General features: G+C 38.7%; 13 protein-coding genes, 1 non-coding gene and 1 pseudogene across 23 annotated transcripts; 6 read left to right on the forward strand and 9 right to left on the reverse strand.

Moving 5' to 3' along the window:
• Positions 1-11,783: 11,783 nt before the first annotated feature.
• On the reverse strand, positions 11,784-21,365 carry LOC121775792 (uncharacterized protein At5g08430-like). Of its 3 annotated transcripts, none has more exons than XM_042172848.1 (10): positions 21,156-21,365; positions 19,277-19,342; positions 17,565-18,330; positions 16,546-16,658; positions 16,046-16,105; positions 15,363-15,413; positions 14,402-14,472; positions 13,558-13,769; positions 13,109-13,330; positions 11,784-12,457 (listed from the first exon to the last, which is right to left on the reverse strand). In XM_042172848.1, the coding sequence occupies exons 3-10, from the start codon at positions 18,199-18,201 to the stop codon at positions 12,000-12,002; spliced, it is 1,824 nt and encodes a 607-aa protein (XP_042028782.1). In that variant the 5' UTR covers positions 18,202-18,330; positions 19,277-19,342; positions 21,156-21,365; the 3' UTR covers positions 11,784-11,999. The 3 variants fall into 3 exon arrangements, with proteins under 3 accessions (XP_042028782.1, XP_042028781.1, XP_042028780.1); XM_042172847.1 differs by having other exon boundaries at positions 19,277-19,451; XM_042172846.1 differs by lacking the exon at positions 19,277-19,342.
• A 9,908-nt stretch (positions 21,366-31,273) lies between these two features.
• On the forward strand, positions 31,274-33,990 carry LOC121776420 (annotated as a pseudogene).
• A 1,575-nt stretch (positions 33,991-35,565) lies between these two features.
• Positions 35,566-37,042, reverse strand: LOC121776086 (DNA damage-repair/toleration protein DRT100-like). Its single transcript, XM_042173214.1, has one exon. It carries the CDS (start codon positions 36,848-36,850, stop codon positions 35,747-35,749), a length of 1,104 nt encoding a protein of 367 aa, XP_042029148.1. The 5' UTR covers positions 36,851-37,042; the 3' UTR covers positions 35,566-35,746.
• Positions 37,043-49,283: 12,241 nt separating this feature from the next.
• LOC121777750 (60S ribosomal protein L4-like) lies at positions 49,284-51,791 on the reverse strand. Its single transcript, XM_042175100.1, has 2 exons — positions 50,605-51,791; positions 49,284-49,613 (listed from the first exon to the last, which is right to left on the reverse strand). Exons 1-2 carry the CDS (start codon positions 51,715-51,717, stop codon positions 49,500-49,502), a joined length of 1,227 nt encoding a protein of 408 aa, XP_042031034.1. The 5' UTR covers positions 51,718-51,791; the 3' UTR covers positions 49,284-49,499.
• Positions 51,792-58,899: 7,108 nt separating this feature from the next.
• LOC121777900 (transcription factor bHLH130-like) lies at positions 58,900-61,266 on the forward strand. Its single transcript, XM_042175235.1, has 6 exons — positions 58,900-59,563; positions 59,885-60,195; positions 60,284-60,454; positions 60,530-60,595; positions 60,686-60,754; positions 60,837-61,266. Exons 1-6 carry the CDS (start codon positions 59,110-59,112, stop codon positions 60,906-60,908), a joined length of 1,143 nt encoding a protein of 380 aa, XP_042031169.1. The 5' UTR covers positions 58,900-59,109; the 3' UTR covers positions 60,909-61,266.
• A 513-nt stretch (positions 61,267-61,779) lies between these two features.
• On the forward strand, positions 61,780-64,693 carry LOC121777181 (ras-related protein RABA4c-like). 2 transcript variants are annotated; one of them, XM_042174354.1, is made up of 3 exons: positions 61,780-62,214; positions 63,813-64,298; positions 64,552-64,693. In XM_042174354.1, the coding sequence occupies exons 1-2, from the start codon at positions 61,982-61,984 to the stop codon at positions 64,258-64,260; spliced, it is 681 nt and encodes a 226-aa protein (XP_042030288.1). In that variant the 5' UTR covers positions 61,780-61,981; the 3' UTR covers positions 64,261-64,298; positions 64,552-64,693. The 2 variants fall into 2 exon arrangements, with proteins under 2 accessions (XP_042030288.1, XP_042030287.1); XM_042174353.1 differs by lacking the exon at positions 64,552-64,693 and having other exon boundaries at positions 63,813-64,372.
• Positions 64,321-65,498, reverse strand: LOC121777180 (thaumatin-like protein). Its single transcript, XM_042174352.1, has 2 exons — positions 65,247-65,498; positions 64,321-65,185 (listed from the first exon to the last, which is right to left on the reverse strand). The coding sequence occupies exons 1-2, from the start codon at positions 65,293-65,295 to the stop codon at positions 64,515-64,517; spliced, it is 720 nt and encodes a 239-aa protein (XP_042030286.1). The 5' UTR covers positions 65,296-65,498; the 3' UTR covers positions 64,321-64,514.
• Positions 65,499-65,877: 379 nt separating this feature from the next.
• LOC121777179 lies at positions 65,878-75,829 on the reverse strand. 6 transcript variants are annotated; one of them, XM_042174351.1, is made up of 9 exons: positions 75,476-75,609; positions 68,817-69,110; positions 68,498-68,622; positions 67,326-67,499; positions 67,163-67,255; positions 67,014-67,082; positions 66,624-66,830; positions 66,289-66,414; positions 65,878-66,183 (listed from the first exon to the last, which is right to left on the reverse strand). In XM_042174351.1, exons 3-9 carry the CDS (start codon positions 68,615-68,617, stop codon positions 66,025-66,027), a joined length of 948 nt encoding a protein of 315 aa, XP_042030285.1. In that variant the 5' UTR covers positions 68,618-68,622; positions 68,817-69,110; positions 75,476-75,609; the 3' UTR covers positions 65,878-66,024. The 6 variants fall into 6 exon arrangements, with proteins under 6 accessions (XP_042030285.1, XP_042030284.1, XP_042030283.1 ...); XM_042174350.1 differs by lacking the exon at positions 68,817-69,110 and adding an exon at positions 74,708-74,878 and having other exon boundaries at positions 75,476-75,594; XM_042174349.1 differs by lacking the exon at positions 68,817-69,110.
• Positions 75,830-77,594: 1,765 nt separating this feature from the next.
• Positions 77,595-79,107, forward strand: LOC121776254 (DNA damage-repair/toleration protein DRT100-like). Its single transcript, XM_042173415.1, has one exon. The coding sequence runs from the start codon at positions 77,987-77,989 to the stop codon at positions 78,992-78,994; it is 1,008 nt and encodes a 335-aa protein (XP_042029349.1). The 5' UTR covers positions 77,595-77,986; the 3' UTR covers positions 78,995-79,107.
• Positions 79,108-79,204: 97 nt separating this feature from the next.
• LOC121776893 (chaperone protein dnaJ GFA2, mitochondrial-like) lies at positions 79,205-85,337 on the reverse strand. The gene is made up of 17 exons (XM_042174043.1): positions 85,199-85,337; positions 84,945-85,010; positions 84,470-84,552; positions 84,282-84,365; positions 84,155-84,193; positions 83,416-83,523; positions 82,663-82,707; positions 82,474-82,582; positions 82,276-82,340; positions 82,132-82,206; positions 81,337-81,409; positions 80,786-80,877; positions 80,615-80,686; positions 80,320-80,376; positions 80,013-80,049; positions 79,610-79,676; positions 79,205-79,420 (listed from the first exon to the last, which is right to left on the reverse strand). The coding sequence occupies exons 1-17, from the start codon at positions 85,335-85,337 to the stop codon at positions 79,333-79,335; spliced, it is 1,299 nt and encodes a 432-aa protein (XP_042029977.1). The 3' UTR covers positions 79,205-79,332.
• A 5,802-nt stretch (positions 85,338-91,139) lies between these two features.
• Positions 91,140-91,242, reverse strand: LOC121778014. Its single transcript, XR_006045588.1, has one exon. It is a non-coding gene; the product is annotated as a U6 spliceosomal RNA (small nuclear RNA).
• Positions 91,243-91,689: 447 nt separating this feature from the next.
• Positions 91,690-92,900, forward strand: LOC121776255 (polygalacturonase inhibitor 1-like). The gene has a single exon (XM_042173416.1). It carries the CDS (start codon positions 91,690-91,692, stop codon positions 92,584-92,586), a length of 897 nt encoding a protein of 298 aa, XP_042029350.1. The 3' UTR covers positions 92,587-92,900.
• A 2,978-nt stretch (positions 92,901-95,878) lies between these two features.
• On the reverse strand, positions 95,879-98,864 carry LOC121776252 (FT-interacting protein 4-like). 2 transcript variants are annotated; one of them, XM_042173412.1, is made up of 2 exons: positions 98,793-98,864; positions 95,879-98,497 (listed from the first exon to the last, which is right to left on the reverse strand). In XM_042173412.1, the coding sequence occupies exon 2, from the start codon at positions 98,460-98,462 to the stop codon at positions 96,024-96,026; it is 2,439 nt and encodes an 812-aa protein (XP_042029346.1). In that variant the 5' UTR covers positions 98,463-98,497; positions 98,793-98,864; the 3' UTR covers positions 95,879-96,023. The 2 variants fall into 2 exon arrangements, with proteins under 2 accessions (XP_042029346.1, XP_042029347.1); XM_042173413.1 differs by lacking the exon at positions 98,793-98,864 and adding an exon at positions 98,604-98,730.
• A 13,051-nt stretch (positions 98,865-111,915) lies between these two features.
• On the forward strand, positions 111,916-117,353 carry LOC121776251 (transcriptional repressor ILP1-like). The gene is made up of 6 exons (XM_042173410.1): positions 111,916-112,164; positions 112,285-113,866; positions 114,624-115,300; positions 116,202-116,490; positions 116,590-116,879; positions 117,056-117,353. Exons 2-6 carry the CDS (start codon positions 112,490-112,492, stop codon positions 117,246-117,248), a joined length of 2,826 nt encoding a protein of 941 aa, XP_042029344.1. The 5' UTR covers positions 111,916-112,164; positions 112,285-112,489; the 3' UTR covers positions 117,249-117,353.
• A 1,485-nt stretch (positions 117,354-118,838) lies between these two features.
• On the reverse strand, positions 118,839-121,441 carry LOC121776253 (O-fucosyltransferase 20-like). Its single transcript, XM_042173414.1, has 6 exons — positions 120,647-121,441; positions 120,390-120,558; positions 120,197-120,286; positions 119,829-120,112; positions 119,485-119,743; positions 118,839-119,387 (listed from the first exon to the last, which is right to left on the reverse strand). The coding sequence occupies exons 1-6, from the start codon at positions 121,219-121,221 to the stop codon at positions 119,151-119,153; spliced, it is 1,614 nt and encodes a 537-aa protein (XP_042029348.1). The 5' UTR covers positions 121,222-121,441; the 3' UTR covers positions 118,839-119,150.
• Between the last annotated feature and the right edge of the window lie 21,022 nt (positions 121,442-142,463).

Genomic DNA, 142,463 nt, shown 5'->3' on the forward strand with positions numbered 1-142,463 from the left:
GCCAGACGCCGAGACATGTGCCGAGCCAGGGCCGAGCCCGACGCCGAGACATGTGCCGAGCCAGGCGGCCGAGACGGTCGGCCGAGGTGCCGAGCCAGGCGGCCGAGACGGTCGGCCGAGGTGCCGAGCCAGGCGGCCGAGACGGTCGACCGAAGTGCCGAGCCAGGCGGCCGAGACGGTCGGCCGAGGTGCCGAGCCAGGCCGAGACACCGAGCCTTTTCCGAACCTTTTCCGAGCCAAGTGAGCCGTTTGCACAAGGAGGGTATACCGGGAGTACGAGTGTTTCGGGTGTGTGTCGTGTGCGCGTCGTGGGTGCGTGGTATGCGTGTCGGGTGCGTGCGTGGTGTGTTTCGGACGTGTGTTTTTGTGTGATTGACTTATAACATGTTGTTAAGTGTGTGTACGTGTAATGTGCTAGATGTTGAAGTCATCCACGTAGAAAACATGCATTGTTGACTAAGTCTCGTCTTTCCTGAGTCTAATCATGATTCTCATTTATCTTTCAAAAAGGGTGAACTTTTGCGAGGAAATTGTGGTTGAAGAAGGGAACTATTTAAAAGCTAAGCAATTGAGGTGGGCTTTTCTACCCTACTATTTTGTGGGTTATCTTTAATACGGACGTTGTTCCGGAAATGTTTATGGAGATGAACTGTTTGTCTTGCCAACTGTTTTGTTTTGAAACCTATCTGAAGTGGTTTACCACATGTGTTTAATCGAATTCGGGTCTGTTGGGCTGCGAACCCTCAGGCTAGTGTACACGAGATCGGGAGCCATCTGAGAGCAAGTTGGCCGGTCTAGTTGACCTGGGGTGTGGCCACGCCCCTTGTCACCCGTTGGATCAGATAGTGTATGATGGTGGGAATAAGGGTGACAATAGCTGAAAATGACTGCGCAGTCAAATTTATGAAATATGTTTTAGTGTACTTGGGTTATTTTCTTACACTTAAAACTCCAAGGTTACACTGATATGGCATGACAAACTATGACTTTGGCGTGTGTCCACTGAGTGCAATAAGTACTCAGCCCTGCATGTTGTTTTCTTAATGTGCAGGTTGAGCGACGATGGGGATGACGGATGTTGAGCAATTAAAGTCAAAATCGTGTTTTTACTTTGCCTTTTGGATGGTGTCGTGTCGTCATACCCGACATTATCTATCTCTTGGTCTGTTCCGCTGCTTTGTAATCTCATACAATGTTTTCATTTAAACTCTGTTTACTTTAACTTTAGAAATGTCGCTACAGTACATTGTTTTGAAGTGAACTTCCTCTAATTAAACGTTTTCGGGTCAAGTATTCTTGTTCTCCCCTTTCTTCCCCGCTTCTTTATTCCTCCCCTAGTCGCGGTCCACCGTACTTCCTATCCTTAGGAAATGCGGGCGTGACAGAGTGGTATCAGAGCCTAGGTTTTCTTTCTGCTCTGGATCCAGGAGTCTTTTTCTGGTTTGAGTAAGTTTTCAAAAGTGTCATTGGCTCAACATCCGACTTATCGCACTCAACCTGAAATGAGGTAATGAAAATTTTGAATTTTTGGAAAGTATATGGAAGTGGAGCAAATTGTGATTTTGGGTTTCGAAAATGATTTTTGGAAAGTTTAAATAAATATTGATGCATGTGGAAGGGTACAAAGTGATGTGAAAAGTTGGAAATTATGAGAGTTATGAACTGTTTTTGTGTGTTGAATTTATATGAAAGCATGTGGCTGATGTGTGATGCTATGATGACGTGAATGTTGATGTGAGCTGTTACGTGTGAATGTGTTGGCCTTTTGCATGATTGAACTTAGACGTGAGAGGTTTCACTAGTGCTTCTTGGGCCTATAGTAGATAAGGACTTATGGCCTTTGAACACCAGCGGGCTTGAACAGCGATACGTCTGCATACACATATCTCTCTCTTCTTCGGTTATGCACCTTGTTTTTATATGCGAGGCGATTGTTTCTGTTTTTCTATAGATGGCGCGTATGTTCCGAACCCCGCGACGGAGTGATCGTGATAGACTTAGGGCACAGAGGGTGCTCAGAGAGTATAGAGTGTATCGAAAGAAGGATCACATACCGTTGATTGAGTTCGTAGCGCACTTCGACACCCTCTGGAGGGCAGCTCAGGAGTTCGGAGTGACAGAGCTTGACGGCATTGAGAAGCTAATAGAATTGTTCCCTGACAGCTGGAAGGAGTGAGCTGAAAGAACGGCGAGGAGGTACACGTGGCATGAGCCCGTTACCGATGACATGGTGGGCGACATGGCTGGCTTTCGGAAGGCCGTGTATTGTGCACTGGTAGACTCTCGAGAGGAGCAGCCCCCACAGGATGTGCAAGAGAGGATCGTGTATCAGGACAAGTACGTGAGTATGTACGAGGGTGAGCAAGGGTTTGAAGATAACTATGAGGAGGAAACCGAAGAGGATCCCGAGGAGGAACCCGAGGTGGCTCCGCAAGGGAACTCCGAGGAGGACGATGACGAAGACCCGGAGGAAGGGCCTATGGATGAGGATGATCGAGTCGTAGTCTAGAAATAGAATAGTTGATGTCTTGTTAGTTTTGTTTTTAGTACGATCTGCTCTTGTGAAACAACGTTTAACCTTCTTTCTTTTAATGAGAATTTGATTTTGATATATATCCTATGTGTTGCATCTTACTACTTGAAGATTATGAGAAAATTTTGAGAAAGTGGTAATTTTGGATGAGAATTGTAGTAACACTTTTTGGATTTCGAATCAGAATGCCGCCAAGACGTGAACGCCGCCCACAACAAGGACCCAACGCTGAGGCACCACCTCCACCACCACCTCCACCCCCGCCTCAGCAAGAAAGATTCATAGTTACGTTCTCCAGGCAGAATCCCCCTAAATTCGATGGACAAGGAGATCCATCAAAAGCTGAAGAGTGGATACGCGGCCTCGAGCGTATTTTCAGGGTCATGGAGTGCACAGATAGGGAGCGCATTGCTTGCGCCACCTTTCAACTATCAGGTGCTGCCGATTACTGGTGGGAGACTCGGCAAAGAACTATGAATCCTGCACGCTTGGAAGCGTTAACATGGGAGGAGTTTAAAATGGAGATTGATAACAAGTATGTCCCAAAGACGTACAGACGGGCCAAGGTGGTAGAATTCCACACCCTGAGCCAAGGCCGAAGGACTGTAACTGAGTACGACCGAGCCCTCGCGCAGATGGCACGATATGCGCCCGAGTTGATGGACACCGACGAGAAATGGGCGGTGAAGTTCCGGGCCGGGCTCAAGGATGAGATAAAGGCCGCATTGGCTTGTCGAGGAGAACTCTCCTACTCGGAGATCTTGACTTGTGCACTGGACGTGGAAGACGCATTCCCTAAACCAAAAGTGGTGGCGACAACAAACGCGACACCCCTACAAGCTCAGTCAGGTCATCAAGAGAAGAGGAGGTGGGATGGTGATCACACTCAGTATGGTGGCAAGAGGCCACAACACATGAAGAACCCACCCTACAATGGCGGGAGACAGAATACCTATCACCCGAGGGCAAGCTTTCCGCCGAGGAACCCTCAATGTGGAAGATGCTTCAAGTACCACACCGGAGAGTGTCGAGACCCCAGATGCTTCAGCTATGGTGGAAGTGGCCATTACTTCCGAAATTGCCCAAATAAGGACATGGGGACAGGGGCGAGGCAGAACCAGCTGGGCTTCCGTCCACCATCCCAGGCACTACCTGCACCTCAACCGCAACAACGCCGCCAAGGACTGCCGTCGCAGGCAAGAGCCTACGCCTTGAAGGGGAAACAGCCGGCAAACGGGAAAGAAACCTTTGGGCAAGGAAACTTGGCAGGTATGGGCACACTTCTCAACATGCCTATAGTTGTCTTGTTTGATACGGGTGCATCGCATTCCTTTATATCAACTTCTTGTGTGGATACATTAGGATTACCTACTGTTAAGACCGAACCCACTATGAGTGTGACCTCACCGGTAGGCGGGACTATAGATATATCCCGATCTTGTGCGGGTGTGAACTTTGGAATAGGTGAACTCAGTTTGTTGGCTCATAATTTACAAGTAATGACGATGGGTAGCGTAGACATAATCTTGGGTATGGATTGGTTAGCGGAGAACCACGTTACCCTTCATTGTAGAGAAAGGGAAATTTCGTTTGAAACCCCAGGAAAAGAGCCGACGAGGTTTTACGGAATCTCAATGAACCGACGCAAGTCCATTGTCTCCGCGCTGCAAGCCACTACAATGATGAGGAAGGGATGTCCAGCGTACCTTGTTTATTTGAATGGGGAGGAGAAGAAAGACAGGAAGATAGAAGATGTGGCGATAGTGAGTGAATATCCCGATGTCTTCCCCGATGCATTGCCGGGACCCCCACCCGACAGGCAAGTAGAATTCACGATCGATCTGGAGCCCGGATCGGCACCAATATCCAAGGCACCCTATAGGATGGCGCCAAAAGAGTTGGAGGAGCTTAAGGTGCAACTACAAGAGCTACTGGAATTGGGATTCATTAGACCTAGCGTGTCGCCATGGGGAGCACCAGTGTTGTTTGTGAAGAAGAAGGATGGAACGATGAGGATGTGCATCGACTATCGAGAGCTAAACAAACTGACGCTGAAGAACAAGTATCCACTACCAAGGATAGACGACTTGTTTGACCAACTTCGAGGGGCAGGAGTCTTCTCTAAGATGGATTTGAGGTCTGGGTACCATCAGCTGAGAGTTCGGCGAGAAGATGTATCCAAGACGGCTTTCCGAACAAGATATGGTCATTATGAGTTCGTTGTGATGCCTTTTGGACTGACGAACGCCCCGGCAGTGTTCATGGACCTTATGAACCGCGTGTTCCATCCATATTTGGATCGGTTTGTTCTAGTTTTCATCGATGATGTGCTCATTTACTCAAAGAACGCGGAGGAGCACAAAGAGCACCTGAGGACCGTCCTAGCAACTCTAAGGGACGAGAAACTATATGCCAAGTTCAGTAAATGCGAGTTTTGGCTCAAGGAAGTTAACTTTCTTGGACATGTAGTAACCTCAGATGGAATTCGTGTAGACCCGGCCAAGGTGGAAGCTGTACAGGAATGGAAGTCACCTTCTACACAAAATGAAATTCGAAGCTTTTTAGGACTGGCGGGCTATTATCGAAGGTTCATTGAGGGATTCTCGAAGATAGCAAGGCCAATGACTCAACAACTGAAAAAGGGAGTCAAGATGAATTGGACACCAGAGTGTGAGGCGAGCTTTCAATTGTTGAAGGAGAAATTGACCACCGCACCAATTCTAGCTGTGCCGGAGTCAGAGACTGACTATGCGGTGTATACAGATGCGTCGAAGGTGGGACTTGGATGTGTGCTTATGCAGAAGGGGAAAGTGATTGCATATGCATCGAGACAATTGAAGCCCCATGAGCTGAACTATCCGACACATGACTTAGAACTGGCAGCCGTGGTACATGCACTGAAGATCTGGAGACATCATCTCTATGGAGTCCGTTGTGAGATATACACGGACCATAAGAGTCTAAAGTACTTCTTTGAGCAAAAGGAGTTGAACATGCGCCAGCGTAGGTGGCTCGAGTTGGTGAAGGACTACGATTGCGGTATAAATTACCATCCGGGAAAAGCAAACGTAGTGGCCGATGCCCTTAGTAGGAAGTCTCAATCTCAGCTGGCCACCTTTCTTACTATCGAGGAGAGTTTAATCCAAGAGTTCAGTAAGATGCGGTTGGAAGTAGTGAGAATGCCCGAGACTGTGGAAGGAATAATAGCCACGTTGGTGATGGAACCCGACTTAAGAGCCAGAATTGTGGAAACCCAACGGCGAGATACGTTACTAGAGAAGATTCGCTCAGAAGTGAGGACGGGTGAACCCGGAAACTTTCGTGAGGCAGCGGATAATGGTCTCACATACAAGGGAAGGTTGTGTGTGCCTAAGGATGAAGGCCTGAGGATCGAAATCATGAGAGAAGCACATGAAACCCCATACGCTGCTCACCCAGGAAGTACCAAGATGTATCAAGACATGAAGAGGCAATTTTGGTGGAACGGTATGAAAAAGCATGTTGCAGCATTTGTGGAGAGATGCCTGGCATGTCAACAAGTAAAGGCGCTACACCAACGGCCATATGGGAGATTGCAACCCCTTGAGATTCCAGAATGGAAGTGGGAACATATTGCAATGGACTTTGTGACAGGACTGCCAAAATCCCAGCGAGGAAACACTGTGATTTGGGTGATTATAGATCGCCTCACCAAATCTGCTCATTTTGTACCGGTTCGTGCTACCTATGGATCCAACCAGTTGGCTAAGATATATGTGCGGGAGGTTATACGTCTGCATGGAGTACCAGCGACAATTACATCCGATCGCGATGCCAAATTTACTTCTAGGTTTTGGACGAGCCTGCAGCGCGAGTTGGGGACTAAATTGAATTTTAGTACTGCCTTCCACCCACAAACCGATGGGCAGTCAGAGAGAACGATTCAAGCCTTAGAGGATATGCTGCGAGCCGTGGTGCTAGATCGAGGTTGGGGTTGGGAAGAAGTATTGTCATTGGTTGAGTTCGCTTACAATAATAGTTACCAAGCGACTATCAAGATGGCTCCATATGAGGCATTGTATGGAAAGAAGTGTAGATCGCCACTTTATTGGGATGAAGTGGGTGAGAGAAGAATTCTCGGACCAGACTCTGTAGAAGAGATGATAGAGATTGTCCGACAAATCCGTGGGAGGATCAAGGAGGCACAGGACCGACAGAAATCATATGCTGATGTTCGGAGGACCGATCTACAATTCGAATCTGGAGAGAAAGTTTTTCTGAAGGTTGCCCCTTCTAAAGGAATAACTCGTTTTGGAGCGAAAGGGAAGCTGAGACCCCGATTTATCGGACCATATGAGATTTTGGATAGAGTCGGTGCGGTAGCCTATAGATTGGCTCTACCACCGAGCTTGGGAAATGTGGACAATGTCTTCCATGTGTCACAATTGAGGAAGTATGTGTTTGACCCCACACACATAGTTCACCAAGAAGAGATGATGATCCTAAATCCCGATCTAAGCTATGAGGAGAAGCCCGAGGCCATTTTGGATCGAAGGGTGCAAGAATTGAGGAATAAGTCAATCGTTTCGGTGAAAGTACGATGGAGGAATCATGGAGTCGAGGAAGCAACGTGGGAATTAGAGGATAAGATGAAAGATAAGTACCCAGGTTTGTTTGAGTGATCTAGGCAAATTTCGGGACGAAATTTCCTTTAAGGTGGGAGGATTGTAATATCCGATTTTTTTTTTTGTTTATTTTAATTAAGGTTTGAATTTGTGAATATCTTGTTTAAGATATGGTTGGTAAGTCTTAATTGTTTTATATTATTGTTGTATGTGATTATTTAGATTTTTTTTATGATTAATTGAAAAACAAAATAAAATCCTAATTAATAAATTAAATCTCTCTCTCTCCCTCTCTCTCTCGGTTTCTCTCCCTCTCCCCACTACTTTCTCAACCTCTCCCCACTCCCACCGATACACTTTCTCCCTTCCAATCTCTCCCCCACATCGGCTTCTCTCTTTTCTCTCTCGCAATCGTTCTCATCATCACGGTAAGGTCTCCCTCTTTCTCCCCCTTGGTTCTCACCTTTTTCCTTTCACTCCCTCTCATCGATTTCTTGGTTCATCAAGGTGTTACTCTCTCTCGTTGTGAATCGGAGTCGGAAGAGGAAGTAAAGCGTTTGAACTACGTTTGAACTATCCGGGAAAGGTAACCCAAGACCCTAACTCTTGATAATTTCGAAAACACATGCATTTAGGACGTTTTGAATGTTTTAGATGCTGAATAGGCTTTGTGATTATGTGTTTGTGTGGGGTATGTCTTCGGTGGTGACTGACAGTGGGTTCCGACCCCTTTTTGACTGAGCAAACGATCACCTTTTGGTACGAAATTTTAACTGTTTAAACTTGGGTGTGTCTTCTGTGTGGTGTGTAAATTTCAGCTTCATTGGACGTCGGATGATTTTATAATGATTTTTGTAAGTAAACTGCGCAGTTCTGCGAGATGTACGTTTCTGGGTGATGTGTTTTTGTGCGATGGGTGTGAATCTGGGTGTTTTGATATTATGATGTATGTGGGTGTGTTTGGCCAAGGGATGGCTCGGAGGAATCAGTGTTTGGTTCGAGTGTTTTGTGTGTGTTGGCCGAGAGTTTTAGGGTTTGGCCTAGGGTGGTGTTGTGGAGAGTTTTGGAGGGTTGATCTCTTGTTTTCGGGTGTGTTTTGGGATGTAGAATGTGTGTTGTGAGTGTCGTATAAGGTTTGAGAATCGTTGGTTGGGGGAAAACTGGTGTGCACTTGATCGGGCCAGCGGCCGAGATGCCGAGCCAGATGCCGAGACAGGTGCCGAGCCAGTGCCGAGAGAGGTGCCGAGACGGGCGCCGAGCCAGATGCCGAGACAGGTGCCGAGCCAGTGCCGAGAGAGGTGCCGAGACGGGTGCCGAGCCAGGGCCGAGCCAGACGCCGAGACATGTGCCGAGCCAGAGCCGAGCCAGACGCCGAGACATGTGCCGAGCCAGGCGGCCGAGACGGTCGGCCGAGGTGCCGAGCCAGGCGGCCGAGACGGTCGGCCGAGGTGCCGAGCCAGGCGGCCGAGACGGTCGGCCGAAGTGCCGAGCCAGGCGGCCGAGACGGTCGGCCGAGGTGCCGAGCCAGGCCGAGACACCGAGCCTTTTCCGAACCTTTTCCGAGCCAAGTGAGCCGTTTGCACAAGGAGGGTATACCGGGAGTACGAGTGTTTCGGGTATGTGTCGTGTGCGCGTCGTGGGTGCGTGGTATGCGTGTCGGGTGCGTGCGTGGTGTGTTTCGGACGTGTGTTTTTGTGTGATTGACTTATAACATGTTGTTAAGTGTGTGTACGTGTAATGTGCTAGATGTTGAAGTCATCCACGTAGAAAACATGCATTGTTGACTAAGTCTCGTCTTTCCTGAGTCTAATCATGATTCTCATTTATCTTTCAAAAAGGGTGAACTTTTGCGAGGAAATTGTGGTTGAAGAAGGGAACTATTTAAAAGCTAAGCAATTGAGGTGGGCTTTTCTACCCTACTATTTTGTGGGTTATTTTAATACGGACGTTGTTCCGGAAATGTTTATGGAGATGAACTGTTTGTCTTGCCAACTGTTTTGTTTTGAAACCTCTCTGAAGTGGTTTACCACATATGTTTAATCGAATTCGGGTCTGTTGGGCTGCGAACCCTCAGGCTAGTGTACACGAGATCGGGAGCCATCTGAGAGCAAGTTGGCCGGTCTAGTTGACCTGGGGTGTGGCCACGCCCCTTGTCACCCGTTGGATCAGATAGTGTATGATGGTGGGAATAAGGGTGGCAATAGCTGAAAATGACTGCGCAGTCGAATTTATGAAATATGTTTTAGTGTACTTGGGTTATTTTCTTACACTTAAAACCCCAAGGTTACACTGATATGGCATGACAAACTATGACTTTGGCGTGTGTCCACTGAGTGCAATAAGTACTCAGCCCTGCATGTTGTTTTCTTAATGTGCAGGTTGAGCGACGATGGGGATGACGGATGTTGAGCAATTAAAGTCAAAATCGTGTTTTTACTTTGCCTTTTGGATGGTGTCGTGTCGTCATACCCGGCATTATCTATCTCTTGGTCTGTTCCGCTGCTTTGTAATCCGATACAATGTTTTCATTTAAACTCTGTTTACTTTAACATTAGAAATGTCGCTACAGTACATTGTTTTGAAGTGAACTTCCTCTAATTAAACGTTTTCGGGTCAAGTATTCTTGTTCTCCCCTTTCTTCCCCGCTTCTTTATTCCTCCCCTAGTCGCTGTCCACCGTACTTCCTATCCTTAGGAAATGCGGGCGTGACATCAGCATTTTATCCTCTTGCCCTTCCACCTGCAGTGGGGCGCCCTAAGCATTTAAATATTGTTTTGTTATTTAATTTAAATGTTTTCAAATATATAAATGCAAACTTATTAAAAAACAAAACGATTAACTAAAAGAACGGCAAAAAATTCATTGATTTAAAAAAAGGTACACGAGTTAAAAATAAAAAAAATGAATATCCTACAAAAGCCCCAACTTCCGGTTCAACTCATCGCTCAACCTCTGGAGGCGCTCGGCTTAGGCTGGATCCGTACACTTCAAAAGGGCGTTGTGTGTATCCAACAACGTCCGCGCCATCGAGGCAGTACATTGTATAGCGTAATTTGAGAGTTTAAAAGTTAATCGAAAAGTTACAAATGAAAAGTGAAGCTGGGGTATATATATAACAAAATTTTCGAATTAAAAAAAAAGCTAAAACGAGTTGCATCGTTCGCGCCATCGTCCGTGTTGCCCACAGTGGGCGGACGATGACGCGGACGATGCCCTATCGTCCGCGCTTCGTCCGCGGACTAAGCGTCGGGCGCGGACGACGCATCGTCCGTCGTCCGCGATGCTACAGTGGCGGATGATAGCGCGCCTGATGCATCCGGCGCGCTATCGTCCGCCACATTGTGGATGGCCTTATTGCTCCATCTGTCTACGAAACATTGTCCCTCTTTGACCCGACACGGATTTTAAGAAATGTAATGAAAAGTGAATTAAAAAAAGTTAGTGGAATGTGTCGTAATTTTATATATTAGTTTTATAATAAAATGTGAGTAGGAATGAGTTAGTGAAATATAGAGTCCACTACCAAATATGGTAAAAAGTAAAATGAAACAAATTTTATGGGACGGACAGAAATGAAAAAATGGGACAAACTTTCAGGACGAAGGGAGTATTATTTTCATAAAACAACAGCTGAATAGAAACGCCTCATTATAGTGGGACACACATATGAAGTATCATTTAAAACTAATACTCCCTCGATCCCACGTTACTTGGGGCGTTTCTTTTCGGCACGAGATTTAAGAAAGATGTGTTTAGTGAGTTAAATAAAGTAAATGGGTAAAGTAAAAGAAAGAATAAAATGAATGTGATTAGATGTTTTATTTTTAGCCAAAAAGAGAAATGACTCGAGTAACTTGGGAGGGAAGGAGTATATACAAATGGGACGGAGAGTGTTATATTGCTAACTCAATACTTAATTGTTAACTACAATTAAATAATAGCCCTAAGATATTTAAATTAATGGTCTAGATCATCAGTCTCGAAATATCAATACAATCAACATAAAACGTCAATAAGAGTATTAAAGTCAATTTACAATAAATTAGCTGTAACTAACTTTTGAAAAATATTACATAACTTTAAAACGCATATAACTTTCTCGATTTAAATTATTTTTTCATACAACATATATCAAATTAAAGATAATTTCATAAGGATTCTAACGAGATCTCACTTGCATTTATTGTTGTATGAAAAAATGGAAATTTTTTGAAATTTTTTTCAAATTTTTCATACAACAACAAGTGTCAAAATAGTATATAAAATATATCAATATAATACATATAGAATGTCATTCTTAAAGCAATGTGTTGATAAAAGCAATGTGTTGACATTCTCAAAGCATTGTGTTGATATTTTCAAAGCATTGTGTTGACTCATCCAAAACCATAATTTGGTAGTTTTTTTTATCTATTTCAATTTAATTAATAAAAATGAAAATTACACGTGGCAAATTTTAGACCACTAGATTTCTAAAATCCTATGATCTTAAATTAGTTATAGTTAGCAAGTAGAGAGTGAGTTAGCAATTGATCACACCCCCAAATGAGACCATATTCAACTACCTTTCTTCCCTTCACTTTTCTTAACATTTCTTAAAATCTATGCTGGAAAGTAATGGAACTTCTGTTCGCGAACCAAGGGAGTAGCATCCAAAAATAAAAATACACTCACATTAATATTAGGAGATAGTAATAAAGAAAAATGTTTAATTCAAATCAAATGTGAGTTCAGCCTCCCGGCTACCTATCTTGTCATTAACAAGAACAAATTTTATTGAGAAAAAGTAACAGAAACTGGCAGCCCTAAAACATTTGTTTTTTCTTTCCATTTTTCATTTTCTTTTGGAAATTTTTTTGGCTCTACAGACTACAGCAGTATGGGTACGTCCGATGAAGAACATCAACTAACAGAACTCCATCATCAGAGGTCTGACCACTTTTCCACACCATGAAACTTGATGGGAAGTAATTAGCATCATTCCAAAGCTTCAATGAAGAGAGTGAGAAAGGACCTTGAGTTCTCCCTTGGGGATCCGTGTAGTGCCATACAGGTTCCTTTGGGTTTTCACAATATATGCCTGCACCCTCTTGCGCATCATCTTCTGAGTCGCCATCGCTTAATTCAATCACCGTAGTTGAACTTGCTGGTTGAGGGTTCTCTTCTCCAGAACATATCACCTGCGTCGCAGTATTGGTCTGAATGGGAGTTGTAGTAAGTGGTTGTTCTGGCTCTTCCCGACCCTGAGGGTGCTGCATCTCGTTACTGCTGTCGTTATAGCTCACTTTAGGAACCAGCACTCCTTGTTTGATGATATAAACTGATTGATCACATACGAATGTGTAGGTATTAGTGCAGAACAAAACTGTGATTGCTGAATATAACCAGGGACTTTATTATTTGGATGGTGTTTTGCCCAAATTAAGTACTCCAGTAATTCACCAAAGTAGTGTTTCCATGTAGGAAAATAGCAGATATGATGGGAAACTGTCAATATGCATCAAGAAAAGCAGCAAGGAAATGACTGCTGGAGCGATATCAAGCATTTGTGAGAAATCGCAGGATGAATTTGAAAGCACCTATGAACTGGCTTTAACTAGGTCCATCCTATTAAATAATACTGGCAAACGAAGAAAAGCTTCTTCTATTGTCTATACAGCATTAATACATGGTGACAGAATAATGGTGCTTGTCTCTTAGAACACTAGGAAACTGGCCCAATGAGGACTTATGTTTGAAATGAAAGTGTTTTGGGTGCTATAAGTCCCTATGCCTCTTCAGTTTTGGTGAATACTGAACGAAAGGTGTTAATCGTTCCAATTTGAATATCAACTGGACCTACACAAGCATGAAGTTGGAAAGTTGCATTCTCAAGTGTTGAAGCGCTTCTAATTCTTCAGTTCTTTATTGGAATGTCTAAAACATTATAGATTAAAGAATTAGTCTGGAAAGTGATAAATATTAATTTTACCTTTTTTATCCTTGTGAGGGATGTCTGCAGCTGAATCAATGCCTCCATTCGGAACTTTGAGATCCTTGTGAGGGATGTCTGCTACCCAATTAAAGCCTCCATTCTGAACTTCGAGATCCTTGAGGGGGATGTCGGCAACCCAATTAATGCCTCCATTCTGAACCTCGAGAGTACGTGAATCACTTAAATTAACCTTAGGTGGAGTGTCAATCTCTCCAGGCCCTAGAAATTGGTTTAAAACATAAAGTTCAATGAGTTCATGAGACTACAGAGTTAATGACTACTGATATCGTATGTGTTTATAGGCATGCTTAATGATTACATATGCTGCTCTGCTGAAGAAGACTTTTATGTATAATAAGTTTACACGTCATGAAACATGCAATTTAGAATTGGATAATCCAGGTAACAATTCATAAGACCTATCGAGCAGAATTACAGATATGCACCTGCAGCCTCTGGACTGGAGACGTCAGAACTTTCCTTAATAGGAGTAACTGATTTTGGAGAGCAGGCACTTAAAGCTGCTTTTTCGGAAGCAGCGTTTACCATAGCTTCGGGCTCTAAATCTTCAGCAACCACTTCAGGAATTTTTGACAATATTTTTTCTTGTTCAGATGGTTTCTGTAGCAATGTCCTTCTTTCTAGGTACTCGAACTTTGTAAATTCTAGAGGTTAAGGCAACAATGCTGCCCTTCAAATGAATTGAAGACACGAATAAATAAAACAGCAAATGCTATATTATAAAACAAGTTCCAAAAAAGCTGCACTGCCCAAGTAGAAATATGAAACCTTGTTACTGAACATAGTAGACGTTCTGGATTGTTATAGCATCTCAGATTAGTCCACAGTTATTGAGGTGAAAATTGCACCAAGGGGAAAAAGTAAAAACTGCGTAAAAGATAATATATATATGTTCTACCACAAAAAAAAGCAACAGACAAATGATCCACTGGAGCAATTTTAACATTACTTACAAGATAAGAGCCAAACTTTAAGGGCCATTCGCACAGCTAGACATGTTACAAGAACATAATATATGCCATATGGGAACAAAGAAAGTACTAGAAAACAAAATAATATCACCCCTTCTCCTAAACTTGAAGTTCAACTCCTTCATTAATCATTATTGATTGCCTTAAACTGATAATACAACAAAATAGACATTTATTGTCAACCAAGGTTCTAAGCAGAAATTTGCTAAATGCAAATTTAACAAGAAGGTAAACTTCCAAGATATTGAGTGCAGAAAAGCATTTTAGGACATGAAGAAGTAAGTAGATCAAAGGATATTCTTTTTGCCATCCTTTCTCATTGGCATGTTCAATACGCATTTGCAACAGAGAAATTTCTTTAGCAATCCACTGGAACCAAATAAAAAAGGATCAGACAGAGGTATCTTTCTTAAGTTACAAACTGTAAGAAAAGTAGTATGATAGGAATTATATGCACCATTAGCAGATTGTAATGTGAGGATGATATCACAATAATGTCCTAACCTTTCGATATGTAGTGAATTTGTAAAACACTAAAACATATTAAAAATATACAGAAAGTTCCTGTTCCTCAGTTTGAAATATTAGATGCTCAAATGTTTATTTTGAGAAATCTGATTAACTCATAATCTTTAAACCTCACTCTGATGTGTATCATTATTCATAACAATAAATCCTATTGAAGTTAACTTAGAAAATTGGATTCTGATATGAGAACCCCACCTGAACCACTCAAACCACAAAGAATGGATTCATGCTATCAAGGTGCAGCAATATACAAGGAACCATCAAATTGAAGCATACGAACTAAATATAATTTTCACCATGACCTTCTCTAAAATCGATGTCCATGGACTTCCATGTGGGTCAGGAAAATGGTTCCTAAACGGTGTGTTTGTAATTTGTATGTGAACAAAATAGTTTAAAATAAAAGGTAGAAAGATACAGATTATTCAGGTCAGCAAGACCCCACAAGGAAAATAGTGGACAAAGAGTATCTTTAGTGAGTGTATGTCATCAACAATTTCCAAACAAACATAAATTAGGCACTCCCAATCGCAAGTATCTACCACAAACTGCATTTTTAGTTCTATAGTTAACAATGGCACAGCATAAATACAACACAGGCATACACATACATAAAGATAAAAGAAAACTTATGAAGTGTAGAACTTATACTAATTGAGTGTGAGTTGAATAATATGGACAATGGTAAAAATGCTAAGACACGGAATAATAAGGAAAGTAGCAGATCTTACATTATTTGTTATATCAACATGAAGTGCTTGGGCCTTCAATTGAACCTCATCCTGCAGTTATGTAGGTAAAATTTATTTAAAAATTGTGAAGTAAGAATTAGAAACTATAAGAACATACTATTATTCACCCAATCATGAAGAGAAAGGGAGAAAGAGAGAGTCAATGACAGAATAAGTAGCTAGCTCCAGTCTCCAGATAGAGCATTGAGCAAGGTAAATGCGAATGGCGACTTTAATTGAGTAGAAAAAGTTCCTTCACAATTATAACAGCGGTAGATGTAGCTGATAGTATCCTAAGGGGCAGACTAATGAATTTCTGATTATAATCACTATTATAAATAAAATCTATGTAGTTCCAAACATAAACGTAGAGAATCATTTACACTCAACAATTGTATACAATATAATTGCAGCCAATTTCTGCTATTGCATACATTTTCCCATATCAATCTCAAATGTTCTTCTGATATTCGGCATATAATAGGTAAGAAAAAGATGGAAAGTATGAGATGCCAATTATTGGGAGTGGAATCTGATCAAATTATCTTTTTAGTCTCCCCAGTTTCAGAATTTGTGGTTAAAGAAAAAAGTTTCTTGTAATCAAAACAGTGAAACAGTACCCATAAATAAAAATGTCATAGCTCATGAGCAAACAAAAGTTTGTTTTTAGTCAAAATTCTTACAACAGTAAGCCTGTTAAGTGAGCCAGCTTTAATCCTGTCACAAATATCATCAACTTCTTCCTGAAATTAAGAAACAAGGATGAGGTAATTCACAAATGACAAAAAGCTGAATACAAAGTAAATCCAAGTGAGAGTTCAAATCATGTTAGTACACGGACTCACATTAGTAAACTAAGTGATTATATGATATCTAAATCGCTGTCATAGCAAGACATAACAAGGGGGTAACATATACAGATATATTACAAGTAAACTTACAGCATCCAGCAGAAAATTTCCAGCATGAGAGTGAGACACCCAAGTACTTATTTGTGGAGGAAGCTTGGTGTTTAAGAACATTCAGTATATAACAGAGAAGAGTAACACGATTTCCATGTTAACCAACTTTGGATACCATAACAGCATATGATATGATTTTTTGATAATCTTACCAGTGCTACAACAGTAATCCAACCTAGCCTACACCATCTCTAAGCAGTTCAGGGTTTAGAGAAACTTACCTTAGTAAAGTTATCATCTGAGAGAATGGAAATGGTGACATCCTTAAAGAAGTTTGAAACTCTTAGGTGGATTCCAACATCAGCATCACCAGTGCCAGAAATCTTCTCTATACCTGTGAAATAACAATGTTAGTTAAGCAAATGGCAATAATAAACACAACATGAACCATATATGCATGAAAGCAAATGGAGAATGACATGACAAGGAGATCAGAAAAGTAGGCCAATCAAGCACTTCAAAAGTGACATCTACTCAGAAATGTTACATGCCCCACATGCAAGGGAACTTGAAAGAATTTATATTTCAATCTGAAACTCCAGCTGTTTCATAAGAGATGGCCAGTCAAGTAACTTGGATGGCATGAGCATGCAACCAGAAAGGATAAGATTCTTTGAGAAAAGAGATTGAACTCTCCCAATGTCGACTAGGCATAGTAACACAGTGATTGCCAAAAAAGTATTGATAAAATTAGCAACTGAGATCTTGGAGCAACCAAACTAAATAAATCAGAAAGCCAACTTCAAATTTCGCAGGAAAAACAGTCCCAACATTTCCTAATCACTAATTAAAAAAAAACAAAACCTTCCGCACATTTTTAAGTAGGTAAGTCAAATTTAGAATAAAAATTATACAAGCCCCAAGCATTCTCTAACAGAAACTCTGAAGTGGTGAAATAGCTGGTTCAGAACTCAGATACAAAGTGTAACTCGTGGATAAGGTAGGACATGTTCCCAGTCGAATTATCTTCTACTATCTTACTTTATTTTTCGCAACATTTTTCCTTCCGCATTTGGAAGATAAGGAACAAACACTAACAACAGAGGCTGACAGCAATATGATTTGAGTTACTACCAATATTCTTCAACCAAGCAACCTTATTCAGGTATATTCAAAAGAGAATCTGACAAGTCCAACTGCTTACAAGGTACCTATGGGCAAAGTAGCTAAGTTGCAATAATAGAAATAGGCACCACTAACATGGCTTAGAATAGTAAAATGTACATAGACAGTTAATCACCTGTAACTTTTTGAAGCTGGAAGCGATTCTTTTGATAAATGTCATTAGGGTCAGATTTCATCCTAACAAAGCTCCCCAGTATTTTAAATTCAAAGCTTTCAGGAAACTTGAGAAGGTCTTGAATTACACTTCTCTTTAAATAAATAAGTTTGATATTTTCAGGAGTAACAGCAGCATAGCAGCTTTTAGGAGTCTTAAGGACCTTCTTCCTCTGACTAATAGGAATCTTTTGAAATTCCACCAATTTTTTTTCTGCATAATCTTCATCTGAGCTGTTGAGAGACTCATCATCTGAGTCGTGGTTTTCGGCAAAATGCTCTTCCAGCATATCAAATACTTTTATTCGCGACATAGTTTTCTTACCAAAGAGAGCATAAAGTTTCTCATCACAAATGACTTTTTTCTTCTTTTCTGCACTAGTAAGACCATTATCATTTATGTACTTGTTGATGAATGCTGCCACCTCCTGTCGTGGGTGCTTTTCGCTTGTATCCTTACCGATTGCTTCTAGAAATTCAATTAAAGGCCTAGAACCCCATCCAATAAAATCGATTATCCTTTTCCCAACTCTTCTCTTCCTTTTCTTGCAAACAGGTGACTGTAAATCGGAATCTTCCACCCAAAAGGTGTCTTTCATACTGTTGCAACAACTGAAGAAAACAAAAGCTTCCAGGGCAGAGCAGCAAGGTTTATAGCATGCAAAAAAATTTTGCTATGCACAAGTTGCTCCGTTTAGTCAGCTAGAAAGACTCGAGCGCTTCACGTTCTGTCACAACAAATAAAACTAGAATTAAAATTCATTTAGCCGATCACTGAAAATAACTAGTCTTACCAAATAAGTTCATATAATGACAAAGCAATGCTTTTCCAGATATAGTGAGAAGCCGTACTGGACATGGAAAGAAAGATCATGACAATGCTTGAGCATTTATCAGATAATCGTATTTTGTTTCTCACAAGGAGAAAAGATCAAAAGAAAGATGTGAAATTTCTTTTATATTCAGATACTGCAGCATCTTTCACAATGATGAAAAAAACTCCCAATAATTTAAGAAGAAGAGGAAAACAAAGGCAGGATTCGAAGTCACGCCAACAAAGCACAATGAACATATCCTTGTTTAAGAGAGACCAGGCAAAAACGTATCTTCCGTGTACTAAAATTTTCAATCTGTCAATGATATACAAATCACTGTATGGTGCTGAACTAATAAATACATGATCTATCGAAAGTATCATTGACAGCTAATATAAATCACTGTCTGTATGCCACCGTAGAATCGATTTAACAGTTATACTGAATCTAGCATTTAATAAATGCGGCTTCATTGATCCATATGATTTTACCTATATTGATTGGAGAAGCACAATATGAAACAATAGTGCACAATAGTGCATGCAAAACTTCATGATTTATTCAGCCAATCTCCTAATGCAATCACCAACTGAATTGCAAATGTCATTTACAGTAGCATTTTTGCAACATAACCAATCTCAATTTCCGTTATCATTCTGATTCTCAACAGTAGAGCTTTGTGTTTCTATCGATGAATGCATATTTAATTTCAGAGTACTTGAAAATGAAAAACTGAACCTTGAATTATAAATTTACAACGAAAACTGGAAAACAAACTCAATGAAATGCTGCTCAAAGGTTCAAGTTGAGCTACTGTTATTGCGTGCTATGAATTTATAAAATTGAAATTAGGACTTACTTTGATTTTTGATTTGGAGGTGGACTCTAATCGAACAATTAACGGTAGAAACGGTGGGCAATGACTCTGTGGAGTGGAAGGAGACGGTGGCCGGAGCCGAAGTTGAGAATATTCAAGAAATCATTTGGTTTATTGTTACCGGAATTGGCAAACCCACACTGATTTTCATGGGATACTGAACAAAACGCATGTTATTTGGGATTCTTTTCTTTTCATTTGATGCTTTTTTTTTTCTGTATAATATTCGTATTTTATATTTATTACTTTTTCTAAGAAATCAAACTAAGTGGAGATTTCTCTAAATATGGGTGATTCCTTATTTACAGCGTTTGATTCTAATTATGATTCAAACTTATAGTGGAGATATAAGTTTGCATATTTGTTTTTCAGGATTATCCCGAAAAAGTAATTTCATTTCTTTAACTTTTAGAATTAGTGTTTGTTTTAGTTTTTAATCAATTCTGAAAAAAAAAATCAGAATTTTGGAAACCAAAAAATGTACTGGTTCTATAATTATTCAGGATTCTTTTTCCCAGATTTTCTACATAATATTATTTTTTCCATATCATTTTTACATAAAGTATATAATGGGGTATAATTATTAACACGATTATTATTATGATCATGATGTTATAAATTACTTCCACCATTCCACAATATGAGTCACTCTTGTTTTGGGCACGAGTTTTAAGAAAAATAAAGAAGGATTGAAAAAGGTAGTAGAGTATGAGGTTTATTTTTTTGCATTGATTTTATAATAAATGTGAGTTAAGTGAGTTAGTGGAATGTGAGACAAACTTATTATATATGGTAAAAATTGAAATGTGACTCTTATTGTGAGATGAAGGGAGTAGTAATATAAATGTTTTATTTCTTAATACTATTTAAAGTAATGAATCATACTTAATTATTAATATACTTATAATTATATTTAATTATTATACTAATAACTACTAATTTATTAAATTACGATTAAGGTAATATCAAATATTAATTTTACTCTTTTATTATTAATTAATAACCAATTCTTAATAAAATTTAAAATTATGAATTAGATTCAATTATAATACTTCCTCCGTCCCACAATAATATGTACTCTTTCCTTTTTAATCTGTCCCATAAGAATATGCATTTTTTAATTTTGAAAAGTCTTCTCTATCTAATGAAGTGAGACTCATTCTCCACTAACAATACTTTAATTACTTTTTCTCCATACTTCTCTCTTACTTTACCAATTTTGCATTAAAAGTCGTGTCATACCCAAAGTGCATATTCTTTGGGGACAGAGGGACTATAAATAAATAACTATTACAATTATAATTATATTTTTAATTATTAATTTATTAAAAATAATTTTTAAATTGTTGATTATATAATGATTATTATTAATTATTTTACTAATAAAAATTTAATTATTATATCTTTAGTTTAGTATTTAAATTAAATATAATGCATACTTTTGTAGGATAGACTAAAAAGGAAATAGTGCATACTTTTGTAGGACGGATAAAGTATTAAATAATTATATGTTTATATAAATTTTGCCCAAATTATCCTTAATAGTTATAGAAAATGTCATTTTGTCTACCTCTATCCAAATACAATTCATTCGCGCGACAATCTTTATGACGAATCCTCACTCTAAAGGAAATCGGCCACAACGGTAAGGTACATTGACAAATGTTTTGGGTGATATTATGTCTTAAAAAAGCTTAAGTGTATGTTTCATAAGTGGAAGCAAGGTCTATTTAGTCGATTATGTGGAATAGATTTATTTATTGTTATGAACATTCATTGCATGCTTGAACTAATTCAATTAATGTGAAAGAACAATAAATCTAATATCATGAACAACTACATATTTAAGATTTCAGATTACCTATTGATTCTCCAAAGAATCGAAGTGTATACCAACTTCCACACGTGTTGTGTACCGCAGATCTTCTGACTTATTTCCAAACCTGTATTCTAATATATTGTGTGGAGAAATCAAATTAGAATACTGGGATCTAACAAATCTAGAGGGCAAAAAAATCGACCACCACACGGAAGAGGAGGCGCCGATTTTTGCCTCACTAGATTTGGAATTTTGTTTCTCTTTTGTCTCGTATTTATTGAGTTGTTGTGGGCTAGGTTAAAGACTTATGGTTGTTGGACTTGGGCCAACTTATTGGACTTGCGTTATTAAATTAAAATGTCCTTAATTTAATATTAGCCCAATACGATATTATCTTGGACTACTAGAAGATAATATTGATTGCTCGTCCAATCTCAAATTACGAGTAATCCCAAACTTCTCTTTAATTAATATATTTTTGGTGTTAAAGATAGAAATATTCATCATATTTTTCATCATCATCATATAAAGTGAGTTTTGAGCCATTAATTTAGGCATTTTTAAAAATATATTTGGATTAAACAATGTGGTGTGAAGTTTTTTTTATAGACTTTTGGTTTGAAAAATGTTGACGTCATTAATTACAAATTATGGTGGGACTTGAGAGACATTGTAAGAGCATCCACAATGGTGTGAAGATCGTCCAGACGAGGCCTCTCACTCGTCCTCGTCCGTGATCGTCCGACCATTATATTGCAGGTCGACGAACGATCGTCCGGACAAGTGAGAGGACCAAAATTTCGGTCGCGGACGACGCGTTGCCCGTCGCTCCTCCGATGCGTCGTCCGCCCATTGCAAGCACACGGACTAGGATGTGCGATGCATTTTTCATTTTTATTTTGTTTATTTATTTAAGACTTAACACTTAAAAGTTTTACATCTTCGATATGGTTGAATAAGTTTGACACGTAGTGGTAATTGAAATTGTACCTCTTTTAATTATTTCCGTTGTAACTTCTTTTTTCAAATTATGTAATGTATGTTTTGCATTTAATTTAATATTTAATTTTGAATTTATAATATGCGAAAACAAAAAAACATAACATCAAAAATTAAATGAAAAATGAGATTAATTGATAGGGCAGACACTAGTCTGAAACCACTGCATAACGGAGAGCAGGACTAAGAAATGCTTTATGGCGACCACTAGTCCACCCACTAGGGCGGATTAGTGGGATGACTATTGTGGATGCTCTTACGAACCTGGGAAACATACTTGACCCATCTATGGTCCCTAATTCCCTATAATAGATTTCAGTTACAAATTATGGGCGGACTAATGGACGACCACTATAGATGCTCTTACTAACCTGGAAAGCATACTCGACCCACCTATAGTCCCTATAATAGATTTCAATTATAAATTATTTAGTAATTGGAATTTAAAATGAAAGTCGTTACAAGTAAGAATTAATGGAGGTTGACTATGAATTGATTTATAATAAATATATGGTAATAAGGGTAACTAACTCTTCTTAGGTTTTTATGGTTTTTCTTAGGCCTTTAGGGTGAGTATTCAGTCACTGGAATTTAAAACGAAAGGATTTGTGTGGTGCTATAGATTATGGAATAATAATAAAAAGAAAAAATAACCGATTTCTTATTGATTAAATTAATTGCTTGTATCAATCATGTTATCGCATAAAATAAAGAGAGAATGGCCCACTAAATTTGCTCTTTTATAACTTCAATCTGACCTTTGAATAAACAAAAACAAACGTGTTGTTATATTAGCGCGGTTACAAAGAGAAATAGAAAATGACAATTATAGTACAATCTGACCTTTTGAACATGTTTATAAACCCAAACTTCTTATTGCTCTATCATCTCTGATGTTCTCCCATGGCTACTTCTTCAAGTTCCTCTTATTATACATTACTCATGCTTCAAATCCTCAACCAAGTTCTTGCAAACTATGCGTGGTACATAATCATTACCCAACCAAAATGAGCATACTATAAGAGTGCGGTTGATTGCCCTGTTAGTATATGATATGATTGGGTTGGTGGAGTCCAATTTTAATGATAGAGTCATAGATAGCTATCTTGTTCTGGTGTTTGGTTGCTATGTCAAAAATCTTAGTTTAGCTTAACTTTTGTTTGATTGAGCTACTTTAAATATTGAATACAAATATGTTTTGTAGAAAATAACCTCATTAGTTTTTGTTTAAGACATTTATGTCCTCATTGAATCCTATTTTGGTGCATATTCATCTGGATCCCGCACTCACAGATTCACCTACTGAGCAACGAGAGTATATGTTTTCACAGGCAACGACCCGCACGAGGATTTCGGACTGCAAATCAACACTACCGAAAGATGATACCAGACAATTAAACTGATAAATATTATATGAAGAAGAGGTTTAGAAGCCAAGAAAAGTTTCAGGAGCCTTCTTCAGAAAATCAATTCTGCTCTGCTCCGTCTGCTTTACTTTAGCTTGGCAGCAGCTTGAGCCTTTCCAAGCTTGTAGGACTTCAAAACAGCCGTTTTCCACTCATCGTCGTGATCCCGTTTATCCATCTGCTTGCGCTTCTTGTAGGTCGGAGACTCTTCACCATCACTAGAAAAGTAGCCACCATCCTCTAGCCTTCTCTTTTCAAGCAATGCATCAATAAGCTCTCAGTTGCCTTGGATTTTCCTAGCATCTTTTTTCTCCTTGGCTATCCCAAACACATCAAAGCATAGGTCCAACATCGAAGTAGATATATTAGCAAAATCTGACACAACAAGCTTCAATCAACTTGAATTTGTCTGCCTTGAGCTTATGCCTCTCGGTTCTTTCATAATCTAAATCAATGCAAATCAGCATAACCATTAACTTATTTACAGAAGAGAAACATTGTAGATTACCACCGGCCCACCTAACAACCAAACAACAACCCTCAATATCATACACCCATGTAATCATCTGAGATTTAATATGATTTACCTCACTTTATATATATATATATATATTCCCAATCAACTATAGTCAAATAAAGGTTTACATCTGTCATTACGCAGATGATCATGATTGACAATGAGCAAAACTGGAGTTTAAAGGTCATGGGTAGTTGAATTTGCATAATGGGAAGAACTGGATAACTTTTATCGCTGCTTGCATTGAAGATAGGGTTATCTATGTTAAATGGATCAGTCGGCATATTTGAGAGGAAGAGAATATTGCAAAGCTTATTGATTGTATTGCATGACATGATGAAGTGGTACCCAACACCCATGTATTTATAGGGATGTTGGTGACCCTTGAGTTACTACAATAAATGTTGTCTTGGAACAAGACTAACATGGAATCAAGGCATGTTTATTATTCTAATCTTGGAACTCAAATATTCTTCAATGTTTCTCCTTTTCTCAACACTCCCCTTCAAATTGGGTAGTGAGGTCTCCAATACTCAATTTGGAAAGTACTCCTTCAAAACTTCTTGAGTCGACTACTTTAGTCAAAATGTCGGTAAGTTGATCTTCTGAACGAACAAAAGAAAGTTCAACAATACCGTTTTCAATGTTTTCTTTGATGAAGTGTCTGTCTACCTAGACATGCTTAGTTCGATCATGTTGGATTGGATTTTGTGAGATACTTATAGCTGCTTTGTTATCACAATACAACTGACACTTGCTAGGTGAGAAATTGATCTCTTTCATCAACCTTCTTAGCCATAATATCTCAGTCAACCCACTCTTGATCCCACGAAATTTTACTTCGGCACTTGAGAGAGCCACCACCTTCTGTTTCTTGCTCTTCCACGTTACCAAGTTACCCCCAACAAAGGTAAGATAGCCTGCTGTGATTTCCTATCATTAGGATTTCCTGCCCAGTCAGCATTTGTGTACCCATGGATTTCAAGATGTCCGTTCTTGGAAAACAACACTCCATGCCCCCGAGTTCCTTTCAAATACCGACAAATCCTAAGTGATGCCTCCATATGATCCGTTTGTGGCTTGTGCATGAACTGACTAACAATTCCCACTTCATAGGCTATGTCTGGCCTAGTGTGCGAAAGGTATATAAGTTTTCCGACTAGTCGCTGATATCGACTACGATCGGTCAGCTCAGCTTCTTCTTTGATTTGCAATCCATGATTGACTGCCATAGGAGTGGTTGCTGGTTTACATTCCAGTAGACCCGTTTCTGCTAAAATATCCAAAATGTACTTTCTTTGTCGCAGAAAAATTCCTTTAGTTGACCTTAGTACTTCAATTCCAAGAAAATACTTGAGGTCACCCAAGTCTTTCATCTCAAATTCCTGAAATAGACTCTTCTTCAAGTTCTCAATTTCTTCTATATCATCACTTGTAATGATCATATCATCAACGTATATGATTAGACACATGATCTTATCACCTTGCTTCTTGAAAAATAGAGTAAGGTCTGAATTACTCTGTGTATATCCATATCTAATCATTGCCCCAGAAAACTTTCCAAACCACACTCTTGGGGATTACTTTAATCCATACAAGGTTTTTCTCAATCGACACCCTTCACCTATCTTGAAATTGCTGCGAAGCCTGGAGGTGACTCCATATAAACTTCATCTTCCTTCTTCAATTCTCCATGAAAGAAGGCATTTGTTACATCGAACTGATGCAATGGCCAGTCCCTATTAGTAGCAATGGATAGCAATACCCGAACCGTATCCATCTTGGCTACTGGAGATGAGGTCTCCGAATAGTCAACTTCATATGTCTGGGTGTAGCCTTTCGCGACAAGCCGTGTCTTGTACCTTTCTATTGAGCCATCAGGTCTTCTCTTGATAGTAATAACCCACCGACAGCCTACAGGTCGTTTTCCTTCTGGCAGAGCACATTTCTCCCAAGTGTGGTTCCGGATCAGTGCATCAATATCTTTCTTCATTGCTTCCCTCCAATTTTTGTGTTTCATAGCTTCCTCTCATGTCTGTGGTATTTCTTCTGTTATGGTTGGTATACTGAAAAGCATGTTTCGAGCAAGTTCGGGGGAATATAATCTTGCTTGTATACGGAAAACTCTACAATCCACTTTTAACCCGATTCAGTATTATTAGAGCAGTATCACACGAATAGGATCAGTATATTATTACATTGTGTTTACTTGTGCATTTATAAGATGTTTTATAAACATTTAATTGTATAAGAAGCAAACAAAGTCTAAGTCTTTTGCTTAGTAGACTGGTTGTGGGCGTCGTCCACTTTAGGGTAACACAGTCGGTTCTATGCAATGCTTTACAAAAGAAAAAGAAGAATTTCATAACCCAGATAGTCTTAGACTACCTATCCTGAAAGGTTGCAATGTCAGACCGATTATTTCTAACCCTTTCTGAAATAAGATGACGTTGGTGTGGTATAGCACTAAATGGATCTAATAGCAAGACGTGTCTTTATGCTATCCACTGAAAGACTAGGTCTTGATAAAATACTATTTCTTAATCTACATACGTTAGCATTGAGCATACGGTATTGATTATGCACTACTTTGACTTATCAAAAGGTGCGGTTTTTTCGCAACCCAATAATCCTGATATATTGGGTAGTGGTGATTAATATCTAGCGGTGCTAAGATTACTATTATGTTGAATCGTGAGCGAGGTGAGTCTCGTTTGATAATGTCCTCAAGAGGAGCTTGAACAAGGTTTTTATTATTCGGAAACTGGCCAGTTGGAATTTAATTATTCCATGAATAATAAATAAGTATTTCTTGCTAAGTCCACTCTTGGAATTAATAAGATGTTAATTAATTAAGTCCATAGTATACTTTAATTAATTAATGGACATTTATATCTTAAGCGCGGGAAATAAATAATAAACAAAACAGAAACCCGGATTACTTGTAATTTCGGATTTGGATGGGGAGGTCAATATTACTTCTGTAGTGGTTGCTCGTAATATTCTAATATAAGCTTGTATTAAATTGTGGGTTCAATTTAATTAGTAAAAAGTTAATTGGGGTGAGCCCATATCCAAAACCTTCCATAGATCCATGACTAGGGCCAATATGAACTTAATATAAATAGGAGAATAAAGGAAACAAAAAATATAATTAATGAAGTGGAAAATTTCGTCCACTCCTATACAGAGTAGAGGACGAAAATTTCTCAGCTCTCCTCCGTGAGGAATTTCTGTCTTTGGATCAAAACACCTATACCCCTTTTGATTTACCCCATATCCTACAAAAACGCATTTAATAGCACATGGGGATAATTTAGTTCTTTCGTGGTTAGGGATATGGACAAAAATAGAGCATCCGAAACGCGGGGTTCTAGTGTCAAGGGGGGAGGTATCTTGGTGAGGGTGGACAAGAGTTGCAGAGGGGTTTTGTGTTTGAGAATACTTGCAGGCAGCCGGTTTAAAAGGTAAGCTGGGGTGGCAATGGCTTCTGGCCAGAAATGGTTTGGGACTTGTGATTCTATGAGCATAGAACGGGTCATTTCGAGGAGAGATCGGTTTTTTCTTTTGGTTACATCGTTTTGTTCAGGAGTATAGGCACAAGTGGTTTGGTGTATAAGACCTTTTTCATGGAAGAATTGCTTCATACTAGAATTAACGAATTCCCTCCCGTTATCTGACCGAAGTATCTGAATGGTTTTTTGAAACTGAGTTTGGATAAGGTGGTAAAAATGAGTAAGAGTGTGAGAAAACTTCAGATTTATGTTTCATAAAATATACCCAGGTCATGCGAGTGCAATCATCGATAAAAACTAAACAATATCGAAGACCTTGCCCCCAATAACTGGTGCGGGACTCCACACATCAGAATGTACCAAGGAAAATAAGGTTTCAACACAAGTACTGTTTAAAGGATAAGAGTTTCGATGACTTTTGGATAGAAAACAAGTTTCACAGTACATGTCATGCTTATGAATAATACTAGGATATAATAGTTTTAAGTAACCGATAGTGGGATGACCCAAACGTCGATGCCAAAGCCAAGCTTTCCGATCTGTCGACCCGTGAGTTAGCATGGCAGTTCCTTTTTGAGCTATCTCATCCACGTAGTAAAGTCCATCGCGTTCAGTGCCACACCCAATTATCTCCCCGGTTCGGATATCCTGCAACAAACAAAATTGTGGTTGCATTAGTAACGTACAATTCAACTCCTTTGTGACATGACTAATGGACAATAACTTGTGAGACATCGAAGGAATATAGGGACAATTTGACAATTGAAGTGTTGGTGATATATTAACAGTCCCAGCTCCCTCAATAACTGTAAATTCTCCATTAGCAGTCTGGATGTGGGATTTGTGAGGTTTATGGAGTTCAATGAGATCGGTGGCATCATATGTTATTGTATCAGTTGCCCCACAGTAAAAAATCCATCTATCATTTTTTTCTTGATCACTGGACACTATACACGCAATTCCATGTTCTTCGAGGGGCTAAAATTGATTTTGGCACAAAATTGGGGTATTTGTGGGTTTTCGAAAGTTTTGGAGTTAAAGTGAGACCGTGATTTTGGTGGAGAGTTTTTCAAAAAATTGGAGATGGGTGGGGTATATTTTGTGATTTTTAAAAAGTTTGGGGGTCTCTAATAAAAGAGCCCCCAAAACCTAATGTACATGAACCCAAATTGGGCGTCGCTCCTCCTTCATTCTCCAATTCTGCACTCCAATCACCGATTATGCTTCCACTTTCTCCAGCGACAAATTTCGCCGCCCCGATTTTGTTCGCTGACTGGATGGTGGCGTCGCTGGTTCTATTCGCCGGTTGGGCAGCCGAGCTGGCCTGTTCTTCACTGCTAGGGACGGTGGAGATTCCGCTTCCTCTGACAACTGCAGCGGTGTGACCGCCACGGCTCCAGGGTGCCCGCGGTGGCTGCGGCTTGCCGTGCTTTTCCTCCCACCAATCTGGGTAACCAACAAGTTCAAAGCATGACTCTTTTGTGTGTCTCTTTCGTTTGCACTGGGAACACACCAATTTCGACTTTTCCTTTTCTTCACTCCGTCGGTTTCTGCCGGTGCCGCTGTGACTGCCACCCCGAGAACCACTGGCCTGGTTCTGCCACCCTCGGACAGCGAAACCTGCCCCGATTCCGTCAGCGGCAACTCCTCCGTTGTTGTTTGCCGCTTGTAAAACTTGGAGACGCGTCTCTTCTTGTTGGATCAGATTGTACGCATAATCAAATGAGAGAAGTGGATCCATTTTCAGTATCTCCCTCTTGGTAGTTTTGTATTTGCTATCAATTGCATACACAAATGGACATACTCCCTGATCTTGTATGAACTTGTCGTGAATCTCTATATCTTCTGGGTATATCATTGGATTCCTCTGTTTCTGATCGATTACAATCTATAGTTCAGTTAGCATGCCCCATATTTCGTCTAATGATTTGCTTCCTTGTCGCAGTGTGGTTGCCTTGAATTGGAGGTCATACACCTGGATCTTATCTCCTCCGCTCCCATATGTGACGGCCAAAGCATCCCAGATATGCTTAGCCGTCGGATGTTGTGAAACTCGACTAACCAGTCGAGGCTCGATGTTTTGTAGCAACCAAGTGAACACACAGTGATCGGCTTATTGCCACTGTATGAAGGCTGGATCGGTTCACGGTAGGGGAGGAGGCACTCCGGTAATGTGAGAGACCATTCCTCGACCGCTTATCGTCGTCTTCACAACCACTGACCAAAGGGCATAATTTTCTCCATTCAACTTGTTCCCGCCAATGTGGAGGGGCTGCGTGTCAATTTTGTATGGCACGGCAGTGGTTTATGGTGGATTCGGTTGATTCTTCGCAAAACAATTGCGCATAAAATTGGCAAACTGCCGGGCAAATTCATCGGCCATGGATGAATCTGAGGTTTCGATTATTTCGTTGTCGTATGATATTTGGCTTATTGTTTATAGGTACAACGGAAAAAAGAAAAGAAACGGGAAATGGCCGAGAAAGGTATCAAGGACGATGATGATACCTTATCTAAGTCCAAACCCACTCTGATACCACGTTAAATGGATCAGTCGGCATATTTGAGAGGGAGAGAATATTGCAAAGCTTATTGATTGTATTGCATGGATGTTGGTGACCCTTGAGTTAGTACAATGAATGCTGTCTTGGGACAAGACTAACATGGGAACAAGACATGATTTATTATTCCAATCTTTGAACTCAATATTCTTCAATGCTTCTCCTTTTCTCAACAATCTAAAAATAAAATACAAGAATCGTGAAAACTTAGAGATCCGTTTTATTTTTCCTGATCATGAAGGTTGTGTATCGTACCAACCAAAAACAAGATAGGACCTAGATAGGAGGCACTATCTTTGCCTATCATACCAATCAAACGAGGCCTAAGACATCAACCAAAATAAAGACATACTATAAGCAGCAAAACGATGTCGTATGATACTAAATTAAACAATTTTCATTCATTGAATAATATTTCATATTAAGAATTTAAGAAAGATTGAGACGGAAACAAGAAAACCAAAACAAGAAACAAGAAGAAAAGGAATACATCAAATAAGTTATTTAATTTAGTTTAATACAATATTATTTCGCTTCTGATAATATGCATCATTTTTAGCACCCGATAGCATAATCTAATTAAGTCATGTCCGTGCCAGAATCTTGATTGGTGGTGAAATAAAAATAAATCACTAGTTAAATAATTTATGAACAAAATTTTTGGAATTTGAAGACAGATTTTCGAAAAAGTTTTCACCTTTTCTTTCCTAACATATTCAACAAGAAAACGAGGGAGATGATCCAAATAAGAATACATCTAAATCCATAAATGAAGCCCAAATCTCGACCCTAGGATTAAGTGATCTAATGGTCAATAATTAACCAAGAACACGGAGGGTCATTATTAAGCAGTTTTAGGTCATATTATAAAATTCGGATTTGATGTCATATTAAGATCATTTTAGATCATCCTTTGTTAAAATAACCTAAAAATAAAATAACAATGACCTAAAAATGATCTAAATATGATTTTTATTCTGCGTTTTTGTATTTAACTTTAATTTTGCATATACATCAAAACCATATTCAACAATTAAACAAAATCTGGCCCATTATTCCTCAGATCTTCAAAAAATGCCCAACGGCAATACTAATGTGGCCACTCAATAAATAACAATAGAAAACAGGAAAGTATTCAAATACTCACAGATAATTTCCCGCCAAAGCTTTCTCACCTTGTTTCTCCCTCCTCCTCGCATTCGAATTCTCTGGCAAAACTCACCAATCTACCACAAGAATCCTCACCTCAACCTCCATTTCTTCGTTAATCTCAGACGACCGACCAGAAGGTTAGCTCCCCGCCGTGGAATTGTGCTCGCCGCTCTCTCTTCTCAGCCTTAATTCTAGTTGTTCATCAGGTCAACTTCTTCATCACCACCCTCTCACGTAATTAGATCTGCAAGTTTTTGATCTTACATGGATTGGAATTTATGGATCTAAAAAATTGGTATATTGAGAAGTATGTGATGTTCAAATATGATGTCGAGTTGCTTGATTTTGTGGATGTTTGTATTCTGTTGGAAGCTTTGTAATGCACTCAATTTCACATGGAAAGTGATGAGGAGAAATGAGTGAGAAAAGCTCTAGATTATAGATGTATTTATAGGATTAAAACAGCTAACATATTGATGCACTTGTCGTTTATATATGTAGACTGTAGATTTACCTTCTTTTGTTTTAGATTCAAGCTATATCAGTATTTATGCTTGAGAAAGGAACTCATTTTGTGTAGTTGTTATCATAGGTAGCCAATTTATTCTCACCTGTGCTGAAAATGGAAGGCCATCTGCAAAAGTCTCCCAACCTAAGGCATCCTGCTTTTTATTCTGATGAAAAAAAGTATGTTTCTGGGCTCAGTACCTTTATGGTTGCTATGATACAGGAAACCAAAGATAAGATGCAGGAAACCAAAGTTAGTATACAGGAAACCGATGATAGAATTTCTCAGAGAGAATACATCTTCTGTAGTCAACTGTTTCCCAAGTTTCAACTGGATACTCAAAGTCTTGAGATGAAATATTCGGAAGCGAGGGAAGCTGCAAAAGATGCATACGAAGAAAAGGAAAAAGACCTGCTGCTCCAGATTAAGAAGCTTCAGAAAGAAAATCAAAAGAAATCCTATTTGCGTCTGCAGAAAGAAAACCAATTGAATGAGTATGAAGAGAAAACAGATAAACTCAACTGCAAACTTGAAGAAAAGGAGAGTAGAAGTAATGAGCTGCTGTCGGAACTCAGAGAGAAGACTGAAGAAGTTGAAAAGGGGAAGGTGTTGCAAGGAAATTTGCTTAAGAAGATTGAAACTCTAGCTGCAGAAATAATGGATAATGAACAAGTATTTAATAACAAAGAGGAGGAGAATAGGCTTCTTGCATCAAAAGTAACGTGCTTGGTTACTCGTGTTGATGAACTGCAAAAGGAATTTGGACTAAAGACTTCTGAACTCAACAAGGTTAGAAAATTGCAAGATCAGTTACTCCGACAAATTGATTCTTCTAATCATGAAATAGTCGAGAGAGGGCAAGAGTTGGAAGAGCTTCAGAAGGAGAAAAAAAGGCTTCTGGATAAACAGAAAGGCTTAGAAGACGGAGTTGATAAGCTTCATCAACGTCTCTCAAAGAGAACAATGGAGACTTCTGAAGGGATGGAGCTGCATACGAAGTTGTTGCAACAGGTTGAAGCAAAAGATTCTGAAATGCGTTCTGAAAAGAGGAAAAAGGGAGATGCTATTGTTGTCCGTAAGAATCTGAAGTCTCGGAACAGTTGTCTCCACAAAAAATTCAACATTAGTGAAGAAACTATGCCTCCTCTTGAAGGTGAAAATGAAGTAATGAGACGCAATAAGACGGCCGTGCCATCATATGGTAACCTCTATATTTTTGTATTTTTTTCATCACATTTCATATTTTCAGCTTGATTACTGTATACTAGTATATCATTTCAGATGTGATGTGTAGTTGTGTGCATGAGCATAACTTGATCATTGTCTGGAAAATATATCTTGCACCCTGTCACACTACATTTATAACTAGCAAAATCTGCATCTATTAGTATCCTATATGTTAATTCAGAATGCACCTTCTCATTTTCATTTCATATCTTCTTCAGATATTGACAAACATATTTTAAAAGATTCTGATTTCATCTCTGATATTATGAAACCAGTGAGTGAGCAAGAAGTGTTAAGAGGACAAAAAGGAGGCTGTACTGGTTCAGAGGACCGGTCCTGCCTCGTTTGCAAAACACCCAAGTAGTTCAAAACCCTGCCCTTCAGCTGGTATGAAACGCCCGCATTCTCATTGGAGGAACACAAGGTCCCATCAGAGCCTTGTGGGACCTGATCCGCATGATGATTTCCTCGATACGCCTCTGAAGAATGTTAGAGATAATTTACGGAAGGCCGTGAAGGTGGTTTGTCCAGATTCTACTAAATCCAGTGTGGTTATTGATGAGTCTGATGATCAAACACAGAACATTGAAGCTGATGCTAAGTCAAATAAGCCTCGAACATCAGGTTTTAAGTACGTGGAACCAGTACGAAAGAAATCTGACCGCGGAAACCTGAAAGGTGTTGAATGCAGACAATGCAAGAAATTCTATGATGCTGTTCTTCCTGGTGCTGGTGAAACCCCCAGGCGCTGTGAACATCACGAAGGGGTATCTAGGCATCGATACAGGTACGCTCCTCCTTCGTCTCCCGAAGGATTTTGGAATATTGGATTTGATTCGGAAATGTAGATTATTGAGTTTAATCATATATTCAATTGACATACAGTATGAATAACAAGTAGGGAGATGTGAGTAGAGAACTGTGTATATTGTATGTGTGCAAAAACTAGCATACACTTATATGATCTGTTATCATGTCTTGGTTTGCCTAGTATATACACCACCTAATTAATACATGTGTGATATATAAAGTAACTTTAGCATAAGTATTTTTTAGCACGGGAGTACTTAGACTTATGCGTGAAATTATCAGAATAATACCCACATCTAATATGCAATAGAAATAAAACAAGAATTAATACACTATACTATTTCATAATTTAAATGTCAGTGAGTACAATTTAAAAACTTGAAATGAAGATGCTATTCCATTTTGTCGCTCACAAATTTTAGCCGTTCAAAAAAATTACTAGAATCATAATGATTTTCAGTTAAAGCAACAGTTGCCGAAAAGTAAAACATGTGTTAGAATTAATCTAAAAGTTATCTAACTTAAAATTTGATAATTATTTTTCCACCCAAAATATGAAAATACCTTCTAACTAAAACCTCACAAGTTTTATTTTCATAGTGGGGTTCTTAGATTTGCAGAAACCTCCAAGCTGTATCGAGGATATTATAAAAAACAATAATGAGGATAATGGTTAAAGTTAACCGATGAAGATGAAATATAACTTACAATAATGTCTTATTATTTGTCTGGTGTGGGAGGATAGGTAATTAGGCTTTTTAATAATGTGTTAATGTTATAGGTTTCCAACTTAATGATATTGAATTGGAGCAGTATGGGTGAAATGAATAGGCTATAAGCCCCACAATATTATAATTGATGTTGGTCACATGGGTTTGTGACATCCATGTGCCCTGCAACTGCAAAACTGATCTTGACCTTTGTTTCATTCCAAATTTTAATTTCTATTATTATGCTCACAATTTAATGCCTTGGAATTTAATACTGCCTCTGTCCTGCAATTTTACTCGATGTTTTATCTTTATGATGAGAAACTACAGTTCCAACCTCCCCCACAGTCTTGAATAATAATGTGCGAGGTAAATTATGTTTTAACAATTTACACACTATTACTATTCACAACCACTGTACCAACATATTATAATGAGCTTCTTCATTAATGCACTTTCTCAAAATTTCAAATCATATGAACGTTGTGTGCCTATAACAAGCTTTGGCTATAAGACGGATAAAGAAAACGGAACTCATGCAATCCGACTAAAATCCGAATTTTAATAGAGTTTTGAGCCTCTCATTGGCTAACAGCAAGGTCAAATCGATCCCCCAACACCACCTGAATCGCGCATTACGTTTCAATTAGTCTGAGATTGCCGATTTAAACTCTTTGGAGGTGGCATTAAATTCTATTTGTAGCATGACGAGTTCACAAAAAAAGTTGAGATGCATCAGTTGGCCATCTTGTGACCGACAAAGCTTATCTCGTTGGATTTGTGTTCATACATACTGGTTTCGGTAAAGTGAAAAGTAAATTAGCTTATGTTGAAAAGATACAACCTTTTTTATTTATGGAGTAGGTTAAGCATAATTGCATAACATTATAATTTCGAGAAAATAATCTCCTACGTGACTCAATAATCTCCCATGCGAAAAAGCGCCCACAAATGAACTAATAATAGCAAAGAAATGTATGATTGCATACTCCTCAAATCCCAAACTTTCAAAAAGACAATGATACTATCATACTAATAATAGGAGCATAACAAAATCTATGATGAATTCTTTTCATAAAGCTGTCACGCACACACAATTTAACGTGGTGTGACCATTTCTTGAACAACAATACACAAAATTAAGGGCAATAGTACATAATTCAACATCAAGCAATGCACCAACTCAAGTGCATTTAATTATATATATGTAGTTAGTATTCGAATTTAATTAACAAGTGCGCAACGGCATTCCGCACAAACAATCGTTGTTGGCGAAGGAGGAAGCTTCTAGATGATCAAACGGCGAGCCGTTTGGGATCGGGCCGCAGAGGTGGTTGTGGCTCAGATCCAAGTGGCCGATGTACTTCGCCGACGACAACGATTTCGGAATCGCGCCTCTCAAATTATTGCAAGACAAATCGATGGCGGTAAAATAAGTTTTCGGGCCAAACACATCGGGTAGGTTTCCCTCCAAACCGTTCCGGCTCAAATTCACAATGTTTAAACCCGAGTTGGAAAGCAAACCGGCCGGGATCGGTCCGGTTAATAGATTCCCGTCCAAGTTTAGAGTGGAGAGAACCGGCATTGAACCGAGCTGAGCCGGGATTGAACCGGAGATCTGGTTCATTGACAAATCCAAATCGGCCAGTCTATAAATACCGGCGAGGGAGGCCGGGATCGAACCGGTGAGGTGGTTCCGGCTGAGGAGAGCGCGGCTCATCATCGACAGTTTCCCGATGTCGGAGGGGATATCGCCGGAGAGCCTGTTGTTGCTGAGATCCAGGTGCATTAAGCTGTTTAGATCGACGATTGAGGAGGGGAGAGGACCGGAGATTTGATTGTCGGCGACGTTGAGGACGGTGAGGCGACGGAGTTTGCCGATGTCGGTAGGGATTTGGCCGGTGATTTTGTTGCCGATTAGGTCGAGGATCCGCAAATTGGGGAGGGAGGTGATGCAGGGGGGGATGGGGCCGGAGATGTCCTTCCAGTCGGCGAGGATGAGGGTGGTGAGGCGGTCGAGGCGGCAGAGGGAGGGGGAGATGGAGCCGGACATGTAGCCGGAGCGGCCGGCTTTCTCGAAGATAGGATCCTCGGACTCGCCGCGGAGGACGATGTCGGCGACGCGGTTGGACTCGGGGTCGCAGCTGACGCCGTACCAGTTGGTGCAGCAGTCGTTGCCCGACCACGACTTGAAAATGCCTAAATAGCGCTCGTCTAGGGCGGATTTGAAGGATAGCAGGGCTTCCCGGTCAGCCGGCGTGCAGGCGCTCGCCGCCGCAGTTAGAGCTAGGAGCACCGCTGCTACGGCGGCGAGTGAGACGTTTGACGTCATTCCTGACAATGCCGGTGTGTTTGATTGATCTCAGAGCGGGAGAGTGTGTGTGTGTTACAGAGAAGAGAGAGAGAGACGGAGAGTTTGGAGGTGAGGAATTATGGGAGATGTAGCAGAAGGCTATATAAGAGGGTGGTGGGACGAAAATGCCCCTGGGAAGATGTGAGAATTACGGTTGAAAAAGGTTTTGAAGGAAGCAGAGCAGACAATGGTGAGGGCAGGGGGTAGTTTATTGATATAAATAAGGGTGTGACAATGCACGTGATGTGCATCAGCTACCTCTGTACTCCTGCTCAAAATGTGTTACCAATATTTAATATACTGTGCCTTTAAACGAGAATTCCCAACATTACTCTAATAATTTTTTAGTACAACTATTTCACATGCATAATTCATAATGACTTCTAAAATAAGTACGGTTGTTCTTAGTAATTGTGTCATTTTATATTTTTCTGTTTTTTTTATTAATTATCTTATTTTATTTTTATTAATTAAGTACTCATTTCACTTATAAAACTAATATATAAAAATAAAATGTATTCCATGTAACTATTTTTTCCTCTCACTTTTTTTATTAAAGTTAAATAATTTCTTCAAAAATTAAACTCATGTCAATCAATTATGAGAATATTAATAAGGAGAAAGTATTATTTTAGAGATGGAATGAAATGGAATAAGGAGGGAATGGAATGGAGATGAGAATGAGAATGGAATGGGGATTCCATTCTTGTGCTTGGTGAATGTAAGGTTTACGAAAGGAATGAAATTATTATTCCTTGATTGATTTCATTCCTATACTTGGGGTAACTACAAATAATATAGGAATATAATGGAATGGAATGAAATATGAATAATTAATGTGTTGATTTTATAAAAAAAATATTTATTCAAAAATATGTTTGTCTAATATTTTGGATCATATTAATTTGTACTATGTAAATGAATGTGTGCATATGTGGTGTATGTTTTGTTGAGTGTGTATATATATGTGCTGGTGTGTGTGCGCGTGCGCGCATATATGCGCTTGTGTGTGTGTGCATGTTTCTGTGGGTGCGTGTGTTGTTGTGTGTGTTGCTATGTGTGTGTGTGTTGCTATGTGTTTGTGTGTGTGTTGCTGTGTGTGTTGCTGTGTGTTGCTGTGTGCGTGTGTGTATGTGTGTGCGTGTGTGTGTGTTTGTGTGTTTGTGTGTTGTAGTGTGTGTGTGTTTGTGGTTGCTGTGGGTGTGTTGCTATGTGTGTGTTGCTGTGGGTGTGGGGTGGGGGTGGGGATGAGGGGATGCGTGTGTGAAATGGAATGGAATGGCCATTCCTTAGCTAAATGGAAGGAATGGCCATTCCCATGTGGAATGGAATGGTGGTTCCAAAGGGAATGGTGATTCCTAAGGAATAAAAATACCAAGCAAAGGAATGGAATGGAGGTAGGAATCAATTCCATTCCACCATACCAAGTAGCCCATAAGAATAAAACTTTTACGAGAGTGAGCATTAGTAAAGCTTCTATGGGATGGATCGTCGGCCGCATTGCAAGACCGTTGAGAAGGAGGCAACCGCTATTTCCCATGAGTGAGGGATGGATAATAGTTGTGCTACTAGGTTGATTCACGGTGGTTCAACAGCACAACTGCGGGCTTCATAGCGATAACCTAGTACTCTCTCTGCCCAAAAAGTTTGTCACATTTTTCCATTTTCGTATGTGTCTCAAAATTTGTCATATTTCATTTTTTACTATAGTGGGTTCATATTCCAGTAACTCATTATCAACTCACATTTTATTATTAAGGGATTACCATTATTCTTTTTGTAAAGTAGTTACTACATCCGTCTCATATTAAGTGTCACATTTAGTGTGGGTACGGAGTTTAAGAAATGTAAATCAAAGTTGATTGAATAAGTTAGTGGACTATGAGTCCCACTTATATATATTAGTTTTATAATAAAATGTGAGTTGAATTGATTTGTGAAATATGAGGTCTACTTACCATTTATGGTAAAAATGAAACGTGACTTTTATTGTGGGACCAATCGAAATGACAAAATGTGACACTTAATGTGAGACGAAGGTAGTAATTACTAATCTTTGTATGCATTCTTAAGATTCAAGTAAATGAATTTGTCCCCTTCTTAGAATCTCAAAGAGGTCAAAACACATCTATATAGCGTTTTGTAATTTACTGAAACTAGTTAATGACATAGCGCTTATGGATATTTAGACAAATGAATTTATTCGAAAACTATATAGTCATCATATTGCTACATAAACAATGGAGTGCGAAATTGCCAACTAATAAAAACAATTTATAAGATAAATTATTTCTTTTAAATTAGTTCAAGCAAATGACTAAAGATATGAAACATTTATTTCATTATGGAAAGGTAGTTACTAACTTCAGTTTAAATTTTCATTTGTGATCTAGTTTGTTTTTCTAGTTTCAAGTAAACCCAACTTAGTTATACATATTTCCCAATGAACTTGCACATCACGTTTATAATTTTGTAGCTACTTATAATAACTACAATGATGCGAAAATTAACGTTAAGTAATAAGTAATCATTAACTAATTACGTACAATTTATGTCTTCTAATTGTAGAAGCAATATTAGTTACGAATGAAAACTTGTTAGGTCGAGCTCAAAAGTTTCTTAATTATAAAAATATTTTCTTTATTGCTTTTTTTTATTTCTTTCGTATTATCTTCTCAGCTTTGTAATTATGGGCGTATTTTTGTTGCAATTTCCGTTGGGGTTTGGAGCCCCTTGCACAGCCGAAGACTTGTACAAAACAAATAAATCAGATAAAGATTTGTTTGACCGTTTATGGAATTAATCAATTTACATGTTAAACAGATAATTGCATGCTAGAACGCAAAGAAATCTTCGATTGCTTGCACCTTCTGCACGTGATGATCTTCAATATTTAAAGAATATAAATACTAAAACATGATTTCTACGGTCTAGAGTTACCGATTTGATTCTCCAAAGAATCTTCGATTGCTCGCGCCTTCTCCACGTGATGATCTTCAATACTAGACCACGGATCTTCTAATCTGTTCTCGAACTCAAGTTATGACATTTGGGTGAGCAAAGCTTGTCAAAACAGAAAGGACTCGACTAGAAAGAAGACAAAAATCTCTCTCAAAATAAAAGAGAGAATTTCGAAATCTCCTACTATAGATTTTTGAAAATAATGATGAATAATATTAATGTCTTATGTCTAGTCTCCTTTATATAGAGTTATGATGGGCCAAATTATGGATCTATGGAGGTTTAGATGCATGCCACCCCCAATTGGCTTTTATCTAATTAAATTGAACTCATAATTTAATTTAAGCACAAATTGGAATATTAAAATCAGCCACTACAGTACCCATCCAAATCCGAAATTACAAGTAATTCGGGTTTCCTCGTTTAAATGATTATTTCCCGCGCTTAAGATATAAATGTCTATTTAATTAATTGAAGTTTGCTATAGACTTAATTAATTTACATCTTATTCATTCCAAGAGTGGACTTAGCAAGAAATGCTTATTTATTATTCATAGAATAATTAAATTCCAACTGGCCAGATTTTCCGAATAATAAAACCTTGTTTCGAGCTCCTCTTGAAGACATTATCAAACCAGACTCACCAGGAGCGCAATTCAACATAATAGCAATCCTAGCACCGCTAGATATTAGTTACCACTATCCAAGATATCAAGATTATTGGATTGCTAAAAACCCGCACCATTTGATAAGTCAAAGTAATGCATAACTAATAACGTATGCTCAAAGCTAACGTATGTTGATTAAGAAATATTCCCTCTGTTCCACAATGATAGATGCATTTCATTTTGAGCACTCGTTTTGGAAAAATGATAATAAATGGTTAAAGTAGAGAAATAGTAAAGTAAAATAGAGAATATGGTAGATAATACTCTTCTTTACACTATTCTCTATCTTATTTTACTCTTTCTCTACTTTAACCATTTATTATCATTTTTTTAAAACGAGTGCTCAAAATGAATGCCTCTATTACTGTGGAACAGTGGGAGTAGTTGTTTATCAAGACCTTGTCTTTCAGTAGATAGCATAAAGACATGTCTTGTTGTTAGATCCGTTCAGTGTTATACCACACCAATGTCATCTTATTTCAGTAAGACTTAGAAATATGCGGACTGACATTGCAACCTTTCACGATAGGTAGTTTAAGTCTATCTGGGTTGTGAAATTCTTTTTTTTCTTGGTCCAGAACTGACCGTGTTACCATAAAGTGGACGTCGCCCATAATCGGTCTACTAAAATAAAGACTTAGGCATTGTTTGTTTCTTATACATTTAAATGTTTATAAAACATCTTATAAATGCACAAACAAACACAATGTAATAATAAAAGTGATTCTATTCGTGCGAAACTACTCGAATAATACTGAATCGGGTTAAAAGTGGATTGTAGAGTTTTTCGTATACAAGTAAAATTCTATTCGTGCTCGAAACATATTTTTTAGTATACCGAACCTAATATTACTTTCTTACTTGTCTTATCTTATCTAGGCTTTGGCTTTTCTTTGTATTAATAAAAATCTTAATTGAGAAATAATTTGGGAACTGATTTATTTTGTCATTTTCTTATATACTAACCCAAATATTGCTAGTAATGATGCATGCATTTATGCGACTTGATTTTATTTCATGGTCTTGTCTGCAATTATTATAGGCTCCTATATACGATCGTAGTTATTGAGATTCAGAAAATGCACCAATCAAATGTAGGCAATGGGTCCATCAAACATGATAATAAATAGCTGGCATGCCTATGCTCTTATTTTCGTAACCATACTTAATTTCGTGCTCATTTAATCAAAACATATTTAGTGCTTCAAGCCATCCGTATCCTCGTCTTTTATCCGTCTCTTAACCGTCTCATCTCTTCACTATTAATGGACCCCACTGTACAATCATCCCATCTCTTAACTAAGAGACAACACCTACATCCCTCCATCTCTTAACCGTCTCTTAACTTAACTATTCATTCAATTTCATTTTTTATTTTTATTTCCAACAAATTCAATTAATAAAAACACACCTCCTTAAATAAAATAAAATTACAACTTCAAATTCTAAAAAAATAAAAAACCACATTAATAAAATCCTAAAAAAAATAAAAAAATACATAATTTAAAAAATACATAATTTAAAACTCAAAGAAACAGAAGAAAGAGTTATCTAATGACGATCATGTGCGTCTACTGGTTGCTAAATTTTGCCCAAATGTGTTCCATTAGATCCTCCTGGAGTTGGGCGTGGGCGGTAGAATCACGTGTCCTTGCCCGAACAGACAGCCGCTCTTGCAAAGACGGATGCACTCCACTGCGAGGCGGACTACTTGCGGTAGAGCTTCCCAGGGTTTCAGGGTCGAACCAATTTCCCGCCTCAGGTCCTTCGTCGGCGACAATCATGTTGTGCAAGATTATGCACGTATACATGATGTCGACCATATTCTCCATAAACCACGTACGAGCCGGGGCTTTGATAATGTTGAATCGAGCTTGGAGAACCCCGAACGCTCTCTCCACATTCTTGCGAGCAGCCTCTTGCTTCTGCGCAAAAAGAGCCTGTTTTTCGTTCATCGGCCTGTTAAACGTCTTTACGAAGGTTGGCCACTTTGGATAGATGCCGTCGGCAAGATAGTACCCCATTTTATACTGTCGGTTGTTAGCGATGAAGTTGATGGCCGGATTGGTTGAGCACGTTGACGTCGTTGTTCGATCCGGGAACCCCGAAATACGCATGTCAAATCCATAGCCGGTAGTCGGCAACGGCCTCGAGTATAACGGTGGGGTGGGTGCCTTTGTGGTAGTTCGTGTATGACCCCCTCCACGCCACAGGGCAATTCTTCCATTGCCAATGCATGCAATCGACGTTGCCAAGCATCCCGGGGAATCCGTGCACTTCTTCGTGAAGTCGGAGCAGAAACTGACAATCTGCGATGCTTGGCTTCTGGAGAAATTCGTCGGTGAAGGCTGCCCGGACGCCTTTGCAGAAGTTCATCAAACACAGTCTCCCAGTGCTTTCCCCAATGTGCAGGTATTCATCAAACACATCCGTCGTTTGTCCAGTAGCAAGCTGACGGATTGCTGTAGTACATTTCTGGAACGTCGTGTGACTTGGACGGCCAACGGCGTCGAACCCTTCTTGGAAGTACTCTTCCCGGGCTGCCAATGTATTTGCGATATGCGGAAACGGCGACGGACGTAGGTCTCTCCTCATACCGGGTTCTCACAGAAGTAATCGCGTACCAACCTTGCAGCGGCTTCCTCCCGGTTACAATGGATGTAAATCCAGGATCGCCTTTGAGGCGGCGCGGCTTCCTCCTCCTCCCTACGTCGATCTTCTTCTAGCGATTCTTCCATTATTCGACCCATTTGCTCGAATGGATTCATGAATGGATTAAATTTGGGAGAAGAATAATGTTTTGGGATGAAGAATGTAGAGTGTTTGAGTGAGAATAGTTAGTTTTTTTATGGTGGATTTATTTGTGGGAATGATTTGATATTTATAGAAGTGATTGGAGGCTTAAAAATACAAAAAAAAAATAAAAAAAAAATTGTAAAAAACGGCTAGTATATTTTTGGGATTTTTTTTATTTTTTGAATTTTTTCTGAATTTAAAAAAAAAATATATTTTCAACAGAAATAAACGACGCGGGTGGGCGTCACGGACGAACCAGAGCTCGCCAAGGGGCCAACGCGCGTGGCGAGCTGTCTCGCGCGCTGCCTCTCCTAGGCGAGACAAGGGACGGGCTGGGGGGCGATGGGATCCCGCATCACTGTCTCGATGCCGTCTCGTCTCTCCGAGACGAGATAGAGACAACATCGAGACACGATGTGGATGGCCTCATGTGGATGGCTTTTGCATAAAATTTAAAAATATTTATAAATTATTTGAATTTATTTATTTATTTTCAGTCAATGCTCGTGCTATTATGAAAAGTCGAGAAATTGATACGATATAATAAGCGAAAAATAACAATGCAACTCTTCGTCTAATCCGTTTCCACATAATTTTTTTGGCTAACCCTATCAGCATGAGCTTGTAAAATTAATATTCTCCTCACGAGTATACACTTTTAATTGGACGTATATTTTAATGCACAATTGATAAAGTAAGAGAGATGTAAAAAGAAAAAAGTAATTAAAGTATTGTTAGTGGAGAATGAGTCTTATCTTACTAGAGATAAAAGAGTTTCCAAAATTAGAAAGTGCATACTATTCTCGGACAGACTAAAAGGGAAAGAATGCATACTCTTCGCAAATGGAAGGAGTAAGTAATAATTAGAGTGAACTACACAAATGGTCCTTGAACTATGCGTTTTGCACGCAAATGGTACCTAAACTTTAAAAATATCGTAGGTAGTCCCTAAACTAAGGTGTAATCACAATTTTTATACTTTTTCATTATTCATCACAATTTTGCACCAAAAATGCCCCCCAAGGCATTAAGGGTATTTATGGACTTTCATATCTAGGTACTAGATTTGATATTTTCTTTATTTCCCTCTCTATTACTAAATATGATACACCATTTTCTTATAGTTTGAGTACTTAAAATTATATTATTTACTTCACTTTTTTAATCTCTTTATGTCCGATCTTCTTTCCCTCTCTTTCTCTAACACTTTTAGAAAGTAAAAATTAAAACAAAAATACTACTATGAAATTTTTAAATATAGAATAAAATTATAAATTATAAATTTAATTATAAAAATAACTTAGTAGCTAAATTTAATTTTGATTTTGATTCGATTATTTTTTAAATATTAAATATTAAAAAATTAGAATTAATTAAAAAGTAAAAAATTAGAATTAATTAAAAAATTTAATTTTTATTATTAAAAAATAATCAAATCACAATCAAAATTAAATTTTGTACAAATTATTTTAATAATTAAATTTATAATTTTAATTTTTATAATTAATATATTAGGAATTTCATACTCCTACTATTTTTTATTTTAATTTTTTACTTTCTAAAAGTTTTAGAGAAAGAGAGAGAAAGAAGATATGACATAATATTATTAAAAAAATGAAGTGAATAATATCATTTTAGATACATAAACTATAAGAAAATAGTATCATATTCAGTACTAGAGAGAATGATAAAGAAAATATCAAATTCAATACCTAGATATGAAAGTCCAAAAATGTCCTTCATGCATTGGGGGCATTTTGAGTGTAAAATTATGATAAATAGTGAAAAGTATCATAAATGTGATTACACCTTAGTTCAGGGACTACCCACGATATTTTTAAAATTTAGGTATCATTTGCGTGCAAAACGCATAGTTCAGGGACCATTTGCGTAGTTCACTTTAATAATTAAATAATTTATATACAAATTTAATTGCTGAACATAAAATGGATCATCCTTTTCAAACTACTATATTAATGTTTTTTTTTAAATAAGGGATCGATCTAAAAAAATAACGACCTTTAAGAATTAAATGATTTTTTTTAAGAAGGACAAAATATGTTTATGTAAAGCCACAATCAAGAGCAATATGGTGGCATTTAGGTATTGTCATGTGTACCATGTGACTATGATGCCAAATGCAATGACAAAGATTGTGACTCAAGTGGTCTTGCATTGTTTTGCTTGGACTACTATCACATTTATCCGTCCCTAAATATAACTACGTTTGATGTTAATTAATAGATCGTATTTATTAAATCATTACATATAGTCAATTGATACAGAAAAGGTTATTGGGAAAGAATCAACTACTAAAGTCTAAAACGCATTACAATGTATCCATTAAATTTCGCTCCATTAAATTTCCGTGTGTTTGATCTATTTTGTATGGATTGATAACGTAAAATTACGTCATAAAAATTATTGGAAAATAATCAAGTAATATTTATGTGACGACGAGGTTCTTGCAAACATGGTTGTGGATCGAATAGAAGAATAATATTTCAATGAATATCGATAGAATTTTGCTTTGCTTGCTTGTACATCAAAATGAACAATAATACAGTTGCACATATAACTAAGAAAGGAAAGCAATCTAAAATCTACGAAAATAGACCGTCTTTGTCTTCCCCAATGATCTCCTTCAAGACCTTTTTCGACACTGATATAATGGAATATGATCTCAACGACTATGAGCCCATGAGATGCGTCCACCTTATCCAAATCCTCACATGGATAACGATATACATAGTCCTTATCGTGAGACGATTTTGAAATTCAAGTAATCTTCTGGATATTAACCCAATCATTTTTTTCTTCTAGAATCTTAGGCACGATGTAGCATTATTATCCCGTCGCCATTTATAGTTCTACAATATATATTCGTAACGAGATGGAGCGTGTCTCATTCGGATCGAACTCGAACTCGCTTAGGCTGAAGACTAATCTAGATACCACAGCACACTTGGTCACCCCAAATAGAATATCTTGCCCACCAACATGTACCACTTCTCACACGAAGGATTCTTGAGATGACAATCGTCACTTGTATCTCACGTGAAAGTGTTGAGCAAACTTGGCCTAATTATCCGTAATCATGTGCCCAATACATTAATTACGCACTTATTTAAGTAATTGAAGATAAATTTGGTATTAAAGTGCCAAATAACATCCTACTTAGGTGGTGGGAGTGGATATGGATACTATTCTTTTCTTTGCATATGGTTGGGTTTAATATCATCCAAACGAGATTGCTTTCTTAAATGACTTAATATTTTTTTAATTTTGTTTTAGAATTGTTGTCATCTTAGCTAGTTTCTTTTAATAATTATTCACTAGGTCGTAAGCCAGTCGGAAATCCGTATGTAAAATTCACGTTTTTGTAAAGTGATGAGTAAATTTTTTAGATAATATCCAATGCCACATATTATGTTTCCGCTCTACATACCACTTTCACTTTTTTCATGTATTTTATTTTTCTTTAATTTCAATTTTATAATATATTTTTAATTATTTATACTCATCACAAGAATGAATTTATTGCACAAAATTGGGGTATATTATTTTTTTAGAGTTTTTTATTACTTTTATTAGATAAAAGTAATTGTCAAAGTTGATAAACTCTAAAATAGGGTATTTGTTTTTTTTAGTTTAAAAATTTTGTAATGAATAATACTTATGATTTTTTATATTATAACGAATTTTAGTTTTAAAAAAATATTATTAATACAATTCATTTAGAGGTTAAACATGATAAATGAGATATCTATAGTGGAAACAAAATTATTGTAATATGCATCTTCAGTTCGTAGGAAATTCGAAGAATTAAAAGATTTTCTATAATGAAATAGATCTTTGGTTAATTTCCACCTAAAGGTGGGTTGTAACTAAAAAAGTACTCATATTTCAGGTTTTCTAATTTTCAATTTTCATATGCTATTAAGTGCTTCAATTACATGGCATCCGCGTAATAAAAGTGATGTAGTATTTCATTATTTCAATAAATATTTCTGAAAATTTAAGAGCATTTTTGATAAATATGTGTCATAAAGTTCTTAGTTTGAATTCGAATTTATTTTACGAATATTGACCTGTAAAAGTGAAGCAAATTTTCACTTAATAATTAATGATATATCCACAACTATTATGCACATAAATTATTAAATAGTGCATGTATGGGCTTCAGATGGGCAGAGTTGTAAGAATGAGCAAGGACCGATTCACACTCCTGTCATGTAGTTCAACATCTCTCAGGCACAAGTGTGAGACGATGTGGCCTTCTAGCAGGACAGTGGGTTATGACCAGTGGCGGATGCAGGTATTTTAGTAACCAATACACATAATGTTAGATAAATAATTTGAAAATGCGCAATATAAATTAAAGCACACACGGTGATAGTGTCAACGTCAAAATAAATGAAGAATATAATTTTAAATAAAAAACATGACATTATAATTAAATTTACCCATATGATATAATGGCATACAATGTAAGTAAATAAAAATTGCATAGTAGAAACAATGATAGTGCCAGCTAATGACTCGGAAGCCAAACAAAACTTCTTCAAGTGGAAAAATTGCATTCAGCTTGAAACAAAAATCAAAACTCGTCACAGCCCCTGTTAAGTTTGATGAAGATGAAGATGAAGATGAAGATGAAGATATATGATGAAGATTCCTCAGATGCTGGGCCAATGAAGCGGCAGAAGTTGGGCCACATCAGTTTATGTAGGAGAGGGGGGAGCTTGAAATATTATTTTTTACCAATAATATAAAGAGTGAAATTGCAAAAGAAAAGTTTGAACGTTTATATGCAGTAATAAATTTTATAATGAATTTAAAATATAATCTTATCAATTTAATGTAACAGATCAACATTAAGAGTGAAAAACTAAAGAATCCAAAAATTTCAGTATAGTAGTTGCATATATTACTACTTTCTCTTTCCCGGCTAAGATGACACATTTCTTAGCTGGCACGAGATTTTATGAGCTATTGTTAAAGTGTTTAATTGGAGAGATAAAACGTGAAGGTAAGTATTAAAATAGAGAGAGAAAGAAAGATGAATATTTTAATAAGAGTGAGAAAAAGTAGTTGAATGTATTAATTGGAAAGAGAAAGTTTTCAAAACAGGAAATGTGTTATCTTAGTTGGGATAAACTAAACGTGTCATCTTAAGTGAGACGAAGGGAGTATAAAATGAATTATTGATATGTATATAAGGAGTAATGCTCTGCTAGGCGCCTAGATTTAGCGACTAATTTAGGCGACAAGCCACGTCACTCATTTTCTCGCTTTCCTTCTATTTTTCCTTTTGTGTTTCTCTAACCCTATCTTCCCCAACTTTCTCAAATTATGTGTTTATTAACCCGCAAATTTTCACAATTAAGTGAGAAATTGAAAATAATTATAGATTTTGTTTTTTAAAAAAATAAAGAAAGAGTAATCTAGAATCCAGAGATAAAGAAATCTAAATTTACAAAACAACGATGAAAATAATTAAAGAAACCCAGAAGAAAATAATTGGTATGGAGAATAATAAAAGATGAAAAAATGAAATAAAAATCCTGCAAAAATCGACAAAGAGGTGGAAAAGATTTGAAATGAGCTCAATAGAAAATTTTGAATTAAAAGAGAAAAAGAACCTAAATTAAAAAAAACTGATGACTGATAAGAGGAAAGAAATCGTACAGCAGGTGAGCAAGAGGAAAGAGGTTAGGGGAAAAAGGAAATAAAAAAAGAAAAAGAAATTAAACGGAACAACCTGGCCTAAAATAGAGGAATAACTGCGCTCACATTGACGCTCATTTAAGGAGCGCAGCAGATCAAGTCTCTGTATATAAGATATTAACGACTATGATGAAACATTATTATAATGTAAATACAGACATTAAGGCTCTCATGAAATATTTAAACAGCTATGAAATCATAAAAATTCAAGTCATTAGTAGTAGACATAAATAAAATTTAGGATGAAAGGGCGCAAATAACAGTAATCACACAACAATAATTGAAATAGTGTCTAAACCAAAATTTTTCAAACTAACAAGGGAACCAAGAACTGAACTTAAGCTAGAAAAGTTATTCCAGTAGTCATCTTATCCCACACAAACAAAACCATGTCTAACAAGAGCTCGAAAACACCACGGTAACTGAGTTCAAAATTAATATAAAGGCTACACAGACTTAAATTAAGATTTTGATTACTGAGATGCGCCCAACCACTTTGTGAAGTTCTCGAATTCAGTGTAGTCACTGTCTGAAATCATGGTCTTGTACCAGGATTTGCTAGCTGAATTGATCGCTGAAGCTTCCTCCTGCAAGAGACAAATAACCGAATGAGAAAGATACACCGGGCAAGGAAGTTTCCAGCCTGGTTGCATCAAGGATGCTCGGCTTTGAGATACAAGCAGCAATGAACCAATGAAATACAAATAGACCCAGAATCTCAGATGCATACTTCCACAAACAAGAACAAAACAATACAAAATAAACATTCAATTAGAAACAAGAAAGTCACTGCAAATTAACCGTATGGAGGATGATTTAGCAAAGAAATCAAAATCTAAAACCAGAAGCAACCAAATTCAGATGACAGGAGTGGTGATGAAAACAAACGAGTGAAACCTACTATTAAAAGGGAACCATAGTTATTAGTATTACATATTCCATAGCCAGTCTATCATAGAGCAGATGATACCAAACTCATAACAAGCCAAAGCAGAAACACATCTCCAACTGCCGGATCATTATAAACGATCCAGATACAATTTGCTACAACTAAAAGTCTCAAACGAATAAAGTAGACAGAAATAATACCAAACAAATACTAGTGTTCCCTTCAAAGTGATCCTGTAATGTGATATCAAACTGATAACAAGATTAAGGTGAAACACATCGCCAAATGACTGATCATTATAAACTATCCAGATATAATATAGGAAACAGAATCATAACAAACCAATAGTAATATTACATTCAAGGTAATTCTTCCAACTAAACTGATACAAGCCTAAGCTGAAAACTAAGACGAATCAAGTTGATTCTTCCAACTAAACATAAAACAAAATAGATTGTAGAATACAGATAATATAACATCTATTCAAACAAGAATAATAGATACCAAAAGTAAAAACAATCAGCACTACTTATACCAAATACGAAACCTAAGGCAACAGAAATAAGTAATTATCTGCAATAGAGGCAAGCACAGGAACAGAAACATGCTAAACCAACACAATTCCAAAATAACTAACAAGTTCATGGATAAACATAAATGAACAAATAGAAACACAACATTTGAATTACCTTAGTGATTGGCTTCCTCTTCTTATCAAGTTTATCCTGCTTGGCCTTAACCCTCTGTGCCTCAGCCAAAAGAGCCATCCTCTTAGCAGCCTTGGCGTAAGGGTTGAGTTTCAACATAACATTAAGGTTCTTGAGGGGATTCTTCTTGAGCGGCGCTTTCTTCACCTCCTTCTTGATCGGCTTTACAACCGACTGAACCTCATCAGAATTGATAATCCTAGCTAGATCAGCATTGATCATCTTCGCCCTCGGCAACACATATCCATTCTTCTTCTCAGAAACCTTATCAAAGGTACCGTAAATAGAGTCAAGCTTTTCGAAAGCATATTTCGTCCAGATAACAAACCTCCCGAGGTGGCCTCCTGGTGCAAGCTTCAGCAGATTGAGGCGTGAAACGTGAGCAATTTCAACTCCAGGAATGTTCCTGAACGCCTTCACAAGCTTCGCCCCTTCGTTGCCGTACACAACGAGTGGTCCTTTCCTGGAAACGTATCTGCGGTTACGAGCTTTACCTTTTCCCGCCCTAATCGCCTGACTGTCCTTCGCCTTCTCCGCATCCGGATGAGCTCCAATCTGCTTCAAAACCTTCAGCGCGGCGCTGGTTTTCTCCACAGCCTCAGCGGCGTCAGAAACAACCAACGGCAGCTCCGGAACCTCCTCAATTTTATGACCGCGAGCGAGGACCAGCGACGGAACGGCCGATGCAGCAATCGCGGAAACAACAGCGTGACGCTTCTGCGTCACATTCACCTGCCTGTGCCACCGGCGCCAGATCTTAGTCGGTGCGAACATGCGCCCTCCGCGACACATGTTCCCGAAGGCTCCCTGTCCTGCGCGGTGCGTTCCGCCGCCGGCGACACGGGGGATACGCGAGACGGCACGACCAGTTCCCCACGATTCGGCGGAGGTCTGGTGGCCGGCGCGATTGGAGACGGCGTAGGGCTGGCGGGCGTTCTTCGAGATTTGGCCGTGGACGAAGGTGACGATATCCGGTCGGATCGCTGCTCTCATCACATCGGGGAGAGGCACGGAGTTGGCGGCGGCGCCGTCGGTGGCCATGTCGCTCTCCAGCGACTGCACGGTGACGAGGGGGCGGGCGGCGGCAGCTGACATTTCGTCGAGCTTTGAGGTCTAGGGTTTTGGGTGGAGTGAGAAATTAGATTCGGCCGTTTGGGAATGGAGCGATGACAAAATGTCAATTTATGTAGGGTGCAAGTTTTTTTAATATATATAAAAGCCCATTATCCTTATTACTTAGGGTTTCGGCCCTTTTTGAGTTGGCCCATATAACTGGGCCTTCTTATTCATAATTGTTGGAAGCAAATTGATTTTATTTACTCATTTTTCAAGTTAATTGTAGTGTATATGTATAATGCATTACGTATATCCCTCCTACTTCATCTTTTTCACAGTAGTATGAGTTATTTTTTCACTTTGGACGTTCATATTAGCAGAGTCATTCCCTTTTCAGTAAAAACTAACACATTTTCTTACTCTTATTTTTTTCTCTCTTACTTTATTTTCTCTATTTTTTCCTCTTTGCGACTTTATTATCTCTTTATTTAATATATTACACAATTTTTTCTTAATCTTCATGCCATAAAGAAATGTTTCCACTACTGTAGAACAGAGGGAGTAAGTTTTCCATTCATCAAGCCAAACAAAACTATAAATCGCATCGAATAAAAATCTGTGATTATAAATCACAGTTAGACGGAGTATTATTTCAAAAGATTGTTTTTCCAAGTTTCAGGTTAATAAGATTCTCATTTCATTTTTACTACTTCTTCCGTCTCACTTTAAGTGGAGTATTTCTGATTCGTTACTGGATTTCATGCGGTATTTTTTTGTAGTAAAGTGAATAGAGGAAAAAAAGTAGAAAGAGGTACATCCAAAAAAAGAAAAATAAATCACTCAAAAGTATTAGATAAAAATCCACATGTCTATCTTACCATCAACATGAATGCTTCAATATGCATATATAAATTCAATAAAAATGGCACCGAATAAAAATTGGACTATAAATCATAAATAGACGATTATTTTTCAAGATTAATTTTCCATTTTAGTTGTCTGTTAATAAAATTCTCATTCCATTTTTTCCTACTAGTATAAAAACAAAGTAGTGTTTATCTTATAATCAGCATGAAATATACATAGATTAATTAATGAATTTAGGGAAACCATCAAGACTATGATCCTATCTCATGGTTTCTACTTTGAACTTTTGCTTGTTTGCAAAACAATCCTCAAAAGGCATACTACTAACTGATGTGTTCAAAAAAGATGATGGGGTATTTTTTTCTTGAAAAGATACTTGCTCTCTTGAGTTTTTTTGGTGTTTTAAAATGTGGTATTGAGTTTAATTGTTGTACAAATGACAAATTTATTGTACCTTATGCATATTTTTGGAGTTCATTTTTCACTACTTTCAAAAGACTGCTATTTCCTTTGGCCGCCTAGTTAATTTTGTTAAATTATAGAACTGTATGTGTCCACCATTATTAATCACCTCACTTTTGACTTGACTTAGAGCATCTCCAATGGCGGACGTCCGGTCGGACATCCGGTCGGACGTCGCGACGGGCGACCGGGACGTCCGCCATTGTGGCTTTTAGGGTCGGATACGGACGTCCCGTGAGGACGTCGGGTGTCCTCGGACGTCGGCGCGACGGGCGGGCGGACGTCCGCCATTGTGGCGTCCAGTCGGATGTCCAGTCGGACTTCCCGTTTTTAATTTTTTTTTTTTAAACTCTATATATACGGCTCGTCCAATTTTATTTCATTCGCACCACTTGTGTTAACAAGTTACTCTCTCTACATCTCTAATTTCAAATATATCTAGAATGTCTAGTGAAAGTGATAGTGAGAATGAGTTGGAGGTCGTTGTTGAAGGTGCGATAGAGAGGCTGCTACAACAGAGGTTGCAGCGGCGGCAGCAGGCGGCGGTACCTCGGCCGATCCATCGTCGAACTCAAGTACCCCGTGACCACATTGCTGCACATATTCGGTTGTATGCGGACTACTTCGCTCCGCAACCGCGTTTTGGGGAAGCCTTATTCCGGCGACGCTTTAGGATGCATCGTCCGCTGTTTCTGCACATCGTGGGTGCTTTAGAGAGAAGATACCTGTATTTTAGGATCAGAGAGGATGCAGCTGGCAAACCCGGACTCACGCCCTTGCAGAAAGTGCACTGTCGCAATCAGACAACTGGCGTATGGAGGCGCGGCCGACATGTTTGACGAGTACCTCCACATTGGCGAGTCGACAGCCGTCGAGTGTCTGCAGAATTTTTGCGCGGGCGTGAGAGCGATATTCGGGGAGCGGTATCTTCGGAGTCCGAGCCCCGAAGACTGCCAGATGCTGATAGATATGCATGGGTCGGTGCACGGGTTCCCTGGGATGTTGGGCAGCATAGATTGTATGCATTGGGAGTGGAAGAACTGCCCCGCCGCCTGGAAGGGGATGTACACTACCGGCTTCAAAGCCAAGCATCCCACGATGATCCTTGAAGCTGTAGCTGACTACCGGTTGTGGATATGACATGCTTATTTTGGAGTCGCCGGGTCCAACAACGACATCAACGTTCTCCAGTCGTCGCCCCTGTTCAACGCTCAGTGCAATAGCGTTGGTCCCGCCATCAGTTTCTTTGCCAACGGCAACCAGCATAATATGGGGTACTATTTGGCGGATGTGATATACCCAAACTGGCCCGTCTTTGTGAAGTCAATCAAGCATCCACTCGGACAAAAGAAGACATACTTTGCGAGCCGTCAGGAAGCAGCGCGCAAGGATGTGGAGCGGGCATTTGGTGTGCTCCAGAGTCGGTGGGCGGTTGTGAAGGGTCCTACACGGCAGTGGTATATTCCCAACATCGGCGATATCATGTACGCATGTATCATAATGCACAACATGATTGTCGAAAATGAAGCTGCGGAACTGACTCAGTGGACCAACGAAGATGATACGGGTGCAGGTCCAAGTCACGGCGTGGCCACCGCGAATGTGAATATGGGGGTACCTCATGGAGAGGTCGCGCGGCTGCGTGCATTTGCCGACATGCGGCAAACAGATGCCCGTGTTCGACTTCAGCAGGATATCATCGAAGAGGTTTGGACTCGGAGGGGTTGACGTGATAATGTATGAAGTTTTTTTTTATTAGTATGCAATTTTTTTTTTCGAATCATGTATGTTTTTTCCGATGAAGTTGTTAATTTTTCCGATGAAGTTGTTAATTTTTCCCGTAATTTTTTCGAATAATGTATGAGGTTTGGACTCGGAGGGGTTGACGTCAAATTTTATTTCCGTAAATGTAAATTGTTTTATTTGTAAATGTATGATTTTTTTTATTGCGGGATGTCCTAGTAGGAAGGGCGGACATAGGAGGGGATGTCCTAGTGACGTGGCAGTGGGATGAGAAGTCCTAGTGACGTGGCAGGAGGTGTTTTTGGGATGTCCTAGTGGGATATCCGCCCACTGGAGATGCTCTTAGATTTTAAGAAATGTAATAAACAGTGAGCGTAAAAAAGATAGTGAAATGTGAAAATATAATTTCACTAAACGATAAAGTAGTTGATGCTCGTGACCAAATGTCACGAGGTCGAGTCAACCATAGCATGGTCTTTAACATTTATATTTGTTTGCCAATAAAAAATAACATTAGAACTCCTACGATCAACTTTTTCTATGTTATATAGCTAATTCAAAGTTACCAATTAAATATTGCGTTTTATTAAAAAAAAACTAAAATAAATAATGTGTTAGATTGCACCAATTGTACAAATAAAAATGAATGTTGACACACAGGAGTCGACTTCTAATTTTTGTTGGGTCAAATGCAACATTCGGGGAAATGTCACGTTTCACATATGTTTCCATTGTCTTGTTATTTAGGGAGAATTAAGAGTTCACAGCATTTTAAGAGGAATCTCTCTGTATTGAAGTTGACCTGTTTTTAATCAAACCAATAATTTGACCTGTTTTACTCCACTGATAAAACCAAATTTAAAAATACGTAAGATTGTGGTGCGTTATAATGCTAACATTTCTTAAATTGCTAACTTGTTAACTAATCAACGCATTATATTAAAAATGTCAACACGATCACATTAAAATGTCAACATATATCTGTGTTGACATGTAAATAAACTATGTTGACATTTAAATACTCTCTCCGTCCCGCACTACTCGCACCTTTCCTTTTGGGCACGGAGATTAAGGAATGAGTGATAGACAAAGTCAACAATTACGGCTGTAGGTATAAATTGTTACTAAAAATGGAAAGAGTGCAAATAACTTAGGACGCCCATAAATGAAATAAGTGCAAGTAGTGTGGGATGGAGGGAGTATTAATGTCGACACAATGTATTAAAATATCAACTTAAGTTTATGTTGACATTTCATTATCATATTGTTGACATTTTTAATACACTACGTTGATGAGTTAGCAAGTTAGCAACTTAAGAAAAGTTAGCAACGGATCCACCCTACGAAGATTTGACCTTTTTGTTATTAAACCTAATTATAAATTACTCCAACCGTCCTATTTTAAATATATTCAGACATAAAATCGAAAATAGATAAATTAATTTCAATTAATAAAATAAGAAAGAGACCGCGGCCAAAAGCAACCATGATTCTGTGAAGGGAGTTTGGCCAATAATATGCAACTCAGTTACTTCGAGAAAACCATTGAGAAGAACACCATTTTCCATTACAAAAAAACAGAAAGAATTCATATCGATGACGCATATGTTATTGGACAATCGATTAATGCAATATGATAAATCACTTATGGGAGTATAAAAATAATTAAGTTGGTGCCATGAAATTTTCGGCCTGAATTTAAAATGGAAGCCATTAATTTCATTTTCACTGTTAATAATTTTGATTTTAAATTCTTTCAATTTTACAATTTAAATCCTACTCTATAATTAACATAAATATTTTGAATTTTAATACAAGTAGTTTCTAAAATCGAACCCCTCTAAAACACATTAGAATATTAGTATTAGTATTTTTTTATTTTACGTAATAATTAATTATATACAGGTATTATGAAGGAGAAAGAAAAAAGTCATGACTTTCACCGACGATAAAAAAAAACATAAGTAGAAGACTCTCATACAATTGTATGACTTTGACATATGAATTCTTGGAGTTGACTATTACAAACTTACACCGCATGTTTCCATATAACTATTTCGTAATTTTATAACAAATAAACTTGCAGAGAAAGAATACGTGTTGTATGTGAAATAAAATTTCAACAAACATAAATAAAACACTTCATTTTAAATTAAATATAAATTGATGCTGTTTTTCAAAATAATTTGTTAGCACATCGTTTTGGTCAATTAAAATTAAAACAGTGGCACGTCAAAATGGCAATATGAAATGATGGTGACATAATGATTTGTAACAAACTTTGGTCCTCTCAATTTATTCTATTTATACATACCCTTTAAACTAAGTAAACGAACATAGACGATCACGTAGTTACAAATTTGAATATTGCGCGTATCTCTATATGGCTAAATATATACATTATAAACTTCTACTATTTGGGAAGAAAACAACAATATACATCGTTTTCTAGAAAAATTAACCACCTTTTCTTCATTCATCTTATCCAAGAAGCTAAATTTATAAAGAAAATAGATTTAAAATATATTAGCTGCCTTGTAGCGTGATGCGCCTAGTCTCTTTTAATTCAACCTAACTCAAATTATTTCCCACACTCATATTGGAATGTATTTAGTTACTATATGAAGTCGAAAACAGTGATGTAATAATTTGTTCATCGGATCGAATCGCGTCAAAGTTAAACCATTCTTGATTTCTCAATACATTTAAACCAAATTAGGGCATACACAACGGGCACCCGCGGCCATGTGCTGTCAACGTGGAGCGTTTTGGCAGTTCACGTAAGAAAAGACAAAAGCACCTTGTTGAGCCAAAGATTCAACCTAAGCCTAACTTTTGAGACATCTTTTTCACACATACGATTGATTTACAGAATATATCAAAGAAATGTGCGAAAGAAGGCTTTCTAACAAAGCAAGCATAAGTGAGTCAATAGGACGGTATATATTAATACTCACTCCGTCTCCAAACAATAGTCTCATTTTTTTTCCAATTTTGCCCGTTCCACAAATTAGTCACTTCCATTTCATGCAAGTTTTTCTCTCCTATAACGTGGGTCTCACCTAATTCTCTATTATAACACTATAATCACTCTTTGTATAGTTCTCGTACTTTATCAATTTTGCATTAAAACTCGTTCGTTCCTAAAGTCTCAGATAGAAGAAGTATAAATCATTGTTGAAGTTTGCCATATTGGCTCTCCAAGAAAATTTCAATAATGGACTCGGAACAAAATTGAGCGTATGATGATAAAGCGGTGGAAACACTTCTTTTTTCTTCCATATTTTGGACCTTGCTGTTTTTGTGTAAAAAGAGAAACTTCGCATGCATGTTCAATGTCCAATATTCTCTAATCCTCCAAAACTCAAATATGTGGAGTATATAATTTGACTGAAAAATACTAACATAAAAGGTAACCCCATGCACCTTCCTTTTGACATTCAAAATATGAGCAACCACACCTATAGTGGTCAACTCTTCATCCAAACAAAGAAGCAAGTATTAATTCATTTTACCCCTAAACCAAGTTTCCATTGCTTCCAAGGCTTGCATGGCGTTAACTTAACCACACAATTACACAAACCCCCACGCCATAATAGTATATTCATTATTTCCATAACAAGACAAAATTACTCTCCAAAAACCTAATTAATCAAACTAAACTTTCACTAAGTGTACAAAAACAGAGTAATTAAAGTGTTTAGACAAAAGCCGAGATTCTCGTGCTAGAAATCCTACACATAGTTACTTTTAACCAAACTAAATAGGGACTCCCTCCCTCGGTTCCGCGGCAGTGGAAATATTTCTTTTCGACACGCGATTCCAAAAGAATTGTGTGAAGTGAGTTAATTGAAAAAGAATAATAAAGTAGGAAATGAAAAAATGTAGAGCGATGAATAGAGAATAAAATAAGAAAGAGTAAAATAAGTAAGAAAATTTGTGTTAACTTTTACTAAAAAAGATAAATGACTTCACTAGCATGGAACGTACCAAATGACAAAATGACTTGCTGCTATGGATCGGAGCAGTAAGAAAGTGGTCATGGGGTCCATTTGTAATAAATAATAAAAGCGAGGGCACCATGACAAATTAGGGGTCCATAAATAGCGATTGGGTTACAATTTAATCATTTCTGCTTTTTACGAATTATGCTATTTCTGTGATTCGTTCATATTTCAGTTGGGCACAGAAATAGCAAGAAATAAAAAATTCCTGTAGATTTTCGCATATTTTTCGGCAGTATTGCTCTTTCTTTTTGGAGCTACTTCTTTTCATGAAAACCTACTGATCTCGGAGCTTCCATTAATGTTTAATTATTATTTTTTTCGCATAATAATCCTGCAGTAGTAAAAGTATAGTATGTTTAGCTCAGAGGCAATCTCGAGAGATATGAGCAGGAACAGCAGCAGCTTTCTCAATGAGGGCAATTTGAAGAGCAGAGATTCCGATTTGTTTGTGAATCAAGCTCAGATTCAGCCGCAGGGGCTAGCGCGTTACCGATCGGCGCCGAGCTCGTTCCTCGCCGCGCTTTTGGATTCGACTACTGAAAACAGCAGCAGCGGCGATGATGAATCGGAAGCTCTGCTGTCGGCGCTCATGGATGCGCCGCGTGATCTGAATCAGAAGACCGGTCATTATCATATGAAGCAGGAGGTTGGGGCCGAATCGGAGCCCCGACCCGTGGAGATGGGTTATGAGAGCCCCGGAATCGTCGGATCTTATTCTGTGGGAATGGAGAATCAGGCTAATTTGAGAATGAATAATGGATCCAATCTCGTTAGACAGAGCAGCTCTCCTGCTGGATTCTTCAATGGTATTTTTCTTGCTGATTTTGATTTTTCTGTGTATGTCTTGTTGGACTGAGTTGCGGAATCGTATTCAATTTTTTATGGATAATGAAATTGTGTTGACTTTTAGCCTATTTTTGGATTCGGAATGTGAGGTGATAATTTGGGGAATTTGGAATGAGAAGTAATTTTCATAGAAAATAATTTTAACATATTGTTTCATTATGTTTATTTTCTGGTATGGATTATCTCTATTTGGACTTTTAGTGAGCAATGTCCCCAATTCTAGGTGAATAAGATAGGAAATGAATAAATCTTAAGCTTATGATGTTAAAACATTTTGTCAGGATATAGCATGATGAGAGAGGCGGAGAACTACAGAGTCCAGAACCATTCAAAATCCAGTTCATCATCGTCATCATCAGCAGCAGTTGGTATGAGCAGTCACATGAACTTCACATCCTCGAGGTTCATGCCTAGCATACCTGAGAACGTGAACGAAAGCATTGCCACGCGTAACACTGAAAACGGCCACTTGGGAAGCGCTAATGCCAGAGAATTCGAAGCCCTCTTCCCTCAGGACTCGTGGAATCATGACACTCCTTTCAATCCCTTGAAAAGAAAGATGTTTTCCAATTTCAATGGATTGGAAAACCAGGTATATATGAATTGAAACTCTGTCTTGTTCCCTTAAGCTAGCTTAGTAATTGTGTTTGGCCGTTGCTGATATTGATCCGTTTGATCAGAACGGAGAAGCAAGAAGAAACCCGGGCTTAGTTCACCATATGAGCCTGCCTAAAACTGCTTCTGAAATGGCTGAATTGGATAAGTTTCTGCAAGTTCAACCCGACACCACTCCATGCCAGATTAGGGCGAAAAGAGGCTGCGCCACTCATCCAAGAAGTATAGCAGAGAGGGTAAAACTTCTTGTCCTGATTCATTCTCTTGTTTTCGCAATCATATACTCATACGAATCGCTAACTACTCTTTAGGTGAGACGCACCAAAATTAGTGAAAAGATGAAGAAGCTTCAAGATCTTTTCCCAAATATGGACAAGGTAAGTAACATTTTTGTCTGAATGTAGAAACAGAACATCCATGTTTCAAATCTTGTGTGATTTTGCTAAGGTGGATTGTTTTTTTGACAGCAAACAAGCACAGCTGATATGTTGGATTTGGCAGTTAAATACATTAAAGACCTTCAAGGTCAAGTAGAGGTAATTAAACCAGTCCCTTTCAGTAGTCAAGATTCACATGAACTCCAACCAACCTCATTATTTTCTCTCCTTTCTTTTGCAGACCCTCACGGAGACGAGGGCTAAGTGCGTTTGCTCGAAAATACCTCAACTAACAACAACTCCCAGATCGTAGTATATAAGCTAGCTACCACTCGCCTTCTAAGTCGAGGCTGTCATGTAGTATGCGTGCTCGTGGAGCGCCTTTAGTTGTCGATGATGGTAGCCAACAATGCGGATGTTAATCTGTAGTGTATGGTGATATTAATGATTATATATGTAGGTTTATTTTATGAATAATCTGTGTTTATATATGTAAGGTGCTTAGAGTTTTAAGACTATAGTTTTTGATATTCTGTGATTGTATTTTAGTTGGGATATAATAATGGAATTAGTTAGGAGTGATTTCAGCAGATCCAGAAAGCAGAATAATATGGAATTTGTGACGTGCGAATGCATTGAGATATATATGGGATATTATTAATTATTGTGTATGAGATTGGAAGATGATGGTATAGAATACAGAATTGGATTCAGTAATAATTGTGATATTTTATGGAAAGTTCCCTTTAAGATTCTTTCGTCTTGGCTAATCTAATCCTGCACCAACATATGTTTCTCTTATTGACAGTAATTATTAGTAATTCATGTCAAAATATTTGATGATTGTTTTATTTGAATTGAACTACTGGATATCAAGATAGTACACTTATGGTGGTGTTCAGTTTTCAAAATAAAATAATATTAAAATATAATCTAGATTTGAATTGTAAGATTAATTTTTGTTATTAAAAACAATATTGTTCATTTAAATAAAATATTTGTTGATTTTAAACGCATTGAATATGCTTTTAACATAAAATATGAAAATGTTAGTATGATCCCATAGCAACTTTTCAAAATACGGAGTATAAAATATTAGTTTAATAGTGAATATATTTTTGAAAAAAAAGAAAAGAAAAAGGCATTATTAAGTGCGCGGTGGAAGTCAATAAAATAGTCTTGTTCAAACATTTTCAATCTTCCCACCATCTTCCTTTTTCTTCGTTCTTGTGCTATAAACAATCGATCGTATATCTGTAACCGCGTTGCTAGATTTGTACAAATCCACCTAATACTTGTTTATACGCATCACCAATTACTTCTGCAAATCCGTGTTGCTTCTGTTTAATTTGATCGGTCGATCGGGCGTTGGGATTGTCGCAAGCGATGTCGAATTTGTACGGAGGCGCTTTCGGCGGCAACAAAGTCGACTACGTCTTCAAAACCGTGTTGATCGGCGATTCCGCGGTGGGGAAATCGCAGCTGCTAGCTCGGTTTTCGAGGAATGAGTTCAGTATGGACTCCAAGTCCACGATCGGAGTTGAATTCCAGACGAGGACGGTTGAGATCGATCACAAATCTGTCAAGGCGCAGATTTGGGACACGGCCGGTCAGGAAAGGTAACTATGTTCTCTCTCTCGGCTTATTTTCTTCGAGATTATCAAGTCGCAGGGTTTCTATTTGTATGCTGATGTGAATTCCTCCGTTGATTTTGGATCGTCTACTCTTTTTTTCAGAATAACCTAATAACTTATGGAATATAGTTAAACAATAGGCTTCTAAGTAAGTTTGTTGCTTTCACTTTGAGGATAAGACGAAATCATTCATGGAAAATGCAGGATAATTGGATCATGACTGGAAATTAGTACTGAATTTTGTTATCAGTGGAATTTAGCTGTTTGAGCTCTCTTAAGAAGTAATTGCATCGAATTATCTTGCTGGAAGCGATTGTTAGTTCTGTTTAATTTAAAGCTTGAGAAGTTCTTGCTTTCTTTCTATTAACTGAACCGTTGAGAGTACTCCTATGTTTCAAGAACTGTTCTGTGATTACGCGAAACTATTAACGAAACGTACTATCAGCTGTTTGTATTAGAACAATGTAGCAGCGGGATCACATATTACCTCTTGAGTTATGGAATTACCATTTACTACATCCTATTGAAACATTTCTTCTATACATTTTTAGTTTATAGAATTGTTAGATACGTACATCCTATTCAACTTTGGAATGTTGTCAAGTCTTTCTCTACCCTGCCTTGTACATAATAAAAATTTAGCCGAATGCAAACGTTTTTTCCCTCCACACATGGATACAAGTAGAGAAACGAGAATAAACTATAACTCCCTCGTGAAAAAAGTAAAAGATCTCTAGAAGAAAATAATCCTGCTTGTTCACTGACCACTGTGCAATGCTATCACCACTCTTGTAGGGTGTAGGCCCTTTATCTATCCACTGTGAATTTCTTTGCTACACGTCTTCTTTGATTTGATGTTTTGTGAAACTAAGCATAAGCAAGAATAAATCATTTGAAGATCGGTTTACGAATTAACCTCTTGTAAAGTTTATATGTTGGACTAAATCAGATAAGTAAAAACCTGGCAACATGCATAGAATTTGAGGTTGCTTTGGTACGTGCTTGCATCCTCTCTCTGTATTGATTACAAATTTATTTAATTTTTACTCTAGGCAACTAAGGCAAGTGCATTTATTCTTATATTATTTCTGTATGAAATCTTCCCTGTTACTTTTCGTGATTTGTTATAAATATTTTATACTCTGTTACTTTTCGTTAGAATGCTGCTGCATTAATCTGCCACCTCTAAAGCAGTTTTGTGTTTATTAATGGTTCTTAATGTTGACCATTTTCAAGTTAAAAAAATCAAACTTTGAATCGACAAATAGGCCCTGTTGTCCATTAAGTGAGTGTAGATAGCAGGTTTATATGGTTTGTGCTCCTCAGAAAAGTGATTAACTGTGCTCCTCAGATACCTTGTAAAAGTTGAAAGAGTAATTTATAAGAACATATTTCATTTTTTTCACAAGGAAGAAATATTGTTTTCATGGTTTTTTATCTCAAACATTATATAAATGTCTTCATTTTTCCTGCTTCAACTTGTGTTTCCTTTTTCTATTCATGCATGAGAGGACGTTCCAGTTTTATACTATATTCCAGTTTGCTGATTCTTTCACTCTGATTTCGAAACTCAATGACTTCAGATATAGGGCGGTGACCAGTGCATATTACAGAGGGGCAGTGGGGGCAATGCTTGTTTATGATATCACCAAGCGTCAATCATTTGATCATATGGCTAGGTGGCTGGAGGAACTGCGGGGCAATGCTGACAAGAATATTGTCATTATGCTTGTAGGAAACAAATCCGACCTGGAAGCACATCGAGAAGTATCAACTGAAGATGCTAAAGAGTTTGCCCAGATGGAGAACCTGTACTTTATGGAAACATCAGCACTTGAGGCAACAAATGTTGAACAAGCTTTCCTAACTGTCCTGACTGAAATTTATCGTGTTGTAAGCAAGAAATCACTCGTTGCTAACGAAGCAGAATCAGGAGGAAAAGAAGCACTTCTTCAGGGGACCAAGATTGTCCTTCCTGGGAAGGAAACTACGCCTGCTGCAAGCAACTTTAGCTGTTGTAGAACATCATAGTCTAATCTTCCATTTTGGAGTTTTTGAGTAACAAAGCTGTACGTTACGCTATCTTCCTCGTGAATTATATTTCATCCTGTTTTATTGATAAATGACTGTTTCCTTTCATTAATTGAGATTCTGAATTCATGTAGCTACTAACTATCACCAACATTTCATGTGACATTTCTTTTATATCCGTTTCCACTGATACAATTAATATCCTACCATAACGCTAAATTCCATGCTTTAGATTTAAGCTAACATTGTATGTTTCAGCAAAATATGATCGAATAATTAGCCCCGTTGCAGGTGAAAATGCTAGTGGCATCATCGTACGGGTAGCTATAAGCTGTGGGGCACACTTTCTTGAAAACCTCTGAATAATGACTGGGCTTGCAAACCTGTGGATTGTTGTAGGCCCCTGTGCAGCAGAACTGAGGCTGACCGAAAGCCAAGCAAGCACTCTTACAAGCCACCGTGTCTCCACCACCATTGACCCTCACCTGCAATTGCTCCGGACATTGCAGGTTCAAGTTGGAGCTGCACTCCACGGCTGAACAGTTACCCGATCCACCAGACGGGATAATGGATATGGGCATGTTGAAACCATCGACAAGGCTGACGTCATAAAAGTCTTCCGGGCTGTCTAAAGTGAACTCCGCCAGGGAAGCCGGGGGCTTCCCGCCAGTGCCACTGCATTGCAGGAGGCCACCACAGTCGCCTGTGGCGCAGTTCCCCTGCTTGCCCGATAGGTCGAATGTGCAGCCACTGCGGGCCCAGAATAGGCCCGACCACCCGAAGGGTGCTACAACACTGGCTTTCTCATTTGGTTTGAGCTGCAGGCCGCCGTTTATGAGTAGAGCATGGCCAGCTCCTGACAAGGCTCCGGGCCATATGATTTCTTTACACCTGTTTTGCAACGTAAAGACGGCAGCTTTGGATCCTGAAATTCTGAGTATTTGTTAGTTGGAATATTGTTGATAGCTGTGGAAAGGGAAAACTACCTGTGAATAATTGGAGAAGTGAGCCAAGAAAAAGAAGCCATGATGCCATTGTGATGAACACAGTTGTACATTACAATGAAAATTCACACATATATATACAAGTATAAATTATAATAGTTGGTGTTTGCTTTCAGTTGATAGTTATATATTTAATGGTGTGTGCTCTTGATGTGTTGCATAATCTTTTCCGGAACGTTTATGATGATGATACATGCGTTTCTTATTTTTACAAGAACTAGTCTATCTATGTTTCTGAAAATTAAGAAAGAAACTGTGATTAATCATTACAACTCACAACAATAATATGATGATGCGTTGGTGGAAGAATAACATTTTTCACTTTGAGTCATCACGACATTGATAAAGAATCATCACTGTTCTTCTTTCGAATAAAATAAACATTAACACCTAAACTAACATATTAGTAGATTGATTTAGGTATTCCCTTAGTTAATTACTCAATGTCTCAAAACATTCCTTACTCATTCTTAGTAGTTGGTTTTTGTGTGAAATGGAAGAAAAACAAAGGCAGTTAAACAAGTCTAGTTTCGATGGATTTACTCTGTCTTCCCGTTTAATTTAATAAATTCAAGAATTCCCATTTCAATGGACAAGGCATGATGCATGTGAATTCTATCATCAACACATTAAATAATTTAATTGCGTAAAGAAATGACGTTTCTCTTGTAGCCACCAATTCATTTTTTCAAGTAATCAATGACACAACACTCTCACAACCATATGGGACATAAATCGAACCACAATCTCCAGCTTTAAACTACGATGCCTCTTCTTTACTTCCTTTGAGATTGATAACTGCGAGCTCCAGTTCTACAAACTCTCCACCACACATAGGGGGGTATTTGCAGGCTAGCGGTGAGTCCGCGAAATGACTTAGCTGTTTCAAAACTGCATCTGATGCTATGTGCCCGAAGAGCTAGGTCATCAAAGAAGACACGTGTTAGCAAGTCACTTCGGTTAAAGGTTATGCAGATAAGCTACAAACAGAAATCATGAAAACATCGGTATAGCATCAACTCACTGTTGAGGAGACTCTCCAAAGGCTGCGGTTTTGCTCTGAAGCCAACTTCATAGCTTCAATGGTGCGATCAGTCACAACAACTTCATGCATGCCGGCTATGCATTCTCCACCAGTTAGCCATTCTATCTGCATATCCATAAATCCATTAGAAGATTACAATAAAGTTTATAGGAAATGATATAAAGTTATCAAGTTATCATATCTGTATGATGGAGCGAAAGATAGCCATGCTTATCTTTTAGCAATGACCAAAATGCAAATGACAAAAGGTAATTCTCCACAACATTACAATCTATAGGTATTTATCTTCAGACATGGCAATGCATGGAAATCACCTGCTTTCCTGTTTGAATGAGAAGACATCCCACAGGAACTTTTACCTCCATTTTTTGCCCATTTCTCAGCCAAATATTTAGTCCTGGGAACCTACTCCTCCCGTGAATAGTGAGAAAGTTGAGGTCATTATGATACCCAGCAAATACAGTGCCGATGTGGCCATGACGTCTTAGATTGCTTCCTGTTGGAGCAAGTAGGTGTGGTCCCTGGAAATGAAAAGCGATAATTTTACCAACACTGTTTGAGGTAATGAAACAACACAAGAAGTATGGATTTGGGTCATTACATAGCAAAGATACCCACACCCTACATTTCAGTGGATATTCAGTGAAAGTCATGCATTTGTCATGAATGTGTTCAAGAAAGTAATGGGATTAAGAAGAGCAAACCTGAATCATAAGAGAAGTGAAGGCATCTTTCTGCAGGCCAAATCCAACTGCTGCCATTTCAGCAACAACCTAACAATGAATGTCGTGACATGAAAGAAAAGGTGAGTGTACTAGCCATACAAAACAAGAACAGGAAATCTGACACTCACCTCTATAGCAGAGACCATTTTGGACCCCCATGAATCCATGGTGTCTTTCCACACAGGAAATCCCTCGGGTATGACAGGCTCAGAGTTAAGTTCCTACAAAGAAAAATACACCAGTATAAGAACCATGCCAACGACAGTTATAGAACATCTTTATGAGATTGACCTTAAAGCGGGTACTTGATGGCCGTGAACCAATCCTCCACATATACCGCCACTTAGGGTCAGGTCCAGGGGGAGTGGAGGGCTGAGACTCTACTGGCATTGATTTTAGCTTCTCTTGCATTTCTCCATCCACTAAACTACGGGGTACTTCAACTCCTTCAGGTGTTACTCCAACCTGAGTAAACATAACAGCAACATCGAGATTACAATTGAGTTTGAGTGATAGAGAGAATCAAATGAGTGAACCTTGCAGGGAGGCACTACATACAAGAATGCTTGAAGATATAGCCATTATCAACTACGTAAGACCCTCGGTGTCTAGATTTAACTGAGAATGGAATTGGGAGAGGTAGAACATAAGCTCAATAATCTAGCTCTTCCTCAACTCATTCAACTTCAGCAAGGGGAAAACAATTTTTTTCAGGTTCACTAAAAGCTCATAGAAGCTTACTAACACGTTAAGCAAATAAGCCTATGACCCAAAGTGACACGTGTACCAGCACTATTTGATAATAAATCTACATATTTTTCTTGTTTTCCAACTCTTTCAGGCTTGAATATCCAGTAGCACGACAGCTGTCATATGGTCAAAATATGGTCAAAAAATGAAAAACAAAACCAGCTTCCATAAAGTAATCTTCACTATGTAGAAATGATTCTACAGATTAGAACATGCTTATGCCATAGACTAGTACTAGGAAAAATCTGTTTACTTGTAGTCACATTTTGAACAAATTTCCATTGTTATCTGAAGATGTATGTTTATGCAAACCTGACTAACACTAGTTACATTAGGAGAGAATTACTGGTGTTTTGCTATATTATGGAAGAGTCGATTTGATTCTGCTTGGACAAGAGCAAAGTGAACATGCAAGTTTGGACTTACACAACCAAATTGAGACGTCAGAATTACTTTAAACCCAAACCTATGAGTATCTTGTTGGAAAAACAAATCATAAATGGCCGCCCTCATTTATTACGGTAGAAGTTCCTAGACAACCGCCCATATTCATTGTGTGTTTAGTCCCTAGTTTGATGTAGTTCCAATGTACATTTAATTGTTGTACACCAAGGGACTCAAATCTCCCTATAAATACTAGGGAGATGAGCATTTCAAATATATAAGAAAAAACCATATAAAACATATATCTTCCTACTCTCAATATGCCTTACCATCTTATCTATACCTCTCTCGATTACCATCTTTAAGATGGTATCAGAGCAGGGAATTTCAATTTGGGGACTCAGAGCAATGTCATCATAGTCCCATACCCTTCTCGCCCTTTCCTTCATTATCCCTGCAATAACAAAACCAAAACCAAAGATGTCAGATTCTGACACAGAAAATACTAAACCAATCCCAACAGAAACCATGGCAGATTTTGCGGCACAATTTGCCGAATTCATGAAATTCATGAATAAAACAGGAAACAAGTCCGAAAGCTCCACAAAACAGCCGCAACCGCAACTGGAGTCATTAGGAGAGATCAACCTGAAAACCAAACTCAATGGGGATAATTATCCCCTTTGGACCAATTTGATGGAGAGAGCAATAGGGGGAAAGGGGCTGACGTCTCACATCTCTGGAGGTTCAGACCCCCCTCCATCCGACGACCCCGGCTACTCGAAATGGCAGCAACGGGATCACTGCTGTTTCAATTGGATTATCAGCAATCTCGAAACCAGCCTTATAAACGAAGTATCCCAATACAAGACAGCCAAAGATTTGTGGGAAGGTCTGGCTATCACATATGGGAGTGGAGCAGATCCATTCCAAGTTCATGACCTACACAGACAAGCCATGTCAATGAAGCAAGGAGAGATGACTTTGGAAGCCCTTTGGAATAAATTCCAAGATCTATGGATTTCAATTGATGCCAGAGACCCCAACCCCATGGACAGCCCCAAAAGCATCGACAAATACAACAAACACATTCAACGGCATAGATTATATCAATTCGTTTGGGCCCTAGATGAATGGTACGATAAGATCAGACGAGAAATTCTAAATCAGGATCCCTTACCAACCGTCCGAAAAGCTTACGGAATGGTGAGAAGAGAAGCGGTCAATGACAAGGTGCTCAAACAAGAAGCTGTCCAATCTGACCAATCGGGAATTGCCACCGGACTTGGAGCGTTCAACCGGAGCCGACCATTCCATCCACCGGCAACCAAATTCAGCACGAATCGAAAGACAGAAGAAGATAAGAGCAAGTTAACTTGCTCACACTGTGGAGGAAAACGTCACACTCAGGAGACGTGTTTTCATCTCCACGGGTACCCCGATTTGTGGCAAGAGACGAAACATACACGGAGTGGGAAACGCGGCGGAGGCAGTAGCGGTGGAAGGGCAGCAGCGGCGGTTGCGGGCGGTGACAGAGTCACCTACGCCGACGGAGCGACGGGCAGCGTCTGCAACAACTCCATGCCGCCACCTCCTCCACCTCCACACCTCCTCAACGGCGGCGGCGGAACCAGCGAAAACCCCATCTGCAGCACACCTCGTTCACTCAACACAGCCAAAGTGTCGATTGCTACCACCAAAAATTAGACACAAGGTAAAAACGAGGGTTCGACGGAGAGGGAGAGCAGAGTGTGTAACCGGGGCTCCGGTCGAAGCAGCCGCCTCAGATGAGGCGGCTAGAGTTAAGGCGGAAACCACAAGAAGGCGTCTAGGGCTGAATCGAAGAGGGGGGGTAGACATCACCAAACCGAACCGGCCCGGCTGAACCGGCCCGGAACCGTCACCGGCGGTTCCGAACCGGAACCGGAACCGTCGGCGGCGGTTCCGAACCGTGACCGGAACCGGCGGTTCCGACGGGCCGGTTCAGGTTCATGAAATTTGCGAACCGTAACCGGCGGTTCCGAACCGCCGGTTTTCACCGGAACCGGCGGTTCGCCGGTTCCGACACCTTTTCAGGCTACCACCGGCCTAGACGTAGCCTTTTCAGAAACCGGGTCAGAAACTGCCGGTTTTTGTCAGAAAACCGTTGACGAAACCGGCGGTTTCTGACCAAAAACCGGCGGTTCAACGAGTAAACCGGCGGTTCCGGCGGTAAACCGGCAGTTCCGCCGGATTTCAAAAATTTGAAATTTTTTCTTTTTTTTTTCTTTTTTTAATCACATTTTTCCCCTATAAATACCCCCTCATCTTCATTTTCTACTTACCCCATTCTTGTGTTGATAAGAATTTCTCTCTCAATCTCAATTTCTCTATTCTCCATCCTCTTTCTCTCAAGATGGAACTCTACATATGACACTCGAAGAAAATAAGGTACACAAAGTTTACTTTAGACGTTTCTACTAGATGGAACTCTACATATGACATGTTGCAATCTACAATGGAGCATATAGACTATTTAGTTGATTTTTATAGAACTTACCCTGTTGATGATTTATATCTAACATCTTCTTGTTGGGAACAAAGCCTGAGTTTATTTAAATTATTCAAAAATTTTCGAAGTGCAACTATGGAGTTATCGGGTGTGTATTATTGCACATCCGTTCGTGTTTTAGAACATTGCATGATCATATCACTTGGTTTTAAAACTGCAATGAAAAATTCCGCAAACAATCTTGAGCTTATGTGTGTTTTATATTACATGGTTGAAAAATGGCTCAAGTATTTCAATGAGATCCCAACAGTTTTTTTGCTTGCCAAAGTTTTGGATCCAAAGTGGAAACTAGTTGGTACTTTCAAAATTTTAGAATTTTATTACAACAGTTTAGCTTCTATTGATCTTGAACCACTCCGAGCTTTGCAAACTGACGACGACGACAACTACATAAACCTTGCCCAAACATTCCAAATAAACCTCCCCCACCTCCCAAGCCTCCAAAGAAATTTTGAGTTCGACTTGCGGTCTCTCTTTCACGATTACGAAGTCAAGTACAACACTACCCACCAAGTTCGACCTAGACCCCCCCCGTCAAACACAGAACTTTGGCTTCTTCCAAGTTGATGACCCCGACACCCAATCCCAATTGGCGGACCTATACGCCTTCAGCAGCGGAGGAAGGACGGCACATTCGGTAAGTGAGTTAGATTTATATTTAGACTCACACTTTTCATTCAATGAGGAAGAAGGAGGTCCCGTTCCCCAACAAATCGACGTCCTAGATTGGTGGTCTTCACACGAGAAAGATTTTCCCATCCTTGCTTCAATGGCCAAGGAGATCTTTTCGGTTCCGGCTTCCACTGTCGCCGTCGAGTCCGCCTTTAGTGTTGGAGGCAACGTCTTGGACGACCGAAGAAGTAGGCTCACCGGACAAAACATGGAAGCCACCATGTTACTTGATGATTGGTGCTCCGCCGAAATTAGAGACCAAGAACCGGATTGGGACAAACTAGTAGTACAACCCGACCAAGACTACTTCCCCGACGAAGAAGAGTAGGCGCCAATACTTCCGATCAAGCCAAATAGGTAAGCAAGGTAAGAGAACTACGTGGACTTTGATTCCAAAATGCAATTGAGCATTGAGGATACGTAGGCATCTCAACTTATATTTCAACTTAAATTTTAAATTTAAGTTTAAATTTATGTTGAGCTCAAGTCCTTTTCCTTTATTTCTTTTTTCTCCCCTTTATTTCGAATATGTAATTTTGTAAATTGTAATGAAGACTTTAAGTCTTTTGTAATTTATAATTTTGAAGTTGTAATTTCTAATTTTTATGTTGTAATTTGTAAATTTTAACTTGTAATTTGTAATTTTAAAGTTGTAATTTGTAATTTTGAAGTTGTAATTTGTATCAATAAAATTACATTTGTACATCGCTTCATTCTAATGTTATTTACGCAAGTTTTTTTACATTTTAAACTTGAATTACAATTTACAAAATGCAAAAAAAAAAAAAAAAAATCAAAACGAACCGCCGAACCGGCCGAACCGGCTCGGAACCGGCCCGGAACCGGCCAATCACCGGCGGTTCCACGGTTCACTTGAACCGGCGGTTCCACGGTTCACGAACCGGAACCGCCACACCTTGGCCGGGCCGGTTCAGGTTCATCAATTTATTGAACCGGAACCGGCGGTTCCGAACCGTGAACCGCCGGTTCCGGAACCGTGGTGACGTCTAAGGGGGGGGATATTTTACCTCTTTTCCTTTTTTGCACAAAAGCCCCCCCAGTCCGGTCCTATACCGAAACAAACCCCACCCAAAAAATGCCTCCCACAATAACCCCCAGTCAAACCCTTTATCTCACAATAAGCCCCAATTGACCAAGAAATTGTAAAATACACCCAAATCTGTCCCAAATTCCAGAACGGCACCTCAGACTTTTGAAAAATCCGAAAAAACACCCCTAAATCTCAATTTCGAAATGGGGTAGCCGAGCAAAAAAACCGATACATCCTTGAGATCACCCGTGCTCTCCTAATCGAGTCCAACGTTCCTAAATCTTTTTGGCCGGAAGCTATCGCAACAACCGTTTACCTCCTCAACCGTCTTCCCACAGGAATCCTAAACTTCAAAACCCCCCTAGAGGTCTTCTCTTCCCACCACTCGACACCTTCATCACTCCAACTTGAACCCAAAATTTTCGGTTGCTCAGTTTTTGCTCACATACCCAAACATGATAGAGACAAATTCTCACCATGTGCAGTAAAATGTGTCTTCTTGGGTTATGGGAAGAATCAGAAAGGGTATAGATGTTATGATCCGTCAACAGATCGCATGTACGTAACTATGAACTGTGACTTTGTGGAAAGTGAGTACTTCTATAGCCAGTCTAGTGGTCAGGGGGAGAGTGAGAATCCAAATAGTGACGCACTAAATTGGCTACCTCTGTGGGGAGAAACCATTCAGGGGGAGGATGTTCAGGAGGAAAACAACCAAACTACCCTACCAGACCAAAACCCTGTCATTAACACCAGTCCAACAGAGGAAGCTAGCAGTACCACCGGGCAATCCAATTCACAAGAACATAACATACCGCTTCAGGACACTGCCAAGCTATCTGACCAGTACTTGAATCCTGAGGTAGAATCTCTTGATCACACTATTGGTACCCTACTTGAAAACACTGACAGTGACATGGAAAATAGAAGTGATGCAAATGAGCCACCGACAGAACAAGAGACAGGGCACGACAGATTTCCCCAAAGAAGTACAAGGGGCATCCCTCCTCGAAGATACTCGCCAAACTGGAAAGGGCGGAAAGCTAGGTACAGTGTTGCCAATCTCACACAAGGGCACCTTACCAAAATGGCTAGGGCATTCGAAGCTGCACTTTATGAAGAAGAAGAAATTCCGCAGTCCTTCGATCAGGCAATAAAACACAAACACTGGAGGGAAGCCATGAAGAAGGAGATTGATGCCTTGATAAAAAATGAAACATGGGAAAAATGTACTCTACCTCCGGGAAAGAAACCAGTAGGATGTCACTGGATCTTCACCATAAAAAGACGTGCAGATGGTTCAATCGAGAGATACAAGGCAAGATTGGTTGCTAAGGGATATACTCAGGTATATGGAGTAGACTACGACGAAACTTTTTCCCCTGTGGCCAAACTGAATACAGTAAGAACACTTCTATCTGTAGCTGCATGTAAGGAATGGTCATTATACCAGTTTGATGTTACAAATGCCTTTCTTCATGGAGAACTGGAGAAAAATAAAGAAGTCTACATGGAAGTTCCCCCAGGTTTTTGTGAAGAATTTGGAAAAGGACAGGTGTGCAGACTGAGAAAGACTCTTTATGGGTTGAAGCAATCCCCCAGAGTATGGTTCGGAAGATTTTGCCAAGCAATGTTCAAACATGGCTTCAAACAAAGTCATTCAGATCACACACTATTCCTAAAAAGGAGGAACGGAAAGATGACGTGTCTAATAATCTATGTTGACGACATGATCATAACCGGAGATGATATTGAGGAAATCCAAAACCTAAGGGAGAATCTGTTCAGGGATTTTGAAATGAAGGACTTGGGAGCTTTAAAGTACTTCCTAGGAATTGAAGTGTTGAGATCCAAGCACGGAATATTCCTAAGACAGAAGAAGTATGTTCTTGACATGTTAGCAGAAACAGGCCTAATGGACTGCAAACCTGCTGAAACACCAATGGTACCCAACCATGGATTGAAGATTGTGGATGGAGCTAAGCCTACAAACCGTGAAAGGTATCAACGGTTAGTAGGTAAACTTATCTATCTGTCTCATACTAGACCCGACATCACATATGCAGTTGGAGTTGTCAGTCAATTCATGCATCAGCCTCAGGAAGACTATATGGATGCTGTCATGAGAATTGTGAGATATTTAAAGGGAACAGTCGGCTATGGGGTATTCTTAGAAAAAAAGGATGACTTGGAAATTGATGGATATACCGATGCAGATTGGGCAAGCAATCCAGTCGATAGAAAATCTACTGGAGGATATTTTACCTTTGTTGGGGGAAACCTGGTCACTTGGAGAAGCAAGAAGCAAAAAGTTGTAGCATTATCAAGTGCAGAAGCAGAATTTCGTGGGATCAGAAGTGGTCTGATGGAGATACTTTGGCTTAGGAGGTTGTTAACAGAGATCGGCTTCCCTCCTTCACGGAAAAGTCAACTTTTCTGTGACAATAAAGCAGCAATCAGCATTTCAGAGAATCCAGTACAACATGACAGAACGAAACACGTTGAGGTTGATCGTCACTTCATCAAGGAAAAAATTGAAAGCGGCATTATCGAATTTCCATTCGTCCGATCTGAGGAACAACTTGCAGACATGCTAACCAAGGCATTGAGTCCTAAAGTCTTCAAAGAATTTCTGGGCAAGTTGAGTATCGGAGACACCGTTGCTCAACTTGAGGGGGAGTGTTGGAAAAACAAATCATAAATGGCCGCCCTCATTTATTACGGTAGAAGTTCCTAGACAACCGCCCATATTCATTGTGTGTTTAGTCCCTAGTTTGATGTAGTTCCAATGTACATTTAATTGTTGTACACCAAGGGACTCAAATCTCCCTATAAATACTAGGGAGATCAGCATTTCAAATATATAAGAAAAAACCATACAAAACATATATCTTCCTACTCTCAATATGCCTTACCATCTTATCTATACCTCTCTCGATTACCATCTTTAAGATATCTAATTCCAATTATCAACACCAAATTCGAAATCAGTCAGAGTAAAATACACCACAACTGAATTGAAAACTAAATGACCTGGTAATGGAGGTGCGGACGCTCCTGCAGGCCCTTGAAATCATCGGGCATTTCGAAATACTTCTCCATCATGTCGAGAAACCTATCATTGTCTGCGGCGGAATATCGCGGATCCTTCACAAGCAGAGCTCCCGTCTCCTTTAGGGTTCGGCTGACCTCAGAGCACAGACTCTTCAGATTCAAATCGGGCTCCTGATCACCCGCTGTCTGAGAATTCCTGGAGAATTCCAAGTAGGGCGCCAGATCGATCACCGGAATCTGCATAGCTGGGTTTTAGAGAGAGAAAGGGAATGATCTTTGGATTGAAAATGGCGATGGCGCGAAATTTGTTCACTTCTCTTTTCTCCTTTTTTAGCATTCTTTTCCGCTTTTGAAAATAAATTGTGATTAATAATTAGCGATTTCTGATTGGTCATAGCGCAGATTCGTAACTTGCGTCAAGATATGAATTTGCCATTTCCTACTACCATTTATGATAATGACTATATTAAATTATACTACTTAATTTGTGGTTTGAACAATCCTACTTACTACAATTTTTTTTATTAAATTATAATTTTTAAAATTTTCATAATTATCGAATAATGATACAAGTGTGATAATAATGTTGCCATCCTCCTAATTAAATTAGAGGATTTTTCGAAATCCCTCAAGAATAGGCTAGGGTTCGAAATTCATGTAGTACAAGTTTTGAATAGTTTGTTCGATTTTGATGGAATAATTACGAAAGATTGTAATTTTATGGAGATACTTCATTTTTAAATAGATTGATCAAAAGACAGAGAAAATTTACGATTTAAATAAGAAGTGTCCCTAATTATTATTTCTTATGTCTATAATTAAAATTTCATTTTAATTCGGTGTGGGTTTTAAAAATGTAAAAAAAAAAGGTTGATGACAAGATTTTGTGGAAGGTGAGTTATATATTTTTAATTGGCTTTATGTAGATGCTTTGAATGGAAAAATAAGACATTATTTTATAGACGAATGGAGTAGTATATATTTCAAATTTTTATTTTTAAACCTAGTTTTAAAAAAATATATAATAACACTATACTTTTGCATACTTATCCTATTAATCATGGAGTAGTCTAATAACACAATACTTTTGCATACTTATCCTATTATCCACAATTATTGGAGGTAAATGTAGAAAATTTGCCAATTTGTATGGTGATAGGCGTATATTGAGAACACTTATTTAGTTATTTGGAAACCTGAAATAATCTATGATTATTGCTTGAAACTCACTTGAAAGGTAAAAAAAACACATTGATGATTAAAATCAAATAAAAAAATTTATATTACTAGTACTGTGAAATTCAAAATAGAAAACCAGTTTGGTAGTAGAATACTTTTTTTAAATAAAACATTTGTTAGATGCTTCCAAGTAACAAATTCATGCAAGTGCTTGCTTGCAGGCACTAAACTGTTACGTCCATGTCCATCTCATCTAATCCATATCTCGCAATATATATTAAAATGGTATAAATAATTATACTAAGGATTAATGTATTCTTCTAGTGGTCATTTAATTAGTAGAATGGGATAAATTCGAATATTCAAATGTATAGATAATCATATAAAATTACATTTATTGTAAGAGTAGCAATCACAAAATATACAAATTTCAAATCGTAAGTTTTATAGTCGAATAATATTAATTCTTCATAGACGGCATGGAGTAATAGTAGAATTATACACATCCAAAATTTTAGGGTTCCTAATTTTAGCGAAGAAATATTCTATACAGTGTTCTTTGATTTGATTTTTAATTATTGGCACGCTAACATGGTTCAAGTATGTATAGTTATGCTGCTTATGCCACAATTAGCAAGTTAGCAACAACTCAGTTATATTTGGATTAAAAGTCAAATAAAAAGGTAAAAGTAATTACCTGCATAATCTTTTTCTTGTGCAACTAAAGTTTAGTAATAATTTAAATAGTAGTAGTATAATTTATATTTTAGAGCTTAAATTGAAACTGACAATGCCACATGGCCAAATATAACAATTTTATGGGACCAGTACCATTATCTGTATGCTTAAGTATTTAAAAACAAAGTAGAAAAGAAAAGTTAGCATTACAGACCGATCATCATGTTATGTAACATGATACCACATGTGATGCCACTAATAACATACCAATAAAAATAATAGAACGCTTTAATATTTCTGCAAAACTTATAACTACTCATCAATATTAGTAGACATAATTATATAAATTAATATCTTGTGTCGACCAATTATTTGGCAGAACAAAATTAACCAGTCTAATAAAGTATCTAATTGTGTGATATAATGCAAAATAAACGAACAACACAGCATGCATGAATCCAATTTTAATGGAATTCGGATTATTAATCAATATATTTAGAGCTTACAGCACATGCCTTTGTTCTTCCCCACACCGTCAATGGCGCTGCTCTAATCTCCTCGCTCCCTCCTTCCTCATATAAACACTTGACTACTGGTGCAGCAGATATTCAAATTGACTTAAAATTACTTACAATGATGAGCAGATTGTTGGTGATTTGCAGCATTATGCTGGTGGTTACTTCGATGCACGCAAATGCAAGCCAATCCACCGATCTCGCGGCTGTGTCGTCGATCAGAGATGCGATGAGCGGCTCGATCGCCACCGCATGGACAGGTACGGACTGCTGCACGTGGCCGGGGATCGTCTGCCACCCGGAGACGCTACGAGTAACCGACATCGTCCTCCGCGCCGGCGACTCTCCGAGCTCCGATCTACAGAGCGAGAAGCTAGATCTGACCGTCGATTGGACCGGCCTCATCTCCGACTCCCTCTGCCAGCTCGATCAGCTCAACACGCTCATCGTCACCGACTGGAACCGGATCTCCGGCGGTATTCCGTCCTGCATCACCTCGCTCTCCCGCCTCCGCATCCTCGACCTCTCCGGAAACAAAATCTCCGGCGAGATCCCCGCCGACATCGGGAAGCTGAGCCAGCTCGTGGTGCTGAATCTCGCGGATAACGAGATCACAGGCTCGATTCCCCCTTCCGTCGCCGGCCTCAGCAATCTGAAGCTTCTCGATCTCAGCAACAACAAGCTCTCCGGCGAGATTCCGTCGGAGTTCGGGAAAATGAGTATGCTTAGCCGCGCGATACTGAGCGGGAACGAGCTAAGCGGTTCGATTCCAGACTCGTGCGCCGGTCTATCCAGGATGGCAGATCTGGATCTGTCGGTGAACCAGATATCCGGTTCGATTCCGGATTGGATCGGGGCGATGCCGGTTCTGTCGTGCCTGAATCTGAACTCGAATCAGCTTTCCGGTGAGATTCCGGCGAGTTTGTTCGGAAACAAGGGTTTGAGTCACGTGGATTTAAGCCGGAATTCGCTGGAAGGGACGGTGCCGGATAGTTTTAGCGCGGAAAATTACTATTTAAGTTTGAATTTGTCGTATAATAAGCTGAGTGGTGAAATTCCCAAGTCCATGCAGTCGGTTAAGTATATGGGAGCATTGGATTTGGAGGGCAACAATTTTGATGCCTAGGCTAGGCCCCACCTCATCTCCTTCAACGAATGTATCATCTCATGTTTTCATTTTTCTTCTATTTATATTTTAAATTGTTGTGCGAATTTACATTTTAATTTTGCTTGGTTAAACCATTCAAATCTTATTTCTGAAAGTTTGTAGTTTGCGAGGAAAAAATAACAAGTTATTTTCAACTTGTTTAAATCATTACGTTGAAACGACCAAACATAACTTGTAAAATATTTTGAATTTGAAAATGAACATGAATATGTTTATGTACAGTATGGCTAAGAGATCTAAATCTACTATAGAAACTCACCTTTATTGGACTATAATAGATACGGTGATATTGGGTATCAGCCCGATGCTCCTGCAGCATCGTCTTCTCTTTCTTCTTCTTTAGCAAATTCTTTGATCAATTGGCGCTGCCTCTGTGTCAGGTTTCTGGCACAAGGTAACACACAAAACAAAGCAAATAAGTTCAGTGATATGCTTGACATCGTGTAAATAAACAGCATTCAAGACGATGATCTTGACGCAATATGACAACAATGAGTTACATCATTTAATTATTAGTCATGATATAAGCAGCTAAACTTCTGAAGGAAAGTTTTAACTAAAGAGGGTTCTTACGTCGGAATGCTAACGTTAAAGTGCACATATTGATCACCAAATGAAAACGAATTTCGGACTTTAATCCCTGCACAAGACAAACCAAGATACACAGTTAATTAAGAAAAATGGCGTAAGAGGCGAACAACAATGAGCAAACTGAAAGAACAATACGTTCCCAGATACCCATTATTAGATGATATTAGAAACATGCCAAGCAAGTAACATGAAAGGCCATAGTGTTACTGGCAACTCAATATTTGCAACAAGTCAAGAAATAGCTACCTATAATTACATTGCATTTACCTGGAAGTACAAAATATCCATAACAAAACAAAATATCCAAGAAATGATGCTATTTATCACGTGCAGAACTAAATATCAAAGAGAAAAGGAGACCATGATGATATCAAGGTAAACTTGCCCTTTTTCCTCGGCCCAGGTTGAGTGCCAGGGCGAACCTACATATCAAAAATGAATCATGGTAGGTGAATGTTAGATAAGACTCGTATTTGAGAGTACGCTACAGCAAGCACCCATTACACAAATCTGAATAATACTAAACCCCAATTTACGAGTCCTAAACCATCCCAAAAGAGAAGAAAACAAGATGCAGAATGTTATGATATCAAAAATGGAAGTCACAGACACATTTTTAAACGTATATATTATGACATAATTGACATTAAATACTAGACAATAAATAAAGTAATAAGCTATATCTAACAAACCTTAACAACAACATCCCCAGAGAGTGTAGGAACCTGGATCGTTCCTCCCAAAATTGCCTGCAAAAGAGCACGAGATCTATTCAACGACAAAATTACGATATCCAGACACCAGAAAGAAGAAACACGGAAAGCATATAAGCTTGCTTCTTATACTTGTCGATGTTTTTCAATTTGACGGGATCAACTAATGCATAGCTAAATTCGATGAAACCAAAGTTGGCCAATTTATGAACTTAACGTGATCTATAGTTATCAAATCCAAAGAATGAACCTCCACTTACTAGACAAGTATTACCTGAGTGATGCTCAAAATTGTATCAACATGGATATCAGCCCCTTCTCTTCGGAACACTGGGTCTTCTTTGACCTGTAAATAATCCAGCATGGTTATAAGCATATCAGGGTCAACCCATATGCTACACAACGAAATTGTAACATCAGCTAGAGAGGAAGCAAATCAAGCCACCTTAATCATAACAAAAAGATCGCCTGGTTGATTTCCATCAGGATCCGATCCACCACTTCTGGGGATTTTAATGGTGTCATTGTTGTCCACTCCTGCAGATACAGAACCATGCAGAACGATGTCATTTTGGAACTACGTTTATCATCATAGTTACCATCGTCATCATATACCCTAAAATACCTTAACCAGAGAACAATCAAAATGATTTAAAGACACTACATCAGAAATCAGACAAATATATTCAACATGAAGGATGCTTCTAACAAAAAATTGATAATTCAAAGGATACGTCTAATATCAGGGATTTACTGAAATTGTGCTATGTGGTTGCTAGTGTAGAAACTAGAAAGACTGTACTCTCCCAACCAGTGGAGGTTCAATAGATTAAGCTATTTTAAGAGGAAAAAGCAATAAAATAAATTCATCCATCCTAATTTTGCAGTCATTACTGTCAAAACAGCAATTTTATGCATAAAGTTTCCAACTGGGAGAAATTTTGAAACGGAACTCAAAATAACCTTAATAAAACAAGTAGTATTCTCTGAGCTCACCTGCCATGATATTCACCTTCACAGTCTTCGGCCCTTTTACCACCCGCTTACCCCGACAGGACTTGCAGAAGTTCTGTTTGAGACAGGACAAAAAGTAAGACTATTATAACTAACCAACTTAATTTCAATGTAAGTAGAGCATAATAGAATTCAACTCATTCAATCCATATAGGATAGGAGTTTTATTTTAAGCAACACCACTACTTATTCCAGCAACTATTTCAACCCTCAGATATAATGAATTGTGATTAGTTGAAAGCGCAGTTTCTCACAGGAGTGACTTGACATAATGATGCCTGATATATACTTTGGGACTTGACATAATGATGGCTGATGTACACATGTGATAAAAACTCAACAAACTCATGTATCTATTGTTTCATCTGCAGTTAACTGATGACTGATGCACCATTTGACTTCAGCCATTGAAACTTTTTGCATGCCAAAGAAGGCAAAACAATGAGAAATACAATGAAGTTGAGCTCAATTCAGGCTGATGCACCTTTTCTACACTATCATTTATACATGACTGAAACAAGAGATACCTTATAGCTACAAACTAATATTGTAAAAAACTTTCATTAGGAAACAATGGCACAACATTATCCAACAGAAAAATTCCAGCAATCACGAAGTCCATCCAGTATCCAGTGAATTTTTTGTTCGCAACATAAGTGAACACAGTCACATTAAATGAACAACTTCAGAGGGCATAGTAAAGCATGCATCCAAAGCAACAAAATGCAGACTAGAATATTATTAGTAACTTAATTATGGAAACATAAAATGACATACCGAAACAATTTTTCCAGCTCCCTTACAATTTGGACATGTAGCTTGAAGTGTGAAAGGACCATTTTGTGAGATAACCTGTGAAAGACAACCAAGAAGTTTAAAACAAAGTTTCCAAGTATAACAAGTATTTTCATAGGTACTCACCATGCCAGAACCTCTACAGCGTTTACAAGTTTCAGGCTTTGTTCCAGGAGGAACACCAGCTCCACCTAAAATTGGAAATTGTGAGATTCTTAGTAATGAACTCAGAAGAATAACATGTGACCAGTTTTATACTTTCAAGGAAAGAATAGTTCGTGACTCAAACTCAGTTTGATTATATGGGGAGAAATATGACCATACCACAAGTTTCACAAGTTAAATCAGTCATGACTGACAGTGTTTTGGTGCATCCTTGGACAGCTTCCATAAAGGATAGTTCAACAGCAATATTGAAATTTGTCAGGCTACACTCCTCCCCCTCCCCAAAAAAAAGAAATATATATATAGATATGAGCTGTATGCTGCTATTGTCTGATCAACTGATAATACCTTAATATCTTCTCCACCCATGTCCCTATTGAATATGTTGAAAATCTGATCTCCAAGAAAACCCGAACACAAAAAAGCACATGTCAATCCTTAAACGTAAGTAGAAGCTAAACGAGTATTGTACAAGGGCAAAGCAACTTCACAAATATAAACATGTGCAGGCTAACAACAAGTCAAGGTTGTGTTAGCAGTAAACCTCCTTCTATATACGACAAATAAAAACAAGAACCAATAAATAACCCTAACAAACAAGTAAGCTATAGTTTATAAAAACAGTTAGCTTAGATAATGACTAGATAGCCAGTGTGATTTGAGAAGAGGCCAGTTCCAGTAAAACTGTAAAAGTCACCTAGCAATTAATAACTTCATCTTCTGATAGTCCTCATATATGTTAACAAGAGACATCTATATTAGCTGTTTATTCCTTCAGAAGTACTCAATGTAGAAGCAACAGTTTGAAGTGGAATGGGCAAACTCATCTTTGTTTCTTTATTCCCCACCGAACCAATCATCATTGCAAATAAAAAGCTAGTACATCATAACTACCATGGCAAAAACTATCCTAAGCTCTCCAAAAACTAAGAACTAAGTATTCTTATTTCACTTCAACAATATCCAGTCTCATTCTACTATCTGCACCAACAGATGATTCTGGAGTACTAGTATTTTGGGAACAAGGGTGAAAACCCAAAAAAGAGAAGGCATACATGGAATGGGAAAGAGGAAAGCGAACATTATAAAAAAAAGGCTCACATCTGCATTTCTGAATATGTCCTGGAAAGGATTAAAGCCACCGCCACCTCCAAATGGATCAAACCCACCTTCACCAGTACCAGCACGTTCAAAAGCTTCATGCCCAACCTGTTACAAAATACAAAGAAATTACAAGGGAATGGTTAAGATCCAAAAGCCAATCTGTGAATCTTGTGATGCAACTGTGTCAATCTGAGGATAACCCTTCTAATGCATGTAAGGAATTTTTGCAGTGTCCACATTCACAGAACATACATTGTAAACAGCATGAAGCTTCACAGCTTGCAATAGATACAGCAATCATATCTGTTAAGCTGTTAGCAGACTAGAGAAGCTAATGCTTTAAATTTGCATGCATGAAAGTGTACTGTGTCCCGAGATGAAAGTAAGAAACTAATCAACTATAATAAGTATCACAAAATAACTTTGTAGTAATATATAATGGATTATGGACCTGCTTGAGGGGGGAAGGGACATTTCACATAGCTTTTATATATCCATAAATTAGAAACTTAATTGCTGAAATCATGGATACATCAATATTTCATCTTGCCATGTACTTTCGTAGGTGCATTAAAGTCAATTAATCCAATTCATAAATGCACAAGCATATGCAATATGTGAGATTGTGAGTGGTCTTTAATAATTCCTAACCTTTTCTTAAACCTAGGTAGCAATTAAATTAATACAGGTAGCAATTACATTAATACTGAGTAATTAGAGATAGTATATTTGATACCTGATCATACTGTTGGCGCTTTTCTTCACCCTTTAATACCTACAGAAAGATGGGGATGTAAAATAAGATACAAACAAAAGACGATTGGAACTAATTCAACAAAAAACTGAAGATCCAGAAAATATACCTCGTATGCTTTCTGTACATCTTGAAATTTCTTTTCAGCTTCCTGGTCATCTTTATTAGTATCAGGATGTAACTGCTTTGCAAGCTGTTGCAAACACATCAAACAAAAAAATTTGAACAAAGCCTTTTTAACCCACTAAGATTCGTATATTCCTTTGAGAATCAAAAGAAAGGAAGAGAGGATCATACCCCGTAATAAGCTTTCTTGATTTCAGATGCTGTGGCATTTCTATTAACACCAAGGACATCATAGAAATCTCTTGACAATTGTGCTAGAAAGTGATCCAGGAGAAGCGGTAACAAGGAAAAAGAAAAGAACCAGTTAACTACAAACTTGTAAAGCAAATTGGATCATAAGTAGTAGAAGTTAATAAAATAAGAAAAAAACACAAACAACTGGTACCCTTCTAAACAAAACAAATACTACACAAAATCTCGTTTCTCTCCTATCCTATGTTTAACTAAAGGCAATACTTGACTAATTGAATACGTTAACCAGATTCAGTGAGAAATAAAGGCTTCTCCGTGAAGGGGAGAAATGCTATTAGATTAAGGTTGTGATTGAATTAGTACGTCACCGAATTCATATAGCTGATACTATGCACACCTCTAACAAAGAAAATGGTTACAACAAGAAAACAGTGATTAAATAGTTACCACTTACCAGTGGCATGAATTGACCGTTTGGCGCCTAAAATATCCCAAAAGCCAGGCTTTAACACATTACGTGCTGTATTCCAAAATTAAACAAAAAGGAAATGAGAATCAAATTACAAAGTAAGCAATTACAATCTAGAATTGGGAGATGGAAGTACCATCTCCATGATTTAAATAGAAAAGACCCCTGGATTGACTGTACGCCACGGTGCGGCGCCGACGCTCCTACACCCTCCCTTGAAGAAGGAATCGCAAAGCTACAATCAGTGACAATGATATATGCGATCCTCAAACTATTAAGAGAGAGAGGGTAAAGTCTTACTCCAATTGAATAAGAATTGTGGTGCAGAAGGGAGGTAAGAGAGCGGCGGGCGAGGCGGAGGGCATGGCACCGGGCCATCGGTTGGGCGTGTAAAATCGGGAATGGGGTAAAAGTAAACCCTAGACGTGAATCAAGTAATTAGAGGAGCAGGCTGCATGTGTAAGAAACTAGAAGAATAGCAGCTCAGTTCTTGGAATCTTCTAGACTTAATGAACGTGAATCAAGTATTGCCGATTGACGTAGCTATAAAAAAATACTACCTCCGTTCCACATTAAATGTCACATTTTTTTCATTTCGTCGTTCCACTCACATTTCACTTTTACCATTTAGTAGACCTTACATTCCACCAACCAATTCTACTATCATTTTATTATAAAACTAATATATATAAGTGAGACTCATAGTCCACTAACTTATTCAACTAATTTTTCTTTCATTTCTTAAAATCCGTATCCACACTAAATATGACACTTAATATCGGACGGGGGTAGTATGCTGCTGCTGCTGCTGCTACTACTACTACTAACAATTAGGGTGTGTTTAGGAAGATGGAATTAGAGGCTCCAATTCTAATTTCATTGTTTGGTATCACAAAAACGTATAAAATTGGAATTGAATTATAATCCCAAATTTTTCAATTCAATCATTTGAAAATTGGAATTCCAATATATACCCACTACACACGTTTCTCATACACTATACACATTTCACACACTTCACACACTACACACATTTCCGCATTACACACATTTCACACACTATACACATTTCACGCACTACAACACTACACAAATTTCACACACTACACGCACTGCGCGCATTTCACACACTACATACACTACACAAATTTCATACATTTCCTGCACTACACACTTTTCACACACTACACACTTTACACACATTTCAAGCATCCGACTTTTTTTTTAGTTTTAGATTTTTTTTCTGACCTGAATAAAAACACTGAAATTTTCCAAATGTTTAAACTGAACCAAATTTGAAATTTTAGTTTGTGAATAGTGTGTATATTTTGGGTATAAAGTGTACGTAGTGTGTTTATTTTGTGTATAGCGTGTGTGTATAATGTGCAATGTGTGGGTGCATTTTTTTGTGTATAGTGTGTGCAGTGTGTGTATTTTGTGTATTGTGTTGTGTACATGGTGTGTATATTGTGTGCATTGAATGTATTTTGTGTATAATGTGTGTAGTGTGTGTATATTGTATGCAGTGTGTGTATTATGTGTATAGTGTGTGTATTTTGTGTATTGTGTGTGTGTGCAGGGTGTGTATATTGTGTGCATTGAATGTATTTTGTGTATAATGTGTGTAGTGTGTGTATATTGTATGCAGTGTGTGTATTATGTGTGCAGTGTGTGCGGTGTGTGTATGTGTCTAGAGTATGTGTATTTTGTGTGAAGTGTGTGTGAGTGTGCATTTTGTGTATAGTGTGTGTCGTGTGTGTGCACAAATTATTCAAATTCAATTTCATATCAATTACTTTACTTCACCAAACGTAGGATTGGAATTGAAATCCAATTCCATAGAATCCAATTCCAATTCAATTCTAATTCTGTGTACCAAGCGGAGTCTTAATACAACTACATAGAGGAGGTTATTTTGTGGAGTACGTTTAAATTGAAAGAAAAAAATTTGCATTAAACCCAAACTTCTTAAATGAAAGGTTTCATAAACACTAGGGGCTTGTTTGAATGCCATGTTACACCCACGTTAGGCCCTTTTTTCCATTGTTTGAATGCCACATTAGTGCTAGCCCAAGATCCGGGAAAATATTTGTGATCCGTTTTTTCTTAGTTTCTTAACCCAATTTCAGAGCAAACCCTACACCTCTCATCCACTGCGTTTGTGGCCAACCATGAAAATCAAGATAAGAAAAGATGATTCGTTGACCGATTTACCCCCGTTTTTTTCTGTATACATCCATTAGTTCCCTTTCGAATAGTGTTTGCTTTGCCCAATTTGGTTGTGCGCAAATCCTCCCTAAGTCTGATATCTACATCCTGCCGGTGAAATCAAGCTTTGCCGCAGCTACCCGGAAGACTTAAGCTTTGCAGCAGCTACCAGGCCGACTGAAGCTTTGCAACAGGTACCCGACATTTCATTGGAAAATCGACATGGCTGATGGAGTTATTGGCAAAGAGGTATTTTATCATTACCCTTATTTCCTACGATCTGAGCATATAATACACTAATTTTTAGGAAGAAATTTTCATATTCTTTTCAGTATTTGGGACTTATTCAAATGTACCAAAATTTTACTCAAGCTCCTTTTCGTTGTTGTATTATGTGAAACTATGTAGATATCATACTTCTTGAAGCATTTTTTATTTTCAGAATTTTGGACTTCTTCAATTGTACCAAAATTTTAATCAAGCCTTTTTTAGGTTCTGTTTTATGTGAAATTATGTTCTGAATGGGCTAATCCAGACAGTTGTTTTTTATAAGCGTTTGGTTTAGAGTACTAATTTGAATGATTTGCACCAGGGTTCACCACTTACACAAGAAATGACAAATATCATGTTAGTGATTGAAGAACTGATGAAAATTCATGACCGTAATATTTTACTGCTCTGTCATGTACTCTCGATGATTAACCGTTGAAGGTAGAGAAATAAGAGAAGACGTCTTGCTGGAACGTTTGCGTTGCTAGATAGAATTCCTGAACAAGTCCGACCCATGAATAGAATGGTTGGTATCACAGATAGGAGCTGCATTGATTATTTAAGGATAGACAGAAATACCTTTGGGCGACTATGTCGCCTCCTTCGAGATCGAATCGGTCTTACAGACCAGAAATTCGTGACGCTAGAAGAACAGGTGGCTATGTTTTTGTGCATATTGTCTCATCACGAGAAGTCACGTATTGTGGGCTTCAAGTTTATGTGGTCTTCTCAGACGGTTTCCCACTATATGCATATTGTTTTGCGTGGCGTGCTACAACTATACGAAGTCTTATTAGTGAAACCTGAACCAATCGGCCAGGATTGCGTTGACTCAAGGTGGAAATGGTTTCAGGTTCGCACAATGAACTGGATGCTCATATGTAATTACATTAAAATAATGCTTTAGAAACTAGATGTGTTTTTTTACATTATTTTCTCGAACACGGGGTTGTCTTGGTGCATTAGATGGCACCTATATAAATGTTCGAGTGCCACTCGCAGACGCACTAAGGTACCGTACCAGAAAGGGCCATATAGCCACGAACACTCTAGCTGTGTGTGACCGATATTTGAGATTTGTATATGTACTTCCGAGATGGGAGGGTTCGGCTGATGATTCGCGCATCTTGCGTGATGCACTCAGTCGACCACACGGCCTCAAAGTACCAAAAGGTTAGTATCAACCCATGCTTATATGTATGTTAGGTACAGATTTGCACTTTTATTTTTAAAATATATTCTTGTATAATATTTTTGTTATGATCATCTACACTTGTATAGGTTTTATTACCTTTGTGACAACGAGTATGCAAATAGAGAAGGATTCTTGACGCCATACAGGGGAGTTAGATACCATTTAAAAGAATGGGCCCCTGGTTGTGCGGCTCCTCAAACCCGTGTAGAGCTTTTTAACATGAGACACACAAAGGCAAGGAATGTGATTGAGAGGGCGTTCGTTGTGCTCAAAATGAGGTGGGGAATACTTCGAAGTTCGAGTTTCTATCCAATAGATGTTCAGACCCTCCTCATCCACGCCTGTTTTTTGCTACATAACTTCATTCGCAGCCAAATAAAAGTGGATCCAGTAGAAGAACAGCTTAGTGGTGAAGATAACAATGACAATTGTGTCGACATTGAACCAGATCCCGAATACATACCGCATGTCGAGCCTAGCAACGCATGGAATATGAGAAAAGATGATTTGACTCAGTGGGACGAATTTAATACGTAGATATGCTGCTAAATAGTTTTAGCAAAACTACACTTTTTGTTGTTGTACACTTTATAATAACTTTTGTGTTTGATGTTATATTGTCGTTCATCTGTTATGCTCTGGATGATCCGTTGATTTATTTCTACTCGTTGAGTATTATAGTATGTTATGTCAATCTGCATAAATGTGAGATATTGACGGCATACAAAAACAAATCATGGGACTCATAATGGAAATAAATGTAATTGGCAAATAAAGCATAAGCATATATTCATAGAAACTGCACAACCCACATCCCTAATATTCATCAAAACAGAAGTGCATCAAGTCTTCTTGGCATACATGAAGATACCACAAACTATTACAGACAAAATAGAGATGACCGAAAAGATCATCTCGGGAAAAATTGGCCCATTTATTGGGCACTGAACTATGAAAACTATTATAACCGAGGCTACATTAGGCTAATCCAATTGACTACTTAAGGCTTCATCCCAACATCCTAACGTTCGAATGTGATATAGAACTGAACCTCGCCCACTTCCACCAATTGGAAGTTACATTGAACACCCTCCCTCAGATTATTCTGGTCTCGGAAACAACGTCATCTATGTTCAACCCAAATCTTAGATTTTGATTTAGCCAAAGTTATCTCGAACGTATTCTCATCGGTTGTCAGGTAAGCTGTAGATCCATTGGTCGACGTATGAATATGTTGCCTCCAAAAACCTAGAGGTAGCTTCTGTTGATGGACGAAGATGTTATAAAATATCATGCATGATTCTGAATTACTGCATATTCGACAATGGCATTACCAATGTGCGCTGGATGTGTGCTTTTGTGAGAACAACAATAAAGGTTGGGTGATCGTTGATGTCAATTGCACCGAGTTGAGATTCATAGCTCTCATCCAAAACAGAATCAGTCCTGGTCTCGGTCTCAGTCTCGGATGGCTCATAGTCGTCCGAGCTCTTCACATTGGGGGGGGAATGCACCAGTCATATGATCTGCAAGCTCAGCTGCAAAATGGAGAAAGTAAATCAATTTAAGTAATATTTGAGGGCAATATTTGTGGGCATTATTTAGTAAATGGTATATATTACGATCAATATCTTCCAAACACGGACATCGGCTATGAAAGTCATAGCGTTGGACTTCAAATAGCCCTGGTCCCACTAGAATGAATGTTAGAAAATCTGAGTGTGCTATGCGATTGTCACTTACCACCGCTGACTGGGCTACCACTATCATTGCCGTGAATATGGTCTCCCATGATGTCGTAAATCACGCAGACAGAGCTATAAAGTAATTGGGAGATGAATGTGTTAAAGGCTGTCAAATTCAGTTCATAAATTTTGAGTGGAAAGAACCAACACAAAACACAATCAATAAGAAAGCATGACACACCCATATGAACCACTATATTTATTGCACGATGAAGGATTACAAATATGGACTTCATAATTAAGTTTCAATAATAGATACAATTTGGGCGATTTTTACCTGTAATCGACTTCCTCAGATTTTTCGCAAGAGATAATTGCAAGTTTCAAGTGATATGGATTGCTTGTATAAAATGGGTTTCAGAGTGACAGCAAATGAAAATGAATTATTTGCTATTTGGCGCCAATTAGGGTTTCATGGGATAAAACTGTAATTTCCTTTTATAAAACAAGGTCATTGATGTCAATTTAAAATCATATCTTTTGGTATGTGTTGCCTGATCAAACACATATATTTAATTGACAAAGTATCAACTAGACATCCAAACACTAAAATATGATACGTAACTATATCTAGGAAATCAAGTTATAACACCCTGTTTTACTATCTTGCTATATCTAAAGATTACCAACATTGCAATCAAACAAGCCTAGCAATACAATACAATACAATACAATACTTAAGTGATACTCCGTCTTTGGTACGTGTCTTTTGTAGAGAAGCTAAATTATAACAAGTCTCTGAATTTTCGAAATGCAAAATAGCAACGTCTTTCACCCATATCTTTAATTGCGTGTCATCCTTGGGCAGGAGCCATGCTAATCTTCTGTGTATCGTTCCAATTTTATCGGATGTCCCCGAAGGGACCCCATATCTTTAATTGGGAACCCATGCTTTTCTTTAATTATGAATTTTCACAAGATGTTACGAAACATATACTATATGGTTCCCATGATGAAATAAATCAAGAAAAACAGTAGGGAGTGTACTAAGTACTCCCTCCGCTCCTTTGTAGTGAAATCATTTTACCATTTTAGTACGTTACATAGCAGTAGAGAGAATGAAGATGATGAGGAGCAATAGCATCACTGATTGTGTTATTAACAAATGCTCTTATTTCTGTGGTCAAAATATGTTGTATACACTATATGCAAGACTGCTCTAGCTGTGTAAAGTCCAAATTCACATGGTCCCAACAGCCCACTAGATAATGCAGAGTGCACAAATCTTGACCAAACAACAATAATTCAAATCCAAAAATAGCACTATAAAATCTCAAAAATTCCATCTTTCTTTTCCCATCCACCAACAACCATGCTACCACTACTCCTCACCATCACTTTCATTCTCTTCCACCTTCACATCTCTGCTGCAGCACGGCTCTGTCGTTGGGATGACAGAGCCGCGCTGACAGCATTCAAAAACAGCTTCACCAACCCCAACCCCTTCCCCACGTGGGACCCCGCCTTCGACTGCTGCGACTGGTACGGCGTCAAATGCAACGACACCACCAGCCGCGTCATTAGCCTCGACATAGCCTCCCACGGCTCCCTCACCGGCCCCATCCCTTCGTCCCTCGCCAACCTAACGTACCTCCAAAATCTCTGCCTCCACAAAATCCCCAACCTAGTAGGCCAAACCCCACCTTCACTCACAAAAATACCTAACTTGAGATTCCGTGTAATAAGCTGGACTAACATCTCAGGACCAATACCACATTTCCTTGCCCAAATCAAGAATCTAGCATACCTAGACCTCTCCTTCAACCGCCTCTCCGGCACACTCCCTCCTTCCCTCCCGACTCTCCCGTACCTCTTCGCAATTGATTTAAGTCGAAACCAGCTCACCGGCCCCATCCCAGAAGCGTTCGGACACTTCCAAAAAGCCGCAGGATTCCAAGCACTCGACCTCTCTCACAACAAACTTTTCGGGCCTCTTCCATCTTCTTTGACCAATGTACCCTTCTCGTCCGTGGATGTTTGTAGAAACAATCTGACTGGCGACACGTCGGTGTTCTTTGGGAAGGGGAAGGCCGCGAGCAGGATTGACATATCGAGGAACGGGTTCGAGTTTGATCTGTCGAAGGAGAGCTTCATGGAGTCGCTAGACATGTTGGACATATCGCATAACAGGATATATGGGGAGATTCCGAAGCAGATAACGGAGGCTGTTTACTTTCAGTTTTTGAATGTTAGTTATAACAGATTGTGAGAGGGTGGAAGTTGAGGTATAGATCGGAGCCTTGGGAGAATTCGTCGTTTGTGCATAATCGGTGCCTTTGTGGGATTCCTTTGAATCCATGCAAATGAATGTCTAATTTAATGTTGTGCAACATAGGCTCGAGGTAGTGCTCTATCATGTGATCGAATGAGTCGATATGTTGTGCCAATTTTATAATTATCTGAAATTTGGTTTTGAGTATTTTTGTTGTAATTTATGATTGTCCTTAAATATATACCCATGTAATGAGCAAATCTTTTGTAACAAAAAATGAACCGTGAGAATCATATTTTAATTGGATCTTACATTAGTTTAGTTCTTAACCATAATCAAGTAGAATATCTGATTTTTTGTTAAAATATACCCCCTCCCTCAACGAAAAATAGTTTCACTTTGTCATTTTGGGATGTTCACTAAAGATAGTCCAATTTCTAAAAATAGAAAGTTTTTCGCTCATACTTTACTCATTTTTTCTCTTTATATTTCTTACTTTATCTACTTACTTTTTCTCATTCTCTCTTACTTTACCAATTTTCTCATTAAAACCAGTAGCATCCACAATTAAGAATATTGTTTTTGGACTGATGGAGTAAATAGTTTAACTATTTAATTATAAGGAAAATTAAAAAGGTAAAAAATAAAGCAAAAAGAAAAAGAAAGTAAAAATTGATGGGAATCAAAATCACATAACGATACTACTTGATGAATTGTTAAAATCAATCTAAGTATTCTTTAAATTTGCATGTTAGTGGATAATAGCATCCACAATGGTGGCGAGCGGACCGACTAGCCGATCTCCGGTGCTAGCTGGTCCGCTCGCCGAACCATTGTAACCGGCTAGCCGAATTTCGGCTAAAAAATCGGCGAGTGCACTCCGATTTCCGAGCGCTGGCCGATACGCTCGCCGATCCGCTGGCTGCCATTGCAGGCTCCGGATCGGCGAGCGGATTTTTTTTTAATTTTCGAATATATACGCGATTTGCACGTTATTTTCATTTGCACCGCTTGTTTTAACAAGTATTCTCTCTATCTTAATTTATGTACAAGAGCAACAACGCGCAGTGGATAACAACAACGAAGGTACTCCAGTGACGAGCGAGTCTCAAACTCCCTCGGTACCTCGTGGGAGGTGGATGGGGTCCAATGCCCGGGTACTACAACATGTACCCGTGGCAACAGATGATGCCTGAGATAGCAACCGGGGGTAGTATGCCCGGGATGGCAGGTGGGGTTAGTATGCCGGGATGGAAGGGAGTACCGGGAAAGCATCCTGGTATGCAGATGATGTCGGGGTGGGCACCCGTGATGCAGATGATGTCGGGGTGGGCACCCGTGATGCAGCCCGTGACGCAGGGGACACCGGGGGGGGAACAACGTCTATCGCCCCAGTTTTAATTTTTCGACTGCTTCTTCGCACACATCGACCCCATCGGAGACGCGGTTCACGCAATTTGAGACTTTCTCCTTAGGGGAGTTAGGGTTTGATCTTCTCGGGGTTCAGGAAACTCCCGTTCAAACGGGGGGAGTAGGGCGGGGTCGGGCCGACCCAAAGAAGAAGGGCAAGAGGAAGGGCAAAAGGGTCGGCGAGTCGTCGCAGCCGGTTGATGACGACAGCCAGGTACGGAGGAAGTGGACGGATGCGGAGAACGTCGCGCTGTCCAAGGCGTGAGTGAGTGTTTGCGATGATCCCCTCACTTCGAACAATCAGATGATTGTCAACTTGTGGGCCAAAATAGCAGCAGCCTACAAGGCATTTTGCCCGGAGGGGAGACTACGCAACGGGGAGGAGTGCCGGAAGGCGTGGGACCGAATCAGGGCTGGGGTCTCCCGATTTTCGGGCTTGTACGCCAACGCCCTCAGCATGCAGAGCAGTGGCCAAACTGACGAGGACTGCAGGAGGATAGCGGAGAAAGCCTTCCCCGTGCCCGGGCTCTATAAGAAGTTCACCTACTGGAACTGCTATGAGGTGCTGACAGACTCCGAGAAGTTCCGGGCAGGTGTCGACGCTGGCTGGCCGAATAAGCAGTGACTGAACTATACCGGTGATTACAGCGGCAGCAGCGGCGGTTCCCACGACCTCCCCGAGGGTGCTCAGGAGCTCCCGTCCCCTCCATCGTTCGCTCGCCAAACTCGCCCGGCTGGTCAAAGGCGGGCGCAATGGGAATCGAGAGGGGGTCGCCGGTGGGTCCCAGGAGATCCAGTCGGCATCCCCCCTGTTGGCCAGTCGACAGCAGATCTTGCCTTCTTCGCGCGTCAACAAACGCGGGCTCAGATGGCCAAGACCTTAGCCGATTGGAAGACGGTAACTGACCCCGAGGAGAAGAGTTTTCTTCACGCAATGCTCGTGAGCATGCGAGCCGATTTGAATGCCGCCGCGGCACGGTTGGGGGGCGACGGCGACGGAGGCGACGAGGAGTGAGACGGAGGCGGTTTTTTTTTTTAATTAATGTAATTTTTTTAATTAATGTACTTTTTTAATTTTAATAATATAATTAAATTTTCTCGTATCTGTGTCGTAAATTTAATTCCGTATTTTGTGTGATTGTTAATTATTTGTTTTATATAATTTTGAGTGATGTGGCTAGGCTATTGCTGAGCTATTTGCTTGTTTTGATGATGTGACATGAGGATTTTTAGGGCTGATGATGTGGCAGGAGGAGTTTGTGGCTAGGCTATGGCTGAGCTATTCTTATTGTGGATGCTCTAAATTCAGGGGGTGTTCGGTTGACAAAATTAAATCTCATGATTAAATATGTATCATGTTTCCTATATGGATAGTCATATGATAATTAGTTATAGTCTCCCTTCTCCAACTAAAATAATCTCACAACTTAATCCTAGATGAATAGTCTCATGATATTAGTCATGGCAACCGAACACCACCTCAATGGACAAAATGTCCTTAGGATAAAAATAGGGCAAAAGGTCACAAAAAAGTGCAAAAAGGACTTCAAATCTGACTAACCCTATACTCCGTTAGTCCACTTTAGAGTCTATCAAATTCATCAACGATGTTGAATATGTAAACTCAATGGTAACGCATTAGTTTTCTAATTCACTTTTTTTTATATATTATGAATAAAAATTCATGTTAGTGCAAATAAAAATTCATCAACGATCATGAATGATATTGATTTATTAAATTAATAACTTTTTTTTATATAAAAATCATTAGTACAAGTATGTGATCCTTTTCAATTCACCTTCAAGTCTTGTAATTCTGAATGAAATTAAAAAGCAGAGCAACAGAGGGGATATTAAAAGTCGGGTAGATTCTAGCAGATAAATTAAGGATAGTAGTAAAAGAACTCTTTACATCAAATGAGAGGAAAGCAAGCCACCCACCTATATAACCCATACTAAATCCCATCAACACTAACCAACCCAAAAACTGCTGCACCAAACCAAAACCAATATCTGCAACTCACTCACAACAGACCATCTGTTCTTGCAGGCAACCTCCTTAAAAAGTTCATGGGACACGACGGAAGCCGGTCGCGAAACCTCGGGTGCCTCATCGAGTAGAATCCCATCACAATCACCACAACTCTGAGTGGAGTTATGTAGAGAACCACAGTGGCAACCAAGCAGAATATGAGAAACAGTGCAGTCGCCCTCGGATCCCTCCAGCTCAGCAGATTGTAGAACCTCTCCCCTTGCGTCGCCATGTCCCCAAGAACCGTCTGCACCCTCGAAGCAAGAGACCTCAGCCTATCATATCGCGATTTCAAGACCTCCATTTGCTTCACAGACGTCGGGAATGAGTCGAACTCCTCGTCCAATTCGTCGTTCAGGGCCATGTCAGCTTTAGACAGTTTCACATCCATGTGTGGAGGGTTGCGAGGCCGCCCCCGGTAATTCCACGTCCCGATCAAGAAAAGGTACAGAAACACAGTGCTCAAGATCAACCAAGGGAAGCATATGAATACCAAGAACACAATGTGGACTAAACCTGTCATCAAGGGACTCTTCCAACTGCTTATCTGATCAAACCATTTCAGTATTTTAGCAACCACAGAGAGGATCCCTGCCATTCTGAAATGATTGGCTCTGCTTCGTCTCATGCTCCACATGTTTGATCCGACATCGAGCATGTACTCCACCACCTCTTTTCTCAACGGTGGCTCTGCCCGGCCCAGCCTCGTTGACACAATCTGAGTAGCCTGATACCTCAGAACCTCAACCTGCTGGCAGCTGAGGGGCTGGAGGTAGTGAAGGCTCGGCAGCAGCGGCTGCGTGTAAAGCTGCAAGACATTGAACAAAGATGCGCAGGAGAACCTCACAGCCAACTGAATTTCACCCATTTTCTTCACACCAGAAGGTGAAAGCACTATGAGCGGATACGAATGCGTGTAGACACGACCTGTCTCGAGAGTGGAGAGGCGAATCCTCACCTTCCCGATTCTTGAATCCTTGCCACCTGCGTTCACTCCTTGCAAGTGGCAGTTGTCAAAGACTCCGACCGTGATGACAGTGCACGGGTCGTACACTTCCCACGTGTACTGCTCGTTCCACTTGGGATTGAAACTGTTGAGGATCGTTCTCGTTCTGATCCACTTCTGCCCATACTTGGCCACACAATAAGCATCCGTGAATCCCCTCCCGTCTCTGGACTTCATTGCCGCGAGATTCTGAGCATTCAAGATGCCTAACTCCAGCACCCCAACCGCAGGCTTCCAAAGCTGCCTAGCCGTGGCGCGAAGATCACTGCTGTAATGAGTCAATTCATCAAGAACGTGATAACCCCCATCGAAACAGATCCTCAGATGAAGCCTGCTGTTTATCCTACTCGCATTCCTCTGCCCATTCCCTCCAGCATTAGGCTTCTCAAGATTGTACCACCTGCTTCCGGGAGGCTTGAAATCGATCCGCTTCTCCACACCATTTAAAGGGATCACACACTGCCCCAATTCATCCTTCTTGTTCCCTATTCTCTCTTCCACACACAAAACCAACTGATCCTCAAACGGCTCCGAGACCGTGAACATCAGATCCTCATTCCATAGAGGATTCACATTCCTACTCTGAGAAATCTTAGTCCTCAAAACACTTTCCCCATGAGAAACTCTCACAAGGATCTCCGGCTGCTGCCGATTCTTATCAGAAATCTGCAATTCCTGCGCCTCAATCACATTAACCCTAAGATACCAAAGGCGAGGGGATAAATAGACCTTCGACCTAATTCCGTTGACGCCCTCGCCGTTAACACTCACGGCATCCAAATGCCAAGCTTCGGGGAACGCCTCATCGGCCTGCGTCCCCATCCAAATCGCAAACATTAGTTCGCCAGGCACCCTCTCGCCCCTCTGATTCTCCAGCCGGTACCACTCCGGCGCCAAGGGGCTATCCGGCGGCACCCTTCGAGGAACATCAATGCCGTCGAGCAAAATCATGCCGATCAGACCATCGCCGCCGCCCCTGCTCTTGTCCTTGACAGAAATCTCGATGTGTGGGGCATTTATCTGATCTTTGGATATCGAGAATACCTGATTCCACTCCGGATTGGACGTTTTCTGGAGATGCCGGGTGGAGGATTTGAGCCCTCCGAGGTTTAGTTCGACGTAAGGATCGGGGTTTCCCGGAAGCTCCTTGGACTTGACAATTCTGACGTAGAGATAGTCCATCTGCTCCACCAGGTCGAAGGCGGTGCCGACGCGATCGTTTCCGGCTACTCTCCCGCCGCCGAGGCTGGGCCGCGTCTCCCTCAGGTTGAATTCCTCCTCCATGGCTGCATTCTGGTGAGGATCGTGACTTTGATTTCTGTTGACGTTCTGGTTCTGATTTTGATTCTGGTTCTCATTCTGATTTTGATTTTGATTTTGATTCTGGTTCCGGTTTTGATTCTGGTTCCGGTTTTGGTTCGCCATTGCTGACAGACAGCGCGCTTCAAACCAAACTTCAACTGCAAAAAAAAAAGGAGCACCGGAAACACAATGAACAAAACTAGGAAAGTTTGATAGGCGGCTAAAAAATGGGATGCAATATGAAGGAGTTAATGGAGACGTTACAGAAAATGTGTGTTTTCTCCTAAATTTTGGGTAACGGGTTTGAGTATTAAAAGATTTCCATTTGAAAAACGAGGGAGAATTGATTTGATTTGTGTGGAAACGAATATATGTTTGTTTAATGCTTCAAACTAATAACAAAAACCCTTTCCGAAAAAAACAGGGGAACATAATTGTAAGCTAAATAAAAACCTTTTTTTTCCTCTGCGTGCGCTTGGAGGAACGGTTGTGGAAGAAGGTGATTATATACGTATAATTTGTGTATGTATATATGAATATGAACAAATCACAATTGATTGCGGTGTGCGTGTGTTTATTTATTGAGGGTTTATTTGTAGGGTTTAGGTGAAATTTTTAATCCTCAATTTTGGTAATTATATCTATTTTTATATTTTCTTGTAAAATAAGAGTATTAATCATCACTAAAAAGGGTTACTAATCAAATCTATCCAAACTTTTTTTTATAATTTATCACACTTTGAAATTATATCAATTTTATTTTCAATATGTACCAATTTTATCCCATGTTTTCCACCTTACTAATTTTATCACAATTTCTTCAATTTATATCAATTTAATCATTCTTCTACAAATATTTATTATATAAAAATAAAATATTTCTGACATGTATTCTAGTAACAATGAAATTGATTACATGGTAAAAAAATTGAGAAGAATAATTGATACTCTATAATGATTGTGATAAAATTGGGATCATTTTAATAAATTTCAATGATTGAGATAAGATTGATGAAATTGCAAAAGATTATGTTAGATTTGATTATTGATCCTTATTAAAAGTGTTATTCATTTCGCTCACCGAACTTCAGACCCAAACATAAATTAGAAAGAAAAACAGCTGACATATTGCCAAAATTTGAAAATTCCACTAGTAATTCTATAACATTTCAACAAGATGCAAGCGTTAAGATTTACATTAGTACTATTTCAAAATTTCAAGGCAGGCGACATTATTTTTAATTAAATGATAAGTGTGGAAATAATAATAATAATAATAATAATAATAATAATAATAATAACTAATTATAAAAATATTATGGAGGGTCCAGTGTCATGTGCATTCTTGATTTGGGTTCTGATCTAACTTTTTCAGAAACAATATACAGCTTTGTTTTATGTTACAGGTAGTAATTATGAAAAATAATTATGGTTATTCATCTATAAAGTTGAGAGGGACTCTTAGCAAGCATTGAATCCAGATATACTATAAATGGATGGTTGCTTATAATAAGTGTATGGCCAAATAAGCCAGTGTTTTGGTACTCCACTTCTCTCACTTGCGATTCTGTAAATGAAAATGAGGGGACCAATGTCCAGAAATTAATATGCATAAATATACAAATTTAATTGTATAAAAAAGGTCAATTTATAAGTAATAATATGTATATAAACAAATACCATAATATAATAAGTGAAATATATATATAAACAAATCATAACATAAAACTGATAATAGTATCTCCACTCCTTAGCTATCAACCTTATTTTCAATATATTGCCAAGTTTGCTTGAATACATATATATTAATGCTGTTCATTTGAGTCACACTTGTTTCTCTTACTTTATTTAATTTAATATCTTTGATCGGTCTCATTCGTCTTCCTTTTTATGAATACTAGTATACCTTTTATGGGTAAGATTAAAGATCAAAAAAAGTATGGATCATGCATGCCATTGGCTATTTCTAATTATGACTAGAAGACTAGAACTCTACCAATCTACATTAGAAAGGTTTCCAAATATACATTCAAACCAACCATTAAACTCCCAAACTTTGAGTTATTAGCCAGCAAAAGATGGTCTTATTTATTCTTTTAGGAAAATTGCCGGAAAAATGATGAAGTTTGGACAAATTTTGATCCACCTTGCAACTTTAAAAAACAGGCAAAAAATCTTGAAATTAACTAAATGACCATATATGGCGTTTAGATATGATTTCTTGGCTACCATATTACATACATTTTTTTTACTATCATATTAAAATTTCATGGCTTATTTCGAATAATTTTTAAAGTTGTCGGGAGAACCATATTTTGACCAAATTTCATGATTTTCCAGAGTTATTTCCCTATCCTTTCAAGGTGGTACACATGTTTGGTAGTTATACATGTATTTAGTATACAATTATAATTGACTTATTTATGAGGTTATTTTATTAAGAAAAATTGCTAGAAAAAACATTTATATTTGTTGAATTCTAGTTAATCCAGCAATTTTAAAAATTATTCAACAAAATCATGTAGTTTAGATTTGCTTATAGTTATTCCACATCAAATTTTTTTTAGGTGGAATTATATGTGGTATGACAACTAAAAATAAAAATGTATATATTGATATCTCTAATAGTGAGTTAAACGACATCGTCTATTAATATAAAAAACAATGTCATTTTGTAAAAAAACATCAACAATGTTATTTTTTAATCAACTTTTAAATTTATTAGTCAAATCAGAATTTTACAAAACTTTATTTATTTGACAATTTAACCCTTTATTAATATAGGTGATTCTCTTATACATCATAAAATAAAATTAAAATTAGGTTAAAAACCAAAATTTTTAATTCTGTCATGCGTATGATTTATAGGAGTACATAATATAACAATTATTGATATGGCCCAATTACACTAATTTAGGGCACCCACAATGGGGCGACTGATGGCACGCCCGATGGCGGTCATCGTCCTCGGGCGCCCCATTGTGGGCTCGGCGGACGATGGGCGCGGACGATGACACGCGTTTTTATTTTTTTTGTATAAATACCTCTACCCCACCTTCATTTGTAACATTTCATTTCACGATTCCACTCTCGAAACTCACATTTACTACGAAATGGATTCAAGTCCCAATAGTCCGATATTTGGTGAGGCACGTTGGCCGGGTACAGAACCCGACGAATATCGGCCGTTCGACCTCAACACGCAGTACGATCCCGAATTCAGTACGGAATCATACGGTTTGGATGACATGGAGCCGTCTCCAAACCGACCCGTCGCACCCTCCCGCCGCGCCGCCGCCGCTTCCGCCCCCGCCAAAAAGAAGCGGATCCGGCACCGCGCGGAAAAGTTGCCACCTCCAGGCAATTGTGAAGAGTACGCCCCCGGCCGTACGAACTACCAGCAGGATGAAACCCTCGTATTGGCGAGGTGTTGGGTGGATATATCGGAGGACCCGATATTCGCGAACAACCCTGAGACAGGTGGCGTACTGGGAGCGCATCGCTGAGCGCTACAATGCGGCGAAGCCGCCGAGCGCGTACAAGCGCCAACGCAAGTAGCTCCGCAAGCACTGGGATCAGGTGAAGAAGCAAGTCAACCTATTCGCGGCGGAGTACGAGAAGTGCTCGAGGGAGCAGGGGAGCGGCGAGAGCTTGAGCGACGTGCGCGCTAAAGCGCTATTGTCGTACCAGTCCCTGTACGGAGACTTCAAGCATGAGGCCATCTGGGCGCTCTTGAGGGACAAGCAGAAGTTCCAAGGCAGGATTCTGCACACCGGTGCGACAAAGAGGACGAAGACCACCGAAGCTGGTGGTTACACGAGCAGCGAAAGTGGAACTCGTCCGGTGGACCTCAACCGGACGTATGAGGACATTGAGAGTTCCGGCACACCGATGTCCTCCCTGCGTCCCATAGGCGTGAAGGATGCGAAGGCCAAGGGGAAGGCGGCGGCGACATCATCCTCGACCGCCGCCGCCCTATCGCCGATCCCGATCCGGACCCTGAGCCGGACGGCCGCCGCGTATGAGTCGTTGGCAACAGCCTCGATGGCGAAGATATTGTTGCAGACGCACAAGGCCCTCAAGAAGTGTACGGACCCCGTCGAATATCCCCAGGGGTTGATCGATGAGCTGCGCCGGAAGTTGGGAATTGCGTAGATTAGCCAACTTGAATCGTGTAACTTTTGTGTAATTAATGCAATCTTCGCCGATTTTTAGTTAATCGTTATGTTTTTTAATTAGTTTGCATTATATATTTAAAAACATTTAAATTAATTAATAAAATAATAGTAAAACATATAGGGCGCGTCTTAGGGCGTCCCATTGTGAATGGCCTTTGTTAATTAGTACTTTATTCAATTTATTGCAACGATACTATATGTACTCCCATTTTCCTAAATCTCCCCATAATAGTAGTAGTACTCCCTCCGTCCCATGTTACTTGCACTTATTTCCTTTCTGGATGTCCCAAGTTATTTGCACTCTTTCCATTTTTAGTAAAAATTATCACCTACAACCGCAATTGTTGACTTTGCTCATCACTCATTCCTTAATCTCCGTGCCGAAAAGCAAACGTGCGAGTAGCACGGGACGGAGGGAGTACTTCTTATCATGCTGAATATTTTAAATTCATTTTTATAGAATCATTACTTTATTACTTGAATCCCAAGAAAAATTCCAAGTCCACATAGTGGATGGACAGAGCCGTCATTGACTATTGACGAAGAAAATTATTTAAAACGTCAAAATCAACCCCCAATAATAAAATTTTGCTTGCCCACCAAGCTCACTCACTTTTACAGTTTTACTATATATAATTTGCTACTTGTGCAGCTTTGCATATAATCAACACACATCTCTCTACAATAATATTCCAAAGATTATACCATACTGATTTACAGAGCTTCTTTAGTTATTTGCCTCGCCAATATATATAATCATGTCTTTCTTCTCAAACTTATTCAGCTGCTTCAAGATTTCGTCATCGCCGCCGCCCTCACCAAAGAAAGACAAGGATAGACAGAAGTCGCCCCGTGCACCTATTCCCGTGTCGTACTTTCCTATTAACTCTCAAACCTCGCGCTTATAGTGTTAGATTTTACGTGCCTCCGAGGGCTAGGCATGGTCTATTCATTGCAGTGTGCACACCTGCTACGTGAAAGAGAGACCAACCATGTTCTAGTGAGATTCCATACCAAAATTAATTGGTGACAAGTCAAGATTGCTTATCTCAGGCAAAACATGTACTAGTCAAGTCTATTTAAATGCAGACTAGTTCAATTGGCTCGAGCCCATATTTTGTCAGATCTAGGAATACATGGAGTAGTCTGACCAACTTTTGGGTCGAGCTACTATTTAATTGTAACCTCGACAATCAATAAAGATCCATGAATTTGTTTACCACAATATACATTGTGTCTATATAGGCTTTCTTGTATGTAAGTTATCTGTCTTTACTTTTTTAAAAATAATTTAGGGCATACAGTCTCTATTTTTTCTAGCAAGTCAATCTTCCCATTTATATTTCTCTATTCAAATACATCTAATTTTGTATAAATATTATTGAGTTTATTAGTATATAATTATTTTCTGTATCAATAAAACTTGAGCATTACAGAAAAAATAAGAATAATGAATAGTATAAATAACAAAAGATCAAAACCATGAAAATTTCACGTAAGCATGTTAGAGCATCCGCAGCGGTGGCGGTCGTCGCCACCGCCGTCCGTGCCAGCGGCAAGGAGAAGGGTCGCCGCCGCTGCGCTCACGCCGCTGGCACGGCGCTGCTCGATGTATCGAGCACGTCCGTGCCAGCGGACGCACACGTGGCGGCACGGGATTGGGCAACGGCGTAGCCGTTGCATTCAAACTTTTTTTTTAAATCGGTATTTAATTATAAATAATGCTAAAAAATAAAAAAAAATATTTTCCAAATCCCAAAAATATGGCCGTTTTTTTCCCGTTTTTTCTGAATTTTTTTGATTTTTTTTTTATTTTTTCCCCCAAAATATCTATAAATACACACATTCATCACTCATTTATCACATCAATTCATCTCTCATTCATCTCTCATTCATAATTCTTATACAAACTATCAACACATTCAACCTTCACTCAAAACATCAAATGGATTTCACTCATCTCATGGCGGAAGCGGAGCGCGAAGAACAAGAATACTACGAACAACATCGTGCCGCTTACGAAGCATATGTCGCGGCGAATACCCCCGCTCATCCTCCTCAACGCACTAGATCAAATCGCCGCTACATCCATCGTGACCGGGAGGGAGCCCACGAAAGGCTCGTTGCCGACTACTTTGCCGACCATCCGCGGTTTCCGGCAGATTACTTCAGGCGCCGTTTTCGCATGTCAAAGCGCTTGTTCATGCGAATTGTCAACACATTGTCCGCACGTGTTGAATACTTTCAAACAGGTGTAGATGCAGCCGGCCGACAAAGTATCACGGTGTTGCAGAAGTGTACGTGTGCCATCCGACAACTCGCTACTGGGCAAACGGCCGACATCTTCGACGAGTATTTGCATATCGGTGAGTCCACTGGAATCCTTTGTTTAAAGAATTTTTGCGAGGGCGTTCGTTCTGCTTTTGGGGATGAATTCCTTCGGGCACCCACCACCGATGATTGCCAACGGTTGCTTCGTCTTCACGAATCAGTCCATGGCTTTCCCGGAATGCTTGACAGCATTGACTGCATGCATTGGAGGTGGAAGAATTGCCCGACTGCTTGGAGGGGGAAACACTTAAGCGGTCACAAAGGCGGCGGCCCAACACTTATCCTTGAGGCGGTCGCCGACTATCGCCTATGGATTTGGCATGCATATTTCGGCGTTGCCGGATCCAACAACGACTTGAACGTGCTCTATTCTTCACCACTCTTCAATGATGTGATGAATGGTGTAGCACCGGCGATCGACTTCACCATCAACGGAAATACATACCGCATGGGTTACTATCTCGCCGATGGTATCTACCCAAGGTGGTCGACGTTCGTGAAGACGCTCCACAACCCGCACGACCCGAGCCGGGTTCTTTTTGCGCAGCGTCAAGAGTCAGCGCGGAAGGACGTCGAAAGAGCCTTCGGGGTCCTTCAAGCTCGATTCAACATTGTGAAGGCACCGGCTCGGCTGTGGTACGTGAATAATATCGCCGACATCATGTTCACGTGTATTATATTACACAACATGATTATAGCCGACGAAGGGCCGAGGGCGGCTAGCTTCTACGACGAGGACGAAGCCGGAAGCTCAACAGCGAGGTCTCCCCCACGCCGAGGCGAGCATACGACGGTTGGCCAGAGGATCGAGACAAGACACACAATGCGCGATACTCGAATCCACAATCAACTACAAGAAGACCTAATCAACCACATGTGGGCGAAATTCGGCAACGAGTAGTGGTTTTTTTAATTTTTAGGATTTTAATTATGTAATTTTTAATTTTTAGGATTTTAATTATGTAATTTTTATTTTTAGGATTTTAATTATGTAATGTTTAATTTTATTTGTCATTTGTAATATTTATTGTGGTTTTTAAATGAATTTTAATATTATGGAAATGTTATTGTTTAATTGAATTTTAAATTAATTGTGCTCGTCCTTGCGGAAGAGCACAGTTGTGGGTGTTGTGCTCTTGCCAGAGAGCAGACATGAATAGTACCGCCCGGGCCCACAACCGTGCCGCTGGCAAGAGCACGGTTGTGGATGCTCTTAGTCCAACCTGGAATAAAAGGATTAAAAAAACGTGGAATAAAAGGATGGTGTGACAATAATTAATATTTTAAATATAATCGAAGTAATACACCACAGATCAAAAGTGGGAATGATGAAACACAAAAAAGCGATTTGCTATCAATTGGACCAAAATATTTGAATTGGGCCTGATTAGTAGAAATACGACAAGTAATCAATCTTGGGCCTAATTTCTATTTATACTAATATATGGTTATTAAATTTGAACATGATCCATGCAGGTTACCAAAATTATTCAGTAGTACATGAATCCTTACTATTGATGATTTTTTTGCTCTCAAATTAAAATATTCATTCAATATTGAAACTCAAATCCGACTCTGGCTTTTGAAGGCCTTTCGCCTGGAATTTAAATTCAAATTTATGAATATTGGATTAATATTTTATCATGAATTAATGTTGTCTTGTTGCTAAAAGCCATTGATAATTCTGTAATGAATGGGGTTGTAAGACATATTCTTTAATTTTTCGGTTTGTTATTTGATCATTAAAGAAACTTTTTAAAGCTGGTTTTTATATTCGATGTTGGAATTATGTGAATACAAAGAAATTCAATAAAATCCATATTTCGATGTGTTTCATGACTCCTCCTATTCCTTTTTTTTTTGAGAAATTCATTTGATTATAAAATTCCTACTAATTTATCTTCAAGGAAGAAGCACATCTGCTTTAATATGAAGCCAAAATTGGAATCTTTAATATTTCAAATCAGTACTTCCATCGAATTTTTAGTATTTCAAATTTATCAGGTGTCACTGAGGTTTTATAAATCAACTAAATTTATTAATTCCAAAAAATCAGATAAAAGTTAACAAAAATCAATATGCTCCTTATCAACTAGTACTATATGGTAAGTTTGTTATTCTTCTTTGCCCATATAATTAGAATGAAGTTAATTAAAAATACCTCAAAGTGGTGTTCCAAGACTACAACCTAATTTCATGTATAAATTATATTTTTTGAGCTGGGCGAAAAAATGTTGGAGTATCGTACTACGCCTTCCGTCCCGCTTTAGCAAATCCGGTTACTTTTAAGCATTTATTTTGTAAAAATGATAATAAATAGTTAAAGTAGAGAAATGATAAAGTAAGAGAGAATAATGTAGATAAGACTATTCTGTACACTATTCTCTCTCTTACTTCACAATTTCTTCACTTTAACTATTTATTATCATTTTTATAAAATGAGTGTTTAAAAGTGACCGAGACTGCTAAAACGAGACGAAGAGAGTATTATGTTTGGTTATTAGCTGAAAATGTCGTATGATTAAATTGTACTCCTTAATAATTAATTGAAAACATCTACTAACCAATCATGACCTGTTCAATCTGAGTGACTAATGCCAAAATATCCGACTTGTCCACGTCTCTCATTTCAATGGTTGATTTTCAATTCTGATAAACTTACTTATCACTCATTGGACTCTTAATAATAAAAAAAATAAATTAAGAATCCACAAGGAATTCTCTTAGTAATGTAACAACATCATCAACATTGCCATTTCTTGGTCTATCAAATCTTGCATTGATTCACTATAAATAACCATTCCAAAGAGTAGCCTCTCATCCCACAACTATCCTAATAGGAAAGTAACTCAAGATGAGAAATTTTTTTTTCCAGACTTGTGTTTGAAGAATGAGTTTGTTGTCAAGTATTTTAGGGTGTTTTGTGTGTTCGTCTCCGCGAGTATCCGACACGACCTCGCAAATCTCCGACAATAGTAAGCGCAAGAATGAAAAGAAGTCGGCGCATGCTCCAATTCCAGTATCTTACTTCCCAATCAACTCCAGACTCTCCTATTTATAGGTGCTGCCTTTGTGGATATAAACCTTTCTGTTTCTTTGAGATATGGTTTTGTTTTCATTGTTCAGAGAAGGTTTCTTCAAGTTGTGATTCTATGTAGAAATTCAAAAAAATCATACTATCGTTGAAGAAGATTTTTTCTAACTCTCCTTCCGAAATGACTTTGTTATTTTTTTTTTTTTTGTGAAATTGCATCTGATATAACAATTAAAAATAAAACGGTCATATTTGTAATATACTTATTACACTTAAGCGGTCATATTTTTTGCAGTTGAATGGTTGCAAACAAATTAAAATTCATAACTTTTTCTAATTAATTTTTTAAGCTATACTACAAAATATCATTACTCTCTTATAAATTAGAAAATAAAGTTAAAATTGGGTTAAACACCTAAATGACAGTTTGAACGCTCCATATGATTTAAACATAATATAACGATTGTTGATATTAGGGGTGCTTATTCAGCCGGTTCCGGTTAGAACCGGACCGGTTAACTGGTAACAAAATTTTCTAAATTCAAGAACCGGAACCGGCCGATTCCAGTTTGGAACCGGCAGGTTAAAGCAACAATATTCATCATCCAATAACTAAAAACTTAAACAATTAAACATCTAAAAAAGTCCAACACTTAAAAATATTCGACAAGTCAATACCTAAATTATAAAATAGGGTTAAGAACTTGAATAATAGTAATGGTATATTAAGTTATATTAATATGAAATTATAAAATATAAATTAAAAATTAAATTAAAATTTAATCCGGTTCCTGGTTAGGAACCGGTCGGTATCGGTTAGAACCGGAACCGGTTTTATAAAAAAAAATGGAACCGGTACCGGTCCGGTTCCTTAATTAACCGATTGGTTCCGGTTTCAATTCCGGTTAACCGAGAACCGGTTAAGCACCCCTAGTTGATATGGTCTAATTCCATTAATTTAGCTAATTCGTATTACTAATACATATATACTGTACTGTTCAATTTCATGGTATAATGCGTCCCTTTATAAGTGGGACGTTTTCTTAGTCACGGAATTTTAAAAAATGAGGTTTAAAGAGTTAAGTGGAGAGAATAAAATAGAGGTGTGCGAGAGAATAAAGTAAGATAAAATAATTGTGTTATAATATGCCCAAAAAGAAAATGACTCACTTTAGGTGGGACATAACAAAAAGAAATATTCCCTCTGTCTCAATAAATTTGAAACATTTAGTTTCCGGCACGAAATTTTATACAGTCTTTTTTTATAAGTTAATGAAGAGAGAGTAAACTAAGATTAAAGAAAAAGTATAGATGAGGTTGTTTTCATTTTAAGAAACGTTTCATCTTTAATTAAACAACCCAAAAAGGAAAATGTTTTATTTTTAATAGCTAGAGGGAATACGAGTTGTTTATGTTGGGTTGGATGGAGTATACGTTTCAATTTCTCTCCATTATCATGCTGAATATTTAAATACACTTTTAAATATAATAATCACTCTTTATGCCCACGATTATAAGTCAAGTTCCCTTTTTCATCTGCCGATGATCAAGTGTTTTACTGTTTATAGCTTTTAATATTTGACTTCACAATCAACTAAATTGTTTTTTTTTTATATTTTATTATAAAATTAATAATATAAATTTGTTTTATATTTGATTATATTTCTTAAAATTCAATCTAAGCGAACTTTTGTCATTTAATCGAGAACCAAGGGTTGGGGAGTACATTATATGTATTGTATAGATCCAAATTCCAATATTCTCAACACACCGCTGGTGCGTGTCTTCCTTGTATTTAGATTTTTGGTGGAATTTTTATTGGGATTCAACCAATAAAGTAGTAAAAAATAAAAATAGTGCATGGACAAAGCCATCTTTGACTATTGACGAACAAAAATAATCATAACGTCGAAATCAAAACCCAATTGCTTGCTCATCAAGGTCACTCACTTTTATATAAGTTGCTAGTACTTAATTTTATGCAGCCTTGCATATATAATCAACGCACATCTCTCTAAAATAATATTCCAAATATTCTCACGTATAGAAAGCTTTTAGTTATTTGCCTCACCAATATAATCATGTCTTTTTTCTCGAGCTTGTTCACCTGCTTCAAGATTCCGCCGTCGTCGCTGCCCTCGCCGAAGAAAGACAAGGATAAACAGAAGTCGGCCCGTGCACCTATTCCCATGTCTTACTTTCCTATTAACTCTCAAATCTCACGCTTATAGTGTTAGATTTTACATGCCTCCGAGGGCTAGGCAGGGTCTATTCATTGAAGCTCGTGCACCTGATAAGCGAAATGAAAGCCAACCATATTCTAGTGAGATTCCATACCAAAATCAGTTGGTGGCGAGTCATGATTGCTTAGATTTTACTCCGGCCAAAACATGTAGTCAGGAGTAATTTGGCTCGAGCCCGAATTTTGTTAGGTCTAGGAACAGATGGCCTTGTCCGACCAATTTTCGTGCCGAGCTGGAATTTAACTTTGTCCTTTTTTGTGTCCTTTTTTGTAACTTCACAATATATAAGATCGTTGTATTAGTTTATCATATGTACATATTATTGTTCGCTGTGACTGTGGCTATTGACTTTTTTGTAGGTATATTTATTATCGTGTGTTTTAATTACTTTTTGAATGGATGCAAGAAATAAAGTAATAAACCATGATCAATTGTTAATTAATTATATTAAGAGTAATTATATAATAAAAATGATATAATGTTGTCTCCTAGTGCACCGGAAGGAAGCACAAATTAAATTCGTAAAAAAATAAATTGTAACGTTTGTTTTTTTAAATAAGTTCACTTATATAATATGATTGCGAAAATCGTTTTTGAAACATTAAGTAGCTCTTTAAACACTTGAAAATTCAAATAGAAACTAAAGAGATAAAGTGTGGTTCAAATTAGTTTAGTGTGTATGGTAATTTAGTTCAACTTTTATATTTTCTGATTCACTTTTTTCTTCAAATTAGTTCCCGTTCCTTCAAATGGGAAAACTAAACCCGGACGCCATCCTAAAACCAAACCGAGGTCCATCCCAAAGCCAATCAAAACAAACCTTTCGGGTAAGCTAACCCTAATTCTGGAATTCATATTTTGTTCACAGTTTTTCATTTAATTGAGATAATTAACGTTTTGTTTTTCATGCAATCTTGGTCCGTTTTGTTAAAGAAAGTTCAATATTGGGTGAATTTATTGGATGAAGTATTTTGGATTGATGTAACTGAATTTTTCAAATTATAAGATGAACTGTGTTGTTCAACATCAGTTGATGCATTTTTTTCACATTTAACTAAAATTGTTGTGTTGTGAAGCATATGTATGCCTAGATACTAAATTGATGAGTTGATTTTGACTATATGATGATTCAGTACAATGTTTAATCAAGTGATGCACAATGTCTGATACTTTGACAAGGTTCAGGGAACAAGGGTGCTACTCCAGAAGCCAACAATGAAAGTGGGACCAAGGGTGCTACTTTAGAAGCCAACGACGTCAATGCGAACAATAGTCCTACTTTTGAAGCCCATAATGTCAAATGTGTGTTTGTTTAACTGATAATTGTAATACATTCTGTATCATTAACCGTACTGATCATAATCCTTTTTAGGATCGAAGAGAAGCAGGGAACGAATGAAGAGTTGCTTTAGGGGTTATTGATGAGAGTGTGAAGAACTTTGGGTTGTAACAGTATATGATATTTGATAGGTTTTTTTTGCTGCAATTCATTCAGTTGAGGATGAATTCTGAATCAATTTTTTTTTTGCTGCCATTGATAACGGTAGTTCCAAAACTAAGAATTAATTTCATTAACAATGTGCAATAATATAATAAGCTCAATCGCAGTCCTCTCACATTGATAAGCTCAGCCCAAACCTATTTTTACAAGTCTAATTCTAGTTGGATCAATATAATAAGCAAAGAAGGCTGGTGTATATGCAGGCCAAGCCCAATTACAAAGGCCCATTATTCTTGTCATAGAAAATCTGGAGCGGCTCAAACTCAAAGCATCGCACTTTTAACTGAATTTGAATCCCAATTTCAGTTCGGGAAACCCTAGGGTTTTTTCTTCTACTATTTTGATTTCAAGACTAAATTTCCTCAATTTCTGCGCATATTTTTTGTTTCTCCCTTCCATTTTTTTTTAATTTTGCAATTTTGATAGTACTATACTAGTATAGATAATAGATCAGCAGTGATAATGGATCTCTGGCGCAAAAGGGGCAGACCAGACGCCGCCTTCTCTGGGAACGGAGGCTTCAAAAGGTCGAGAGAAGGTTAGAAATTTGAATTAACATTTCCTTTAACTCAGTTTTTCCGATTCGATTCTTTTTCCGTTTTATCGGCGGTTTTGTCTTCTCATCTACTCTTTTCTTCTCTTTTGTCATTTGATGCAGACGCTTTCAGGTCTCGATTTTAGCTGCAGCCGATGCAGGTTATGAGGTGGAATCAAATTGCCTACAAATAAGTACATGTCCGTGAATTTTTTTACAGAACCTCCATTTTGGAGGGAAGAGTAGTAGTCATTGGTTATTTTGTTAGATTAATAGGCAACAGCTGTTGGGACCGAAAACCTATCATCGGCCGCCACCGCTCGCCGCCATGAGCAGCGCCAAATCCCGCAACTTCCGCCGCCGTTCCGGCGACGACGAAGACGAAGAACCCAGCACCTTCGTCACACCATCCACCACCAAAACCTCTGCCACCACAAACAAACCCTCCACCACCAATAAACCCAAAAAGCCGACCCCTCAGTCCGGTGCCAAAAGTCTCCTTTCATTCGCTGACGACGACGATGAAGAATCTCCGTTTTCTCGGCCACCGCCAAAGCCATCTTCCTCGTCTCGATTCCCCAAATCTTCTTCAGCTCACAAGCTCAGATCGTCAAAAGACCGAATTGCTCCTCACCCTCCATCTTCGTCCCTCCCCTCCAATGTCCAGCCACAGGCTGGCGTCTACACAAAAGAAGCCCTATTAGAGCTTCAGAAGAATACTAAAACCCTGGCCGCGCCAGCTCGGAATAGGCCAAAGCCCGACCCCGAGCCTGTTGTTGTGTTGAAGGGTTTGATCAAACCCGTGATTTCGAGCGAATTGGATGCCGCAGCTACTGGAAAAGGTCTGGATAGTAGTGATGATGATATGATGTTTGATCGTAGGGTCAAAGATTCAAGCGTTGAAGCTAAATTGAAGGATATTCAGATAGGGCCGGGTTTTAGGGAGGATAAGGAAGGGATACCGGACCAGGCCACAATAGAAGCGATTAGGGCGAAGAGGGAGCGGCTGAGGCAGGCCAGGGCTGCAGCTCCGGATTACATCGCAATTGATGGAGGCAGTAATCATGGAGAGGCCGAAGGTCTGAGTGATGAAGAGCCGGAATTTCAAGGAAGGATTGGATTTTTTGGTGAAAAAATTGGCGGGAGTGACAAGAAAGGTGTTTTCGAGGATTTTGGGGAGAGGTCAGTGCCGAAAGAGAGGGGAATGGAAGTTGTTAGTGATGAAGAGGATGATGAGGATAAGATGTGGGAGGAAGAGCAAGTGAGGAAAGGGTTGGGGAAGAGGCTGGATGATGGTATTGGGGTTCAAGGAGCGGGTGCTACTGTTGGCGGTTTAAGTAGGTTGTCATCTAGTTTAGGGTACTCTGTTGCACTTCCTCGTGGAATGCATCATCCTGCCCAAAATGTGGATGATAGAAGTAGCTATAACAATGTTGGAGGGGCAAGCTTTGACATGTTTGGTGCTAAAGATATGTCTATTTCTCAGCAGGCTGAGCTTGCCAGAAAAGCCATGACTGAGAACCTGGAGAGGGTTCAGGAATCTCATGACCGAACAATGGTGTCTTTGGCGAAGACAAATGAAAATCTCTCTTCGTCTTTACTGAACGTTACTAGTCTGGAGGATTCCTTGTCGGCTGCCGGTGAGAAGTTCCTCTTTATGCAAAAGCTTCGTGAGTTTGTTTCAGTTATATGTGCATTTTTGCAGGTATGAATATAAAGTTTCCTCATGTAATGTTGGTTAATTCATTGATTTGTGAACATGCTATGCTTTTCAGTACCTTGCTCTTTGTTATACTTTCATGGAACGTAATTCTGGATTGATTATGTCCATAGTTGAAATACAAACCATTTCCCTTGAGTTTCTTGAGAGACTAGTAACAAACCATTGAGTTGTCATGTACTTATATTATACACCGACACAAGCAAGTACTCTTCCAGCAAAACAAGCAGAATAGAAGTGGCATAGTCTATTGAATAATTGTAGAAAAAGATAGTAGCATCTGTAAGTTTGTGGTAGATATTGTGAATTGGATAGAACTTTTCCTTGTAACATTATGATAACTAATGTAGAACGGTGGATTGGATGTAAAACCATAAATTTGTTGAACAAGGCCAACATGAAGAATTCTAGACATTTGAATCATTGAAAGTATGTCACTAGTGAAAGCAATATAAAAAACGTTGAATGCAATTATCTATGATTTTTATATACTTTGCAACTGTAATCCAATTAGTTTCACAACCTTATCCCCTTCAGCACTCTGAATCATCTATCTGTAGCCAACTTGATTGAATAGTGCATACAATCATCTATTTGCGTCTTATAATCTGCTATTATAATTGGGCTTGATGTCTTAAATATGAGTAATGCTGTTCCTTAAATTATTAATTCTTCCTCTTAACTTGTTTTAATGTTCGGCTAAAGAGCCTTACTTATGTTTTGGCTTAATGTGCTTTCACAGCATAAAGCTCCTTTCATTGAGGAACTTGAAGAACAAATGCAGAAGCTTCATGAAGAGCGTGCGAGAGCCATTGTAGAAAGAAGAGCTGCAGATAATGATGACGAAATATCTGAGATAGAATTAGCTATTGCTGCAGCACGGTTAGAACTCTCTAAAGGAAGCAGTGCAGAAAAAGTAGCAGCTGCCATCGCTGCTTCCCAGGCTGCCTCTGCTAATGCAAGGGGAGCTAAAGGTGCACCAGTGGAGCTGGATGAATTTGGCAGAGATGTGAATCTGCAGAAACGGATGGATATTACTAGAAGATCAGAAGCTCGGAAACGAAGGCGAGCCAAAGCTGATTTAAAGAGGAAGTTGGCCATGGAAAATGACAGTTCCGTTCAACTTATGGAAGGAGAATTCAGCACTGATGAAAGTGATACTGAGACAAGTGCTCACGAGTCAACCCATAATCAATTACTTCTAGTTGCTGGCAAAATCTTTAGTGATGCAGCGGAGGAATATTCTCAATTTTCGATGGTTGTGGAAAAATTTGAGAAGTGGAAGAAAGATTATGCCACAAGCTATCGTGAGGCATATATGTCCTTAAGTATACCTGCTATTTTTTCACCTTATGTGAGATTAGAGCTTCTAAAGTGGGACCCACTTCATGAAGATTCAGATTTTATGGATATGAAATGGTATGCACTACACACAATATTTTCTGTTTGTTATTTCTTTTACCCCATAGTATGAAACACTCCCATTCTGGTTATTTATCATCCCTGTATAATTTTAGTCAAATAGTGTTCTGGAAAAACTGAGGACAGGTTCACAAAACAGGATAATGTTTTAAAAATCTTTATGTGTATGAATTCTTAGCTTTATTTTCTTGATAAACATTACTCCCTCCGTCCCCGAATAAGAGTCGCTAATTTCCTTTTTAGGCCGTCCCCCATTAAGAGTCGCTCTTCATTTTTACCATAAATGGTAGTAGGTCCCACATTCCACTAACCCACTCCACTCACATTTTATTATAAAATCAATATAAAAAAGTGGGTCCCACATTCCACTAACTTTTTCAACCAACTTTTCTTTACATTTCTTAAAACTCGTGCCCGGTCAAACAAGGACTCCTACTAGGGGACGGAGGGAGTATTTTATTCCATTTATTGACTGGTAGTACTCTGGGCGGTTTTCTCTATCTGTACATTTTGAGATTTTTCTTTGCAATTTTACAAAATTTACTTGTTTTGACATGTTTTTCAAATATGTATTTGCACTAGGAAACATGTTGAAACTTTGAAATTTAGGGATGGTGTGAGGAGATACGATGCAAATAAAATTTATTGACTAATAATTCGTTTATTTATTAGCTGTTAGTAGTCTGGGCGGTTTTCTCTATTTGTACATTTTGAGATTTTTCTTTGCAATTTTACAGCATTACTTGTAAAGACATGTTATTTTTTAAATATTGTATTTGCACTAGGAAACTTGCCCAAACTTTGAAAGTTTGGGATGGTGGAGGAGATGCAATGCAAATAAAATTTATTGACTAATAATTCGTTTATTTATAAATTCAACTGTCTGTGTTTTATGCAGGTGTTCATTGCTCTTCAATTATGGCCTTCCGGAAGATGAAAATGGAAAGAATGGAGAGGATGCTGATGATGATGCAAATCTTATTCCTGAGCTGGTTGCAAAAGTTGCACTTCCTATTTTGCACCATCAGTTAGCCTTCTGTTGGGACATTCTTAGCACCCGTGAAACAAAGCATGCTATTTCTGCTATGGACATGGTCACAGAATTTGTAGGTTCCTCCAATTCAGCTGTTGGGAAACTGGTAGCTGTTCTTCGTGACCGTTTCACCACTGCTGTGAATGATTTGGTGGTAATGTTTCTAAACTTTATAAACTTGAACCCACTTTGTATTAATGAGTCATATCAATAGTTCTCAATGGCATTTTCTACCATATGATTTCTCAAATAGGTCCCCACATGGAGCCCACTTGAACTGAAGGTGGTACCTGATGCAGCAAGAGTTGCTGCATATAGGTTTGGCACCTCTGTTCGTTTGTTGAGGAACATATCTTTGTGGAGTAAGGTTCTTGCTATTTCTGTCGTCGAGAAGATTGCTCTTGATGAACTGTTGTGTGGCAAGATTCTTCCTCATCTGCGCAGCATACAGACAAACGTGCATGAAGCAATTCTACGAACAGAGAGGGTGATTGCTTCACTTAATGATGTATGGACCGGTTCTAGTGTTACAGAGGATCGAAGGTATGGCTTCTTTGTATTTCACAAGTTCATTTACTTGGCTCTGCAGCCCGTATAAAATGTGTATCCCTCACCTTACCATATTTGTAGAATTTTGTTTTTCTAGTTTAATTTTTCTTGGTAAATCTTTTAAGTATGCAATCAATAGAAAACTAAGTTTGGGTGTTGATTGAATGTAGCAAGAAACTGCAGCCGTTGGTGGAGTATGTGTTGCTGCTGGGGAAGACTATGGAGAGAAAGCATGGTAGCGGTGGCATGGAGAGCGAAACGGGTAAATTGGTGAGACGATTGAGGAAGATGCTGGTGGAGCTGAACCAGTACGACCATGCAAGAGCATTGTCAAGAAGCTTCAATATCAAGGAAGCTATCTGATGTTGTCTTTGTACAATTTTGATAATGACGGTAGCCTTAACTGTGTCGTTGTAATACTAATACCCCTTTTGTTTTGGTTACTATACTACCTCGTTACTACATCAACCATACTTATAATTAAGTAGTAGTATGAAATTGGCCTAGAAATGACTCTCTACTTTATTGAAACTATATGAAGATATTCAAAAGGGTCGCCCCAGCATGGAAATTAAAGAATTATAATTAGACATATTTTTGAATTTGAAGCATTATAAATGGCCAAGCCAAAATTGATTTTGGAACCGTTATTAATGGGTGGTAAACTAAGAACTTCCTCCTAAAAAGAAGCACATAATACAAAATAAATAATTAATGGAGTACTTGTCCGGACATATTGTCCAACCAATCACAATTGAAAAAATCTTATATTTCTCTTTCTTTTGTCTCTTAAAACACAACAATATGTTCGAATTTTTATCTGCGGAATCAAATTGAATAATAATTAAAAACTCAAGATCACAGCATAACATTCAGCAAGCCCAAAAAAACAGAACATGACAAGGATGGAGATCTATTTATGTAGAATAATTAGGTTCAGAAATGTACAAAAAAACCTCTATATTTTTTGTCAAAATGGATATTTATTAGTATTGTCTTCATAATAATATACTACTAGAATTTACCAAATAAAAACCTCTAAAAATACTAACAAGGAACATGAATTATGGACTCGGATCCTATACTGTACCTCAAAGCACAGTATGACTGCTAAAAGTCTATTCTCTCCATTTATCGACTGATATTGCAATTCTGATAAACTTGCTAAGTAGTTACTACTTCACAAAATATCTTGTATAAAATTGGTTTTCTATCTAGTAGTGGAGCAGTATTTTATGTTGATTATTAGCTGTAAATAACTACGGTGTAGTAACTAGACAAGACCTTTTCATAGTTCAAACTAAGTGACTCATTCCAACTATCCCATTTGTCCAAGTCTCTCATTTCATTGATTTACTTTGAAATTCTGATAAACTTTCTAACATTCATAATAAGAAATTAAAATCAAATAAGAATCCACATGGAACCATCTCAGTAAAGTAACAACATCATCAACATTGCCATTTCTTGGTCATAAAATCCTGGAGTAATTCACTATAAGTAACCATTGCAAAGATCCGTCAACCATAAAATAGAAAAGTAACTCAAAAAAAAAACTAGACTTTTGTTTGTAAAATGAGTTTCTTGTCAAGTATTCTAGGATGTTTTGTGTGTTCATTCTCGCGTGTATCTGATACGACCTCGCAAATCTCCGGCAATAGTAAACGCAAGAATGAAAAGAAGACGACGCGTGCTCGCGCTCGCGCTCCAATTCCCGCATCTTACTTCCCACTTAACTCCAGATTCTCTTATCTATAGGTGCTGCCTTTGTGGATATCAATCTTTCTGTTTCTTTGAGTTGTGGTTTTGTTTTCATTGTTGAGAGAATGTTTCTTCAAGTTGTGCTACTTTGTAGAAATTCAATAAAATGATGGAAGAGGATTTTTTTTTCAGTTTACCTTTCATGACTCTCTTATAATTTTAAGGATCATCATCCCTCATTTATATCAAGAATTGTAACAAAAGTCTTATCAATTTATATGTATATGTATAGTGTGTACAAGGTCTCTTGATACAACATTAAGAATAAATAAAAGAATTAATACATATATGCTTTCGTATTACTATACATGCTCCTCATTCAAAAGATGTATATTGAACTACACAAGGGAGACTCATGGAGCTATATTTATACCATCACAAGCCAGCAGTGTCTGGCCATGGCCGAATGCAACGCCACCAGAAGATCCCGTAGGCGTCCTGTGTGCCGGGCGTGAAGTTGAAGATCACGCCGTATGGCATTGGTTGAGATGATGATGTTAGTCCTTATTGTGCCGAATGAGCAAGTGTGGCATTGCACATGCATTCCGGGATTGGATATTTGGTGACGTCCCTCCCGGCCTTGCTAGTCCTGAGCTCCGGCTGGCCCAAGGAATCGCGGTGCAAGTCTTGGATGATGCTGTTGAACTCACTCTCCCCAACAGAGGACTTCATGAAATATTTCAGCATCTGCCTTTTGTTAGGGATTATAGTCTTCTTGTGCCCTGCATAGGCCCTCTGCCCCTGTTTGCAAAACAATACACCAAAAACACTTGATAAGCAACACAATTCATCAATAATCCTTCTCTACCTCACACACACACACACACACACCAAATACCTGAATGGCATGCCCCATATTCCCACCATGAGAAGCCATGAACACATCACTTTTCTCTGAAACTATGTAATCAATGGCGGCCATCAACGACGCTCGCTTTGCAAATGGCTCGAGCTCGCCCTGCAAGGCGAGGTCTTCTTTGTTGTAGAAGTGAGGAAACTGAGTTATGAGAGGAAGAAGTGTATCTTTCCCTCCCAATGGAATCCCTCCAGCCCAATAGATTCTTGCACTCTTAGGAGCCCCCAAAGCTTTGAGCAACCTAAACACACAACATACATAGCTTAGTACTATAGCTTGTAATTGGTGTTAGCAATTAGCAAAAGTCCTTCTTGTCTCATTCAAACCTTGCAACTTCCAAGGCATTTAAAGGGCACAGCCCGGCAAGTTTCCTCTGATCATAGGTCATGTTTGATCTCGAGGTCAAGAGCTTGGGACGCGCCTTCCTCTCGCTACTGATCATCTGGTCATACTCAGGACCGAGCCCGGGAAGGCATCCCGTCCTCACCCACACATCCTTTTCCATCCTGAGATGGAGGGCGACATACGGCCCCTTGCTCCTCATTCTCTCCGAAAGCCTGTTGCCTACTTCTGTGATATGAGGGGCGAACCGCAAGGCATGAAATGCAACCTGCAAATAGTCATTCCTGATCAACAACTGCACAAATTACTAACAAGATTGGTTTCATAACCACATAGCTATCTATCAAGATACCTTGCAGCGAAGCTTCTGAAGGTCGGAAGGAAGATCCTTCGAAAGCCTCGAATCCAAGCCACGCAATAGCAGCACACCATCCCTCCTAATCTGCATCAAACAAATGAGCAACATTATTAGATCATCACCTGCTATATGAGTATATTCTTCAAGAATTGAGTAAACATCAAGAATCAATTGAAGTGAGACTTACCCGTCGAATGTAACGTGATCGAATCCATTCGGGCGAGGCGTGGAGTGGGGTCGTCTTCTCCTCCACCGGCCGAGTCATCAAATGTGTAGAAGGGAGTGAGTTCACTATCCTCACATCACCACCCAACACACTCTTGAAATGATCCAAATTAAATATATCAGAAAACTCACTGCAACAACCACAAGAAGCCACTTCATTAACCAATCCCAAAATCAGCATCACAGTAAAAAATCAAGAAACGGTAAAAAAGATCAAACCTTTCGTCGCCCCAGATAACATTAACTTGCAAAATGGGCACCACAAGAGCGGCGCCGAGAATCCTAGCAATCACGACGGCGTCAACGATCTGATTCCGCTGCTGATTCATGCCGCCGGAAACCACCACCAGCAGATACTTAGTCCTCTCCTGCACAATCCCACGGCTCTCCGTTTTGTACTTTTCACTGAATTCCAAACACGGCCTAAACCCCATTCCATCAGGCTGCTTCCAAAACCCACTCTTTTCAACGATTTCTTCCTCGTTCCCCTGAGAACTCAACAGCCCCCGCGAGAGGAGAGAGCTCTGCCGCGAGATGAAACAGGGCTGGCCGGAAAAGGGAATTTTGGGGTCGAATTTAGCCCACAACTTGAGCATCCACAGAGAGCAGAAGCAGAAAATCAAGAAAAAGAGGAATCTTGGGGTGTTGAGGAGATTAAAAGCGCGAGTCTTCTTCTTCTTCTTGGGGGAATGCAGCAGAGACTCGAGAGAGGATTGGGAGATGGAGTTGATTATCTGAGACGGCACAGAGATGTAGCTCTGGTGCTTCTTCTTCGACACCGCCATGTGACACATTAAGACATACAATTTCAAGGTGTCTTTAATTGCAGACAAGAGTTAAATGGTGAATGGGTTTGAGTGAATTCGTATTAAATGGTGGTACAAGCACTAGGTGAAGATTTTAGAGAGAGAGAGGGTGAGGGCGGCGGGAAGGAGTGGCCGGGCAGAGTACGATCGATGCCGTTTGGCGATTTGTTTGGTGTTCATGTCAGTGTTTCTTTTGAATTTGTCTGCCGTTTTGTGTTTTATTTATAGCGTTTTGGCTCTTGAATTTCTTTAACGTGGGATGCTAATTAGGGCAGTTAATCTGTATTAACAACTTCAGCTTACGCCATTTTAAATTCGACTAATTCAATATCAGTATGGAATGTTTTGCTAATAGATTGTACTAATTGGAGATAAATATTACTCCATCCTATATTCTCGATATAGGCACATGCACGAGTATTTTGTGTTTTGACTCAATTTTTGTAAGTATTTTCAATTGTGTTTTAACAAGAAATTTAAAGGAATGATTTAAAAAATGTTATCAACATATAGCTGTATAAATTTTAAACTACTGTTGCAACTTGCAAGTTGTATTCTGTCAAGTGTAATTCTCAATAAAGCACCTACATTATTATATACTACTATCATCTTCAAAGATATGGTGAGTTCGTGACTTCTATTAAAAAATTTATAAATGTAGTTTATATCTTCTATAATTGGCTGGTTATACACGTTAAATGAAATTTGGTAGTAGTACATTGTTCGGAATGTCTAGTTGCGGAGGTATAAACTCATGTGATCATAATTTTCGAGTTTATAGACTCAAAAATTGCAAACCTCATTTTTGAAAAATCTAATTTAATACTCCATCCGTCCACGAAAAATAGGGCACATTGTGAATAACACGAGTTTTAATGTAGAATTGATAAAGTAAGAGAGACGGGAAAAAAGCAAGAGAGAAGTAATGTTAGTGGAATGTGTGGTCCATATTATTAGTAAGAGAAAAGTTGTTGAAAACTTTTCTTTTTTTGAATATGCCCTATTTTTCGTGGACAACAAAAAATGGTAAATTTGCCCTATTTTTTATGGACGAAGGGAGTAGTATTTATGAAAATCATATGCCATTTGCCAGTATTTCGATAATTGTCGTTTTAAATAATTAGTAGAATATTTGGCAATTACACAATTACATAAAGATATACTCCTACTTACTACTTATGTATTTTAATTCAAAATTGGTTTATGAAGTATTATTTTTTTAATAAGGAAATAATATATCAGTAATTAATAATAAAATTAATTAGTAATTAATACTAAAATTAATTAGTAATTTAAAATATTCTTATCCTTACACTTCACATGCATGCTTCAAACTAGATCACACTTGGTGATCTAGTATATAATAATGAAACATGAAAATAGATGGTTTAGCAGGTTTATTCAATATTAATAATATGAAATAAATTAATGTTTAAATGATCAGTTTCAATCAACGTTAGTTAGCCCGTTTACTTTGATTCGGCAATACTTTCGTATACATGCAAACAAAACAAACTTATATTTTGTCAATAATTTAGAGGTGGATGGATTTATGATTGACATTGGTTCATAAAACATATAGATTTTTCTTTTTTTCTTTTAAATATAAAAACACAATATAATTTTTGTTGAAAAACATTGGATCATCTTAAAAATTCCTCACTCTTTCATCAGAATAATGAGAAAAATAAGTAGTTAACCATGCATGAGGAAATATTAATCTGAAAACTCAACATGTTATGAGCCGATACACAAAGTAAACGGAGATTATACAAAAAGAGAAATTCATCTAGTATATAATAATGAATATAATGTTTTTAAAAAACAAAAAAGTGAATAATCAATAAAGAAAAAAAAAATTGTAAGAAAATGATGAAATCCCTATTTTGAATTGGTTAATTTTAAAATGTTGCGTGAATTATGATGTGGAGCGGGAGTATAATTAATAAATGTATATATTAATAGTAGGCGTGGATTGTAATAGTGAGGAGGGGAGCTCCACGCTCCACCTAGCTGTTGTATATAAATATAAAGTGTAAACTAAAATAATAATAATAATAATAATAATAATAATAATAATAATTTTCAGTCAAATTCGTCTGGCAATTTAAAATTCGGATACTCCCTCTATCCCACAATATGAGTCACTCTTGTTGTGGGCACGAGTTTTAAGAAAAATAAAGAATGGTGGGTTGGAAAAGTTAATAATATGAGACCCACTTTTTTAAATTGGTTTTATAATAAAATATGTGTGAAGTGTGTTATTGGAATGTGAGACTTAATTACTATATATATTTATGGTAAAATGTGACTCTAATTGTGGGATGGATTGAAATGACAAAATGTACTCTTATTATGGGACGGAGAGATTATAAAAATTCATGAATTCTAACATTTTTTAAAAATATCCATGAAATCTTGTTTAGGTAAAATTGTGTATGGCTGAAAAATTATGCGAGAACGAGACTATTAGTTAATTTTATCATTTTTCTCAACAGATTTAACAAATACTACTAGTAATTCAATTGTATCGTCAATTTGAAACATATTTGTATCAAAATGAACAACATATTACAAATAAAAAACTAAAACTTTTTATCATGGAAAATTGGAAAATATGATATTCGTTACAATTTACATACTCCGTCATTATTCATTACACTAACATATTTGTATTTCATATTGATGTTAGATAAATGAAAAGAAGACTACACTTGTTTGTCACACAGAGCACAGCCTAAACAGCATTGGTGGGACTAGCTAGATATTCAAGACTATCCTTATTCATGTATATTGTCCAAAATGTCGTGAATTAAATTAAATTAAAAAATCACGACATTTCTAGTTTGTATTTTTATATACGCTTTTTTAAGGCAATTTCTTGTAATTAATTATAACAATTGTAATAAAGGATAAGCAATAACAGAAGATAAATAATGTTGCATTGGTCCCGTAGCTCAGTTGGTTAGAGCGTTGCATAATATTAATATATATATATTTTTTACTTTTATAATTCTTATATTAGTATTTAGATAATACTTACAATTCAATTGATTTTTTCTAGTATAGCTGTGATGGTTTTTTTATAAATAAATTAATAATGGACAGATATATTGATAATTTAGCAAGTACGATTCGAGCCCAAGGTAAGAGCATCTCCTATGGCGCCCCTCCGGTAGGACGTCCGGTCGGACACCGGGAAGGGCGACGGGACGTCCGCCGTTGGGAGGTCGGAGGTCGGATACGGACGTCCCGTGAGGACGTCGGGTGTCCTCGGACGTCCCCGGGAAGGGCGGGTGGACGGGCGCCACTGTGGCGAAGGTCGGACGTCCCGGTCGGACGTCCGATATTTGATTTTTTTTTTTTTTTTTTTTTTTAAATTCTATATATACGGCTCGTTGAACTTCTTTTCATTTGCACCACTTGTGTTAACAAGTTTCTCTCTTCTTTTACTACAAATTTCATTTCTACTTAATGGAGAACGATAGGAACTCCCCGGCCACGAGCGAGTCGCAGACTCCGGCGTTTCCCATAGATCTGGAGGGAAACGTTAGCGGAAGTGCGTCAACGGTTCCGGGAATGTCGGGGATGGGTGGGATGGGTGGAATGGGTGGAATGGGTGGAATGGGTGGGATGATGTCCCCTTATATGTACAATTGGATGGGTGGTATGGGGGGTATGACCCCAAATATGATGATGCCGGGTATGAGGATGGGGGGCATGACCCCAAATATGATGGGTATGGGTGGGATGATGCCGGGGATGATGCCGGGGATGATGCCCGGGATGATGCAGGGGATGATGCCGGGGATGATGCCCGGGATGATGCCTGGGGGAGGGGGTGGCAGGGGTCATGAACCAGTAGCGGACGATGTGTATCGCCCGGTGATGGCTACGCTGTCTACGGATACCCCCTCCACTTATGTTCCGGAGACTCAGTTCACCGGCTTGGAAACTTTCTCTTTTGAGGAGTTGGGGCTATCTCCAATCAGGGAGACTCCCGATGATGTGGGGGCAGCAGCAAGGGGCAGGGGCAGGGGCAGGGGGATGGGACGTGGCAAGGACAAGGGGAAAGCCCCGGACTCTTCCTCTCGAACGGTGGCAGAGGAGGAGGATGAGGAAGAGATGGGAAAGAGGACGGTCTGGAGCCCGTGGGAAAACGTTGCGCTTGCAAAGGCTTGGGTGGCAATAGTCGAGGATCCCTATGTCGGTGCCAACCAGCATATTGACAGACTGTGGCATCGTATCGCTGAAGCCTACCACACACACAAACCGGCTGGGGCGAAGCGTCGCGTTTCGGAACAGTGCCGGAAACAGTGGGAGCGGTTGAGGCCTAAGCTTAGTCGATTCGCTGGTATCTACCAAAACAACCTCCGCCAGGCAAGCAGCGGTATGTCCGAGGAGGATGTCCGGAGCCGTTCCTTTTCTCAGTACCCCGACAGAGCCTTGAAGTTCAAACAATTCGACCAGTGGGAGGCCTTTCTCGTGGTGAAGGATTCCCCAAAGTTCTGTGGGGGTGTCGAATCGGGCTGGAAGCGGACGAAGATCAACGCTTCCGGTGAATACAGCAGCAGTGCTGGTTCGCACGAGCTCCCAGAAGCCGATGAGGTTTCCCCGCTACCTCAATCAGACGCTCGCCGTCGTCGTCGCCCGGTTGGGCAAAAAGCAGCGCAGCGGAGGGGTCGGGGAAGCAGCAGTGGAAGCGGGTCGTTCGAGGTCGAATCGGGGGCCCCTGCTGAATCGGAAGATTTCAACCGCCTCGCCCGCGCACAAATAACCCAAAATTATATCCGGACCATGCATAGGTGGCATGGCGCGACCGATGCGACGTACAAGAGGATGCTGAAGGAAATCATCGATGGATGTCGGCGCGATTTGGGGATGCCACCCATTGGAGATGATGGCGCCGAGATAAGCGGAGGGGACGACGGGCCAGGCACGGGCGACGGGGGCGGCACTGGTAGCGGCGACGGCACGGGCGACGAGGACAGTGCGGAGTGAGCCGGGGATGTTGGACTATGTATTTTTTTTTCATGATTAAGTATTTTTTCTTTTTTTCCTAAATTTGTTTTTTTTTTATGTTTTATGACTTTGTATGTTTGCCCTTTTCAAGTATTTCCCGTAATTTTTCCGTATTTTGCTTTCCCGTACTTTTTGTTTATGTTAAAATTAAATTATTGTGATTTTTTTAATTGCGGGATGTCCTAGTGGGAAGGGCGATGGGAAGGGCGGATATGCAGGGGATGTCCTAGTGATGTGGCAGTGGGGTGGGATGTCCTAGTGACGTGGCAGGAGGTGTTTTTGGGATGTCCTAGTGGATGTCCGAGTGGGATGTCCGCCCACTGGAGATGCTCTAAGGGCCTGTTTAAAAAGCAACAGTTGTAATATCATTATTGTTTTCTTTTCCATTTCTCGAAGCAAGATTGATGTATGATGCATGGATATATATGGCTGATCCCCTGCATTGTGGGGTAAGTTGCTGCAGGAAGAAAAAGGCTGCAGTAATTATAATAAAAATAATAGAAAAAGCAATCTCGAAATCTAGCTGGAAACACGCTGGTGATGTCTTTCCAGCATGGCAGAGGGTGACTTTGTGGGAGTCGCAGATGCCACGTAGGAACAGATACTGGTGGTGGGACCCACCTCACAGAGGAATATGTTTTGTCCGTATTCCACAGCTATACTTTTGTATTGTATCCATAGTTGTAGATTAGATAATAAGACGGCTTCTCTGTTCAAAAAGTTTGAGCTTGGATAATACTCCATCCCTCCGTCTTTTAAGAATATGCACTTTTTTCTTTTTATTTCGTCTCATAAAAATATGTTTTTTCTAATTTTGAAAAGTCTTTTCTCTCTAATGATGTGAGACTCGTTCTCCACTAACAATACTTTATTTACTTTGTTTCTCTCTACCTCTCTCCTACTTCACCAGTTTAACATTAAAACTCGTGTCAACCCCCCAAAGTGCACATTATTTAGAGACGGAGGAAATATGAAAACTTATAGGGCTGCTAGTCCATTTTTAAAATTATATTATGATTAAATATATATAACTGATATAATTTAATTTTAGATGAACAATCACAGATTAATAATTAAGAATGAAGAAAAACACTCGCTCTAATTAAAATAATTTCATAACTTAATCCTAGATGAATAGTCATATGATAATGAGTTATGTCAACTAAACGACACCATACAATATTACTACCAGTATTCTGTTACTCCACCAATATCTATCTCATTAGATTTGAATTTTCAAAATTTTGAAAAGAAAAAGTTAATGGAACATGACTACGTGACATATGTTTATTAAAATTAATAAAAGATAAATAAAATATACGCAGTATGAAATGAGAAATATATTAAAAAGAAGATATAGGATATGTATTCGCGGGTGAAGGGAGTAATTTCGTTGACGAGGGAGCAAAGTTGAGGCTCGGCATAAAATACCATTGTCTTGTTAATTTGCTTAATATGTACCAAAAATGGCATAAATTACGTTGCCTAGTTAGTTTGGTAGGAGTAGGAGTATAATACATCTTGTGATTAGTGTGTTTTTTGTTTTGCAAGCAAATGGTTCCGGTTCATTTAGCTTAGTGCCATTTGGCAATAATGACACCCTTTAAGACTGCCCAATCAAGATCGAGATTGGTAGACTTTAAGTGGTTTGTTTGTTTCTTTTGTTAAATTCTAAATACGAGGAGTATTCTATTTTTAAAAAAAATAGGAATTTAATGTCATTGTCGATATTCAATTGGTCATGCACTTAGGATGATATGTTGCGATGGTGCCCATATGTTGAAGCAATGTTTTTTGCATGATGGATTATTTGAATTTGCCTGGAGCATTTAAAGTGATTACTTTTTTTATCGCCTCTTATGAGTATTTACACATATTTTTTTGTTGTATTATCTCTAACTTTTAAGCTCAACTACAATTATGTATGAAAGAAAACGATAATAACCATAATGAAAAGGAGAAAGATGATTTGTATTGAATACTCAAAATAGCATAACAGTGTTTCATTGATTGAGAGTCTAGAAAATAGACTCTACATACTTATACTGCAACTAAGAACAATCTAGAACCTTTCTCTAATCTTATGCTAATCACACCAGAAACTTAATTAATCCTTCTTCACTGGACCAGCTATCAACACATCCTTTCATGTTTTCTTGTGGTCCATCTCCGTACAGTTAACGGCATATTCTTCAAGCTTCAATCCAGTGTGGTTGAGAACACTATTCTCTCGTGCACTCGGTGGTCCCGCTTCAACGTGCGCCAGCTCACCATGCAACGTTTCATTCTTCACTTCACCATTATCTCTAACTAGGGCTGACAAATCATGCGGATTGGGTCGTTATCGGGTCAACCTGATAATGACCCAAACCAATAAGGCCTAACCTGAACCCGACCTGTTAAGGAAATTGTAAATCCGAACACGAACCCGACCTGCTACCTTCAAATCCGAACACGACCCGCACCCAACACGAACCCGTTATCGAAACGATATAATATGGGTTGACACGACACGATAACAACCCGAACCTGATATTACACGATTAAAACCTAATATTACACGATTAAACCTTAATTTTTAACCTAATTTACACAATTAAAATTCGTTTTATACTATTTAAACCTAATTTATAAGAAATTAAAAAATTAAAGTAATATATATATTTTTAAATAATAATAAAAAAATAATATTATTTCTTAATGGGTTACTCGTATCCGACCCGCATCCGACCTGAACCTAACCCGAAATTATCGGGTTCTTAATGGGTCAACCCAATAAGGACACGGATCCAATAAGACTTGACCCCAACCCAATAATTTCGTGTGGATTCGTGTCAGATTATCGTATCGTGTCGAAAATTGCCAGCCCTATCTCTAACACGCCCCCTCAATCCGAGCGTAGATAGAGACACCACTCCCAATCTGTCTCTAAGCTTCACGAAGGATTGCCTATGTAGAGGCTTCGTAAAAATGTCAGCTATCTGATCTTGAGTGGGAACATGCCTTAGCTCAATTTCCTTCCCCAAAACTTTATCTCTAACAAAGTGAATGTCCAGTTCTATATGTTTAGTTCGTGTATGTAGAACTGGATTCGAAGCAAGCGACATCGCACTCATGTTGTCAACCCATATGACCGGACTTTCCTTCCTTCTGACCTTCAGTTCACTCAACAATGAGTTCAGCCAACTTACTTCAGATGCAGCCTGTGCCAGACTCCTTTACTCAGCCTCTGTGCTTGATCGTGCAACTACATTCTGTTTTTTAACATACCAAGAGATGAGATTTCTTCCAAAATAAGTACAGTATCCACTTGTAGACCTTCTATCATCAATATCTGCAGCCCAATAGGAGTCAGAAAAAGGCAGAGATGACACCGTTGGATTTGGTGATTTGTATTCCATAGTCAATCGTCCCTGATAGATATATGAGTATTCTTTTAACCGCCCTCCAATGTGTATATAATGGAGAAGCCATGTATTGACTCACTTTGTTCACAGGAAAGTTAATGTCAGGTCTAGTAATCGCAGCATATTGCAACACTCCCACCGTGCTCCTGTATAATTTATGATCACTCACTGGTTTACCATATTTGCTTTCTCCCACCATATATGCTTTCTTTAACAAATCTTTGATGTAATTAGATTGACAAAGATGCAGCCCTCTGTTAGTTTTGACAATCTCAACACCAAGAAATAGATTCACCTCCCCAAGATCTTTTAAAGAAAAATGAGAGTTTAATTGTGAGATAACTTTCTGGATAGAGGAAGGAGGGTTGCCAGTGATGAGCATGTCGTCGACATAGATAAGAAGATAAATCACATCTTCACATCTTTTCCTGAAGAACATATACGCATCAGCTCTAGACTGAGTGAAACTCAACTCAATGAGAACAGAATAAATAGTAAAGAATCAAGCTCTTGAAGCTTGTTTCAAACCATAGATAGCCTTCTTTAATTTGCAGACCAAATGAGGGCCACCCTGCTCAAAACCAAACGGTTGTTTCATGTAGATATCCTCTCCTAACTCACCATTCAAAAAAGCATTATTAACATCCAAGTGAGTAACATCCCAGCCATTAGAAATTGGCAAATTGAGAATGACCCGAATGGTTGTAGGCTTCATCACTGGACTGAAAGTCTCATTAAAATCAAAGTCTGGTTGCTAAGAAAATCCTTGAGCAACAAGTCTAGCCTTGTGTCTGGCTATGGCTCCAGAAAGGTGAAATTTCAACTTGAAAATCCAAGTAAACCAATAAGATTCTTACCTGGAGGAAGAGTGGTGAGGATCCAAGTCCTATTCTTGAGTAGAGTAATGAACTCAGCAAGCATAGCTGCTTTCCATATTGGAATTAAGATAGCTTCGAGAGCAGATTTGGGCAACATATTGGGAGAAAGAGCAAGAGAAAACACTTTTGGTTTATAAATCCCAACCTTGGCTCTAGTAGTCATATAAATCCCAGCCTTGGCTCTAGTAGGCTGAGAAGTGTGATGAGGCTGAGAAATTTGAGTATCAGTGGGTATGGCTGGAGGTGAGTCAGATTTTGAAGAGCTGCTGGGTACAGAAACTGAGGTGAAGATGGGTCTGACTGAGAAGATGATATGGAAGGAATGAGACTAATAACATGAGGTGAAGATGGTGGTAGTGGAGGGTCAGAAACCAGAAAAGAAGGTGATGATATGATAGGTGACTCCGAGGTGGAAGAGAAACGGTCTATACCTTTCTCAGACATTGGGGAATAAGGAAAAGTATGTTCATCAAAAATGATATCCCTTGTTACTATCACCCGGCCATCAGGAAGTAAGGCCTTGTATCCCTTATGTGAGGAGTTGTAACCCAAAAAAGTTGTTTTGACTGACCTATAGTTCAACTTGTGTTTATTGTAGGGTCTGAGTTGAGGGTAACACAAGCAACCAAAAACCTTGAGGGAAGAGTAGTGAGGCTTGCAAGAATGGAGTTTTCTCAAATGGTGAAACATTTTTGATGATTTTAGAAGGCATCATGTTTATCAGAAAAGTGGTGTAAGGAAAGCATCATCCCAGAATTTGTGAGGGAGAGAGGCTTGTGAGAAAAGAGCTAGCCCAGTTTCCACTATATGTCTGTGCTTTCTCTCTGCCAAGCCGTTTTGTTGGGGTGTATAAGGGTAAGAAACTTTATGAAGAATACCATATTCCTTTAAAAAGGAAGACAACCCCTGAAACTCTCCACCCCAGTCAGATTGTAAAATCTTAATCTTGGAAGAAAACTGAGTTTTAACCAAAGCTTTGAATTGCTTAAAAACAGTGTACACATCAGATTTATGCTTCAGTAAATAGATCCAAGTGAATCTAGTAGCATGATCAACAAATGATATGTAATAGGAAAAACCATTTCTGGACAAGATGGGCGATGGTCCCCAAAGATAACTATGAATCAACTCAAGAGGAGCATCATGAAGAGAACCAGACAGAGAGTAAGACAATCTATGGGCCTTTGACAACATCTAGAGAACGTGGAAGGATGTGTTGATAGATAGGGGATATTACAGCTATTCAAAGCATGTTTCACAACAGCTATAGTAGGATGCCCAAGTCTACTGCACCACAAGGCCAAATCTAGACCTGAGCTAACAGCTGAACTACTACTAGAATCCGAAGTTTGCAAGTGCAGAGAATGAGCAGCTGGCTCTTCTGGAATGGAGGGAAGACTGGAAATATTGGAGCTAGTGCATCCTTTGATTGGAGAATGATCTACTAAGAAGTGATAGAGGCCTCTCTCAAGAGTTCCCTTGAGCACGATTTCCTTGGTTTGCAAATCCTTGACAAAACAGAATGAATGGTGAAATTCAAAGAAAACTGAGTTGTCTCTTGCAAACTGAGAAACACTAAGGAGATTCGTTGTGATATTAGGCACATGTAGCAGATTTTTAAGATGTAATTTTCTGGAAAATTTTGAAGAGTACGGCTGAATGACTGACTCTCCTATGTGTGAAATATTAACAGCATCCCCATTACCAAGAAGAAGATTTTACCTCCGGTATATTCTGTGTTAATATTTAGATTGCTGAGATCATTAGAAACATGATTGGTTGCTCCGGAATCAGGATACCAGCTGGTCGAGGTCCCTGCATCATAATTATACTCAGAAGAACTTCCAAGCGAGAGAGTAGATGGCGACCTTGCCCCAGATTGCACCAGATGTGCTGAGGGACTGTAGTAAGTTTGCTGCTGAGATGGCTGATTCGGCCTCATTTGTGCTTGCGGTGGAGTGAAGTTTTGCTCGAACCTGTGCCAACATTTAGCCGCTGAATGCCCCGGCTTATCACATAGTTGGCATATGATTTTGTTTCCACTCCTACCGAAGCCTCGGCCTCCACCTATTCCTCCTCTTTGGTTCCTAGATCCACCTCTTCCAACATTTTGCTCAAACTTGTTGTTGAAGGGAGCTCCATCTTTCTTCTGCCCAGATTGTTGGACTAAGTTTAGGGAGGGCACTAGTGGCATGGGCTCTAGTTGCCTCCATTCTTGACTCAAAACTGAGCAGGAATGCACATGCATCTGCTATAGTCCAAGGTTCAGATCTGGAAGTGATCGAACACACGGCCGGATCATAATCTTGTCCGAGGCCTCCTAAGATGTGAAGTATTTGCTCTCCATCCGACACTCTGCATCCAACCGATCCGAGAAGATCAAAATAGGTTCTCATTTTGGTGAGGAATTCGCTCATAGGAAGTGAATCCTTCCTTTGATTCTGCATTTGTTGGCGATATTGCATAACCTTTCGCCGTGGATCTGCTTGCGAAATTTGTCTCCAAGGCTCGCCATATATCTTTTGCAGATCTCAGTCCAACTACGAGGACGAATGCTCCCTCCGAGAGTGAAGACAACAGCCATCCAGCTAACCTCCGGTCTTGCCTCTGCCAAGTGATGAAAGCTGGGTTCGGCACTGCCGTGCCTTGAGCTAGATCCTGCAACATCTGAGGCGGTGGAACAGCTTCTCCAGTGAGAAAGCCCTCCAATCCATAGCCCCAAACAGCTACCTCAACCTGCTGTTGCCACATAAGAAAATTTCCATCCGTAAGCTTCACTGATATTGGTGGAAGTTGTGAGAAAATAGGTAAAGAAGAGAGATGGATTGAGTTGGCGTTTGAATCGTTTGATTCCGCCATGTTTAAAACAAGATAGAAAACAAAAGTAGGTCTCTAGAGTCAGGATAAAAAAAGATCCTGGTCTGATACCATGAAAGAAAACAACAAGAACCATAATGAAGGAGAAAGACGATTTGTATTGAATACTCAAAATAGCATAACATTGTTTCATTGATTGAGAGTATCGGAAAATAGACTCTACACATACTTATACTGCAACTAAGAACAATCTAGAACCTTTCTCTAATCTTATGCTAATCACAACAGAAACTTAATTAATCCTTCTTCACTGGACCAGCTATCAACACATCCTTCCACGTTCTCTTGTGGTCCATCTCCGTACAGTTAACAGCATATTCTTCAAGCTTCAATCCAGTGTGGTTGAGAACACTATTCTCTCGTGCACTCGGTGGTCCTGCTTCAACGTGTGCCAGCTCACCATGCAACGTTTCATTCTTCACTTCACCGTTATCTTAGACACACATTTAATACATTTGAACCACGAAACTTGAATATATTATTTTATTTCAAAATTGACATAAACTTAATTATGACTTTAATTAGGATATTAAGGAGAATATATTATACGGTGCACTTCATAAAAGCTGGAATATCACTTCTTATTAATAGCTCGAAATCTCATATAGATGAAATTTGAAAAATTGTTGTGATAATGAGCGCAACTTGCAGGAATAGCAACCGACGTATAATTTGGAGAATGATTATTTTCTTTCATTATGTTGCTGAATCTTCCTTAGAATGATTCATGGACTTAGTTTTCAAGAATAATCGATCATTGTAATCATATCATCATATCCTTATCTAGCTAACTCATCCCAAGTCATTTTTTAAATAATAATAATAATAATAATAATAATAACAATAACAATAACAATAACAATAACAATAACAATAATGATAAATGGATAACTAATGGACCGACCAACCGCTAAAATCATGATACGGAGATAAACACCACATTGATTATGTCAATTATGAAAAATGGATATATTTAGATAAGAATTTAAAAAAAACGACAAATATATATCGTTGCACGATTTTATAAAATGGTAGGGTGCGAATGAAAAAAGAGGCACTATTACATTTTAAATGTGTGATGAGTTATGTGAACACACTACTAGTCTACTACTCTACTATTACAAATTGAAAGTGATAACATCCTTATAATTTTTTCTCCATTGACTTGATTAAACGATATATTTTTCAGAAGTAATAATATTAAAAGAAAAGATTACTCAAAGTAAATGTTCTCTAACAATATTTTGATAATTCAAATTTAACAACTACAACTTGCATACGCAAGATTATGGAAACGATGATATTTTAAACATGCCTTAAAAAGGCATGTTTAAGGTTTGATACGAAGATTGAAGAGAAGGAAAATATATAGATACAAATTTAAGTCGATTTTCTTATGTTAAATTAAGTGTATACTTTAGTACTACTTCATCAATTCTTGAAATTTTCAAACAAAAGTAGTAGTAATAAAAAAAACTCTCGGTATTTTATGGAATTTTGGGGGTCACACCCCCTTTAAGCCAACGTAAGTCATTCGATGATTGTTGTATACTTCAAAATAATGACGCATTGATGATGCATAAAAGAATTATGAGCTGCCATATGATTAATCAAATTTGGTAAAATATTATTGCAGGGGAAATTTTTCATCCAGCTAACAAATTCCACAAGGTACAATTATTTGATCTCATCTAAACTCATTATTGTACTATTTTAAAAATTTTAACTATTGCATATAAGAAACAGGCGGATATAAGGCGGCCCACTTTTTTTCAGCAAAATAAAATCAATTCTTTAAACACTACTAGTACTTATTTATTAGTCACAAAATTGCTGGCATATTTTGTAGGTTCATTGGTGAAAACTCATACTACAATAATTTCATAACCAATTAATCATTGATTCATTGTCAACTATATACTACATTTATGCCTTTTGAGATGATCTTATACTGATTATGCATGCAATTACTTTATGATAGTCTTTTAATAAAACTGTTACTTTATGAGAGACATCTGAATTGTTTGATAAGAAATGTAAAGTTTAGATTGAGATGTCAGAATATTATAAGACTTTGTATTGTATATGTATGAAATTTCATGTGTGTGTAGGCGTGTACATATAATATAGCCAATTCTATAGCATTCCTTGCAATCGCCCAACCATTTTTTTGTTATATTTAGATGAATTTTGTATTTTTTTTCTCTTTTATTTATAAGAAATTTTGCATTTTTTTATGTATCTAATAAATCGTGTAGCTTGGTGATGGAGTACGTACTAAACAAGCCCAACAGCAGCAAAGCCCATCAGCCTAAAGCCCAAGAAAGAGTATCAGTTCGGCATGACTAAAGAGTATCAGAGTTCAGTTCGGCACGACCAAAGAGTTCGGCCCCAGCCTACAGCTCGGTAAAAGCCAACCAATCAAACTCTGCTCTCAGGTCGGCATCAAGCTCTACTCTCAGATCGGCAAAAGCTGCTCGGCAATAATTCAGCAGTTCGGTCTCAGTATTCGACCGAACTAGGAGATAGTGGACTCATGCAGGATTTCCACCTCCACTACACCCACGATCTATTTAGTGGTGTCAAGCAGTCATTAACTCATGCAGGATAGTGGACCCATGCAAGATCGCCACGATCTCCACGACATCCACTACCTAGTAAATGGCTGCATGCCACGATCTAGGTCAATGTATAAATAGAACCTAGATCAGATAGATAGGGTTACGTTCTAAGACTCTCTCGCTCTCTAGAGATCAAATACAAAATAGCAAGTCTGTATTGTAAGCTGGAAGAAAACAGATCAAGCAATACTACTCTGCCCTCATTTCTTCCCGTGGACGTAGATTTACCTCAGTAAATCGAACCACGTAAAATCTCTGTGTCGTGATCTGCATCTTCCTGCATTCATCACCATCAGAAATTCGCGGATTCATCACTGGCGCCGTCTGTGGGAACCAGAGAACCAAATTTGTGATAAAGCGAATTTTTGACCATTTTTTCCACCAAAAAAATGCATACCAGATCGCAGAGTACCCGTATTCCTGCCCGTGAGAACCAGGAGGAAGCCAATCCATCCCATAGGTCTGGAAAACAGCCTAGGGATAAATCCACCACCAGTTCTCATGGCGGAGGAACAAGCCGCTCCAAAAATCGTCCCACTGAGTCTTCCCAGCAGCCCGATTTGAACGAGGCTGTCAAGCTGTTTTTGGCTGAAAAGCAGGAGGAATTCTTAACCTTCCTGCAAAAAAGCCAAAAGCAGCCGGAGACGAAAACGGCGGATTCTCCCTCTCCCTCCATACGAGACAGTCACTACCGCAGTAGTGTCATGTCTTCCAGGAGAAAGAATCCTCGGTACCGGAATCACAGGAGAACTCCATCTCCTCCATACCGAAGAAATGTCGGGTTCGCCACGTACGGAGCATTGAGGACTCCGTTCTCGGACGATATTACCCGAACTCCCCTACCACAGAACTACCGAACTCCGTCGATAACCTATGACGGACTCGTGGATCCTCATGATTTCTTGGGCCGCTATCAATATAACATGGCGAACCAGGGTCTCAACGAGGTCCACATGTGCAAGCTGTTTCCCGAGCTGCTCATCGGGAACGCAAGAAGGTGGTTCGATAGCCTCCCCCAAAGAAGCATTAGATCTTACCGAGATCTAATGGATGCCTTCCACAGGAGGTTCTTTCAGAAAGCGGAAGCCCGAATCACTTCGGCTCAGCTGCTTTCTATACGTCAAGGTCGCGACGAAAAGATCAGCGACTTTATGACGAGATTCCACAAGGAATGCCTACAAGTAGATGATCTCAATGATCTACTTGTCATTTCGGCATTCCAAAATGGAATCCTGCCCGGAGCTCTCTACAGAAAGCTCGTGGAATGCAGTCCGCAAACAGCTCAAGAGATGTGGGACATTGCGGACCAGTTTTCTCGTGCCGATGAGGCAGACCGTCGAAAACGGTCTTTAGACAGCTCATCTAGAGAAGACAAAAAGAAGCCCGGTCATAGCGATCAGAGGCATCCTCGCCGAACACCTTCCCCACTAAAGGAGGGATAGCGGTCATCCGAGGTGATCAAAAAAGAGCAAGAGTTTGCAGATTGCGCTTAAAAAAGTGCCGAGCAATCAGCTCGGCACCATCAAGCATAGCAATCACAGCAGCCGGAGTCAGAGACAGGCGAAATGACCGAAGTCACACCAGAGCCGAACTCGATGGCGTACGGCACTGAAGCCGAGATTCCGGTTGAGATCGGCGTACCCAGTCCCCGAACTCAATTTCTCAGCAGAACTGAATGAGGACGGACTGAGAGCCGAGCTAGATCTTGCCGAAGAAAGAAGAGAATTGGCATGCATAAAAGCAGCCAAGTACAAGGAGCAAGTAGCCCGGTATTACAACCAAAGGGTGAAGAAGCTGCAATTTCAAGTGGGAGATCTCGTCTTGAGAAACAACGAAGTAAGCCGAGCAGAAAAGCTGGGCGAACTCGAACCCACATGGGAAGGTCCATATCGGGTGTCAGAAGTCCTCGGCAAAGGGTCTTACAAATCGACTCACGTGTCAGGAGCACAAGTACCCCGAACATGGTACGTTTCCAACCTCAAAAAGTTCCATTTGTAAGAGACAGTCCGGTCAGTCAGTCTTGTGTCCTGTTCGGTCAATGTGCTTTCTTTGGTTTGCTTGGTCTTTGTTCGTCTCTGTGCGTTTTGTCTGTGCGTTTTGTCTGTCTATGTGCGTGTCGTCTCTTACAAATGTTACTGAGGAATCTTGTTCTTCGAAGGCTGATCCCCTTCTTAGAACATATACAAGCCAACGATTGTGAGTCAAAGCTTCTACAGAAGATACAAGACCACAATTCAGCTTAAACAAGCAGTTCGTCTGAAACGAGCTGCAACAAGCCAACGATTGTGAGTCAAAGCTTCTACAGAAGATACAAGACCACAATTCAGCTTAAACAAGCAGTTCGTCTGAAACGAGCTGCAACAAGCCAACGATTGTGAGTCAAAGCTTCTAAAGAGGATACAAGACCACAATTCAGCTTAAACAAGCAGTTCGTCTGAAACGAACTGCAATAAGCCAACGATTGTGAAGTCCAAGCTTCTAAAGAGGATACAAGACCACAATTCGGCTTAAAAATCAAGCACTTCGTCTGAAACGAACTGCAACAAAAGTCCGATTCTCGCGATAAAACTTGCCTGAATTAGGACAAGGGAAAGTCCGATCCACGCGATAAAACTCGCCGAATTAGGACAAGGGAAAGTCCGATCCTCAAATTAGGACAACGGAAAGTCCGATCCGAGCGATAAAACTCGCCAAATTAGGACCAAAGACGAGTCCGGTCAAAGATGTTTATTTCATCAGCCCAAAGACGAGTCCGGTCAAAGATGTTTATTTCATCAGACCAAAGCCAAGTCCGGTCAAAGAAGAGTTCACTTCATCAGACCGAGGACAAACATCAACTTACCCCATATCTTTATCCAGAATGCCGAAGTGATTCACTTCACTTTTCGGGGGGGGTAGTGATGGAGTACGTACTAAACAAGCCCAACAGCAGCAAAGCCCATCAGCCTAAAGCCCAAGAAAGAGTATCAGTTCGGCATGACTAAAGAGTATCAGAGTTCAGTTCGGCACGACCAAAGAGTTCGGCCCCAGCCTACAGCTCGGTAAAAGCCAACCAATCAAACTCTGCTCTCAGGTCGGCATCAAGCTCTACTCTCAGATCGGCAAAAGCTGCTCGGCAATAATTCAGCAGTTCGGTCTCAGTATTCGACCGAACTAGGAGATAGTGGACTCATGCAGGATTTCCACCTCCACTACACCCACGATCTATTTAGTGGTGTCAAGCAGTCATTAACTCATGCAGGATAGTGGACCCATGCAAGATCGCCACGATCTCCACGACATCCACTACCTAGTAAATGGCTGCATGCCACGATCTAGGTCAATGTATAAATAGAACCTAGATCAGATAGATAGGGTTACGTTCTAAGACTCTCTCGCTCTCTAGAGATCAAATACAAAATAGCAAGTCTGTATTGTAAGCTGGAAGAAAACAGATCAAGCAATACTACTCTGCCCTCATTTCTTCCCGTGGACGTAGATTTACCTCAGTAAATCGAACCACGTAAAATCTCTGTGTCGTGATCTGCATCTTCCTGCATTCATCACCATCAGAAATTCGCCCATCCATCACTTGGTTTGTCCAAATTTATTTATAAATACAAAAATGTAATTTTGTAAGAGTCTGTTTTTAATTCCTAGCTACTTTCTAGTGTGTGGCCTAGGTGTATTTAATTTTACATCAGATGTCAAAAGCTGGTAGTCCAGTTAAGATTTTGACTTATACATGTATTTGGAATTTAGCTAGTTAATTCAAATTGTGAGTAAATATGAGAAAATCAGAATTCTAAATTTACAGTCCTTTAATTATGACTAGTGAAATGTTTCGAATTAAAGTGCGTATTCGTACGTGTGTATGTGTGTGAATTTAATGTATGTGCAAATATATTTTAATTTCTGATAACTCTCATTTAAATCATAAATTTAATTTATTTCTAATAATTCCACAATTATCATAAAGTCATTTTTAATTATTCAGCCTTATAGGGATAGATTAAAAATTACGTTTTGGAAGCACTTTCCCTGTTTTCAATAGTAGAATTAAAATATAGAAAATTGCTACAGTGAAAACTGCCTAATCAATCATTATTTCCATTATATATGTTTATGTTACACATGTCATATGCATTTGTCGTAAAGAAATGGTAGAATTATTCGATGATATTAATGATATAGTAATGATAAAGCAATTATGAATTAAGTCTGTAACAACCAGTATTATTCAAGAGGTTGACAACAAAGTTGTACGAAAATAATAGGAGACAGATGATGTATGTGGTAATCATTTTCATATTTAATTTTCTCCAAACTTTTGTATTTTCTCGCGTATTTTTTTCTTAAAAATTAGAACATATATCTTGCTTGCTAGTGGAATGGAAGTATAATTATTGAGTTGATTTAGCGTGAAGAAGACAGAACAGTTATTGCTAGTGTTGAAAACCTTCCCATTTTTGTAAGGAATTGAAAGTAAAAGTGGGGCATATAATTAATGCAATGAATTTTAAAAATTGAAAACGATTTTGAAGGAACAATTATCACTTAAAAAATCAAAATCATTATAAAGGTCTTATCTATGTGAAATTATTGTGGAAATCATATTATCATAGTTAGTCATTCTTACTTGGAATATGTTATCACTCTTAATTTAACTATGGTTGGTAGGATTATAGTCATTAGTCTTGATAAGGACTACAAACTACCGTGACACATATACAATATTATATAGTAATTGCAATTGCAACCATAGAGTGACACATTTTTATTATATTTTCTATCTTGTAATATACTAAGAGCTAAAAAATAAAAATAATAACTCTTTCAATTTATTCACGTTTAACTAGGCTTAAATTTGGTTTTTGAGGATATGACAGTGAGTGTCTAACTAAATCATTGTAATATATTTATACAATCACGCTTTATAAATATTGACAACATTGAAATTCTTTTTAATCGTTGGTGCCCGTGGAATGCTGATTTTTTTAAGTTTGTTTTGTTGCTAAGTTATTTGTCTTCGTAACTCATTTTTTTTTTCTGGATTCGTTATTATATTGGCTACTTGTAAGAAAATGTGAATTTAAGAGGAGACTTTATGTTTGTAAGAAAAAGGCTCGTTATTAATTGAATAGGTAACCACCCAATAATCCGTGACGCTTAGGCCATCCACAACACTGTCTCTATATTGTCTCTTAAACCGTCTCTTAACTACTATTTGAGCACTATTTGAGGGTCCCACTGTCCTTTTTTCCTCCATCCCTTAACTAAGGGACGGAATCTGCAACGCTCCGTCTCTTAACCGTCTCTATACCGTCCCTTAATTACTATTCATTCAATTTCATTTTTTTTATTTTTTTTTCCAACAAATTCAATTAAAAAACAAACTTCATTAAAAATAAAATAACATCACAACATAAAAAAACAACTTAAAATCCTAAAAAAATAAAAATGACATAATTTAAAATACAATTTTATAGAGACAACAAAAAATGAGTTAGTCCCACATCGAAAGTGGAACATAAACATTCAAGGATGTCTCTATAAAAGAGAGAAACCAAGAATGAGTTTGTCCCACATCGAAAGTGGAACATAAAACATTCAAGGATGTCCCTATAAAAGAGAGACAACCAAGAATGAGTTTATCTCACTTTCAACCAAGAATGAGTTTGTCCCACATCGAAAGTGGTACATAAAACATTCAAGGATGTCTCTATAATAGAGAGACAACCAAGAATGAGTTTGTCCCACATCGAAAGTGGAAGATAAAACATTCAAGGATGTCTTTATAAGAGAGACAACCAAGAATGAGTTTGTCCCACATCGAAAGTGGAACATAAAACATTCAAGGATGTCTTTATAAAAGAGAGACAACCAAGAATGAGTTTGTCCCACATCGAAAGTGGAACATAAAACATTCAAGGATGTCTCTATAAAAGAGAGACAACCAAGAATGAGTTTGTCCCACATAGAAAGTGGAACATAAAATATTCAAGGATGTCTCTATAAAAGAGAGACAACCAAGAATGAGTTTGTCCCACATCGAAAGTGGAACATAAAACATTTAAGGATGTCTTTATAAAAGAGAGACAACCAAGAATGAGTTTGTCCCACATCGAAAGTGGAACATAAAACATTCAAGGATGTCTCTATAAAAGAGAGACAACCAAGAATGAGTTTGTCCCACATTGAAAGTGGAACATAAAACATTCAAGGATGATTCTATACAAGAGAGACAACCAAGAATGAGTTTGTCCCACATCGAAAGTGGAACATAAAACATTCAAGGATGTCTCTATAAAAGAGAGACAATCAAGAATGAGTTTCATAAATTTGCAAGCCCATCAAATATATGTGGGCTATCACGAATTTCTTGTATTCATTTATTTGTAAAAATTGTTTTTAAATATAAAAACAATTTTTATAAATAAAAAGTA

Source organism: Salvia splendens, chromosome 18 (assembly GCF_004379255.2).
Source record: "Salvia splendens isolate huo1 chromosome 18, SspV2, whole genome shotgun sequence".
NCBI classification, from domain to species: domain Eukaryota; kingdom Viridiplantae; phylum Streptophyta; class Magnoliopsida; order Lamiales; family Lamiaceae; genus Salvia; species Salvia splendens.

What these genes read in the sequence shown, in the direction of transcription:
- LOC121775792 (XM_042172846.1), bottom strand. Translation starts at nt 18,201, where the DNA reads ATGAAAGACACCTTTTGGGTGGAAGATTCCGATTTACAGTCACCTGTT. An exon ending in ATGTTGATATAACAAATAAT is followed by an intron (nt 14,473 to 15,362) that starts GTAAGATCTGCT and finishes ATTTGGTTCCAG; the next exon opens with TGGATTGCTAAAGAAATTTC. An exon ending in GAGAAAGGATGGCAAAAAGA is followed by an intron (nt 13,770 to 14,401) that starts ATATCCTTTGAT and finishes TCTAGAATTTAC; the next exon opens with AAAGTTCGAGTACCTAGAAA.
- LOC121776086 (XM_042173214.1), bottom strand. Translation starts at nt 36,850, where the DNA reads ATGACGTCAAACGTCTCACTCGCCGCCGTAGCAGCGGTGCTCCTAGCT.
- LOC121777750 (XM_042175100.1), bottom strand. Translation starts at nt 51,717, where the DNA reads ATGTCAGCTGCCGCCGCCCGCCCCCTCGTCACCGTGCAGTCGCTGGAG. An exon ending in AGAGGAAGCCAATCACTAAG is followed by an intron (nt 49,614 to 50,604) that starts GTAATTCAAATG and finishes TGTCTCTTGCAG; the next exon opens with GAGGAAGCTTCAGCGATCAA.
- LOC121777900 (XM_042175235.1), top strand. Translation starts at nt 59,110, where the DNA reads ATGTTTAGCTCAGAGGCAATCTCGAGAGATATGAGCAGGAACAGCAGC. An exon ending in TTTTCCCAAATATGGACAAG is followed by an intron (nt 60,596 to 60,685) that starts GTAAGTAACATT and finishes TTTTTTTGACAG; the next exon opens with CAAACAAGCACAGCTGATAT. An exon ending in ACCTTCAAGGTCAAGTAGAG is followed by an intron (nt 60,755 to 60,836) that starts GTAATTAAACCA and finishes TTTCTTTTGCAG; the next exon opens with ACCCTCACGGAGACGAGGGC.
- LOC121777181 (XM_042174354.1), top strand. Translation starts at nt 61,982, where the DNA reads ATGTCGAATTTGTACGGAGGCGCTTTCGGCGGCAACAAAGTCGACTAC. An exon ending in GACACGGCCGGTCAGGAAAG is followed by an intron (nt 62,215 to 63,812) that starts GTAACTATGTTC and finishes CAATGACTTCAG; the next exon opens with ATATAGGGCGGTGACCAGTG.
- LOC121777180 (XM_042174352.1), bottom strand. Translation starts at nt 65,295, where the DNA reads ATGGCATCATGGCTTCTTTTTCTTGGCTCACTTCTCCAATTATTCACA. An exon ending in ACTTCTCCAATTATTCACAG is followed by an intron (nt 65,186 to 65,246) that starts GTAGTTTTCCCT and finishes TCAGAATTTCAG; the next exon opens with GATCCAAAGCTGCCGTCTTT.
- LOC121777179 (XM_042174346.1), bottom strand. Translation starts at nt 75,739, where the DNA reads ATGCAGATTCCGGTGATCGATCTGGCGCCCTACTTGGAATTCTCCAGG. An exon ending in GTCCGCACCTCCATTACCAG is followed by an intron (nt 67,500 to 75,475) that starts GTCATTTAGTTT and finishes ATGTTTACTCAG; the next exon opens with GTTGGAGTAACACCTGAAGG. An exon ending in TTTGGAGAGTCTCCTCAACA is followed by an intron (nt 66,184 to 66,288) that starts GTGAGTTGATGC and finishes TTGATGACCTAG; the next exon opens with CTCTTCGGGCACATAGCATC.
- LOC121776254 (XM_042173415.1), top strand. Translation starts at nt 77,987, where the DNA reads ATGATGAGCAGATTGTTGGTGATTTGCAGCATTATGCTGGTGGTTACT.
- LOC121776893 (XM_042174043.1), bottom strand. Translation starts at nt 85,337, where the DNA reads ATGGCCCGGTGCCATGCCCTCCGCCTCGCCCGCCGCTCTCTTACCTCC. An exon ending in TGGGTGGAGAAGATATTAAG is followed by an intron (nt 82,583 to 82,662) that starts GTATTATCAGTT and finishes GAGGGGGAGGAG; the next exon opens with TGTAGCCTGACAAATTTCAA. An exon ending in TTTAACGTTAGCATTCCGAC is followed by an intron (nt 79,421 to 79,609) that starts GTAAGAACCCTC and finishes ACCTTGTGCCAG; the next exon opens with AAACCTGACACAGAGGCAGC.
- LOC121776255 (XM_042173416.1), top strand. Translation starts at nt 91,690, where the DNA reads ATGCTACCACTACTCCTCACCATCACTTTCATTCTCTTCCACCTTCAC.
- LOC121776252 (XM_042173412.1), bottom strand. Translation starts at nt 98,462, where the DNA reads ATGGCGAACCAAAACCGGAACCAGAATCAAAACCGGAACCAGAATCAA.
- LOC121776251 (XM_042173410.1), top strand. Translation starts at nt 112,490, where the DNA reads ATGAGCAGCGCCAAATCCCGCAACTTCCGCCGCCGTTCCGGCGACGAC. An exon ending in GATTTTATGGATATGAAATG is followed by an intron (nt 115,301 to 116,201) that starts GTATGCACTACA and finishes TGTTTTATGCAG; the next exon opens with GTGTTCATTGCTCTTCAATT. An exon ending in CTGCTGTGAATGATTTGGTG is followed by an intron (nt 116,491 to 116,589) that starts GTAATGTTTCTA and finishes TTTCTCAAATAG; the next exon opens with GTCCCCACATGGAGCCCACT.
- LOC121776253 (XM_042173414.1), bottom strand. Translation starts at nt 121,221, where the DNA reads ATGTGTCACATGGCGGTGTCGAAGAAGAAGCACCAGAGCTACATCTCT. An exon ending in GTTATCTGGGGCGACGAAAG is followed by an intron (nt 120,559 to 120,646) that starts GTTTGATCTTTT and finishes TGGTTGTTGCAG; the next exon opens with TGAGTTTTCTGATATATTTA. An exon ending in GATCACGTTACATTCGACGG is followed by an intron (nt 120,287 to 120,389) that starts GTAAGTCTCACT and finishes TGTTTGATGCAG; the next exon opens with ATTAGGAGGGATGGTGTGCT.